Source organism: Anser brachyrhynchus, assembly GCF_964034855.1.
Source record: "Anser brachyrhynchus genome assembly, chromosome: 3".
Taxonomy (NCBI): Eukaryota; Metazoa; Chordata; class Aves; order Anseriformes; family Anatidae; genus Anser; species Anser brachyrhynchus.
In genome coordinates this window covers 56,916,325-57,059,126 of record NC_137696.1, presented here as the reverse complement: position 1 = coordinate 57,059,126, position 142,802 = coordinate 56,916,325, and the positions used below count along the sequence as shown (strand labels likewise).

The 142,802-nt window shown below is 41.8% G+C and overlaps 5 protein-coding genes and 2 long non-coding RNA genes across 12 annotated transcripts in view; 4 read left to right on the top strand and 3 right to left on the bottom strand.

The window, feature by feature from the left end:
* Positions 1-24,148, bottom strand: part of LOC308193382 — a 24,410-nt gene extending 262 nt beyond the window's left edge. The window contains exons 1-3 of the long non-coding RNA XR_013949588.1: positions 23,828-24,148; positions 4,742-4,804; positions 1-4,655 (exon numbers count right to left, since the gene is read on the bottom strand). The exon at positions 1-4,655 is cut by the window's left edge and continues 262 nt beyond it. This is a non-coding gene — a long non-coding RNA (uncharacterized lncRNA). The remainder of the gene's footprint in view (positions 4,656-4,741; positions 4,805-23,827) is intronic.
* LRP11 (LDL receptor related protein 11) lies at positions 24,115-43,117 on the top strand. Its single transcript, XM_080588015.1, has 7 exons — positions 24,115-24,685; positions 29,867-30,030; positions 32,748-32,889; positions 34,989-35,114; positions 35,866-36,075; positions 41,219-41,320; positions 41,600-43,117. Exons 1-7 carry the CDS (start codon positions 24,166-24,168, stop codon positions 41,752-41,754), a joined length of 1,419 nt encoding a protein of 472 aa, XP_080444141.1. The 5' UTR covers positions 24,115-24,165; the 3' UTR covers positions 41,755-43,117.
* A 4,542-nt stretch (positions 43,118-47,659) lies between these two features.
* PCMT1 (protein-L-isoaspartate (D-aspartate) O-methyltransferase) lies at positions 47,660-82,184 on the bottom strand. Of its 2 annotated transcripts, none has more exons than XM_080588031.1 (8): positions 81,911-82,184; positions 70,472-70,576; positions 69,359-69,390; positions 67,194-67,298; positions 63,676-63,796; positions 58,354-58,439; positions 57,242-57,458; positions 47,660-49,880 (listed from the first exon to the last, which is right to left on the bottom strand). In XM_080588031.1, the coding sequence occupies exons 1-7, from the start codon at positions 82,167-82,169 to the stop codon at positions 57,279-57,281; spliced, it is 888 nt and encodes a 295-aa protein (XP_080444157.1). In that variant the 5' UTR covers positions 82,170-82,184; the 3' UTR covers positions 47,660-49,880; positions 57,242-57,278. The 2 variants fall into 2 exon arrangements, with proteins under 2 accessions (XP_080444157.1, XP_080444156.1); XM_080588030.1 differs by having other exon boundaries at positions 57,289-57,458.
* A 3,925-nt stretch (positions 82,185-86,109) lies between these two features.
* On the top strand, positions 86,110-94,850 carry NUP43 (nucleoporin 43). Its single transcript, XM_080588016.1, has 8 exons — positions 86,110-86,323; positions 86,469-86,579; positions 86,802-86,879; positions 87,787-87,964; positions 89,697-89,832; positions 90,671-90,822; positions 92,413-92,535; positions 93,763-94,850. The coding sequence occupies exons 1-8, from the start codon at positions 86,204-86,206 to the stop codon at positions 93,975-93,977; spliced, it is 1,113 nt and encodes a 370-aa protein (XP_080444142.1). The 5' UTR covers positions 86,110-86,203; the 3' UTR covers positions 93,978-94,850.
* A 616-nt stretch (positions 94,851-95,466) lies between these two features.
* Positions 95,467-116,825, top strand: LATS1 (large tumor suppressor kinase 1). 4 transcript variants are annotated; one of them, XM_080587990.1, is made up of 8 exons: positions 95,467-95,759; positions 99,124-99,633; positions 102,918-103,053; positions 106,272-107,800; positions 112,654-113,236; positions 114,365-114,547; positions 114,801-114,907; positions 115,908-116,825. In XM_080587990.1, the coding sequence occupies exons 2-8, from the start codon at positions 99,283-99,285 to the stop codon at positions 116,421-116,423; spliced, it is 3,405 nt and encodes a 1,134-aa protein (XP_080444116.1). In that variant the 5' UTR covers positions 95,467-95,759; positions 99,124-99,282; the 3' UTR covers positions 116,424-116,825. The 4 variants fall into 4 exon arrangements, with proteins under 4 accessions (XP_080444116.1, XP_080444114.1, XP_080444117.1 ...); XM_080587988.1 differs by having other exon boundaries at positions 102,918-103,068; XM_080587991.1 differs by having other exon boundaries at positions 95,468-95,759; positions 106,275-107,800.
* Positions 116,826-121,955: 5,130 nt separating this feature from the next.
* LOC308193381 lies at positions 121,956-122,953 on the bottom strand. The gene is made up of 2 exons (XR_013949587.1): positions 122,881-122,953; positions 121,956-122,140 (listed from the first exon to the last, which is right to left on the bottom strand). It is a non-coding gene; the product is annotated as an uncharacterized lncRNA (long non-coding RNA).
* Positions 122,954-122,960: 7 nt separating this feature from the next.
* On the top strand, positions 122,961-142,426 carry KATNA1 (katanin catalytic subunit A1). 2 transcript variants are annotated; one of them, XM_080588012.1, is made up of 11 exons: positions 122,961-123,140; positions 127,625-127,799; positions 128,505-128,662; positions 131,793-131,976; positions 133,524-133,645; positions 134,891-134,996; positions 135,223-135,381; positions 136,505-136,631; positions 138,132-138,266; positions 138,538-138,664; positions 142,094-142,426. In XM_080588012.1, the coding sequence occupies exons 2-11, from the start codon at positions 127,629-127,631 to the stop codon at positions 142,290-142,292; spliced, it is 1,488 nt and encodes a 495-aa protein (XP_080444138.1). In that variant the 5' UTR covers positions 122,961-123,140; positions 127,625-127,628; the 3' UTR covers positions 142,293-142,426. The 2 variants fall into 2 exon arrangements, with proteins under 2 accessions (XP_080444138.1, XP_080444139.1); XM_080588013.1 differs by lacking the exon at positions 127,625-127,799 and having other exon boundaries at positions 123,016-123,140.
* Positions 142,427-142,802: the final 376 nt, after the last annotated feature.

Genomic DNA, 142,802 nt, shown 5'->3' with positions numbered 1-142,802 from the left:
TACTCTGCGGATTTCAGTGAGGAATTTAATATCCTCATGGGTGGTTTGGCTCCTACACACACACCTTAATTCTAGCAAGAATTGTTGGTTTTGTTTCGAGCAATTGATAGGATTATAAATGTCCACGCTTATTGCATTCTTTTCTCCACAAAATTAGCTGGAAGTGGCAGACATACACATTCTGACACTGAATAAAATCTGCTTAAGCTTAGCAAGGCATCTCCATTGCACAGGAAACAATAATTATTTATGTAGGACTAATGTGGAAAATTCTATTTGCATTTTATAACAACTGTGTGTTTTGTTTAGGAAAAAGGGGAATTCTGAGTGTGCCCAATATTTTTGTTTTTATGGTAACTGCGCTGTATGATTAGTTCTTACAAATGCAAAACAAATAGTGTTGGAACAGGGCACTTAGATCATGGAAGAGCATTAGAATCTTGTCCTCTATTTCAGATTTTAAAAATGAGGTATAAAGCAAAGAGTTCCTAGATGAAGTTTCAAATTTAAGGCAAAATGCACTTAAGAGTTAACCGTGGGTTACCTCTTAACCCTTGTGTTTGTATAAGAACATGGACTAATATTGCAAATGAAAGAGGTAAATCTTTTCCTGCTCAGACATAAGTAGGTGTATTCTCTCTGACATCCTCTAGCCATCTCACTGGTCTCTGCTATGCTCTGACTTATAATCAGTGCAGTTTATGAAGCAATCAATATTGCCATTTTTATGACAAAATGACATCTTGTGTCCAAATGAGAGATCTTGAAGCATCTGCATTAGCATGGCAGTAATCAAATTGCTTGGTTGCTCCTTATCACACAGCAGAGGACACACTGCAGAATAAAAGAGGGACGGTAGCTCACACAGGCATAGTCTACTAGCCAGGGAACAGCCATAGTAACAAGCCTGTACGAAATACATACTGATCAATTTTCAGCTTCCAGGGAGCCAGTTAGTTTAGTATACTTAGATACTCGGCATCTCCACTTGTCAGTCAAGCTACCATCTGCTCTCACTCCCTGTAACCCCTTCCAGGTTGCCTATGTACTACAACGTACCTTCAAATCCCTTCTACTTCAAAGAATTTGAGACAACCTCTGATCCTTTCCCTCCTGCTTTCAGCACGCCCCAGCTCCATGTCACGCAGGCTGAGAAGTGCTGGCCTATTACACGGCTAAGCCTACATAATATTTGGAAGGCAGATGCAAGTTTGCTTCACGCTGGTAGGAAGCGAGCCAGTTGGGATGCAGGAGACACGTGACTGCATTATCAGCACAACGCTGAGCTTGATGCAATAAGCCTGACAGAGAAACAGAATACATTAACTGAGCTTCACTCAGCGCAGGGCATGGGCAAAGCGAGCTTACATCTGTCTGCAATCTGTCAGGCAGCTCCATATTGTGCCTGAATAGCACAATTCCCCCTTGAGTCTTATTAGCCCACACACAGACTGAAGCAGGGACAGAAAGCTATTCTGTTTGCTTCCTACAGACAAATTTGCTATACTGGACTTCCATCAAGGGCAGCACACCTGTGTGGGTGCAGTTTAGCTCTGCTCTGCTGTACTGCCGTTTCTAGCAGAGGTACCAGGTCTACATTTCCTAGAAACCCTTTATATTCCACTTCCACATTTACATTTGTTCAGTTTACCAAGAAGAGATAATTTTCTGCACTGCTACCTGCTTCTACCCACTGAGAACCAGCTTGCATATCCCTGACACTTTTATTTAAAAAAAAAAAAAAATCATGCAATTCTCTTTTCATTTTTGGTCCATCCAAAAGAACAAGAGTGCTGATAATGCAAGACTTGCAAAAGAGCTCCTTGCTTTCTCTGGGATTCATGGTCTAGCATCACTTAGGATGAAACCCACAGTTAGTCATTTTGAAGCATGTAAACATTATTAGGCAATAAACAGGCTTGATTAATTCTTGGGACCATACACCCCTGGGAGTTTTTACACGCAAACTTTCTTTCCAAGGCCCATTTTCAATGCTACACCTACTGAACATAAGGGTAGCATATCCCATATACACTATTTTTATGAGGCCAGTTGCCAGATGCCCTAGCCATTAAGGGCCTTTCTTTCATAAAACTTTGAGGACCCTTGGCTTGGAGTGCTCTGTCCACAGGAATTCTCCCCCTCTCAGTGATCCCTGATATACAAACGTGTTTTTCTCAAGGAGACACAGACTAAAGCACTGTGGATCAGCTCCCTGAAGCAGCTGCCTAATGCTCGGGCTGCAACACTGAGCACAACACAGCCTTGACCCCTTTTTGCGTGCGGTTCTCCAACAAAATTCGTCTCTCAAATCACACAGCTCATGCTAGAGAGATACTCACCACCCATGCTGCTTTCTTCTCCAGGAAGAGAAGGTGTTATTCAAGGTGCCCTAGCAGCTGCTTCACAAAACCCTGCCCAGCCCCATGGGACTGCCCGCGGGTCCATCAGGGCAGGGCCCAGCAGCTCATCCTGTCCCACCGCCACCCCAGGGGCACTGGGGCAGCCCCAGCACCCTGATCCATGAGGACAGGCTGAGGCCAGGGACACGGGCCCACAGTGGGTCAGGGCTGTGGGCATCTGGAGCTTGGCCCTGCTGCGGCCTCGCTGGGGCTGGGGCTGGTGGTCCTGGGCTGACGTGGGGTCCTGGGGGCAGGCAGCGACAGGCAGGGCTGGCGGTGACCCAAGGGGCCCTGATGACAATTTTCTCTTTTCAAATTGCTCTCCTCAGATACGTTTCTCTTGTCTGAGTGTGTTGTTGGTCTTTTGCTGCATCTCCCTCAGGTAGGCTCCAATCACACTGGTTCTCTGTGGATCACGCTTGATCGCTGGTGGTACTAAAGCAGACACCCCTCTGAGATTTGCATATTTTGTTCCCTTATTTCCAAGTTACCCAGTCCTGCCTCAGGAGGTGCCAGTGTAGCAGTGAGAGGGTGCGCTGAGTCACGCCTACCTTCAGTTAGTCACAGGGATTCCCTGCCCCTCCCCACCTGGATTTCCAGGCTTCCTCTGACTAAATGCCCCGTCACCACAGCCTCCCTGAACCGAAAATCCCCTTTCCCTGGGCTCAGCAGGAGTCGTGTCTCTGTCTCCTAAAGCTGAACCCACGGGGCCATTTCCACGTTCACCTCCGCAGTCTCAGCTCTGGTTGCTCCCGTGCTGGCCCCAGCACAGGCAGTGTCCCCGCTCGAGGCTGCACCCTCCAGCAGCACAGCTTTATGCGCAGCTTTCTACTAGAGGTGGCAAGGGCTCTTTGCCAGATGCTCACCATTAGAAAGCAATGGGTTAGTCTCCCCTGCCATACTCACTGTTAACCCTCACTGATTCATACCCCGGGTCAGAGAGTTCAGTCCTGTCGTGCTCCAGTGACATTTCGTTTTAATCATGTCGATATTTTGAGCAACCCTGGAACGAGTGGCCTACCTTAGGATAGGTGAAAGAGGGGTGGAACTGAGGTTCTTGGCTGCAAAAAGGCAAGCTTTAGCAAACCAAGGTAATGGGGAGGTGAAGTCAGTGGAACCGGGCACCTCAAATGACTCAATGCTCACAACACTGCACAGCTTTTCAAATAGAAGATGAAAACTTATCTAGAAGTGTTTTGTTTTTTGATTTTTTTTTTCAAGAAAAGGAAAAAAAGCAGCAGGAAAGGCATACAGACTTTACCAAACGAACAGCTGCATCCAAAAGGATATAGCGAACAGGCAGGGAGACACCGGGGTCAGAAAGGAGCGATCACTAGAGAAAGCCATTTCGCAACGTCAGTAGCAGAGCTGTAAAGACAGACCTGTCACCAGGCAAGCTCATTTAGTCCACACTGCCTCTGAGCTCTGATGAAACCATAGTTCCAGCAATCACTTCTAGCAATGAGTCCTGGGTGACAGTTACACGTTTACCCTTTGGTTTCGCAATTCAGTATTTTAAAATATCTTTTGTTGATATTAGTTTGACCGCCCCAACATTAAATCACTGCTTCTCTGACGTTCAGTGCAGAGCTGCCTTGTGCTTTGTCTCACTCTGTAATTGCCTCCACTGCCCTTCCTTCCCAGGGCAGCTGTTAGTGTTTTTCTCTCAGGTTCGCAAAGCTGCCAGTGGCACGCACAGTTGTCTCCCAGCCTCACATTGAGGTGACCTCCCCTCTACAGGCCACAGTCTTTCTCACTCAACATCAACTCAGATCAATAAATCCAGTCCCCAAAGCACAGCTAATTACACTCCTCCGCTGTCAGGTAGCTCCAGCATGTCCCAGTGACTCCCAAATTAAATGTGGACTAAACCTAGCTCTTTGCAAACAGTTACACTCTTCACTGCTGTAGGTGTCTGTGTGCATCTTCAGCGTGAGAATGGACATCCCTGGGGCATGCTTGCACAACAGCAGCTTGTCTCAGGCATCCCGTCATGTTCACTGGGAGAGAAAGCATTTTTTGAATTATAACTAAAGGGATTTAGTTTCTTCGCAAAGTCATGCCCAGGACTACATCTCATACACACCAGATGGACTACTAGTGCTTTTTTTTCAGCAACAATCTCTGTTGGGTCCTATCTCCGTAGCGTTCTGCTCAGTTGCTTGCATATACAGACAGTGACCAAGCCCCTCACAAAGTCCTCAAGCTGTGTTTTCAGTGGGCTGAAGCCAAACTGATGCTAAAGAAGCCAAGCTGCAATGGCATAAAAAGAAGATACTCTCATGGAGAAATAAAAGGTTTAAAGATAGGACACAAAGGATAAAAGTCCATTTGCTCACCGGAGGAAGATCACCAATGGAGTCCCACAGGAATACATACTGATTGATCTTGTCCTAAGTGACCTGGAAAATAGGACAAGATGAAGTAACAAAGTTTGCTGACAACATTGTTATTCAAAGAAGTACTTGAAGCCAACTGCTAAGAGCTGCAGTAGGATGTCATAATACAGAATGACTTGCAAATAAAAAGGCAGCTGAATTCAATATTGATAAATGTGAAGTCATGCACAAGGGAGAAAAAAAAAAAAAGCCCAATGCACAGGGGAGAAAAAAGCCCAACTATGCTTATGATAGCCTCCAAATATCTGCTACCTCTGTGGAAAGCAATCTTGAGGTTATTATAGATAGGTCTATGAAAATGTCAGCACAGTGCTCAGTAGCATTTAAAAAAGCAAATCAAACGTTAGGAAAGAAATGGAGACCAAAACAGAAAATATCATGATGCCACTGTAAAGATTCATAGCATGACTGCATCTGAATACTGTGTGCTATTCTGTCCCCATGCTCCCAGCTCAAAAATGTGGGTAAAAAAAAAGATGCTGAAAAGTCTGAAACTGTTTCTATGTGAGATATGATTAACCAGAGCAGGAGCCTTTGTCTGTGAGAACAGAATACCAGAGAGAGGACGCAATAAAAGTCTGAACAGTCTTAGGTGGCTAGAAAGATGCAAACAGTGAATAACTACTCACCACCTTCCGATACAGGAATTTAAGATGAAATCAATAGTGAGAGGTTCAAAGAAAGCAAAATGAGGTAATTCTTCAATCAACTACAGTTCAGCTGTGTAACTCATTGTCACAAGAGGCTGAGGGCACAAAAGAAGTATCTGTGGGCTTAGAAGGTTGACGGAAAGTGAACCCATTTGAGGGTTACTGGATAGAAAGACTCAGAGTTTCCCAAAAATGCAGATCTCAGACCTCTGGGAGATGCCCTTGCTCCATTCCTGCATCCTATTCATCCCATTTCCCACTGGGCATCCACTATTGCCCACTGCTGATGAGCTGCAGTGGGACCCACAACAATTCCGGTGAGGATCAGAGCCAACCCCAAAGCTTACCCTTTCCTCTCAGAAGTGAGGCAAACTTAGCTCTGATGTCTATTTTATGCTGGAATAAAATATAGTTTGGTCTAAGTCAGAAGGGAGGTGTAAGCTGTGTGACTTGGATTAATTTGGCATTCAGTGGGTGTGCGAAAGATGACATACCCATCAATGGAACAGATGGTCTGGGCAGCAGAAAAAATAACTAGATAGCTACAAAAGAAGGAAAGCTCTCCCCAGGCAAGTTCTGTTCTTCGCTTCACCGGGATAAACCTGAAGCAATTTCATTGAAGGGACTGAGCTGTTTACCTGTTTCACCTGAGGTGTAACGTAGGTCTTTGCCTCATTTGGCTTCTTGCTGGAATGTACTTGCTGGAAATTCATCTCCTTCCTCCAGACTGAATTTGGCTCCTTATGATATTAACTCTGTCTTGTTGAATCTTTCATGTCTATGGAGCAACATTTAGACTGATCTACTGGAAGGGGAAATCAATCCCACACACAGCTCTCCTCGGCCCTGCGCATCCCTGGGAGGCAGCTGGGGTGAAGAGGTCCAGAGGCTGACAGGTAGCAGAGCAGCACAGCAGGAGTGATACACCCATCCTTGCAGGCTGCTCTCCATTGCTCAGCACCATGGGCATACAAAAACACCCTGAAATCTCCTTCACTTGGGCTAAAAGACAGCTTTGAAAGCTGTATCAATCCTTAAATAAAATCACAACCCCAGACTGCAGTAGACATACATCCCTATCAGATGCATTAACCATCTCTCCTTTTCTTCTCTTGGCCCTTCCACCCATCCCAGGTGGTTTTTTGTGCTGTGGCCACCTTGGCGTCAGGGACCTGACCCTCCTGCAGGACAGTGACACGGATCACACAGGTATCTCCCAGTGCTGCACAAGAAAAGTATCAGACAGGCCCCTAAGCAAAAAGCGTTCTACACGCCCTAAAGTGACATCAGGATAACAGATGACAATGTGCTAAATGAAAGTACTCAGATTTTAAACATAATATTAAATGGAGAGCTCAATGACTGAGCTTTATCCTAGCATAATGTTTTCTACATTGCAGAATGCAGTTTTCTCTATTTTTGTGTAATCTGTTAAACACAGTTTCTGTTATCCGAAGCATGAATGTTTGTCAATACCAACTTCAAATAATAAGAGGCTGATTTGCTTGCAGGAAAAAAAAAGAATGACTCATCTGGCTGCACATAAAACACTGAATTCTTGTAAATGTATCCTGTGTATTCTGTGTACTTAAACAAGTCTATGATACGAGGATGCAATATTGTTTCCACGTAGAAACAGCATCCAGATCTCTGTGTGGGTGGATAGGCAGTGGGTGGATATAATAAAAACCTCTATGATGTATTGTACATATCCCTCTGTTGTTTTCAAATATAGTTCTGAATTATTAATACCTAAAAATGGAATTGTCCAGTTCTGCTCCTATGCATCATTGTTTACTTCAATAAACCTAAATTTAGCAGGAAATACTGAATATTTAATCGTGCAGCATAAGTAAAGAAGACTCCCAACCATTTTGTAAAAACTCTGTTTCAGAGATGGCTTGAAGTGCTTAATTTTTATTTTTTGTTGCTATATAATCTGCTGCTGAAGTCTGATGATATATGACTCAGTCACTTGACATTCTGTGATAAATTCCTCACTTTCACAAACCAGGGGGAGAAAACTGAGGGGTCTCTGACTTCATCCTGCGCACCCAGGGCATCACTTACCAAGCAGATGTGAGCTAACACCCATCTACTTCAGGCATCTTAATTTAACTTTGGCTTAACTCTTCCTTTGGAACCCGCTAGTGGAAGATGCTGACTCTTCCGCTGTTTCCTCTGGTGGTTTTTGCAAACCCCCATCCCAAGTGTCCCTCCCCCTTTCCCCATGTGTAGGCTCTCTCCCAGCTGGGGGGCAGGTGGGGGCTCTCCCCACAGCACTTGGTGCCTCTTGTCACCCTGAGAGCCAGCCACAAAGTGCCTGAGGTGGTTTGCACAGCAGAATCTGCCCACTTCGTGGTGGCAGATCCAACACAAGGTGCACTGACAGAGGTGGGGTTGATCTACTTCAGTTTTTGTCCGTAATTCCTATGCAGGGTTTTTACCAGCTTAGTTTTGGTGCTGCCACATGTAGCAGCGCTGCCACCCCCTAATGGCAGGCTTTCTCCTTCTCTTCTGAGCGTGTTGGAGGCTTGAAGCCCATAAGCTCCTTGTGCTCCCCCCACGTCCACGGCACACCCCAAGGCAGCCCCTCTTGCTGCAGGTGCAGAGATGGCTGCACAGCCCCTGCCTGTCCCCGCGAGCACCCCCAAAACCATCAGGATCCCTCGCCACCTGCACACAGCCAAACACCCCTGCGCACACGCAGGACCTCTCCCCCTTCACAGACACATGGACGGAGTGACAGTGACACCCGGTCCCACAGTCACACGTTTAAATACAACGCAGGAGGTTCCCTCTGAGCATCAGGAAGCGCTCCCATGCAGCCACTGACGGGGCACTGGCACAGGCTGCCCAGAGAGGCTGTGGGGTCTCACACCTTGGGGATCTCAGAAGCTGCCTGGACGTGGTGCTGGGCAGCCTCTGGGTGTCCCTGCTTGAGCAGGGGGTTGGACCCTCCAGAGGTCCCCGCCAACCTCAGCCAGCCTGTTGTTCTGTGACACAAGAGGAAGCTGAAATCATCCCAGGACCCCAGCCCATAATATTAAACAAAGTCTGAATGTTGAGGGCCTAAAGAGATTCATCCGTCTGTGTCGAAGGGCTTCAGAGCTCATCTGCTCCCTATTCTGTGCAAAACCTCACCTGGCTCCTTGGCTTTAGCCCTTCCTTATTCAGTACCATACAGCAATGGATAGGTAGAGCCAAAGAAAACTGCACACTGAACAGTTTTTTACAAAATGACTGCTGTGTCATTTTAAGAGTTAGCTGGCAGGCTCTGGCTGCAACCTCCCCTGCCTAGAACTCACCAGAAAGGGATGAGCGCACGTTTTGGCAACACATTCGTGCGGAGCTTGTGAGTACAGCTTGGGGGTTCAGAGAGGTAGTTTCGAGAAAAGGCTTCTACAGAAGGATAAATAATGAGGCAAAGGCACACTGTGTGCTTCTTACGCACCAGATTGTATCTTAATTCCTACCAAGGCTGAGTATCTAGGCAATGGTAAAACTTCACCAAGTTAGCAGAGCTTTCTGCATATCATTTCTCTCCAGAACTTCAGAGATGTAGACGCTACCATTTAATATTCATTTACTTGTCCAAAACATGATATACACAATAGATTACCTAAAAATATATTTCTAAAATATAATTCTTAAGTATAAAGGAAAACCCCCTACTGGTCATTACTCATTATTCTTGCACCCACTTTTTATGTTCCTCCAGCGTAATACAAATTAGGAATACTGTAATTTCATGTTTCCATTTGCAGATAATGAATGAGGTCAGAGGTTGGACTAGCTGATCTTGGAGGTCTCTTCCAACCTAGATGATTCTGTGATAAGCAATTTCATTTTTGTGCACGCAATCTGGGTCAGATCTTCAGCCCCATCTCCAGTGAAGACGAGGTGCCAGATGTACATATCTGTATCACAGAATCATATGCACACAGTGTTAATTCCCAGAGGGAGTGGATGGAAAGCCGTGCCCACACCAGAAGTTGTGAAAAGGTCTCTGGGTGTGATTGTAAAGCAAGAGCCTGACAGAGAGAAAAATTGGGAATGAATAGGGCACATAAATAATGCTGCAGAAATGGGGCCTACTGTACATTTTGGAAGGTGCTTTCTAGGACCTGTGCAGTCTTTTCATACAGGACAGGAGCAGGGAGCACTTGTTAACCTGGTAACAAGGCAGATTACTGCCGTGAAGAAGTGTGAAGCAACAGTAAATGAAACTGGTCCGAATTATTCTTTTTGAGCCCACTGAGGAATGAGCAGTCACAAAGGCAATAGAGGGCATGGCAAAGATAGTTTAAGGCAGCACATTACAATTACTGGCCTCGCAACCATTGTTTAAAAGGAAGGGCTTTAAAGTCTGTACTTGGAAATGCTGCATCAGGTGCTGCACGGCTGCTTGCAAAATAGATAGGGCCACAAATAGGTTGGATGTTTTCCACTCAGTTATATACACAGTTCTGGCTTCATACAGGCCAATTACAACGTCTGTGGGCAGACAAGAAACAATTCTTTTAACACACTGCAGCAACCTTTTCTTGCTATCAGGTAGCTTACATCTCATATACAAACCTGCTCTATTTTTCTTTAGGAACTCAACCAATACTGAAGTCAAAAGTCAGACTAGCAATGCAGCTAGCTGATAACACTTTGACCACTGCCAGCACCCAGATGATGATGGTTATCAAGGGCCCAGACTTTTTAACACAAACTTCAATTATTTTGTTGTTCTTTAACAGCAGTGGGGAGGGTTACCACAGTTTCTCATGCATTTGTACATGACACAAAGACTGTGGTTAACAGCACTATTCCTGAGACAAGGTGGCAACTCCCACTGCAAGGGTAAAGCCCACCAGCTTACATAATTTTCAGGGCAGAGCCTGAGGCTAAAGGATGATGAACTCTCACAGCCACCAAGAATCACCTTCAATAGTACCATCCCCCAAGACATTCATTTTGAGCCTTGCCTTGTCTGAAAAAAAATGTAAGTATATGTTTGTTTTATATAAATATAAAACAAAACCAATACCCTATTAAAGGAAAAACAAAACCCTATTAAAACAAAGCATTACTCCAAACACATAATATCCCCCAAGAGAGTGATGAGGATGAGCTGCTAATGGCAAACAGCAGATCCATTGCTTCCTATACTTGGCTTGTGCTTGGATATTACTGCAAAGAAAGTAAAATGAAAAGCCACATTGAGCATAATGGAGCATGCTCTGTGTGCCAGAACTACTGGCTGTGGAAGAGGACACCCTTGTACGAAGGAAAAGGTTGGCAAAGCTGTCAGTGAGACCTCCAGGCTGCCTGCAGGCAAGAGGAAACCATGCTTTGGAGTAACAGTTACGAGGCGCTTAACCCTCTCACAAAACACCGTTCCCCCATCCTCTCTCTTCCACCTCCTCCCCCCGAGCAGCAGAAAGGAACAGGGAACGGGGGCTGCGGCCAGTCCCTGATGATCTGCTCCGTGTGGGACCCATGGGCTGCAGGGGGACAGCCTGCTCCACCAGGGGCCTCTCCTCAGGCCGCAGGGGAACTGCTGCTGTGTGCCTGGAGCACCTCCTGCCCTCCTGCTGCACTGACCTTGGGGGCTGCAGGGCTGGCTCTCACTCCTCTCTCCCAGCTGCTGTTGTGCAGCAGGCTTTTTCCTCTTTCTTAAATCTGCTCTCACAGAGGCACAAACAACATCGCTTATTGGCTTGGCTCTGGGCAACAACGGGTCTCTTTGGAGCCAGCAGAAACTGGCCCTTATCTAACATGGGGCAGCTGCTGGACTTTTCTCACAGAGGCCACCCCTGCAGCCCCCCCTACCAAAACCTTGCCACATAAACCCAGTACAGGGTGAACGTCAGGCACTTTTGTAGGGGACTGGTTTGTTCAGGCTAAGGGACAGAGCTGGAGTTGCCTGTGTGGTATAAATGGGTTGGTGCAAAAAAAGTAAATGTGGAGCACAAGGGGGAGATTCAAGACCTGTATGGATGCTTCAGCTTCTTATCCCATTATTTTAATATAATTAAAGTCCAGAAAGACATAGGAACTTGTCTTAGCTAACAAGAAGTAGTACAAATCTCCTGGAACCCTGGAGGGAAATGAAGCTAAGAACATCCTTTTCATGACTTTGGTGAGTACGAAAAGGCACTCCCCTACCTAGCACTGTACTGTGTATAATAAAGGCTTTACATTCAGAAAGTCTCTCTCCTCTCTGCATAACCAGAAGAAATCAGGGAAGTTTTTGTTTTTCTTTTAAATTGGAATAAAACCCAGATGGCGTTTACCTGGGAGAAAGGTATGGGCTTGAAAGCGTGTGCAGAGGCATTCAAGCATGGTGGTCAGTTTGGGAGAGATGATGCAAATGTACAGGGGAAGGCAGAGGAAAAGGGAGGCAAGGGCTCTGTCCTGTGTGGGAGAGGTGGGTCGTGCTGTGGGGGAGAGCAGAAAGAAGGGCAGGATGAAAAGGGAATAAAATGGTTGTGTCCTGTTTGGGAGAGGTGAGGTGTGATATTGCCTGGGGCAGGGAAGGAGAGAAGATGCAGAAGGGCTGTGTTCTGTTTAAGAGAGACAGGGTGTGCAGCTAGGCAGGGGTAGAAGAGCACAAGGATTGTGCAACATGTGGATTTGGGGCATGAGGATTGCGAATTTATTTCTAGCACAAATTAAAAGCCACGTTTCAAAGTGGAGGGCCAGATTCTTCCAACTGACCAGGCTCCACATACAGTGTCCTGATCTGGAACTGCGATGTCCTAGGAGAATATTGCAACAACTGTACCGAGGATTTGCCTCAAGATTTGTGAGGCAGCTAGGAATTCACTTAGAGAAAAAGTCACACCAATGCACTGTTGAACGTGGAACTCAGTTAAGCAGATGTTTCCTTTATGTTTGCTGCCTAATACATGCAAAATCCTGTAACTGCAGAGAAAAATAAATCAGATAGATAAACCACAACAAAAAATACGCTATTTCTCAAATTCTAAAGTGAAGGGGTTGTGCAGTTGTGTTCATGGCGTCTTGTGGTTTGGATTAGTGTGGCTGCATGGATGTTGAAAGGCCATGAGCTAGCTGGGGCCCTACAGGGTGATAGTTGGGCAATTGATTGCAAGGATTTGGTGGCTTTGTAACAGGAGAGAATTATACTGGATCTATCATGCAGGCTATTGCTAAGCTGTTCAGAGCAATAAATAGATTAATAAAAATTGAAATTAGCTTAAAGGAAAAGTGAAAATAAATTCACTGAAACCAAGAAACAAATGATGCGAAGTATGGCAGGCTCCCAAACTCCATTAAGAATAGGTGTGTAACTAAGTGGTAACTTGACCAATGCAACGCCAGCCTGTGAATAGGTGTGTTATTTTCACTGAGCAGCCTACAGATGCTTAAGCAATACTTAAACTTATGATACGTCTGCCATTCCTTATTTGACGGACCATGGGAGAGACGAAGGGCAAACATCTAGAAGCTCATAGGAGACTGTGGAAGACCCAGACACCATGGAAACAAATACAGGACTTTAAAATCTTTACCTTGAGACAATGTTCCACCTCAGGCCGTACTGAGTATCAACTAATACCAGTCAAATGATCCTCAGACTTAAAAGTTCAGCAACAGCTCATGAAGAATGAATAAGCAAAGCTGAAATGCCCTATTAATACCACAGCTAAAAAAACAACAGCAAAGTCCTTCTCTCTTTGTCATTTCTAAGGTGTAGTCGGGGCATATGCATGCTGTAACTAACACATGAAATGGTTAGTAGCATGGTTCTTTAAAAAACACGAATATAGATTTTCTTCAGGATGATATCCACTCATTAAGGTGGTATTTCCACAAAGGGGAGGATGCTTTTGCTACAGGAGCTGAGATAATTTTTTGCAAAGTGTGGAAACTACCTTAAAGCTTATTATACGTATTTTCTTCCTGGAAATCAGAGCTGAGTAACAGTTGTATAAATAAAATCTTGTTATAATATATATGAAATACTAATTCATATCAGCTTTAAATTACGTGATTCTCCTGCCCCTTTTCCTGGAAAAAGAGAGGAAAAAACTCATTCTTTCCTCCTCTGGATTAAAAAAGTTGCTGGCAGAAACAAAAAATCTGAGGAATGAGAGGATGGGCTTTCTTAATGTTAAACAAAGCACATCAGCTTTACTGAGAGCTACTCAAAGACACCAGAAAACTCAACAGTACATAGCATTATCACTTTAATCTACCTCTCCACTGCCAATCCCACACACTATCCAAACTTTCCATACCATCTGGCAGGAAGTTTACACAGAAACTGAGAAAATTCCTCTGATTCCAGCCTGGATGGATGTAACAGTACAACTCGTGAGGTTAATCTAACCATGCAATACATTTAGACATTTGTCCTAAGCATAACTAAATCTCTTGACCCTCGAAGAAGACATTCAGTTTTTATTGAGAATGAAGGTGGAAAGAAAAAGAAAAAAAAGAAGAAAAAAAAAAAGCATGCATCCAAGTACTTACTTAAGTATAGAGAACCTAAACTTGTAGACTGCATATCGACAGAGAGCAAGAGGTTGAAGTCTGGCCCTGCTCAGAGATCCAGCAAGACCTCTTCTACATGACCTAATTTGATTAGAAGAACAAATTCAGTAGTTTCATCAAAATGAGATATGAAGTGATCAGCCACACACATTTTACTCAGATTATTGCACCAGTGTTATGGTTTTGGGATTAATGCTTTGGCTTCTGTGTAGCTGCTGGAGATAACTTTTAGCTCCAGAGTTTCCAAGTGTGTGGGTACTACACTCTACCCTGATCAGGCAGGGAAGTCTTTTAAAATGGTTTAATGCAAATAGAATAGTTTAATGCAAATAGAATACACATTCACTGTGAATTGCACTTCTTCTAGTCACAGTTTCCAAATTTCACATATAAATAACTTCTCTGCAATAGTAACAACAAGAAAACCTCCTGAATTAAAAGTATATTGCATAATGCATATAAACTGCATTCACTCACAATCCATATACTGACTGAAGCACAGTCTGGTTAAGTAGGAGTATAGTATTTTGATCAAACATACAAAAGGTCAATGTTACTCAAATCCAATTATTTCCTTTTTCTCTCTCTCAAGAAATGCAAGAAGGGACAAACTGTTCTACCAAAATACAAACCTGCTGTAATCGTCATCTCTTTTGAGGACCGAATTCAGTTTATTCTGAGGATCTGAAATAATGTATTTTTCACTGCTGGATTCCAGATAAGCCCAGGTAAGAAGTGCAGAAACACCAGGAAAATGGTCATTATCACAGTATTTCCATGCCACATTTGAAGCAAAAAAGCAGTAATTCTCTTTTAAAAAGAATTCTTCAAAAATATTACCAGTCATTTCTGAAAATTCAGAATAGGCAAATAGCACAGATATGTACTCAAGCTCTGGGTGCTTACTAAACGGTAACGCAACCCAGAGTGTTGGGAAAAGTTGGAAAATTACACTCTGTGTCTGTATCATATTTAGGACCTCTTTTTGGTTAATGCAACCAGTGCGTCTTCATTGCACAGTTACCCTGGGTAATCTGTATCGGAGTCTAACCAAAATTCAGGTATCTCCCACAGCGTATATACTGTGACAGTATTTAAATTATAGGTGACTGAGACACAATGGCTGTTTTTATTTTTTCATGCTTATAACCTCTATGGTATTTTTTTTTAGCCAAGTTAGTCACCTGTAATGAAACATATGCATTCCCCCAGGACACATACGGGAGAACGCTGGGAAGAACACTGGAGGATTATCTGCATTCAAGTCATTTTGCCTCTAGCTTCACTACAAAATGTGTGATTTGCAGCCCAATTTAAAGAAAATCCCACTCTCTCATCCATCGAAGTTAATTTAACAGCCCTCCTGCTTTGAAGTCCAGAAAGACTCTTAATGAGGACAGAAGTGAAATGCTTGGGATAAAACTCATATAAAAACTCCAATTAAGAGGCCAGTTACAACACAACTAAAATCCATTTCTCCACCATTACGAAAGCAGGAACATTACTCAGTTATGCCACTGACTTCACCTGGAGAGATTTGTGTGTGTGACCTACAATGCAAAGTGAATAGAGACAGCAGTTCTAACATGACAGTGGTCAGAAATACAAGGGAACTGCTAGAATCGTAGTCAGAAAGCTTGGGGAAAAAAATAAAGCCAAATGCAAATATAGAGGGTAAACACAGTCAGTTCAATATTCAGAAGAAGAACTGGATTCTACTGAGTTAAAAAAAAAAAAAGGAAAAATATTTTTAATTGTATCCTTTAGTTATTCAATTGCAATGACCTCAAAGCGTGTTATTAACATGAATTAGTTTTTCGACTGCAGCTCTCCTTTTGTAGATACTTACTAATATTTCCAATTTGTAAATAAGAGATGCAGACTATGAATCTGGCCTGGAGCCTACTGAAGTCAGCAGAAGTCTGCTTAGAGCTGGGAGGGCAAGCTGTGTGATCTGCCTTGCAACAGAGAGAGAGGATCTCCTGACTTCAGACTAAGAAAAACATGTTGTCCTTCCAGCTTCCCTGAGCTCACTTTTTTTGCCTGTAACAGAAAAATACAGGCCCTACTTCTTTCACAAAATAATGGCCAGGCAAACAGATGTGGCAAGGCCACAAACTATCACTTTTATTATTAAAAATCAGAAGACCTAAAAATAGTCTTTGGCTATTTTTGAACATTAATGTTCAAAATTAAAACAATCCTTTACCTGAATTTGATCGTCTTACCATCTAATCATGGCTGCACTCCCTTAAGACAGTAGGATAACATGAAAACAGCAACTCAGGCTGTGGAACCGAACTGTTTACATTTTTACCATGCTAGATAACTTATTAAATCCTAGCTGATGCATTCTCAGCACTGAAGAGAATAAGCTTTTCCAAGAAATCGCTTGAGAAAAATTACTGGGAAAGCTATCAGCTGTAACACAGTGGGTTAAAATTATAAATAATGGTTGCTACACTCATTTCTGTTGTTTAACATCCACAGGGAAAAAAAAAAAAAAGCAGAAGTGTTTGGGAAGAAAACTGAAGTAGATTTGAATTTAAAAATAGGGATTGTATTTTGTGATGGAGGTTAAAAGGAAGCCTTAATGGAGCAAGGAACACTGCCCTATTCCACAGCAGATCAAGCTGTCCAGTCAGCTTAGTACTTCTACTGCTGCTAGTAAGTTTAATGCTTTTGTAATTATATTTCTGTTTTTCTGTAGTATCAGTAAAGATGTGAAGGGTCTGCTGACCTTACAAACAGCCCTGAAGCCCTTTATTTTCTGAAGAGCTTGGAAACGGCCAAAAAGAAGCAAGAAGGGCTAAGAAGTTTAAAACTGTTCATTGCTCTATGCAACATTGCAGAGGCTGCACTCAGAGTACTGTGACCAGTTCTGGGCTTCCCAGAACAAGAGAGACATGGACATACTGGGGAGAGTCCAATGGAGGGCTACTAAGATGATTAGGGGACTGGAGCACCTCTCCGAGCACTGGCACAGGTTGCCCAGAGTGAAGATCTCCCTCCTTGGAGATCTTCAAAAGCCACCTGGACATGAAGGTGGGCAAGCTGCTCAGGGTGTCCCTGCTTAGACCAGGTGACCTCTAGAGGTCCCTTCCAACCTCACCCACTCTGTGGTTCTATGATTCTCTGAAGACAGCATGCTAAATTCAGAGTATAAACGAAAAACTCTTTATAAATCTGTCAACAAAGACCAACTAATTGGCTTCTTTTTGCCTTTTGTATGAAAAATCACAGGCGGTAACAAACAGAAAAAGGGGTGTTGGTGGTCATGTCCAGTTTATTTGCTATTTCAGCAACATCTGCAGAGCCTGCTATTGTTTTGTAAATGGTTAGAAAATCTTGTCATTATTGATCAACGTCAGAGCTGCCACCAGCTTCCATTGACTCACTATTCATGAGCTTATTACCCAATTGATTTTTATCAACACACCATACTGCACAGGAACGCATGGCTGAAATAGCAATGAGTCAATTTTTCAGCTAGGTATTTTCCTTCTGGGAAGTGATCTTTGTAGTTTTGCACACAATATCAAAGCTTCGTATATTTCAAAAAAATCCGTGCATAAAGGATGTAGGCTGTCGGTTCTGTATGTTCAGCCAGTATATGAAATAGTTTTCTATGTTTTCAGTGTGCAGTGGGAAATTTTGCATTGACTGTTGGACACAGATTATACAAATCTTTGCTTAGCTAACAGCTTGGAGCACAAGTTGTTTTGCTTCAGCACAAATATAGGCAGTCTGTGTCTTCAAAGGTTAAAATACGCTGACTATAAAAATGCATAGTATTGACCCATCTTCATTCTCTCAGCCATTACAATATTGATGGTGCTGTTTACAAGCAAAATGACTTCTTCCACTTACAGCTTAACCTGGTCTCTGGATGTTAAATTAGGTTTTTACTGTTTGTAAATCAGTGGTAACTTATCTCTCCAGAAGTGGCTGAAATTCCAGGTACAGACCTACTGCTCACATCTCAGCTTTACCACAGAAATATTTTAAACATTTTTTTTAATAGAATCACAACTGTCCTTCACCTCTCAGACTGCAATTTTAAAGCCTTCTTGCCCAAAGAAACAGTTGTCAGTACCACTGCACTGACCATAAGGTTTCTAAAGGAATATTTGGCAGATTCCAAGTTGGAAAGAAATATTGCACTTTTCCAAGATGCAACCAAGAAATGTGGTAAATGCAGTTCCCAGCTGACTAGAAGCTCGCAAATGTTGTCCCAGTTTCCGAGAAGGGCAAGAAAGAAGACCCTGGTAATTACAGACCTGTCAGTCTCACTTCAGTGCCTGGTGATATTATGGAGAAGATTATTCTGGGAGTTACTGAAAAATACCTGAAAGACAATGCAGTCATAGGTCGCAGCCAACACAGGTTCACAAGGGGAAGGTCCTGTTTAATGAACTTAATTCCCTTTTACGATAAGGTCACCCCCCTAGTTGACCAAGGGAAGCCAGCTAATGTAATCTTTTCGGATTTCAGCAAAGCTTTTGATACTGTTTCTCACAGTATCCTTCTGGACAAAATGTCCAGCATACAGCTAGATAAATACTTAATACTGTAAGTGAACAATTGGCTGAAGGTTTGGGCACAAAGGATTATAGTAAATGGGTTATATCGGGTTGGTGGGCAGATACTAGTGGGGTCTCCAAAGGCTCCACTTTAGGGCCAGTTCTCTTTAATGTTTTCATAAATGACTTGGATGCAGGACTAGAAGGTACGCTATTAAAGTTTGCAGGTGATACTAAATTAGGAGGAGCTGTCAACTACCTCAAGGGTAGAAAGGCATTGCCAAATCTTGACAAATTAAAGGGCTGGGCAATGACCAGCAATATGAAGCTTAACAAGAGCAAGTGCTGGATTCTGCACCTGGGACAAGGCAACCCTGGATGTATGTACAGAGTGGGGGACATGAGATCCCCTGTGGAAAGGGATCTGAGGGTTCTTGATGGCAAGTTGAACATGAGCCAGCAGTGTGCCCTAGCAGCCAAAAGGGTCAACCATGTCCTGGGGTACATCAGACATGGCATTGCTAGCTGGCTGAGGGAAGCGACTGCCCTGCCCTGCTCTGTGCTGGCGTGGCCTCACCTCTGAGCATTGTATGCAGTTTTGGGCACCACAGTACAAGAAGGCCGTGAAACTATTAGAGAGCGTCCAAAGGAGGGCTACAAAGATGGTGAAGGGTCTGGAGGCAAGACCTATAACAAGCAGCCAAGGTCACTTTGTTCAACCCAGAGCAGAGCAGGCTGAGGGGAGGCCTCATGGCGGCCTGCAGCTCCCTCACGAGGGGAGCGGAGGGGCAGGCGCTGAGCTCTGCTCTCTGGGGACAGCGACAGGACCCGAGGGAACGGCATGGAGCTGGGACAGGGGAGGGTCAGGCTGGGTGTTAGGAAAAAGTGCTTCACCCAGAGGGTGGTCGGGCACTGGGACAGGCTCCCCAGTGGTCACTGCACTGAGCCTAACAGAGTTCAAGAAGCGTTTGGACAATGCTCTCAGATACAGTGTCCCATTTTGGGGTGGTCCTGTGTGGAGCCAGGAGTTGGATTTGATGATCCTTGTGTGTCCCTTCCAGCTCAAGATATCCTATGATTCTATGGTGCTATTCTGTCAGCAATATCAGGACTTGCTTGCTGGGCTTTACTCTGCCCCTTTTTTTACTCCTCACCTCCATGCTTGATTTTGTTGAAATAGTCCTTTCGCTACAGTAGTGCCCATACCTCAGCAGGGATGAGAACGATCTTTATGTGACCTCTCCTCCCACAGTGAATTTCACCTTAAAACAGGTAATAAATACAGTTAATAAATTCACTTTACAGAAATGGCTTCTCCTTTCTCTACCTCCCCCCCTTCTTTACAAGGAAGTGTGTGTGTTTTTTTTTTAAAAAAAAAAAAGATCGATTTCAATACCAGAGCCTTGGTGCTTTTTCGTCAGAGTATGTGTTCCTACACCACGTGGTGCCTGGCTAATGCCGTGCAGTCAATTATGCAGTATCTGGGCAGAGAAGCAAGCACAGCACATAAGAATGTAATGTTAAACAAATCACCTGATGTCTCTTTCTTAGCCTAATCCTTACCACTGCTGCTACCGGGAAAGGTTCTCTAAGATAAGTCTCAAGCCTTTTTTTTTTCTGTCTCCTTCCCTGTTTTAGCAAAATACTTGCTTTATGTTAGGCACGATTATAGTCAGGCATAGAGAAAGGAGAGGTTTTTGCTAGTGCTACTCCACTTTATCAACTAGTAGAGCTCTCACTTTTTGTATGTTGATATTTAATATAGCAGTAAAAGGACAAGCAAAATTATACACACTCACACACACGGCCAGGATTGGGGTGGGTACTTTTTGGTTCTTAAAGAAGGTAAGGAAGATTATTTACCATACCCAGATTAAAATCGGCTTAGTTGTAACTGGACTTATCTTTTTAACTTGCATCACCATGGGATATACATATAGTCAATATGGTATGAAACATTTTCAAGATTACATTAATTTTTCAATTTAGGAGTTTGAAAAATGATTCCTCCTACTGTTTTCATAATACCAGTACTCAGCATTACATGATTTTGCTTGTGAGGAATAGGAAAGATTAAAAATGACAAAACACAGAAGATGAGTTATATACCTGTAATTCCACTGCTCCCACTGCTAACATTTACCACCCTAGCCTCTGTAATTTCTGCTGAACGCCTCAGCTCTCACTCACACAGTCAGAAACCTGAACCTCCACGCTGCAAAGAAAAGGTTATCACGTCAATTCATTCGTGGGCAAATTGTTCAAATTCAGCTGTCAATTAGCAGTCCACTCCAGCATCCAAGCAGATTTGTATCTATCATGGATGTTTACCTGACAGATTCTCACAAGCAAGCTGAAATAGAGAAAATGTGTTTAATGGCAGCACCATGCCAATGACACATTTTCTGCAGATAACATTTGCATTAAGTGTTTTTTGTTTATGGCGCATCTGGAAGACATCACATAGAAATGAATACATATCTCATTTTTTTTTGAGCGCATATTCCAACAAAAGCGAAAAACCACCAGTCCATACAGAAGCAATTTAAATGGGGAAGCCTGGATGTAATTTTGCCTTTTCTTTTTGCACCCTCTCTACTTTCTCCATTTCTTTCTATCCTACTCCATTACCTTTCTGTCCCCTGACTTTTCTTCCTCCCTGTTCTTCTCTTACTTTGGAAAAAAATACATCTAAAGGAAGAAAAAAAAGAGATGCACTCGTATCTTACTCACATAGTTCCAGTGATTTATGAATTCTGAATATGAATAGAGATTAAAACTAATCAACAGATGGTTGGAAACATGAATATTCATGAATTATGAAATCCTGTATTACTCTATCAGGTATTGTTCAGATGTAAATAATATACGTGCTTATATCACCACTTTTGGAAAAGAAAGCTAGCATTCACTTTAATTATCCCGTGTTCTTATTATGTGCATGGACAATAAACTGTGGTTCAGGTGTGTACCCTTTGAAAAGGGAAAAAGAAATAAAACCTAACAAATATCCTCATAAATCTCTAATGCCCTCTGCTTGAAAACCAAATCACCCCAAATTTTCACTCCTGTGGTAGGCAGGAATAAAATACCTTAAGTACTACTAAATAAACTAAAAATTAATTTAGATTTGCAACCCCACAGCCTAATGAAAATGTAAGGCACTCACAACAATGAACCAGTACAGAAATATGAAATTAAATGTAAGTATTTATTTACACTTAGGCAGACATTAAGGTCTAGAAGCAATCTGGTTTATATAAGTAATAAGCTGCTGCCACCTTCTGAAAAAAGCACAGAATAACTATGAATGTCATCTTTCTCACAAGGCAAAAGTAGTATCAGCCACACATTCTGATCCAAGAAAACTAGGCAACAAAACAAGTTCTGTTCTGGCATACCTACAGAAAACCTGATGCACTTGCACGTGGTTGTTCAAGGTTCTACTCTGAGGTTGGCCTCAACACTTCTAAGTACAAATTTGAGCATGCTATCCTTAGCCCAGCTACTAGAAGAGTCATAGAATCACAGAATCACAGAACATCCCGAGTTGGAAGGGACCCACAAGGATCATCGAGTCCAACTCCTGGCTCCACACAGGTCTACCCAAAAATTCAGACCACGTGACTAAGTGCACAGTCCAAACGCTTCTTGAAATCTGACAGGCCTGGTGCTGTGACTGCATCCCTGGGGAGCCTGTTCCAGTGCACGACAGCCCTCTCAGTGTAGAACCTCTTCCTGATACCCAGCCTGAACCTCCCCTGTTGCAGCTTGACACCGTTCCCTCGGGTCCTATCGCTGGTCACTAAAGAGAATAGGTTGGTGCCTGCCCCTCCACTCCCCCTCATGAGGAAGCTGTAGACCACGATGAGGTCTCCCCTCAGCCTCCTCTTTTCCAGGCTGAACAGGCCAAGAGTCCACTTGCTCCTTAGGGACACCTTCCAACCATGGCTTCCTCGTTATGAAGTGACAGAAAGCCAGCATCTCCCTCAGTGTCTTCTGCAAGAAGGGTTGGCACACAGGAGCTCTGACCCCTCTGTAGAAGACAACCTGCCACTCCACAAGTGCTGCCACCATTGCTGACAGCTGGAAAGTACCTTTTTGCTACAACTGGACATGCTAAAGATGGTGGTATGAGCCACCCCCTATGCCCTGTAAACAGGTCCCTGCTAATCAACACCAGTTGTGTGCCAACTGAGAAGCAGGAGCTTCTGCTCCAACAGAGGAGCCCTTTGGTGACTATGAGAATGGGACAAGCAATGACAACCTTGCGCATTTGGTTCTTTCTGCCAACTACAGACGTCATTTTGGTTGTACGAGTTTTAATTATGCTTTACATTCTGGCAGCACAAGCAGTATCGGAGAGTATAAGGACAGAGCAGTAGGAAAACAGTGCCACAGCTGGCAAACCAGTGTGTCAGTCAGTATGTCTGTTATGAACAGATTAATCACCTCTCCAGAATTTTCCCATGCAAAAAATCATGATATTTTAGCCTCATTTTCAGATGAAATTATGTTATCATTATGTTATCAGATGCTATGGATTATGTTATCTTGTTGTCTAGCTGCTCCATCCTCCTTCCCCTGTAACCTTTGAATGCATTGACCAGTTTCAACTAAATCTGATAGGAAATTGAAGGTCTCAAAAATGTAATTTTTAGAAACTTGGAGAACCCACAGAGCTTATAGCTAGAGGAAAGCAATAGTGAAAAGCTGTGCTGTTGTCTGGCCAGCCTATTCCAGATAATCGCTAAGTTAAAATCTTGTGAATTGGGTGAAGGAGGGGGAAAATCATAATCAAAACCATACACTGCATATGAATTTCCTGGGCAACACCTAAGGGTCCATAATGGAAGAATATTAAAGAAGATTTGTTTTGGAGGTAATTCTGAATGATGCTGGGAACATGGCCTAGAACAACCTAAAAGTATGAAGGAGTAAAAAGATGTCTTAAAGTCATTCCTAATACACCTTTTTTTCCTCACCTCTCTCTCATACACTGCAAAAACGATCATTTGTAGCTGCAGCTATGAAGACTTTCCAAGACTTTTTCAGGAAACGTGTAAGTCTATGCTTAAAGATGGTATGAAAAACGAAAGAAATGAGTACGGAAACGCAGAGCTACCACTTGACCTGCTGTTACTACAGACAAACTACCTTTGCCACCCCCTTCTATGCGGTGCAAAGCCCATCACCACTGCGCATATGCCGGTGTTTGTACTCCAAATGCCAGCGGTGCTCACAGAGTGCCACCTCGCTGCTCTGCGACCCCATCCGCCTGACGAAGGCACGGCGAGGCAGCTGTTTTGGGGGGCCGCCGATTGTCAGGGCGCTCTTACCCGTTACTCGCTTTGGTCACACGCTCGGAGAAGCCGTCATTTGACGATAAAAGATTAAAAAAAAAAAAAAAAAAAAACACGAAAACTCGTTTTTAACTCGAAGCACCATCTTCCCCACCCAATGCCCTGGCTGGGTTTCAGCCACCCCCCGCCGCCCGGGGCTGGGGGCGGGCCGTGCTCCGTGCCGTGCCGTGCCGAGCCGTGCTGCGGGCGGCCCCTCCCGGCGGAGCTGTTCGGGCCGGCGGGTGCTGAGCGCCGCCGCTCCGCGCCTGGCAGCCGGGCGGGGCCGGCGGGGGGAGCCGGGCCCTCCGCCGCCGCCGCCGCCGCCGCCTGGGGCCATGTCGGCGCTGGTGCTGGTGCTGCTGGCGGCGCTGGGCGGGCGGGCCGTGCTGCCGGGCGGGCGGTGCGCGGCGCCGCTGGCCGACCTGCGCTCGCAGATCTCGGGCGTGGAGTCGCTGCTGGAGGAGTTCCGCCGGCAGCTGCAGCAGGAGGAGCCGGGCCCGCCGGCGGCGGCGGCGGCGGCGGTGGCAGGAGGCGGCGGCGAGCGGTGCGGCGGCAGCGGCGGCTTCTCCGCCAGGCCCGACTCCATCATCCGCACCAAGGACTCCATCGCGGCCGGCGCCACCTTCCTGCGGGCCCCCGGCGGGGCGGCGGGCTGGCGGCAGTGCCTGGACGCCTGCTGCGCCGAGCCGCGCTGCACGCTGGCCGTGGTGCAGGCGCCCGGGCGGCCGCGGGCTGCGGCGGCGGCGGATCTGGGCTGCTACCTCTTCAACTGCACCCACCGCGGCCGGCCCGTCTGCCGCTTCGCCCCGCACCGCGGCTACAGCACCTACAGCCGCCGGCCCGCCGCGCCGACGGGTAAGGGGCGGCGGGGAGCCCGCCGGGGAGCCCGGGCCGCCCGGCCAAGATGGCTCCGCGCGGGGGGGAGCGGCCGCCATTTGCTGCCCCGCCGGGGGGGCGCCATTTGCTGCCCCGCCGCTGCGGCCGGGGGAAGCCCCGGAGAGGCCTCGGGGGAGAGGGGCGGCGGGGGGGGGGTGAGGCGGCCCGGCAGGGACCGGGGGTATCGCGGAGCTGTCCGGCACGGAGCCGCACAGCAGCACAGGAGGCTCACGTCCTTCTGGAGCCGGGCCCGGGAAGAGAAGGGTGGCTCGCAGGTGGTCCTGAGGGAGTGTGGAGGCTCTGTAACCGCATCAAACGCTGCGGTTTGGTCAGCCCCCAGGCGTGTTTAAGTACAGCGTTGTCGAGGGCAAACAGCCATAAAGGTCTGTGCTTCAAAATATAGAGTCTGTTTCCTACAGATCCTGCCAGATGTGATCCAACGAGCTTACCTCTCCCACCTCCTGCAAGTGCCTTCGGTTGTTAAACAATTGCATCCTAATTCGGGTCTCAGTTTCATTACTTCTGTTGACCATATGCCCTAGACGCCCATTTTTTTAAATGTCTTTGTCTTCAGCACTTCACGTTCTCCCCCAGTAAATTAATCTCCCGGCAACACAAGGAAAACCTGGTGGCGGTGAGAATGAGAACAGGGTGTCCAGGCGGCCTCTGCTGTTACTTGTTCCCTTGGCAGGGGAGAGAGACCTCAACCCTGATTCCCCTTCCAGTTCTGCCTAGGTTATGACAATGCCTGTGGGAAGCTCCTGGACATGAAAGAGAACAGGGGATCACTTTGTGGAAGAGTTTAGGTGCGTAACTATATTTTGCAAAGCGCCTGGATAGATGAACTAGAAAGTTAGAGGGAGGAATTTGTGGAAGTGAAGGTGAGGAAGGCTTAAGATGCCACAGAGACCCAAGGTACGACCTCAGCATTTGCAGCTGGGCGACTATTAGATCTGTGGTATTGTTAATGTAGCAACTTCTGGGTAATTCTGTCTTATAACCCTTAATGTATGCACTTGCAAGATAGAAGGCATAAGACCAGCTTTTAAATCAAAGTCACAGAGAATTAGGGATCTTTGAAAACCTTTGAAAATATCTTTGGATGTCCTTCATTGTTTTGAACTGCCTCAGTTCCATTAAAATCTGATCCTCGCATAGGGTGCAGTTAGAGACACGATAAAGATCACACTATCGTTGAAGTGATAATCCACCTGTTGGAAATCTTGAATTCCAAAGCTTTGCCTTTTTGGCAGCTTTCATGACTATCAGCACAGGGTTAGCAAGGCAATTTATGTTTCTAATCTGCAAATTGCTTTGTTTCCTGATGGGTTTATTTAAAAGTCTGCCTCGTGGGTAAGGGTGGTATCAGGAACAGGAGATTATGACTTCTTAATGCAATTAAACTGGAGATGAAGCAGAGCCACACAGGAGAATGAACTTTTATTCAAACATCTGTCAGCTTTGACATAAACCAGGAAAGATAAATCAGATTAAATTATTTTGCTGTCTGATGTCATGTTAGCTCTGCATTCTTGAATTACATTGAAAAATTAATCTGGACAACAATGCATAATAGGACAGTGAGGATAGATCCTTTGTCCCTTATGTCGCCACATGATCAAATTTGGGAAATTTAGGAAATAGCTTTGCATTTCGAGATTTTATGTTATGAGGGCATCACATTTTGCCTGTTCTTTTGGTTTTTTTTTCAGAGGACTGTGGTGTTGTGTCTACTTGTGTTTACTCTTTGATAATCCCAAACCAACATCGACCCATAAAGATGGTGTCCTTGTAATTCCAAAATATTTCTGAGCATTAGTATACAGTGATCTCTAGGGCATTTTGTTTGTGTTTATGTTAAGGATCTTCAGTAAGCCAAAAACAATTACATACCTAGTTCTAGAAGCAGGTAATGAGAGAGACGTATTCTTTAGATCATGTTCATCTCTGTGTACTGGAAAAGTCAGTGGTGTGATGAATTTTTGAGGCTCACCTTTCCATGGTAAATCAGAGCCCTGATTTTTCCTTCTTTTTACACTCCATTTGTGTTGTCTCAACTGTTGATTCACTTAGCACGTTCAGGCAGTTTGTGCAGCTTTAACAGTGGAAACCCACGTGCCAGTACTGAAAGAAGAGGTAAATCCTTTTTGCCTTTGTTCAGCAAATTTTAAAATTCCTGACATAGAAAGAGAAAGGCTTTGAATGCCTCACGAGAGATGTATAATGTCCCATCTGTGATACGCTCTACTGGTGAGCAGTGAGGATTCAACGTTAAGGTAAACTGATACCAAAGAAAATTAGGCATCGGTAGTGAAATAACCTTTCAGAACAAAGCCCTCATTCAAACAACTAGCTGGCAGCTTCATTGCTGGCGGGCCAAGTCTGTAGGAAGGAGGAAGTAGAACAAATGAAGCCTGTCATGTTCCCCCCACTTAATAAGAAGGAGTTGCTGATAAAGTTATGGCTCATTTTGTAGCAAGCAGCTGGCTCCAGCATCTCAGTGTTGCTCTGGTGTATCAGTTTCATATTACTTACATTCAGTCTAAATAAAAGCTAGGAACAGAAGTTAAAAGATGCTTTACGAGCTTGATTTTCCTACTAACCTGTGGCTGACAGCCCTTTATTCCTGTGAACTGTGGTTGTAGATTGCTCCCAAGTATGCTTCCTTTCTTTTTTACACTGACTTCGTTAGAAGCATGCATTGTCCAGACTTGGGGCTATTTCACCACGTGAAGATAATCCATTCCCTTGCTCAAAACTTTGCTGTGGAAAAAGTCTTTAGCTCGTTAGGCTGACTCTTCCCATGCCAAATGTCTCTCTCAGGCCAGTTTTTTCTTTACAACAGTAAAAGACAAGTTGATTTGCCATCAATTTACCTTTCTGAAAACATTCTGGTAGGTTACAAAGACATCGTGCCTTCATCCTGCGTTTTGACAGGAAGGAATCTGTGTGTTGCCCCAGCACGAGCTGGCCCAGCACAGCTCCTGCCAGGATAGCTCAGGCTGCTGCAGCGTAACGTTAGTCCAGGAAGAGAAAGCATCTTTATCACTTACGGTCCAGGGGAACTGGGGCTTGCCTCTGCCTTAGAGTTTGTGCAGGGAAGTGATCAAGTCATTTAAGGCAGATGGGTGACGTGCAACCACTTTCCAAGTTGGGAGGGGAAGAACGGGCTGTGTGGTTTCAGACCCAGGTCAGTGGAGTTCGTTAGCCTCTTTTTGACAGTGATGGGTAAAGTAAATGATCACGTAAAGACTGCACATAATTCATACCTACCCCGTAAGAGTTGTCCTGGCACCACAATGACAGTGTTTATTAACAGTATTTTTTTGCACCTAAATGGTGCTTTTTAAACATCCTGGGTTTTGAGAGCTGTGTATACACATTAGGCCAAGCTTCCTGTGCCAGCTGGATCAGTGGGAACTGTTTCATACTTTCTATTATTAGATGCTGTTTTCAGTTACTTGTATGTTTTCCTGCGTTAAGGCATTTGCGTTGGAATTTTCTGTGTTTGGTTTCATAGGAGTGTCTTAGAGAAAAGGAACAAAGAGCAGGTCTGTCCTTCAGTCAGTGGTGAAAATGTGTGCCACTGCTCTGTTGAGTTCTGTGCCTTCAAGCAGGCTCTGGAAATGGGACGGGAGTGCATGAAAGGAAGACTCCCTATGCTGGTAGGAAGCACCTTGTCTTTCCTCATGCAGCTCTACCCAAACCAAGGGAAGTTACAGGCTGGGGCTGAGGAGATGCTTTTCAGAGCTGACAACCAATGCTCTGTGCATCTGCCATCTTCATTCAGCCTGCTGCATGCCCCGACCGCTGTGTGTGCTTCCTCCTGGAATAAGGAAGGAAGATGTCTCCTGCAAATACTTAAGCACAAAACCTGTATTTTCAGTACATCTCAGTGCAGTTTGGAGAAGAAGTAAGCTGTGTGGCATGTTTGCAGGGGGGCAGAAGGAAAGCAGAGATCAAGGAGCAGAAAGCACACTGCCACTTCAGAGTGCTAGGGATGTACCATGCCCAGAGAATGAATGATACCTGGGCGGGGAACTACAAAAAGATATATTCTTGTGGGTAAAACCGTCAGATGCTGACTTGCAGAACTGGATTTTATGCACTTCCTGAGTGATGCAGGGCAGATCATTTCTCACAGGTCATTTCACTTCAGCTACCATGCATTTTGTTAGCCTAACCTGAAAAACTTGTGCTCTGATAGGCAACAGTACTTAATACTCACAACGTTTTTCAATGAGAATTGTATTTTGAATAAAAGGAAATGCCACAAATCTTAAACAGTCTGAAAACAAAGTTTTGGATGTCTTAAATTAGGTACTTACAATGGTACTTAAAAACTTGGTGCTCATTTCTCATCATTTATATCATGACATTGTTGAGCACCACTTCACCAGGACGTCAGCTTACGTTTAATAAGGTTTTCACTCCCATAAGGATGTATCATAACAAGAGACTAAGAGTGTGAAGTTATGCAGAGTGCTGCAAAAGGTGTGCAGTAACTGCCATATGAACATATATGTAATTTGTATTTAAATCAATTTTCCTTAATTCATATTAAAAAAAAAGAACACAACACTGATGCTAGCAGTCATGTTGCATTAGCGAAACATCCATGTACATAGGGAGGTTTCCTATGCAATAGGCTTGCAGTGTAGGAGTTATTTCCTGGAGACAGCTCTGAATATTGAACAGTTAACTGAGTTAAAACATAGGTAGATATTACTTCATTTAAATAATGCACTATTGAACATGGTGTTTCTGGCATTTTTGAGCCTTCAGACAAACAGAAACATTATATTCTTGTCTCCATTCATGTTGTAGTTAGTAACACAAGTTCTTTTGCCTAGTGGAAGCTTAACTTTTGAAGAGCTTTTGTTTTTCAGCATGTGGTATGAGTTTGGACAGCAGCAGCATCCCAGCAGCATCTGACAGCACGTTCAGTTAACAGCTACAGACATGCTAAAGTGGTTTAACTGAATGGTCCCTAACTGAGACTTAAGACTATAGCTACTGAGTGCTGAGTAGTGTTTGTTCTCTTTGTCAGGAAGTTGCCCAGCTGTGAATCAGTAACTTAACCAAGAAAAATGTGTTTTATATAAGTAACCACCCAATTCCCTCTGATAAATAACTGAGCCTCTCTTTTTTTTATTGAAGAAGAAGAATATGATGAGCCTCCCCTGTGCAAGGCAGGACAAGATGTTGTGCTGCAGTCACCTGTCGACTGGGTGCTTTTGGATGGTAGAGAAAGTTCAGATGACCACGGAATTGTGCAGTATGAATGGACGTTGCTCCAGGGTGACTCAGCTGTTGAAATGAAGGTACACATGGAACCCCACACGTAGCCAGTTATTTGCAGATTGTTGTATTCATTGTAGCATGGGTTTAAATGTAGAGCTAATAATATTAAATGTATTCAAGTGGCTAGGCTAGCAAGACCAAAATGAGGATGACTGTACCACCTGAGCTTTTATTTCTTGTGTTTTTTACAGTTCATATATATCCAGGATGGCGTGTAGCAGCCAGTAGCAAATACATAGATCCTAATATTCTACTGTATTTCAGCTCTGCTCTCTTTCCCTGTTGTTTGTGCTTACTGAACTCTGTTTTCAGCTTCTGTGATCCAGGCTAGAGACGCCTTAGTAATTCAATTACGGGAAATAATAATGTATTTTTACCAACAGCCTTCTGTCAGTGCTTACAGAGAAACTCCAAAGAAATGCATGATGTAGACCTTGTAAAACATCTCGAGATACTGTTTTATTATACCTGTACAATTTCTGCTGTAGTTGGGTTTCAACTTAACCATCAAGAGATTCTCCATCATACCTTTCTTTGTGGCTGCTATAAGAGCAGCAGAAATGTAAAGGAAAAATGTCTCAAACCCATAGAGTCTGCTGACAGTCTGTTCGTAGCCCTGTATTCAGGGCACACTGGGGATTGTAACTAGAGCAGGAGGGACATGTTAAAGGGGAGAGAGTGTATACCATAGATCTTACTGTTGCTCAGATGCTGCCGATGGTTGGAAAGAGTTTAAGCAGGACAGGATAAGCAATAGGAACAGTTCCAAATCCAAAAGCCCTGGCATGCCATTGTCACCATGAGCAGTACCAGACAGTTGCTGCTTATGCCCACTCAGCTCAGTAACATCAAACACAAATTGGACAAACTGCCAGTATCAGCAAAGTTATTCAAAATTTGTAATGACGGAACAAACTAGAGTGCTGTGTAACACAGAGAGGTGGCTGAATGTGTTGCAACCTGAAATTCTTATCCAGGAGATGGAAAAAACTAGCTGAGCAACTGGTTATTCTTCAGCCACCTGCAGGGTATTGTAAGCGATGTTTTCTTACGGAAGATCACCATGTCATAGTTAGGAAACATGCTGCTGGATGAACTCTTAAGAAGACAGTTTGGTTTCTCTGGTGTACAGCTACTGAAATTGAGGCTCAAGTAGTTTTTATTAACATTCTCCTTGCAGAAAATACAACAGGGGTATTCAAAAATAGTATTTTAGCCAAATGCAGCATACTGTTCGTCTTCCACTGGAAGGTTCATGTCTTTGGAAGGCTTACTGCAGTCAGCCAACTCTGAATTACTTGAGATTGCATTGCAATTTGACACTGTTATATCAAAGACCACTGTGAGTTTATTCATTTAGTATTTTATCAACTTGAAAATCAGAAGGCCAAAAGGCTTTCATAAGGAGTGCGAACTGCATAATACATAGAAAAGTCTTGTGTGGTGCTTTAAGGATGGTCGCTAGATATTGTTAAAGTTCGTATGTTTACTTTTACTCAGATTCACTCAATAAGTTTGAGACCAGTTCTTAATTTAAACATGCAAAATTCACGTTCGTGTTGGTGATATCTTTATATTTGATAAATGAAAACAATTTTGACACAGGCTTGTGCTTAAATAGATACTTTTTCCTTGTGTTCAAATGAGCAGGGATTTCTCCCACAAATATGTATGCTGATGGTTTTCCATGGTAGTTTAATTTTTAGTAGAGTTAATAATTATGATTATTTGTACAGTCTTCATTTGCTATCCTTAGTGCTTTTGTTGCTATCCTGAAGTTAGTGGATTTCTTGTAATCTATTCTTAATAAACTGTACATGAATCCATAGCTGCAAGGGAAAATGAGATTGTGTTTATTTAAGATAAAAGGCAGCTGTTGCATTGCACGTACGTATCAAAAATAAACAGAAAGCTCAGGAGGGGAAAGACTGCTATAAAGATGTCTTATCGTATCGTAGAGGGAAGCCAGTGGAAATTTTTTGTTTCTGTTGTGACTGATTAGCTTAAGGATAATTTGCTTCTCGGATTTCTATCCACATGCTGTAGCTGCAAAGCTCTGGCCGTTGTAGGCAATTGTTGGTCTGGCTTGTTTATTTTTTTTTTAATGCTGATTATATGGAAAGTTACTATCTAGTCTGAGCCAAAGTTTGGAACAAAGGAGGTACACTAAGGGATCCTTAAGGGCAGAAGAGAGATAAAGAGGAAAGCACAGAGGTTGTCGGGAAGAATGCTGTGTTCTGAAGTCAGCGGTGCTTCTCTGGATGTGCACTGAGAAGAGAGTTGGACCCTGTGGTTCATGAGTTTTAAATTACATATTTGCTCTCCCAGTAGCCATGGTGAAGAAAGCAGATGTTTCTTAGATCATATTTAGTTCTGTAATACAACAAAGAATAAAACTCTGAAGTGTCATAGTCATTATCATGAGGTAATCAACAGAGTGATTAGATAACACTGCATTTGGATAAATACAAAAGGAAAGAAATTTCAGGTTAGGAAATTAACTTCCTTCCCAGAAGAGAAAAATGAATGTGAATACATAGTGAATACTAAGTGAATACACTTAGTAATAAAGCTAGGTCTAGGACTCTACTAACATATTTATTGAAAATTCCAGTTCTCTTAAGAGAAGTATTTAATCTGTACGAAAAGCATTGTGCAGAAATGATCTACCTAGTCCTAGAAATTAGGCAGATCCTTTATACCAGTCTGACTTTTTTCTCTCTTTTTCTTTTATCAGGTACCACAACCAGGAACGCTGAAGCTGTCTCACTTTCAGGAAGGCACATACATTTTCCAGCTAACCGTGACAGACACTGCTGGTCAGCGGAGCTCGGATAACGTCTCTGTGACCGTTCTTCCTATGGCTCATTCTGCAGTAGGTGAGAAGCTGAGTGCAGTCGTTGGCCATGTCATGCCCAGGGTATGCTGCTCAGAGCAAGGGGCTTGATGGAGACAGAAGTCTTACTCCCATTTCTATCATATTATCTCACTCATCTTCATTGTATAACAAAATCTCGTTCAGTTTTGATTTGCTGTTTCAAACTGAGGAAGCAAATACCATGTTTGTTAGAGCAATAATACCTAAAGTTTTTAAATGTTCATCCCTACGTTGCTAATAAGCAGGCAAGGTTGGAGAAATTAAATATTGCCATACACATCAGATACATCATAATTGCTCATTGTATAGTCAGATGGCTCATGGAACAGGACAGGGATTATGCTATAGGGAAGACCCAAGTAAAAGCAGTTAATAGTATGTATGACTCACGGACTAATAAAATTATTGCCTGCATCTGCAGTCTGCAAGGTGGGATGGTTTCTTGTTTTCATGCATTTAAGCCTTTCTGTGTAATATTTGTTAAACAGGGAAGCCTTATGTTACTGTGGCAACCAAAACTGGAACTGACCCATCATTTTTAAACTCTGAGCTTAAGAAACATGGAAAAAGCACAAAGGGTAGAAAGGAAGATGTCTGTGGCTGTCGGTTTTGGGCTCTTTAATGTAATAACTTTTAATTATGCTGTAATTAGCAAGCTGCTAATACAGGTCTGCTGTTTTGGCACAAAGTAAGGGGTAAACTGGCATCGTTACTGTGTTCAGCAGACCCAGTGAAAACTTGCTCTGCAGCAGTGCAGTATCACTATGTGAAAGGTTTGTCCCAGTGGCAATAAATGGACATTATATAAATCCACTTATGAGTCTGTTAATAATATCTGTATTCTAGTAACAGATGGTAGAATTGTATTCATTAATGTTTAATTCAGCTAAAGCAGCCGGAGAGGTTTGTTTATTTGTTGCTGTGGGCATCTGTGGTATTTCTTGGGTGGAGCATGTAGAGGATTTTGCTGCCTTTTTTCTTCTTCTCAATCCCCAAGTACCTTTGCAATTCAAGTGCTACTGCCATATAAATGAGAGCACAGTGCCTTAATGCTTACAGGACCTGTGCTATTATTAGGACTGAAGTTAATGAGATATATTTTCAAACTACAGTTTCGGGGGGGTTAAGCATACACTTGTGTTCCTGACATACTTTCATTAGCGTTGTTCAGCTTTAAAAATTGTTGTTCTGGTGCTTAGCAGTGTGACAACCAAAGGCTGTGATTTGCTTATGGAAATCGATTTGCTTTTACAACTTTACCCAAACAGTGAATTTGATAGCGCCTTACAAGCAATGAAATACACTGCTGGTGGAAGGAGAAAAGCGTGTATGTAAACACTTGGTAATTACATGGTCAGAATGGGTTTCAGGAAAGCTTTTAGAATATAACTGCAGTTGTGAAACATCCAGGGATATCCTCCATTTCCAGAGGAATCTCAGTACTAAAGCAGGCAGCAGTCAATTCTCTCTGGTGAAGGTCACTTGTAGGACCTTGTGCTCAGTCCTGCCCTGGCAGGTGCTGTATCGGAGTCAATGGATTGTTCATGCAGACAAATGACAAGTACTCTTTTAGTATTTTAATTAGGTTACAGAAAACATGCGATAAGAGATTCCGTATAGCCCATAGGTGTGTGTGTGTAAGATAACTTACTGTCAGAAACACAGAATGAGTATGTAGTAGGAATTACATGATGGAGAAAGGCAGTTCCAACTACAGAGATCTCATTGAAATATTTTTCAGGACTGTCCTAGGTCTTCTAACCCTGTAAAAATCTCTTTTCAGCGTAGGCTGATGGAGATTAAAGCACTGCAGGGGTGCTGCATGGACTGTAGGGTGCTATAGCCTCCAGGTTGAGTGGTTTTGTAGTAAAGAGATTTCCAGAAGAGTGATAAGGGTGCAAGGAACAACGATTAGCTGTATTAGCTTCTCTGTCAATATAGCGTCATGTAGCTGGGCCTGGCCTTCCTTCAGCTTTGTCCATGGTCCTTCTTGCCATAGTGTGGTTTGGCATTTTCCTGGCTGCTGCAGATTTTAGTCATTGACTCAGTATTTACTGCTCCTATTTCTTTTTTGGTAATTTGGGAATTGTTTCTCAATAGCCTGTGTCGGGGTTTGCTCTCGCTACCAGTTTATCTGTGATGATGGCTGCTGCATCGACATCACATTTGCTTGCGATGGAGTGAAACAGTGCCCTGATGGCTCCGACGAAACTTTCTGCCAGAACCGTAAGTGCCCCCGGGACAACATAGATTGTGACAGTAACTGCAGACTGTACAACCAGAGGGAAATGATGCCCCTTTTGTGGCCTCTCCTCCTGTCAACAAGCAGCTTGCTCCCAGCATAGAACCATTCGTTGGTGTGTGGGAATGTTTCATGTCAGCATTGAGGAGATGCTCAGAAATCAATTCCGTTTTTTTCAAGGCGTATCAAAACTATCCGAAGTCCCTGAGTAACAGATTTTGAGTTACAGATCTCAACATTTACGAGATCAGTTCTTTACCTGCGTAGTGATTCTGGAGACAAGGACTCCTGTCTTGATCTGAAAGGGTGTCTCAGAGGTACACTTCAAAGTGCAGCTATGCACCTTACTGGAATCTGAAACACTGGAAATCTGGGGGTGTAGGGCAACCAGCTGATTCACCATTGCACTCTTAGTTTTCATTATTCGTCCTCAACGTGTGCCCATGCTCAGCAAAGTGAACAAAAATGATCAGAGGGTGAATTGGCATGGTGGCTAACCGCTCTGCCATTAACATTTCAGTTGCTGGATTTCATTTTAGGTATACTCTTCCTCAGTAGCTGAACAGTGGGCGATTGGTAACTTGCTATGTGTGTCGAACTCACATTTCATCATATGTCTGAACCAGGTAAACTTGGTTAGTCTACTTGAAGGCCCATGTTGCAGGGTTTTCTATCAGAATATTCTCATTCCTTTCAATCCTATATAAAAATTGATTTTTGTTTCTGTTAACATAGTCAGCCAAGGCCGGAAGACAGTGACTCACGCAGCCTTTGGCACTACTCAGCAAAGGACTGTAGGACTGACTGAAAATACAGATGAAAACTCTGCAGAAAACACCCTGAAAGCCACTGTCAGAAATCAGCCGCTCCTTCCACTGGATGCAGACATGTCTAACCAATCGCTTTCTCAGGGACCAAAGAAACAAAACAGCGGATTTGTGCCAGGTAAGAGCTGAAAAGCATCAGTTTGAATAAGTCATCCTGTCTTAAGGAAGAAAAGGTCTTTCACCTTAAACTGTCTTTTGGTGTCTGGCTAAGAGTAAACTTTTGTAAATGTAAAAAAAATGCAAAAGAAGCTTGCAATAGGTAAGTTACAATTAGGTAACGCTTTATAATTGTCAAGTCTGGTTCTTAGCAGCTGCAAAGAGAAAGTTAAAATGTAAAAGCACTAGGAAAAAAATGCAGTCTAAGGAACAGAGCATGCAGTGAGCTAAATAGAAACAGGTTCATCTGTGTAAGCTGATACATGGAAATCTTTATATTTACAGGGTTTTACCTTCAGTAGAACATAACGTAGTGTTCAACTTGAGTGAAAGCAATTGCATCTCTTCTGGTGCTAATTGATGACTTTTTTTCTTCCTTGAAGTAGTATCTTGATTATTACGGGCACTTTTTTCTGAATTGTATATTCAGAGCAGGAGAAGTCTTACATTGCTATAGAGTAGGCTCAGTCTTTGGTAACAAACAATCCCGAGTCCCTAAGTCATGTTCTCTGTACTGGCTGCAAGCCTGTTGTGAGTCAGTGTGTAGGGATGTTACAGGCAGCAGTCACCAAACATTGCCTTGGTAGAACTCCAGAAGCTGCAGTGAAATTGGTGTGCCTTTTAAGGCAGCCAAAGGTGGTTCCTGCTAGTGAATTAAAATGACCTGAAATGGCAGTTGAATGGCAACTGAATGAAAGCAAAACTGTGTTCACAGAGCTTAAAATGAGTGCAAGACCTCCTACTTCTATTTCTTCAGAGTTCAGACTGATTCTTGCTCCCCAGGATGCAGCTAATTATAAACACAGTTTTGTTTTCTTCTTACAAGAAAGCAGTGCTCAGTGCCCACTATTGACTCTCATAAAGAATACTTCCCTAGTTCACACTTCGATGGTTCTTCAGATTCTTGTATGTCATCTGTGGAGACCGCAAAGGGAGTGAAACAATGATCTTCAAGAATTCCACTGCCTCAGTGAATAAGTGGAAACTTATGGTAAAATCTTGTCTCAAATGTTTCCCCCTTTTCTGTCAGTGTAAAAGAACTCAGTGCTCCTTATCGGAATGAATTAGAACTCTGCAATCTGCCCCAAATCCACTCGGCTGTCATAGTTCTGAGTAACACCTGATACAGGGCTACCCAAACTACAGATCAGGTTGCCAAAAGCCATTGCAAACTCCAGTGGTAAGTCAGCTGCTGTGTCTTAAAAGCCATTGGGCTTGTGAATCCAGAAGTAAAACCAGAATTGAGGTCACCAAGCTTGGCCACCTATAATCAAAGATTATAATTGGAAGTGTAAGAGCGGCTCTTCTGTGTAGTCATTTTCAGTGTTTACCCTTTTGCACAGTGACTTGCTTGCACAGTTTTTGCTCTTAAAGTAGGCTTTTACCCAGCAGGTAAACAATAAAAGAAAAAAATATTATGAAACTTAGAAAAAATGGTGGGGCTTCAGTGATTAGTGCAGTACCAGAAGCAAAATACCAACAACTTTAATTTTAAACAAGCAAGATTTCCAGCTGACCATGCCTGTCTCCAATGAGTTTGACAAGGCTCAGCCAGAATTTAATTTCAGTTGAATGATACGTAAGGATTTACTTGTAGAACAGAAGAAGCCAGTAGCCCAATAGTTTAACCAAAAAAGCAGCAAACAGTTCAAGTTTTTAAGTAGTCTATGGATCAGTTCCAAAGAGGTGCATGTGGTGGGACATGAAGAGACACTAGGTACCTGGGCCTGAAGGGCAGCTGCCAAAAGCTCCATGAGCTTCTGTCTTCTCATGGAGATATTTAAAATCCGTAGAGGTCACACGCTGCCCATTAATGATTCACAGAGATGAAAAGAAGTTCAAGTTCTGCCCCACTGGCAAGCATCACAGTTGTTAGGGACCTGAGCTGACAGACATCTAACCCATTCCTAAAAATGCACCCAGATGCAATGAATTAAGTTTCTGTCCATCAGTGTCATCTCAAGGAGATCGCAGACCAAATTTAGTAATTAGGTGTTACAAAAATGCAATGACTTTTACTCTGTAAAACCATGTGCACATGGTTTATCTTGGATAACTGGTCCAGACAAAGGGAGAAGTCGATGGGACTTGCCAGCTCCCTGCTAGGATGTTTGACTTGGTTTAGAACAATGAGAGGGGAAAGCAGAGGACAAAACCCTTTCTTAGTGGTGAGAACACTCCCCTGGGCGCCCTGATTGCTGGTCCTTCCTCCAGGCATGTATGTGGGGTTTAGCCAGTGGTTACTGAAAGTAAGACAGCCACTGTGCTCACACACACTCTGAGGTTACCCTGCCTCACTTGGTAGCCTCGCCAGACCCATTGCTGGAAGGAGAATGACTTCGTTAGGAGAGACAGAAACAAGCAGCTCCGAGCAGCACACCCGGAAAAGTGTTCAGGAGAGCAGTAACTGCTGCACAAATTCCAGGGGCAGGTATGCAGCACTGAACAGAAATCATAGCAGCAGCCTCAAAAGTTCAGCCATTCCGGTGGCTGAATCCTGTCCTGAGATGTATTCTTTCCTGTGATGGTACGCCAGACTTTGCACGGGTGCTGAGGCAGATTCTGTGCCTCCAAGTCACATTGTAAAGATCTTTGGTGGGCAGGACAGTCATATCGCTTGTTGGCTTAGAGCTGACTTTCCAAGCATCTAGGCCCCTGGTATACTGTTGTAAATCAGACTCATGAATGAGCTTTAATGGTTTTAATGTCAAAGGTGAAAAGCTGTCCATTTAAGATAATGCGTTACGGGATATGGCTTTACGGGGGCAGCACAGGTTCCAGCACTCCCTCCACTGGGGGGAGCTCATTTCAGGCCTACATCTGTCTTATTCCCTTGCCATTTGCTTCTTTTTTTACATCTGTTTTAATTACAGTGCTGGTTACAAGATCAGTAAAGACCCTTCTGCCTTTTGTCTCTAAGAATGAAGATATCCAGTAAACGGATCTCTTTGTCAAGGAATACCATATTTATCTTTTCTCATTTTTAAAACGAGCTGGGACAGGCTGTGGCATTTTGGGCTGTTGAATAGCTCTTTGCAGCAGGAGTACAATATGTCTGTGAGGGTAATACCAAGGGAAATCTATCCCAGAACCCCGTATTCTCCTAATAATTTATCTGTTCCCCGTTTCCCTTAGCCTGTTTCTTTATTCCAGTAGCGTCTCAAATTCGGCTTTGATTTGATACAGGCTTTTTAAGGATTTATGCTTAAATATAAAAATGTGAAAATGTGCAAATTCAAGGTGCAGGCTGTTTGAAACTTCTACCTGGCCTAACAGGGAATCTATTAACAGTAAAGCAAAATAAAAAGTAACTGTTTGTGGACAATGTGTGAGCCTTGCTCTGCACACCTTTCCAGTGGGGTTTCTCTACAGCAGCGTGACTCCAGGGGGACACCAGGTCCAACTCACAGACTACCTTGGGGGCTCAGTGCACGGAGTCTTTTGTAACAGCCTCATGATTTGCTTTTGTCCAAGCTAGAAGACCAAACGTTTTCTTCCGTAGCTGGGAGTGGATGCAGGAAGAGGAATTCAATGCCGGTAAAGGAGTCCTTTCCCCTTGCAGACATAACGGCGGAGTGAGGTAACCCAGACTGCATCTCCTGCAAAGGCCAGCGCAGCAGTTCTGCGTGGCTGCCTCCAGTGTGCCCTGGCATCATTTCCAGGGGTGTTCGCCAGCCAAAATGCATACCCTGGCACTGCTGCCCTTGTAAATGAATACAACAAAAATACAATGGCAGCAAAGCACACTGGAGTGAGCGATGGGCTAGTTCCTAAGCATCAGAAGCCATGTTAGCAACCACAGTGCTGTAGACAGGTGGCATTCATAAGCAGTCTGAAGATTTTCACTTCCCAGCGCAGCAAACTCGAATGTATAAATCACTGTAACAGCTTTGCATTCCCCTGGCACAGGGTCTGTGCCTCTCTCCGCACCAGCTGTTCTGCAGCACTGTTCGGGGATGGGATTACAACACTTGACTGAGTGCCCAAGCCTTAGTCATGTTCTCACTGTAGAGCCATCAACAGCAGTTGCTACTACTTAGAGCTGAAATCCAGGGTAACCGGAAAGGGCTATAAATTGCCATTTCCTAGGCACAGTATAGAAATGAAGAGGGAGTCAAAATAAAACCAAGCCCACATAACATGCTTTAGTCTAATATTGTTAAAATTATTACCAGGCAGGCAAGAAGCCCAAATTTATCAAAGTTACATCTCCTCAGGGAAAAAGACCTCCTTTCTCCAACTTTCTAGAGTTACCTGACAAAATCTCACAGGTGAGCTTAGTACTCCGAGTCAAAGCAGCACCAGTCGGGTGAACTGATTTTTTGTGAAGGCATTGGATTAAGCTGTCAGTCTTGCATTAAGTGGCCCCATAGCTATCGGTGCAGGACTCCGGTGTGAGGGTAGGAGGAAGGAGTCCCAGCTGCATTACTCTTTGCTCTTGTGAAGCAAAACTGCAGTCGTCTGTGCTCACAGGGTGAACACTTCTGGGCAGCAAAGTGTGTGCGCTCTCCTCTTGTGTCATTACAAACAGTGCTCTGTTGCACCTTCTCTGCCACATGCAGCTGAAGTGCCTAAGTTACCATTTTTCAAATGTTTTCCCCACGTACTTTCATGTCTTCCAAGTACTTAAGTTCTGCTCTTGTACATGTCAGATAACGGGCAAAATTAAGGTAGCTTGGGCAGCCAACCTATGCATCTCCTGCTTTACAAACTATAAGGGTGTAGACAGCATAACTTGACATGGCCTCATTTTCAGCTACATATAACCACTTCAGTAATGTTTTAGCTCACACTGGTCTATACCCTGTCATGAAAGCTTTTAAGAGAGAAATTATATCAACTTTTTTTCAGTGGAAAGTGACCCCACATGGGTTTGGTCAAGATGCACTGTGGTTTGTGATGCAAAAAATGAATTTACGTTTTAGTATTAGTTTCATATTATTTAAAAAAAAATAAATTACATAATAGGAGTCAGCAGTTCTTAAACTGTTTTTTTTTTTTCTAAATTCAAGCGCTTTCATGTTACTTGATTTTAGTGTCCTGTGGATAAGACTTCGTGAGTTGCTGAACTGCAATATTCATTCATCTTGCTTCATTTCATGCAGATAACAGTTCCTCAGGGAAAAAAACAGATGATAAAAATGGAAGTGGCATAACTGTGCCGAAGAGAGATCAGCTTGGAGGTGGTCACCCAGTCCCAGAAACAGGTAAGACTGACTGTGTGAATTCATTTTGAATTATGCTGGAGTTTTTCAGTCAGGTAATACAGACCCAGATGCTGTCGTCGGGGATTGAACAGTGTGCTGCCGTATTCTGACCCGTTCGCAGCACATGTGATCACGCAGTTTAATTTCTCAGTGCGAGTTTCTCCAAATATTAGCACCTAGCTGATAGACCAGCTGTGTTTTTAAAGAAAATGTTGAGGTTTTCTCTACTGTTTTCCCACTGTATTAAATAAAGCATAACCTGTCTTAACCTCTCTGCAGGTGCTGTACTGCCTTTGGCCTTAGGCTTGGCCATCACTGCTCTACTGCTGCTTATGGTTGCTTGCAGACTGCGTTTAGTGAGACAGAAGCTTAAAAAAGCTCGACCCATTACATCTGAAGAGTCTGATTACCTCATCAACGGGATGTATCTCTGAAAATCAGATTTAGGTCTGTCGTTTTCTCCCCTGTCTCCTGTGTCCATGTACCTCTGCCTCTAAAAAAGGACCAAAGTCTTTAGTTAAGTTTCAAATGTAGAAGCCTCCAAGGTGAGGAACGCGTTCTCCCCCTTTGATGAAGAAGTAAAGATGTGGGTGGGTGCCCACGTTCACAAACTCAGAAGCCTTCAGGCTCCGGCGGGCGGCTCCAGCTGACCCTGTAGAAGACGCCGCCAGGTGGAGAACCCCCCGGGGACGTGGGGGTGCCCTCGCCCTCCCCGCAGCAGCCGGGCCCCAGGGCCCTGTGCCAGGGCAGCCAAGGCAGCAGGTCCCCATGGCGCTGGCCGGGGCGTAGAGGGCAGCTCGTCACCGCCCTGCTGCCACCAGCGCGCTCCACGCTGGGTACGGGGACGCGCCAGACCAGCGTGACTGTGCTGTCCGGCAGAGACCGGTCTCTGCGCTTCCCACCCGATGCACAGGGAGCGTTTTCATGAAATAATTTTGTCTTGCTTTGTTAATTAAAAGCAATCGCCATCTAAGCACCAGCTTTTGTAACGGAATTTGGGATTTAAGGAACAGACCGTATTTTTCATTCGTAGTTTAAACCTCTGTGCAGTTAACAGAGCCACGCTTACTGAAGTGAAAACAGAAGTAGAGGATGAGTTTGGACTTCAGTGTCCAGCGGCTGTTGTGTGAGATCCCAGAGCTGCATCTCTCCCCGGAGCTCGTGGCTTGCTCAGCCTTTTCCACCCCCAGCTCCACGCACTTCACCTTGCGAAAGAGCAGCGGGCTGCAGCTTTTCTCTGACACCAGCCCCAGCTTAGCTAGCGGTGGCCGGATTTGTGGTGTTGGGAGTTCTGTCGGGGTGAAAACCAAAGTTAGTCGTAGCCAAACAGGCAAGGTCAGCGCGACTGCTGCCTCTAGCGAGCAGTTGAACCCTGCCCCTGCTTCCCCGGAGCCTGGGAGCCATGCTGGTTAAAACTCTTAGCTCCCTGCAAAGCTTGAAAGCTTCAGCGACGTGTCCCCACCCCAGCAAAATTCTCCTAGAATTAGAGCAAGTAATTGATATGTGTGAGTGAACTTCAGATGTGTTAACAGTAAACTGTGTACAGTACATGTTATATATACATACATATAGACGCCCTGCTGTCTATCTCGTTTGGCTGTCCGAGGATGTCGCATTCATCATGGGTCCCAATGAAGCCAGAGGCAGGTGAGGCATGCATCTTTTTGTATGTCGTCTTTTGTACTTCAGTAACTCCAAGTCAACAAGAATCTTGCCATGGTATACAGATAGCTCTTTGAGTTGCTTGGTCTTGTTTAATTTATGTAAAATAGCTCTAATAAACCTATTTTATTCTTACATCTCCTGCATTGCATTTATTTTCAGCTACCAGTGAAGTGCTGTGTAACATTCCTCTCAACAGGTAGGAAGGCCCGTGGCAGCGTATAAAACAGGCACCACAAAAGGGCCTTAGAAAAAGGTGGGATGTGTACGGTGGGGGGAGTTGCAGAGACATTTTGTTGCAGGAGGACTGAGAAGAAGAGGGCCAGAGCTCCCGTCTTCCCCCATCACCTGTCTCAAGAGCAGGACTCGAGCTGAGCACCAAGCAGGAGCGGAGGTGGCTGTGGCCTGGCTCCATGCTGGCAGTGCTGCTTGCCAGGGCCCTCCCGCCGCGTTGGGCAAAGCCTGGCTGGTTGTACTGCAGCGTTTCCTGGCACCCAGGAGCCTTCCTCCTGGTACTCGCCGGTTCCAACTCGAGAGCACAGCCTCTCGTCCGTCACAGCCTGCAGCGGGCACGGCGCGTAGCACAAGCCCCAAAAGACTGCTTCATAAAGCTACAGCTTCTACAGCCTTCTAGGGGGGATGCGCTGCCCATCTGCTAGGGGTATGCCCCCCATTATTGAAAAATCATTGCTTTTGCTTTATTTGGGGTTTAAACAGCTACTCCTTCACCATCTCCCCGTAGCAGCAAGACGAGCAGTTTTTCCTCACCTTGCACGTACTGCTCCTATTACCAAAATCCCCAACAGCAGACATAGCGCAGGACAAAGCTATCAGTATGCTGCAGGTGTCAGTCTTCCCAGAGACTTTCCTTTCTACATGGTGACATCTGCTGCCATGCAGACCAGCACACTAAAGGAACTGGGAACTCCACAGCTAGACTGAAATTTAAACAAGGGTTGCACCTCGCCAGGAAGCGTGGGCACCCTCAGCTAGATTGAGAGCAAGACGAAGTTGGCAAAGCATGAGATTGCCTCAGCAGCTGCTGGAATTCATACGCACCTCAACAGCAATCACTTTCTACAAGCTGTGAGACTTCAAATGAGTGATGCTGAACTCCTCAGCTGGAGCATGCCCGAGCACCAGCAGAAAAAGCCGTGCCAAGACACCGCTGCCAAAGCACTGCAGGTGCTGCCCCTCTCCTGGGGCTGCTCCCCTAGCCCTTCCCCAGCAGCTCCCAGGGCTGAGTCTGTCTGGTAGCGTGCTCCATCCAGCTGTTTTAAATCACCAGTGTCCTTTAGCCAGAGGAGAAGATTGCTTTGATAGCATACACCTGTGGGCGTTACTCTGTGTGTTAGGAGAGGCCATTACAAGCTGTTTTGTCAGCGTGTTTCCATGTTGCTCAAGGTAGGTACTTCAGTTAGAATGCTTTTTTTATATTTTAAATAGTTTTGCCTTTCAGACCAGCTTATATGCACTTAAGTGTACGAATTACTTCCAAGTCACAAGCAATACTTACCCGAGTTTTATTCATAATTAGGAACCCACTTTTTTCACGCTGCTAGTTGCACGCTGCCCGGTTTTGCAGGGGTCTTAGTGTGAACACCCCCGAAACCTTTCCCTGCAGGATCATGGCAGTTCCAGAAGCACATTTGCAGAACAAAAAGGCTGCAGCAGGTCAGCATGATGCTCCATTTACTGTTTTAAATCCTAAATAAAGCATAAAAGCTTCAGTCCCAAGCTGCAGCGCGAGTCAGAGGCGGTGACCAGCAGCAGCACAAACACGCTGCCCGAACAAAGCGGAGCCTTTCCAGTAGCCTCAGCGGGCTGACAGCCGCGCAGCACAAAGGTCCACACTAGTTGCTGCTGTCACGAGCAGCAGGAACCCGATTTTTCAGTCTCTGTTGGCAAAAGCTAAAAGAGTAAAAAGCACAGGGGAAAAAAAAAAAAATCAAAGAGCTGATGGATGTATGGGCCAAACACAGGCGATAAATACATTGCGATTACTATGGGGAAAAAAAAGCTCACAAAGCAATTAGCTTGACCAGGGTGGGGGAATGTGTAGAAGTACCTTTGCTAAATATTTTTCAACTAGTAGTTACTTAAATCAGGAAGGCTATGAATGTGCGTGCAATACAACAGAACCAATTGCAGAGCACTGACTGCTACACCGGACCTCTGAAACGCAAACACTGGGAGCACTGAACTGAATCAGCACAAAAAGCTAGCGCAGAAATGAGCTTTTTTATGTTTTAAAACACACAGTCCTATCTTAAAGATGACAGAACAAGAACTTTTATCATAGTTCTTCACAACCACCATCCCCTAACGCACAAAAGAGATACATTTATGGTATTTAAATTCAAAACAAATGACTGAGCGATACAGATAGAGGGGGAGCAGGAGACCTGACTGTGGATAGGACTGGAAAGAATAGGGAAGTAGGCAGTACAGTGGGAAATAGGGACCATGGGGAAAACATCCCCCAAAAGCTAACTTCATGCCCGAGAAACTGCTGTCCTTGGGGTGATGCCACGGCCGGGGTGATGAGTTTCTCCTGAGCTCTGCCAGGGCATTACAGCCACAAAGCAGATGCTCTGAACCACACATTTCCCTAACCAGAGGCCTTTGAGACCGCCCTTGCGGTCCATGAGGCACCTGAAACCAAAGTTACCAATTAACCTCAAGTGCCCTTTTTTCACTATAGAGAAAAAAAAAGGATTTGGCAGAACACACTAAACAAGTTACCTAATCTGTTAATAATAAAGAGGTAAGTTGCAAATATATGCCTAAACATGGCTGAAAATGGGACTTCAGCTTCTCGGAAACTTCAGGGAATGCTTTCAAGAATACGTAGCAGGTCAGTTCCTCAGAAGCGCAGGGTGAAAACGGTTGGACTACAAAGACACATTAAAAGATGAAAGTGAGATCTCAGAGAAACAGTCAACAATCTTTATGAAACTAATCTGTTGTTGCTAACACAGAGGGCTGTTTAAAAGGCAGGGGATTAAGTCATTCACGTTTCCACGCTTGGTGCGATGAGACAAGTGAGCTCCCTCCATTGCCCCCAGCAGAAGCTTTCAGGCAATTTGTAATGGGCACCTGGAGCTCCTCCGCACACATTTCAGCAGTAACCATGTCCTTTAGTTTCGTAACTTAAAGAAACGGGGTTTGTAACTCCTGAGCGCATTCCGAGGGGTGTCTCGGTAGCACCCTGCCAGGAGTGCGGGAGCACAACAGGAGCACTGCACAGGAGGACTCGGAGCGCAGGAGCTGCAGCGTTGGGCAGCGGTGCTGCACGGACAGCTTCCACCTGGCAGGGGTGAAATGCTGGAGGCAAACAGGACAGGGAGGAAAGGTTATAGTGTTTCTACCTATGTAGGGCCAAGTTTCAGCCCATGCTGATTTCCTCACAGCTGGCTGAGGCACGGAAACCCAGAACTTGCTGGGGGCACTCAGGGCACAGAGGCGCGTGTCGGTAACAGAAAAGGCAAACGGGTGCGACAGGGCCTTACACCTGTCTGTGCACTTCCCACAGCTGTAAGGACATGGGTGAAGACTCAAACAGAGGTCACAAGGCAAATCATTGGAACCCACAAAACCACCTTAAATCCCACGTTTGAATCCATCCATTGCACGTCATGGTGTTTAAACTGGAATCGACGCTTTGTTGTGTAAAGCCTGGATGCTCTGAGGTCAGAACAGGTTAGCACCCCTCTTTCTGGAGTGAGGGTATTAGTTCAGAGAGTTCCTCTGGGCATTTTCATTTACCTCTTTGTGCTGATGTTTAATTCCACACTCGAAATCCCTGGAGCTTGTCACCCTGTCACAGGAACTGCTGCCAGCTTGCTCCGGAGCCTACCACACAGGGCCCGCTGCTGTCAGCCATCACGCCATTGTCTGCTTGAAACCCGCTGACCACAAAACATTTCAGGAACCATCCAGGTGGCCTCAGTCAGCAGGGCCGGCCCGCACCCTGTGTGCATTAGCTTCCCTCCAAAAAATCATGCAGTGGTTTCTGTTCCCTAGTTAGCCAGCTGGTTTGAATGGAAGTCATACAGGCAGGTAATTCCCGACACTTAAACAGAAAACATCCCTAAGCCATACTGCTCTTCTCCACCAAGCTCCCACAGCTGTTTGTGGGTTTAAGACAGGTGCGTGTGCTCCTGGTTCCCCTGCTTGGCCTCTGGAGGCTTTCTGCTGGTAAGTCCTGGATCCGGGACTGCCACCACTCCAGCCAAACTGTTCTCTCCCCAGTCCTTACACTCACCTGTAACCAAAAACAATCTAGTGAGGCATCCCTGCACCTCTGGAAGGGGAAAAAGGAAAAAACAAGAAGGCCTTTAACCCTACGACTGGCAGGCCCAGCTAGCTGTCCTCAGCCCCCGATGGCAGGCAGAATTAACACCACACACACGCACAGAACTCACTCAGGCTGCTCCCCAAAACACGCTGACATCCACCAGAGGAAACTCCAAAGAGCACAGTGAAACTCCACTTACATCCCAAACGGTATTACCAGGCGTGGTAATGGCTGTGATATGCTGACGTACATTAATTAACAGAAAATGGACACACAATTCTGATCATTCAGAATTTTTTTTTTATACATGCTTGTTTTTTGGACATGTTAAGACCTGCAAAGGCAAAAAAATAGTAATAAATATCCAGACACCTAAATACAGCTTCCTCTCAATTCGTTTTATTTGGCAAAGTAGCAATTCAGACAGTTCACACAGCATTTATTCAAGCTCTTCAAATCTTCCGCATGTCAACTTGTCCTCCTCTCCAAGAAGCTTTTACTTCAGAACCATTGCTCCTTCACAGAGGGGTCTTCGTTTCCCGATTCCTAAATGCCCCTCCTGGATACTCCTCTCTGCCCGAGTACCTCGACCACCTCAACCCCTTCCGTGGAACGGGCGCCCCACTCCCGGCCACCTTGGTCCCTGAAGCCTTGCACCTCCTGAAGTGGTTCTCCCCGACAAAGTTGTTGCCAGGTCTCAGCTTTGTCACCTCTTCCAAGCTAGGCTAGCTTGTCACACTGTGCCCAGAGACGAGAATTTGGATACAGTTGAGCTCTTAATCTCTCGTTTGACTGATCAAATTAGTGAGAAGATGTAAATAAAGCTGAACTCAAACTGAATGAAACAGTGACCAAAAGGCTGAACATTAGCATGCATCGTTTAAGATATTTCACTTCAACACCAAGAACTAGATTCACAGTTGATTGTGGGTTAGTACAAATTTGTCAGACGCAAGTGGGTTTTTTTCTGAATTGTATTTCCTAGAATACACGCTATATTAATTCCTTTGTAAGATTAATCCTTGTGTGTGTGCTTCCAGGCTGCAGTCAGATCAGGAGGTGGTACGGTAACTTCCACACATCCAAATGAATCGATACGTAGCGTTCCCAGAGGAATGGGATTGAGCTGACCTTCGAAAGGAACTTATTTAAGATGTTTTATTTAGGATGTTACCTCTTTCATATTCAGAGGCCTTTGAATTTTAGCCTTTCAGTGATTAAACCTGTCACAAAAATATTGCTGTTCCACCATGAACAGCCAAATGCATTTTGCAGTGATCACTATAGGTTGCTTTTATACAGTTACTTTATTTTCTAATCCTTTTTATCATTAAAAAAAATATCAACATGCTGTTTACCTTATTTTCTGGTTGTGCAGATCTGAGCAAGAAGGCTCAGACAGGCTTCCCCACTTTCCCAAAGCAGCTCAATTTACTGTACTGCTTTGCATTTGCCTGCTGTCATTTTACCATACCCAAACAGAAAACTTGGGGCAAAAAAAAAGTTTATAGCCTTCCAGCTATTCTTCTATATGAAAAAGGAAGAATTGCGTCTCTAGCTGTACTTTATAGTCCAGGATTCATTACTCCTCCTGCATGTACCACATTTGCATTGTATAACAGCAAAGAGTTCGCTTTCTAAGAACCCAGATTTCTTCCTGGGTGCCCACAGAAAAAGGAGAACGTAAATACAGCAGGTGGCTTTGTCAAAAGCAACTTCCACTTAGGACTAACTAAACATTCATTTTTTTTATTTCCTATCTTTAAAGAACCTAAAGATCTGTATGTCTACCACATGCTGACCCTAATCCTCCACACAAGCACAACCTCCTTTCTGCTTTTACGTTAATTACCCCAGTGATTGGGATGGAGCTTGCATCATATTTATGGACTTGAATTTAGGTGTATTGTATCAGCAGCCAGCTACAAACCAAACCAGAGTTTCAAGACTCCATTAGTTAATGGAGAAGGGAAGGGAAAACAATGTCTTACGCCCAACAGCAATATTTAGTAAGAGTGGCCACCTCTGATGTCTTGAAGTTTAATATTTACAAATGCCTGGTTTTAAGGTAGTAAAGCAGCTGATTGTATCTACTACATGCTAGTCTATGACACCATGTCAAAAGCTTAAAAAGGAAGTTCATCTCCTTTTAGTAGCATCTAGCAGACATTGGAACACAGAAAACCTGATATTACCTATGTAGTGTCGTAAGGTGCACAGAAGCAGTTTTACCAAGGGACACAGGAGCCAAGAGAAGTGAGTGTTCAAGTACCCCCATCAAAATTAGAGTTCACAAGCTATACGTCTTCATCTGCAGCTCTGCAGAAATCCGCTTTCGACAGATGAAAGTAAAATAAAGGCATGTTAAATAAAACAGTGCCCACATAAAACTTTCCACCATGTCTTTATCAGATTTGCCTTGAGCATCTAAGAAAATAAAACAAACACCACGCTTTTCCATGCTGATAACAACAGTATAACGAAGTCCAAAACAAGCTGCAATGCTGTTGGTTTTCAAAAAGCTTTTAGAACTGGAGATGAGCAGTCCACTGTAACACTATGTTTGGGTCAAGATGATGTAGCTTTTACAATTCATCCCTGCAGAAAGAAAACACATGCAGTTATGATTCTTCTCCCTCTGGAAAGCATATTTGATAAGCTTTGATACTGTATCAGAATACATTTAAGTGTTCAAACACATCAGCAAAACTTCAGAAATCTCATCAAGCATTTAATTAAAAAGGAAAAGCAACAGCAATCCCATATTGTCTCATACTATTATGTGATGCGTTGTGAAATATGGGTCCCTCCTCTCTTTCACATTTAATGGATCATTTACCTAAATGAACATCCCCACCACCACCAAAACCAGTAACTTTGTAAAGTTACACAGCTATTTGTCATCCAAACTCTGCCGGCTACCTGCTGGCAAGAAGCTGAGCCAGCTCACTAGACAGAGTATCGGCAAAAACACATGCTCGGTAGCTGTCAAAAAGGCAAGCTTAACCTCAGCTGCCGTCTCTCAAGAAAGCTAGGAACGCCTCACACCAACGCCATGAAGTCTGCACCAACTATTTCATTTATTTTGCAGAGGAACTCTATTAGCTCCTGAAGGACCTGTATGCTAAATCAGGGCTATGTTTTGGAAAGGGGAAGTGAGGGGCTGTTAGAGCCAAAGGAGGAGAAAGGATGCATCAAGAAGTCTCTCTAAATCACTGTGAGGACTCTAGAAAATGTAGGCTTTTTTTTCCTACACATCATCTAAAACACATTGAAACAGGAAATCTACAGAACCCATATTCCAACAGTGAAATCACCTTGTATTAGTGATTTGTTTAAATATTTCTAAAGTGTTAACTTTAACACCAAATGTCCATCAAATCTGAAAGCTGTGACACTATGAATGTTGGAAAACTCAAACAGAAGTGTTTGCTTTTTTTTCCTCCCCCTTCCCCTCCTCCCGCAAGGCACAAGTGATCTATAAACCGACAAGGAGTTTGCTCCAATTTTTCTTTCGGTAGGTGCATCACCCTCATTAGCCAAAGCAAACACTGTCTGAATTAAGAAAAACTTCCTTAATGTGATTGCTGGCTCAATCCCCGCTAGTATTTCCAGCTGGTATATCATGCAAACTAACCACAAAGACACAGTGCCACATGCACACAGGCAAAAGCTTGAACTTTCCGAAGGCGTTATCCTTCCGGTTTCACGCAGCATGGGATGGCAGCATGCGCAAGGTTTTAAAAGCAACCAAAACGGTTGTTGCAAGTAGTGCTTGAATGACTAACTCTAGCTGCTACAGCTGGAACACAAACCTTAGGATTTGTTAGCCATAAATATTTGCATTCTTTGCACTTTGCACTGCCTTTTGGTAGAGAGGTACTAATAATAGAGATGCAGTGTTGCAGAAGTTAGAGAAAAAAGCAAAAGGGAAAAAAAATCTTGGCAAGGGTAAAGAAAAATCTGTTTGTAGCCAAACGTTTGGAAGTTCTCCGTATTTGCCTGGTTCAGGGAAGAGGTATTTGTTTACTTTAAACCGATGAAATTAAATTAATATCTGATACTCAGTTTAAAATGTAGTGCAGGTGAATTTGGCTACTTACTTCATTCTGCCTTAATGCTTCCAGGAGCTGCGTCACCCGTTAGTGTATGTAAATAACAACTACTGTTACTGCCGGATCAGCCTCATATGCCTAATTGCTGATGTGGTTTGCATCCTGAATCCTACACCATATACTCTCACAGCTTTGTAAAAGCCTGGCCTTTCACTGTGACAAACAATTCTTAATCCTTTACACCCAAGCTAGACCCTTAATAAATTAAAAGCATAAGAAAAAAGAAATCTATATTTACTCTGAAACTATTGAACATGGCAACTCTACCCATCAACAAATTTTGGCAAGGTTTTTACACATTGCTATCTCACTTAATGCATTTGAAGTTTTTTTCCTTTTAAAAAATGGTATTTGTACTTAGAATCCAAGTAAGTATACTAACACACCAGTGCTTTAACTGTTTGTATTTCGCATTGCTTAAGCTATTGCTGACAAAATAGTTAAGTATATCTCAGTTGTCACTTTCAAAATAGAGATTTTTTCACGTTGTTTATTCAAGCATCACTGCATTAGAGGGATCAGCTTCCCTCAAGAGACTTTTCACTCAGTCTTCACTGCTTCTGAATCTAACAGCATGTCAGCCCGAAACAATCCACGATGTGTGTTAAAATTATGTAGTGTTTATTTTCTACTGCCATGAGAAACTGCTCATATGTGTACTACTGGATTATATACATACATTTTAAGAAGTTTTAGATCTTCAGGCAGGTAACACATCTCAGCTTTCCACCTAATGTAAACAGCTAGCAGACTTGAATACACATTGCATCGATTGATCTTAACATCAGCTGTATGAATCAGAAGCTACCAAGGTACGAAATGTATCAGGCTTCAGCAGCATTCTCACTGCTACAAGCCAAAATACTTCCTAGCCGACCCTCCCAGTGGCAAAAGACCTATGCTGCTATAAAACTTAAAGAGACTTAAAAGATAACTGCTATTTCCTTGGTGGAAATAACCTGTTGTCTTCTAGAGCCATAGGAAAGATCTACTGATTAGTTTGTGGTTTTTCCTCCCCTCCCAATAGGCCAGGACTATTGGCTATGATTCTTACACAGCTCATGTAATTTCCCTCCACCTTCATTTATGCACTCCCTCCAATCTGCTTACCAGCTCTTGCTTAGTAAGCTACATGTATATTTAGGTTTTAAGTCATCACAGTAGTCCTTCTTAGCCCCCTGGAATTCTAGCAAGAGAATCTCTCTCTTAGTACTGTAAATTCAGGCAAAGCTGTTTTCTAAACTTGATGCAAGATTTCAGAAGTCATCAGATCAAAAATGCTATTCTAAAAATAAATTTTAAAAAGCTTTAAAAAGTGACCTGCAGGTAGGGGGAAAATATACACAAGAGTATTTCAGGTTTCCCATTGGGAGTATCCAGTAGGAAACTAAGAAAGAGTCTCAGAAAAATCTAATATGTAGATATCAGGTAAATGCCAGAGTTCATTATGGAAAAAAAGATCAAAAATATCAACAATAAGTAGTAACAGAAGTTTGGGAAACGTGTAAATAATTACGTTTTGTGATACATCTCCAACCTCTGTGTTAGAAGGCATTCAAGTGTAGTATTTGAACAAATACATAAATTTACCTGAAGTCTGTAACTCATTCTCTTTGATCCACTTCATTTTTTCAATTGAACACCATCTGATTTTTTCCCTTTTTGACATATTTTTCATCTATTAAATATATGCTGTCATTAATGATACTATATTTCTAGTATCTATATTTGGCTACACTCTGAACCTCAGTATAGCACCAATGTTTCAGCAGCCAGTTATTTTTCCATATTTAAATAGACCAATATTTACACCTGTAGCATTTTCATCTGGAAATATGCTGTTACAAAGTATTTATTATATGCTATGATCAATCTCAAACAGAGTAGGTTGAAATGACAACGAAAAGTAATTTTCTCTGCAGCCTTTTATACCAGCGTCAACATACGCTTTCTTTTTTTTGCATATCAATTTTAAATAATCAATTTTAAATGTATCCTATATTTATTTCAGGTTTCTCTTACAGAGATAAAATAAAAACTTTAGCCATAACCATTAGTCTACATAGTCTAAGGAACTATAGGCAATCAACTGCTTCTAATTTCAATTGAATTTAGAAAACTAGTTCATCAGGTTGAAACATTCAATAAGGGTTTCTAAGCAAAAACCTTTAAAAATATTTCCTATCAAATAACTTTTTCCAAAAAGGTGCTTAATGGTGTATGTGAAGAATGTGGCATTCAGTACCAGTCCCAATTTAGTCACTGTAGTTTTTGCTCAGAAAAGTTATCCTGTTATTTTGTATATGATTAAATATGAATTTAGCTTGACATTTCTAAATCATTTCTATTAATGAATATTTTAAGTTTAAAAAAAATGTGAATAAAATTGCAATAGGTACTTCTTACTAAGCCTTTCCTACATTGTTATTCTCTATAAGATGTCTTTACATATAGGCAATAAGTTAACTCTCACAGAGAAGTAACACCAGAGAGATCCTAATTTAGGCAAGAACTGCCAATAAGGTAGCCAATAAGCTGTATTCTGAACTGTGAAGCCTGAGAGGTCTTCTCCATTTTATTTTATTTTTTTTTTAACTAACAATTAAGAATTGAGAAGTTCTATGTGAAAAGATAAACATCCTTACCTGCATAATCACATAAGCAGGCCCCTATTACCGTACCAGCAGTACAACAATGCATTTTCCGTTGTACCACACTCTAGAGATTGGGCTCCTGTGTGCAGTCCACTTCCACACGTCCCGTGGAGTCACATTTGAAAAGACTCCCACCTATATTTGGAGCTTAAAACTACTACTACAGTTGAATCAAAACTGGAGAACTATAGACTAAATTTAAAGAAACCCAACAATATTCACATAAAGTTATATATTAACACATGAATTACTCAAAATCCAGTGAGTCTTTTCCTTCCATCTAGTCCACATTTTCTTTTGCTATTAGCTCCATCTTTACATAATGAAGAACGATGCAAAGTATCTGAAGGTAGGTTTGACTTCAAATACCACTTAGAGATAAACACAGTATTATGAATATAGCAGGACTGAATAATTTGTTTATAGCTTCCTCAGAGTTAGAATTCTGTATTTTATTCCACTTACTAAACCAGATTCTGTTTTCGTATCATCTATATATAATTAACTTGAGTATAGTCCATTTGACCCAATTAATTGTTTTCAAAGGCTTTCAGAGAAAAGAAATGTAGAGTCTGAGAAATCATATTTAAGTTACCCTAAGCAGGAGAAAAAACACAAGAGTAATGACTTCTTATATCCCTGGTACTGGCTGGCAACAGTCTCAGATGCTGTTGTGCTGCTCTGTAAACAGCACCTGCAGACCTCTCTCCAAATTACTCCAATATGTGCACGGCCAGAGTTGCTTGCTTGCTTTAAGTGGTTTCTTTCTTGCCAAATGGAAGTTCTTCTAGCCTAGGAAAATGCTGGTCATTTTAGTGGCCAATTTTAGGCTATTTTGTGAAGGAACACCAAACATGATGTTCTGAACATGATGAAAGAGCTCCCCGTGTTAGGAGTGAACTCAGTTAATGTGATGTTAATTAAGAGAATGAAGATAAGCACAATGACCATTCAAATCCAATTAATTTTGTATTTACAGCCACTGAGCCTCTTGTATACTAACAGCTCTTTATTACAAAGAAACCTAAATAGGCTCTTTCAGAAGTCTCTCTCACTGAACTCCACTCACAGGTCTCCAACAGTTTAGGAAAGATAAAGTTAAATCTCAGAAGTCCAGAAAAGAATACCTCTATTACCTTTGATGGCAGCACACATAGCAAATGCTGAATGATAAATAGTTTCCTTAGCAGCTGTATGGCCAGCCAACTCTTTGGACACACCAATACAGAAAAATAACAAAAAAGAGACAGAGGTAACCACCTCCTGTAACGACCACAATACAGTGGCAGTTATCCTTAGGAAAGGAATGAGAGTTTTCTTCAGACAAAAGGACAATTTAACAACAAAACGACATTACAAGAAGTGGACTTCAGAGATGGCCTTTAACAGAGATTTCCAAGTCTGAAGCAAACTAAACGTATGTAGGAAGAAATGGTCTCTATGCCACCATAGTGATCAAGGTCATACTTCAGGCTAAGCTTATTCTTTCTGATAACACCAATATATATTCCTAATACTTAAAGAAAATAAAATTATAAAGTATTTCAGGACAGATCAGAAATTTGTAAGAAAATCTATGGGGAAGGAAAATGAAAGCTAACAACAAAAACAATACTCATGACTGAAGAAAGCCCGAAGAATATATTACCTCTTCCTCCACTGGTAGAGAAAAGAGTACAAAACTGCACAGGTGAAATGCAAAGACCTTAGAATTCTGCTCCCAAATACACTACACCACCATCACTAGCAGTATGGGATAATCACTCATTCCACTTCAATCAACACTATTTGTAAAAACACATATGGCTGCTATGGAAAAAACCTGCTACTATAATTAGGTCAGATAGAAAGGCAGAAAAACATTTTAGAACTCTAGAAAAAGAGAAGGCTCAAAAAGATTACTATTTTTTAAAGCATGGATTCTAGATCTGAATAAAGTCTACCACATTTGCCAGAGAACAAAAATGACCACAAAGCAAGACATCCAGAGCCTTACGCTGTGGCAGGAAGTCCCTGAGTACCACGCTGAGAGAATACTGACAATATTCAAGGACAAAGTATTAATTTACATAACCTACAAAACATCTGAATAGCAAGCATGCTTCACAAGCTCTGAACTTAGCAGTAACTCAGTAAAGGTGTTCTAGAAGGAAATTGTACATGGTCACTATGCAGGAAGCCAACAACACTGAAGTGAGGTTTCAATAGGCAGCAGTAATATCAACTGCTTTATTTGTTCTTTTTATGGACTTTTTGATAACTTTAAGTGTTCACAGAACCAAATCACAAGCTACGCTCCAGAATACCAAGAAAAAGACAAGAAAAAAATGTAAGGGATATAAAGCTCAAAAGCTGTTTTCAGAGCTCACCACAGATCTACGCACGCCATTAAAACAGCCAGTACATTCACAAGCATTTTCTGGCAGGAAGCAAAACAGGACTGCTGCTTTGTTCATTTCCATACCAATGCCTAGTATGGTTTAAGCTGACAGCTGTGCTACCTCTGTGTTAGTGGCCATTCAAGTCAGCAAACTGGACGGTTTACTACCTCTAGAAAGGCCTTCATAGTGTGCTGTGTTGTAGAACAGAAATATGTCCCCAAAGGTAGGCGACAGACTTGTTAACATGTTTGAGGAAATTTTCTAAACACTACTCAACCGCATTTGTACTTTATGAAAGAAGGGATTAGCTTCTCCACTTTCTGCTACTTGGAGGCTGAAGGAAAAGTGCTAGGAAGATTATCTATATTGCCCCTTAAGGATTTTACACACAGTTTTCCTCATTTGTGACATCTCAGAAAAATAAAAAATGAACAGAAAATTAACACTAACTTATAGGACATGACAATACTTATTCTGAAGTAGTATTTTACACTTTAACCTAATTATTTGGCAAGCTACTTATACAAAGCTCACTAAAAGGGAAGTTTAAATTTAGAAAATACTGTGTTTAAAAAGAAAAAACACTTCAACACGCCAAGACTAAAGAAAACACGAGTCCAAAAGAGACAAAGTGCAACCCATGCAATATTTTCTTCTGCTTTTAATTTAACTCAAACTTAGCATAACCTCCTCTTGGTGATGTAGAAATGCAGACTGAGTCACTTGTCATGGTATGGAGGAGCAGAAAGCAATGACAGCAGCAAAGGCAGGCCTTGCAGTCTATCTGCTTAAAATTCACACCCTTTCACCTTGCGTGTGTGTGGAAGAAGTAAGTGGAACAGAAAATCACTTCCACCTGGACCACTGCTTCTCTTTATCTGTTAAAGGCACATATATCACTCCCATCAGAGGCTTCATTTTGACACTGCCATCTTCTAGTTTGTCATACTGTTCAAGCATCTGGTTTCCCCCTGCAGGACCAACCGGTAATATCAATCTTCCGCCAGGTTTTAACTGATCTATAAGCTAGAACACAACACAGAAGTTAGAGTGTAACCATCTGCTTCAGAGAAACTGGATCCAAAGTTTGTTACATTACACGAACAGCTTTGCCGTGCTTTATCTATGTATTATTATGCAGTAGATAATTATTTCAATTAAGAAAAATAAAATACACACTGAAAATGAGAGTACCACAACAAGATAGTATAACAATTAGTATTACAGAAAAATTCACAATAATTTCACGTACTTCCAAAAGAAGGTAAAATAGCAGTTGGATTAACTGCGTTGGTTGCACTTTTAATTTCTACACCTCGAATCTCTAGTTCTTCACTATCCTCATTAAAATTACGATTTTTTAAAAATAGCTGGTACTTAGCATGCCAAGATCATGCCATATCAGATAGCATTTAAATATATTTCTTTTCCCATTCACTTGGTGAAAAAAGAGAAAAAAGCTTATCTGAAAGAATGGTAATTTACTTCATGCATACATACTCCAGAGTTCCTAGTTTCTCTTCAGTCTCTCTAGCAACAACTGCATTGCATTCACTCCGAAAGCTACAAAAATATAGCATTCTCTGCTTTTCCAGATGAGCACTTTTTTTTTGTAATTCAATGTTCAATAAAAGCAAACGGATTTACTCAGGAAAATTCTCCAGCTCACAGTGGTAATACAAGTTGTACACAAGTCATTTTAAAGTATGTTTTCTGAAGTCATTAGAACATGCAACTTTTGCAAGCCAACAGGAAGTCCAATACGGCAGAAACAAAAAGCCACACGCTATACTAACACCACCCTGCCCACTGACACTCCTAGCAGTGCAAGTCTGCAAAGTACCTTACACGTACATGTATATAAAATTTCTTTACAGCTAACAGATTACTGAATCACACACACAAAACATAAATTGCTTACTGCTTGGGGCACAACTGGTGCTGCAGCTCCTACATGAATCGCATCATAGGGAGCTTCTTCTGCATATCCCATTCTTCCATCTCCCACTGAAAAAAAAAAACAGAAAACTTTTTAAACCTTTTCTAAGTGGAGAAAAAAAGATAACCTATCATAAATGAAAGGCTATGCTCAGATTTCAACTAAAATGTTGCTGAGCCTTAGTAACATGATAAAGTCAGTTCAAAAATATGAATGCAATTATAAAACAGATGCAACAAAAATATTTATACACACACACTTATAAAACACATAAAATATATCAGAAATACTACCAAAGCACCTGAAATCAGAAAGCATGGATTTATAATGAAAGTTGAGACACGTGGTCCACCCAGAAGAGATAACTAAGCATTTATGTGCCCTATCGTTCCAATGCAGGTGAATTCCACCCATTCACCCTCCTAAAAAACTATGCCTTGCCTTCACTCACACCCTTCCTAAATATAATGCAAATCATAGGTCTATGGCATTAAATCTCAAAAGTACGTATCAGAACACTCCAAAGAAGTGAGGAAGAGAGGACACAGCAAGCATTCACACAGACTATACACTTAAAACTGCTCTACAAGTTGGAATGAAGCCCACACTTCATTACCCTGATTTAGTATCAGTTGGTATTTGAAGATGACAGAAGCTTGCACCAACAAGAAGCAGAGAGAGGTGCATAGCTGCACTCTGCCTTAATATTAAAACCCCATTCTCTACCCAGAAGTCTCATGTAAATGGAAGAGGTAAAGTTATTGTGAGAGCTACTCATCATCTATGTTTTGAAATGGAACAAAGTAAGACTGGGGTGAGTCTGAAAGATGGCAGAGACCTTGGACTTCTCACTGGATGGTTTTAAAGGTAAAACCATTGAGATTATGCTATCAAGGATTTACACGGGTCAAGACACCAGGATCAGTAGAAAGGCAATCACACTGGCCGTTCTGACAAATGGAATTAAAAACAGAACAGAACAACTACACAAACATAACCTTTTGATTGATGGCAAAAAGTGAGGAAGACAAAAGTAATTTATTTCAGCAGGTACTGAGTGCCACAAAACCACTTCCAGAAAAGCGACCCAAGTTTTCTAGTCACAATCTGGGAAGGGCAAGACAACAACATAGCCATCAACACGGAGGGTGAATGGGACACACATCACAGATTAAGTTGTTTTCAGTGCTAAAACCTTAAATATGTAGGACTACTTTCAACACGGGCCAAAGGAGTCATTCTCAATCTCTTTATTAGTCTGTAAACCAAAAATGGAAACAGGGAAGCTTTTTCACCCTATTTCAACTGCTTCAGCTGCCAACCTAATCAATCAAATGCGAAGATCTTCTGTATATGAAAACCGCAATTCTGAAAGTCGTGACATACAAACTTTTAGATTGTCTAGGTTAGAGTTGCACCTGAACTCAAACTGAAAAACTAAATGTTCAAAGTCCAGCATCCTCTTTTGGTCACATAAGTACCTGCCATAAAAATATAAAGCAGAAAACCATACAAATCTGCTCATGTGCTGCATGTCCTAAATCTCACAGTGAGCCTATTGCTTTTATTAGCATGTCCTCAGAAAAGGCCGACACGAGGAAGGAGATTGAGAGGCCTATTATGGGGTAGATGAAATATTAAACTCAATGGAACGAAACTAATCGTGACATTCAAAACTTAAATAAATTAAGTATCAGTAACTCATGCATGAGACAAATATTAGGACCTACATAAAGTAGCCAGTCTCATGCTCAACATTCCCAAAAAAAGCAGAATGGAGATTACACAAGGAAAAAAAATCCAGAACCCTGAGGTGTCCAAAACAATTGCAACCTCTGGCTACTCTTATGGAAATCTACTTGTCAAATACAAGCATGGGATAGATAGAATCAGGCAAAAGAAGTCACCTTGATTCTGCATCTGCAAACTTTTGACTGCAGAAACTGTAGGTTCCTTTGAAATACAGACAATAAAATTTCCAAAGATCTTAGTTTTGGTAACTTGGAATAAAACTGTGTATGGGGTTTATGTGGCAAGGTTTTGGTAGCAGATGTTGGGAGGGGAAAGGTGTTATAGTTTGTTTCCTACTGTCCTACCTTATTTTTAATTAGCAATAAATTAATTTTCCCCAAATACTTTGCCTTGCCTGTGACAGTAACTGATAAGTGATCTCCGTCTTTATCTAACCCCATGAGCTTTTCATCTTTTTTTCCCTGTCCCGTTGAGGATGGGGAATGAAAGAGAGGCTGGGTGGGCGTCTGCCAGACAGCAACTGTGAACCCACCACAATCTGACACCCCAAACTATCACGGAATGCAAAGGAAAATAAAGTTTAATATTAAAATCCTCAACCACTGAAGTACATTACAAGAGAGACTAGACCCTGAGTTAAGTTTTGAAAGACTGTGATTGTGAATATGATGTCCACAGGATTTATAACAAACCAACAGGAAGCTCAGGACAAGTTAGGTTTTACACAAAGCTCTACCTAGAGTTCTTTAGGAACAAGAGATGTGCATGATATTAAGCCATCTATAAATTCATATTCAGTGAGTGCAGAAATCCCAGTTACCCGTCAGGAAGAAAGAGTAAAGAGGGTAATGAAGATACTCTTCTGCTCAACACACACAGTTGTTTGGGGTTTCCTGTCTTTGGACTGAGCTTTGACTTCTAAAGGGCAGCTGCTATTATTACAGATTAACTAAAAGGCTGAACAAGTCAAAAGAAGTTCCGCACTCCTGCCAGAAGTGGAAACTTTATCAACTTTTTGCTTTCTATCAACTCACAAAGCAGAGAAAATACATGGTGTCCATGGCAGATTTAACTTTGACCTCAATGACAGGGAGGGCCACACTGACAGTAACAAGATATTTAAGTATCCAAGAATATACAGGAAGATCTGGACAGATTTTTGAAATACTTTAAATCAGGGAGTTTGTTATCTTTCACAATAGGCCCTGAAAGAAGACCCCGCAAGGACCTTCTTACAGGCCTTAAGCTGGATGTGGAAGAGAACACATTTCCCCAGTAGGTGAGGAACCCCTTAAAGCACCTTCTTTCCTCACATTGCAAATTCTGACCAGCACAAGCTCCTCCTCCACAGCTTCGAGGCTGCCAAGCAAAAACCATCAATGATTCAAAAGAACCCATGGCTATGGGGCACCAACTCCACTAAGTCAATTTTTACTACTGTTGCCAGTAATGAAGATGGAGGTTCCAGTAATTTGAGGACCAAATCTCTCTGCCCCTGCCAAAGTGGGTTCCACTGGAACATCCACCTCGGTGCAGTCAAGTGTATCATTTATAGTCACTTACATCCTAGTCGCGCTGTATGCCTCCTCTAAAGAGTGAGTAGTGAGCGATGTGTTACCTTATTTCCCTCTGGCTATGTCAGCATCAGGAAAGTGCAGCACAACAGGAGCAGATCTGTACAACGGATGCACTGTTGTACAGACAAGTACAACATACATCTGCACAACATACACATTTCAGAATGATTTATGATCTAGCCCTAGTCTTACTGGCTTAATACCCATCAACACTTCAAACTTATTAGGTGGCTTCTCAGAGCACGTAACCCAGTCTAGTTTCATCCAGAAGGAATCAAACTGTGTACTCTCTAGAAATACTCTCACGGGAACCCAAGTGTGGCAAGTGGAAACATTTGAGAGATTTACCTCACAACCCTCTCGATCCAAAACAAAAACCAACCCACACGCCACAAACTAACATGGCCTAAGGATACCTATTGCCCAGTTCTGGGTGCAGTTGTGTTGCTCAGAAATTGAAAAAAACACAACAAAATAAAAGCTGATGTTTCTGAAATGCGGTTATGACATATGCAAAGTCTAACAAAGCGAAGAAGAAAGCTTCAAGCATACTTGTCAAAAGCCAGCAACTAACTGACTTAGTCTTAATTTATACATTTCCACCACCAAACAACCCTGGGTTTTCAAGGGTTTTATTTGTTTGTTTGAAACAGCTGTCTGAATTCTAATTCCACTTCAAAGAGCTCCCAGGAATCCAGCACAGTTGAAACATTATTCTACTCCATCTAGTTCACAGAACTGCTACTCCTCCCTCCATATTTTTTTTTCAAATGTACCTCACAACAAAACTATTCAGAAGTCTTAGTCATCCTGCTACGCAGTCAAACATAATATAGATGATGACATTTGCTTAGAATACTAGACTACCAAGAGCAACAGAGTTTGTTTCAGGTGTAACCAGAAGTCCAAATTGCTCTTGTACAGTACCAACAGAATTCATTCCCCTATTTTTTCTCTCAATCCCCAACGGTCTCAGTTACGACTTCTTTTCCTAGAAATTTAAGGCACAAGTGTTCTTGATGACGGTCACTACACTTTATACATTTCTATAAGTACACATGTTAATCTGCTTATTTCAAAAGATTTAGAAAGTCCCTCCTTTAGGGGAAAAAAAAAAAGACCAAGAACCAAAAAGGGAGTAACTAAAGTAAGAGCTGACTATCACAAACCATAATAGTATTTCCAAGTACATTTGTAAGAACAGCCCCAAAATGACCCAGACCTTCAACTTCTTTTTAAACTTAACCAAAGGAACGATAATGAAAGGAATGCTTTCCTCCTGCCAGCTCTGCATCTTCCGAAAAAAAAAAGCCATCTTTTTTCCTTTAGTCATAGAAGTAATATTTACAATTCACTGTCCTTGTATAATTTTAGCATTATTGCCTCCCAGTAATGCTGATTTAAACTAGTTTGATATCAATTAATCAATTGCCTAAAATACAAAGTGTTAATTTTAAAAACAATTGAGAAACTTCAGAGATGCACATTGCCAATTAGTATTTTTTTCCACTTGACTTTTTGAGTGATGCTTTCTCAGTTACTATATCAGAAGTATGAAGGTATTGTTAAAGCGTTCAAATTTAGATGACAATACATTTACTCAAGAAACATTGTGCACTGAAGCCTAATTTTAAAAAGCAAACTTAACACGACAGAGCTTCAGCATGAGAAGTATTTTCACCAGAAAACACTTCCATGTTGAGCCTCCGTAATAGGAATGAGCACATATTCTTTAAGATTATCAGAAGCCATATTCTCAAAAGCGTGCAACGATAAAATTTTTCAAATGCTGAAGGAAGATTTGAATGTTTAGATTTTCAATTGGCTCTTCCTTCCCCGGTTAATTTACCCTTCTTTCTTTGGTTTAACTTCTTATATCAGAATTTTTACTCACATCCAAATTCCAGTCATTTTCAACAAGCTGCTAGAAAGAATATCAGTTTAACGAATAAGTATATCAGAGTCTGATGCTCACCAATCAGTTTCACTCTTCCTGAAGACAGCAATGTGGGATCATCTTTTTTGACATTATTTATTGAGTCATCTACTAGTTCTTTGATATGATCAATTCCTACAACTTGTCCTTTGGGACCAACCTGGAATAAAAATATACAGTTGAATAATTTCTGCTAGCTTTGCTTTGTTTATAGAATCAGTATTTCCATCTCCTGAGCCCGTTTCTCTAAAATAAAACAAAAGCAAAGAACTGGTAGTGTATCTTCCCAATGTAAATAAAACTAGTGCTTAGAATTACACATTCTGACTGCTAGAAGCAACCAGCAATTAAAGTTTGGCAGTACAGATTTATAAATGTTTGTTATACTCATCTTTTTTAAGAAGTGATTCAGTTAAGTTATACTGTTAGTAGAGACTTCTTGCTTTGAATTTTTAAAAATTAAATTCTATCATGAGTATTTGTATTACCTCCAATAGGAAGCAAAAACTTCAAGGACAAACACTAGAACTAATCACCTTTCATTCTGAATAAACTTAAAAAGAAAAACAAAAGTTTAATCTTAAAGAGAAGACCTTACTTCAAAGAAAATAGTTAAGTCATGCATTTTGTTCAAAGATATGTCAAGATATTCTTTCAGAAGCACGTACTATAGTTAACAGTCAGCAACAAAATACCTTCCACCTCTCTCTCATATCAACGAATCTTTCAGATTTCACAGCTCTCTTCCACAGGAAGAATAGAACTTTTGAAAACTCATAACTCAAAAAAGGTCACAAAAGATTTGTGTATCTTGAGGAGAAAAAGGCCTACAAAACTGAATATACTTTTACAGACTATCACACTAACAGAAACTTCTCAATAATACATATTTCTTCTGGACTTGTCTCTTTTTTCCAGAAAAAAATAAAATCCAGTTTTTGAATGAGAAGAAAAAAGAACCTAGATGTTAAAATCTGACCATCTTTAGCAGGGTTCACTAAAAAGAAGAAAACAGTAAATGTCCTCCTGGCAGCCCATGCTATCATATAACTCTGTCCTTTAATGGCCACATTTGAATGCATCAGTTATATTTCTGTATCTTACATTTTAATCTTGCTAAGACATGTAAAGTTAATAACTGGTTATTGGTATGATGGGGATTTTTTTCCATTTGATTATGGACAGGTCCTATGTTAAAAACATGGAAAAACCAGTACTACACCCTCCCCCACCCTCCCCAGTGGAACAAGACCGGCCTAGCTTTTGAAACAGAGCAAGACACGGGGCAAATTTTCACTACAACCACAGCTTTGCAGGAATGTCTGCCAGTCAACTGCACCAAAAGCTGGCAAAAAATCCAGTGCACTCCCTTCAGCCAAGGGCAATATCACAGAAATCAAAATTTAGCAAAATGATCAACAGCTTGAAGTAGCCTGATTTAAAATAACAGCACGTCCAGCAGCATGTCACAGTTTGTTATGCTCTTTCTGAATCCTCGTGGATCTAGATTACCCCTGTATATTGCCCTAGAACTTCAGAGTGTATGTCATCAAGGCAATAGCAAAGCAGCACAACTGTCGGGGTCTCCATGGTGTGTTTGGAATAGAAATATACCCCAACCTCCTTATAGTTCCAGTACTTACAATTTGTTTAGTTTGCCATCAACCTTTTAAAGCTAATAAAGTTTTCTATGAAGCATATAAACTTAAGTTTGTGACAGCAGTTTACCACAAAGAACAACCATGCTAGCGTAAGCAAATAAGGCCTTCCCAGAAGTACCACAAATGAGATTATCATCAGAGGAGTAAAGCTGCCACGACATCAATGTGCAATCGAATACTTGTGCCACAAATGCCTGATGATCATTCTAGATCTCAAGTAGACTGAGAAGCATGTCCAGTAAGCACAGCCCCAGCTGGATTTTGGTAGCAAAGGACTAAAAAAAGCTTGAGAAAGGACATTATCTGGAATGATGGTACCGTTAGAAAGATCTTTACAGAGGAAGACAGTGTATATACTGCACTGACTCAGCTGTCTTATCCTCATTTAAGTGGATGCAGCAAGATCTGCATTATACAGTAATCATACTACCAAAGAGAACAAAAGCGTTTATCCACCATGTTCCAGTAAACATGTGTCTGTAAGGCGTTTGGTGGCATACCACTAAGGAGGAAAATTGGGCAGGATTCAGAAGAGAAACTGGACATTCATACGGTGATAAAAGGACAGTGTGGTTAACCCTAGCAACAATAGAAAGAGGTTTCCTTTTTGTGATAATTCTGACTTCTCTGCACATTTTTTCAACTTTTCTTATATAATTTTAAAAGAAAAAAGCACACAACCACATCACACACCTTATCTAACATAGAAATTTTTCTATGCATTCGTAACTTTAATGACTTAACATGCAACTTTGACAAACATTTTATCACTTGTTTATCACTCCATAGATGGAGTTCCTACGCATGCCACTAGCACTTGATCACTGACTACAAAGTTAGATCAAAAATATCAGGTGGAAAGTTCAAGAAGTAACTTTTAAGATTAACTCTGGACTGCAGTTCGGCGTACTTATTTCAACTTTTTTTTTTTTAAATATGGCAGTATTTTAAAATCCTTACAAGTGCATTGTCCTGTCAAAAACATTCTTATTTAAGTCTTAATACAGGAAATGCAGTCTCAATAGATGAATGCTTGAAAACAGTAAAATTTGAATAGCAAAAGAGAACATATGATAATTTATCATATGCACCACCATATTCCAAATTAACTTCTCAGAAAGAAAAAATCTAATATCAAGTTGGCAGTTTAATGAAGGCCTCTGCTAGTTATAAAGCAATGGTAAACACCTGGAACAGAGAAGGAAGAACTGATTATATTCCACTCCATAAACAAGTAGGAGAACACTGTAGTTAGAGCCATCACAGAACAATTTTAACCGTCTTTATTTCCTTGATGTAAGATGGGGTAGAACCACAGAATTCCTTATGCACAAACTGAACAACCCAAGATGAAGTTACTTGGAAAAGATGTAAAAGGAATATAAATTAATACTAACTTAGAAAAGATTAAATGGGTACTTGCACTGATACTGCCACAACATAGTAACAGGAAAAAAAACGCAATTTCAAAGACTATTTATATACATACAACTAACCTATGGAAATGGGATTCTTTTAGGTCTCATTAAGCACTCATCATAGAAGAAAAACAAGACAATTATCACAATGAGAACACTCAGCCACATAAGATAAGGTAAAAATTGCACTGGGAAGACAAACACATCCTTCCTTCAAGTTATACAGCAACCATTAAAACGTAATCAAGAAATACTTCCATCAAGTTTCGTCCCTACCAGATGATTTAGTGGACCCAAGCATCTAGTATTAACTATAATTAAAAATAGGTACTGGTCACACTCAGGAGAGTAGTTTATATTCTGTGTAATCTACTTCATCCCACTGTAAGAAGCCTGCATTCCTCTCCCCCCTCCTTAAAGCAATTATGTTGTAGTTCAAGCAGTTCTGATGGTTAAGTGGTTGAACTAAATTTCTCACCATTCGTGAAAAGCATGCTGTAAGGATTCCACTTCCAGAACCTACATCAAGTGCTTTGGCTCCTTCATGTAACTGATCAGACAGAAGTTCAAGAGCATATGCATGCTAAGGAAAGGAAAGAAAATGTCAAAATATTTTAAATATAACTTTACCCTACACATGTTCATTTCTTCAGTGGTTTTGGACAATGCACAGAAAAATGTAGTCTAAGAAACCTCAGAATTACTTTTTATTACCAAAAAAAGGCAGGGGAGAGTTAGCTATATAATTGCTGTTATTCCATTTACTTCAAGAAAGCATCTTTTTGTTTGTTATATATAGATACATGATCATCCGACCATTCAGGCTTCTAGCTCACGCTCAGTTTAGATACAATTACTGGGAGAGACACCATATATCAATTCAATTCTCTTCAAGTCTGGGGGTTCTCACTGTTCTGGTGGATGTGGGCCATAGAGAATTCAGCTTATCATCGTGCCATATACATTGGAATATGGTAGCTAGGAAGAAGACAGCTTTGGAGGACCAAGGAAAAAGGCTGTTGTAGTTAAACTACCTCTTGTACCACCTGCACGCTTGTTGGATCAAAGAGTAAGAAAAAAGTTGTGTATTAGAAAGGCAGAAGGACAAAAAGATTTGTATATGAAGATGTAGTAGCCTACAGAGACATCCTGAGCTGTTTTGTTTTCTTACGTGGCAGACCAGTATACAAACTAAGCTTACTTCGCATGCTAAATAACAGGTTGTTTTTTTTTTTGAGACTTGCCAGTTCAACCTCAATCCCTGGAGAAGTTATGGAGAAGACTATCCTGAGGGATATTTAATGGCAGTTAAAGAACAAAGTACTTATCAGGCACAGTCAACATGGATTTGGGAAGGGAAGATCCTGCCTCAGTAATTTAATTTCCTCCTATGATAAGGTCACCCTTACGTGTTGGATGAAGGGAAGACAGAGGACAATCTTTCTGGATTTCAGTAAGGCCTTTGATACCGTCCCTCACAGCATCCTTCTGGACGAATCATCCAACTGTGAGATAAACAGGATCACGCTGTGCTGGGTGCTGAACTGGCTCAATGGTGGAGCTCAGAGGGTCGTAGTAAATGGGGCTACAACTGGCAGGCAGCCAGTCACCAGCGGTATTCCCCAGGGCTCAGTTCTAGGGCCAGTCCTGTTCAACATTTCTAACAGTGAACTGGATGCAGGAGTGGAGTGCATCCTCAGAAAGTCTGCTAAACAAGGAGGTGCTGTTGACCCCCTGGAGGGGTGAGAGGCCTTGCAACTTATTTTCCTCACTTTGCCACAGTATTTCTCTCTTTATATCCTTGAATACAATTGTTAACATTTCTACAAAAAACACTGAGTTTTTAATATTGATGAGTAGGAACATTCTAGTCCACCTTGGTAGTTTTTAGTCAGGAGGAGCAAGCTTTTACTAACACTTTAAAACCATTCTTTACTCCGTATGTTTTGATACTCGCCAAACATTGCATGAACAAAATACACGCTTCTATTCATTCTTCTCAAACTGAAAAATTACATCTGTGCTGTATTTATGTACTCAAGTCCCCTCTTAATGTTCAGCCATGATTGCTCTGGTCTCCAATTACTTGGCCAAAAAAAATGACATCTCAGTCAATTGTATATTTTCTCCTGTCCAAAGAATTAAAGGCATTACAGCAACACCACACCATAGAAATCACTGTTATCCACTCCTGAACTCTTATTGTTCTTTAAGTTACAGAGTCAGAGTAATGTAGGTTGCAAAAGATCTCTGGCAATCCTGTGGTCCAACACTCAATTCAATGTTGAATTAGGCTGCCCAGGGCCCTGTCCAATCAGCTTGTTTGTATATCAAAGAGCAGAATTTCCACAATCTGGGAAACCTGTCCCAACATTTGATTACCCACAATGTGATTTTTCCCCCCTAAAATCTAATCAGAACTTCCCATGTCGCATTTTTCATCCACTACCCCTCATATCACAGTGCACCTCCAAGAAAAGAAAAGTCTGGCTCTATCTTCTCTACACCGTCCCATCAGGTAGTTCACAACCACATCACTGCAATCAACTGCTGGTTAAATTTGTTAGGATAAATATTTTACTTCAGGAGCATTTGGATCTTTATAAAATCATCTACCACCACTCACTTAAGTTTAAAGCTTACCATATGTGGAGCACTGATTGTTGCTTGGAAACCTGTAAAACAAGAAAATGGAAGAATTGATAATTGTTCAGACAGCAATCTCACTATCTTTATTGATCTTGACTGTGAAATGGCTGCGTAAGTACTTAACTCACTTCTGAAGTAGAGAACATCATCTGTAAGCTATGCCTTGTTAATTCTGGACAGGAAAATAAAAAAGGTTCTACGCTTGATCTCAGTTACAATCTCCACTTTGCCACTATAACTCTTTGATTTCATCAAGTAAGTTGAATTCAGAAGAGTTATGTTTCCCAGAATGACTTCTTTTTCCTCCCACTCTCTCTCTTGGACCCTATATAAAACCCAGGATTTGTTAGCGTGAGTTTGATGCGGTGGGGACCATAAAACCCCTGGAGACAATATTTCATCTGTTTTTCAAACAGCATATATACACCTAAGAAAAAACATGGAGGAACACTCACCTGTATTTATTTCTGTGCAGATATATAATTTTTGAGTATGTATCTTAAAAGATTTTTTTAAAGTTTCCTACAAAAATAATAAAATCCCATTACAATTCATAATGCTCACTGCCCACTACTAAAAGGGAATTGGGGAAAAAAGGAAATCAGTATATTCATTTCATTCATTCTTCTGCCCTGGAATGATAAAACCATGAACTGAATGGAAAATAAGTGTCCTAAACAACTATCCTTTAAGATCTTCCCATTTAATGCCTATTTTTCATATAAGAATATCTCATGTAGAAGTCTGAGAAACCCTGCAATGATCTCAGCTGAGCCATTTCTGTAAAGACAGACTGTTTCTGAAGTACATTGGATATGTGGTTTGGTTTTTTTTTCCAATATTTAAATATCAGCTGCACCTTCACAAATTGCTGTGGTTTAAGAAATACATTCATACCTACACATTACTATTGAAGAGCAATCTACTTGATGTATCCGAGTATGCCAATTGCATTCCGGAACAAGATGAAAACTTTGCAGTTAAAAGCTATTGAATGAACTGATCAAGATCTAAATTGCTTCCAAATATAAAAAAACACGTATATATCTGACAAAGGCAGTCACCGTTATACAAATTAGAATGATCATTTTTACAAAATGCTCTTACCTATAGACTGAGGAGAATCCATATACGGGTTGTATTTTGCATAATGGCAACGGTCCGTAGCCAGCATTACTTCAAATACCTTGTCTGATTTAATTATTCCATTTTCTATAAATAAAACAAATAAAATTCAAGGCATTGTTTCTCTTCTGCAGTCAAGACAACGTGAAATACACGAACATATTCCTAACACTGCGAGAGATCATGCTACTTCTAATAGGTCTCATCATACTAGAAATTAAACCATGATCAAATGCTGCTTAAGACAGTGAACGTGAAGCAAGACTCTCCCAGCAGTTACAGATGCTTTTCTGAAGCAACAGAGATCCTTTGCAAAGATCTATCCCCTAGAAAAGCTCAACTTCATGCATACCTTTGATAACCCTGAAAACATAGTTAGTAAGAAAATGATAGTACACTCTATAAAACAAACACGATATACTTCACATTTTTAGTTTAAGTAATTAATTATGGAAAAATCTACAAAAGCAGGTCAGAAGCATGAAGCTGCAGCTTCCTTGCTTGATATTTTATTTTCAAGCTCCATTTCTCTTTTGTGATGGCAAAAGGAAAAAAGTCCCTTTGTGAAGGAACTCCTACAGAATCAGAATTCTTATGCAGGGGCAGACCAAAGCCAAGGAGTTTTCACACCAAAACACTCTGAATCTTTGTTCATTCTTCAAAATAAAAGGGAAACGCAAAATGTCAGAAGCACTATGCAGTATTTTTTCTTTTAATTTTATAGATTTTTTTTTTAAAGATTTCTAGGTTTTGAAGCTCTGAAGAGGCATTTGTGAGTAAAAGAAACTGTTAGAAAACAAATGGAAGAAACTAATCACTTGCATTGAAAAATTCAGTATAAACTCAAAATAATAGAAAATGCAAAAATGTAATGCTTTACTAACTAGCTAGTAACTTTAACCAAGGGGGATTTATTTGGAAAGTTAAAAGAAAAAAGATAACTTTAACACTTCCTAAAATCTAACCCCAAATGGAGTAGTATAAAAATCAGATTAGGGAGTTCTGAGATTGTCCTAATTGAAGTTACATCAGTTTTTTAAAGCCCCACCACCTGGAAAACCCCTGTGACCAGGCCTCAGCTAACTTCTGCAGTGGCGTTCTGACCGATTACAGTGTGCTCCCACAAACTACTCTTAGCAATCACAGTTGTGTTGGGATTTTTTCAATGCTCTCCCCCCCCCCCCCCTTCCAATCCGCTGCCTGTATCCAGGGTTTTGTGACCCTGTATAATAGAGGTTTTGATTCAGAGAGCAAATTACCACCACCGCCCCCCCCAAAAAAAAATAATTTTGCTTTTTGTTCTGAATGCAAAGTACCAACTAGAACTGTAATAGCAATATACAACCAAATTATTAAAGAAAACAGCGATGCTTTATATATATATATATTTTTTTTTAAAAAAAGAATGATTTCTATATCTGGTAAGCCTCAGAAAAAGCACATGCTCCCCTCACAGATTACATAGGTTACACATCTCATGCTTTGACTTCATAACTGTATAGTACAGTTTCAGTTAGAGAGAACTCCTTATTTCATATTTTTTCATCCAAGACACAGCAAGCATTTGCAGCAGTTCCTAAGTTAGCATACTGAGCAAAACAGTACCCCAAAACAAAATAAAAATAAAAAAAAAATCAACCCATTAACACAATGGCATTGATAATGTAAAATAGTATAATAAAAAAATAATTTTCCCCTAACCACTTTGAATTAGTTATGGATCCCTTCAGGGAACTAAGCATAAGAAAAAAATTCCCATTTTACTGTTAGCATCTCATTAGGTATCACCAAAAATTAATTTCTCTAAAATAATTGTACCTAAAAAAGAAAAAAGAGGGACAGGAGAACGTGTTAAGCTGATTAGGGGAGGAGTGAAAAGAAAAAGTTTCTGGGAGTTGAGAGGAATAAAAACAAGCAGCTGAGAAGCAGTCAGGAAAAATCCAAACTCGCGTTCATTTCTTTAGGCTCTATTGTTACCTATGCATCTATCTACACCATCTGCTCCTTCCTTTTGTGCCTTGGGGAAACAAACATGCAGAGAATAAACAGATCAAGCTTCCAGCTTGAAAGAGCAACCACTGAATGGCCAGAGCAAGGCTCTATGGTCAGGCAGACAGATTCCTCTAGTTTTCAGGGGACGGTCTCTATACTGCTGTGACTGCAGGCTTTTTCCATTCTACCCAACGATCTGTACCTTTAAAAAACAACAACCACCACCACCAACACACACACAGCCTCCATGTCTGCCACTTCTCTCATCTACTCCTGTCATCTTTCTACTTGGAGTATCACTAAGTAAATTCTCAGCATTTACAAATCTTCCTCTGCCTCCATTACATTACATTACTTTGTTTATACATTTTACCCATTTTTCCCCTCTAATTTGATTACAAGAGCTCTACAGCAGAGCTCTGTGGATGTCTGTGCAAGACAAAACCTAAAATTCTGTTTCATTTTATTTCAGCCAAAGCAAGCGTAATTTCAGCAACTGTGATGCTTACACCAACAGGAAAATGACCCAAAAAATTGGAAGTGGTAGTTACTTAAATTCTACAAATCCCCAGCGTTCAGGATGCTGTCATTCAGCAAATATTCCTGAGATTCGCTGACTGTAAGACTGCCTTTGATTAGTGCCATCTTTTTCATCAGTGAAGCAAGTTAACCAAACTTAGAGTCCCCAGCAGAACTGGGGAAGAACCTAGATCTCATGGCTCAGCCACTTACTTCTATTGTTAAATAATGCCCCTCTTCATAAAAAATAAACCCTCTTAGGCACGAACGTGGAATTACACAGCATCATATTATCCCCCATAGATAAATTCTGCTTTTCAGTTTTGTTTGGAGAACACCAGAATGCAAACAAACAAAACACAACCACCCTCTCAGAACACAAGTGCTATTTGGTCCTAGGCGGAAAAAAAAAAACAAAACAGTAAAATTTAGAAGGGAATTAAGAAAAGCAATCGAGACCTGAACAGTTTTTGTCCATGTTGACGACAAATAGACTTTTTCTTAGTCTCACGATTAAATATAGAACAACACAGCAACTGGAAGGTACTGAACTCCAATGAATGTCTTCTTGCTGCAGAAGTCAGTCCCTAGACAACCAACTGTGAGTATCTTACTTCCATCTGGAATGAACCTCTTCCAGATTCTGAATTGCCAAGAAAACACATATACCCTCTAGAAAAGCCAATAATAGAAGTTTATATTGCAAAGGCAATATTTTAATTTCGTGCTCCCTCTAAATGTCAAGAAAGACAATCAGCAGTAAATTATTTATTAATAAAATGTCAATGCAAAATGTTTTCTATATCTTAAAAGGAAGTTATATCTCAGAGGAAAATCATTCCCAATTGAGCATATATAGGTTGATTTTGTTTCCAGCGATAACACGCACAGGAGACCTCTTCCTGCAAGTCGAGCAGACTGCTGGGTTCCGAGATTCTCGTAACCAGTACTGCAAACAAATCAGCTATTAAATTATACAGTGCTTATAAGCAAAAGCTAATATGCAAACAAACTAGGTTAGAGCCTGAAATCAAATGTAAGCTCTGTTAGTTACATCAGCACAACCCCTAAGAGCGAAAGAACTGGAGCCAAAAAGTAACCACTTAATAGTGAAGCACGGCCTGCAGAGTTCAAGAGTTATTCTGTGCGGAGGCTGCAGCACTGACAGCTTGACATAATTGGAGCATGTTTTGAGAACTCTGGTCTGCTTCTTTTCCACGAATAACACCGGGAAAACAGGAAAAGAGCTCACAGAAGAGCTTGCTGTGTTTGAAGGTGGAAATATACCGCTGCTGAATGTAACCTGGGAAACCGGACGGTTGACTGTCATAGAGCAAGGAAAGCTAAGCCTGACAAGACAGGATGGACTTGCACCAAGAAAACCACTTATCTCTTTATTGAGCAACAGATAAGTTGCAGAAGCGCCTATCTTTCAAAGAAACGCCTGCTTCGCTGATGAGTCCTGACTGTTGATCAAGCAAGCTTCCAACCTACCCAGAAAATACCAGCAGTCAACACTTACGCTGATACTAGCTCCCGGATGACAAGAAGGATGTATACTGCTGCACAAGCTCACTACACAAGGCAGAGATGGTGCTGCTGCAATGGCCTGTCACAGCAGAGGAACACCTCAAACACCTCCTGTTGCTGGCTGTACATTAACAATATGCTCACGTAGATCCCCAAACCCTTTACCACGGGGCTATTTCAGCACGCACCTAGTTCAGTTTCTCCCCAGATGACTTTCTCCATAACCACTGCAAAGTACTGCACTTACAGAGACAACCTGTCAATGAAGCAGTGACATTTCACAAATGTTCAGAGGTCTTAAAGCGTGATGCAAAGCACATACACTGCAGCGTGGCAAAAGATGAAATGAAGTAGATTACAGTTACTTCAGTGACAGCTAACAGTTTTCAGAGGGCTCCATCTGAACCATCCAAACCAGCCAGCAGCTTTCAAACGGAAAGCAGGCTGGGCTAGAACCACAGCTTGATTTTCAAGCAAGGTAAAGCTTGTTGGTTCTAAGCAGCTGTTCAACTGAGAGCTGCTTTTTAGGTTGGGGTCTTTTTGCTGGGGAGAAGAAAGAAAAAGATGAGAAAGAAACCACTTCAATTAACAGAGTTTTATTTAAGTATCAAGCATAATAAGCTTTCATTGTAAACCATGAACACAAAGAAAGCACTTTGAACGAGAAGTGATGGATCAGCACCCTGAGCTCCAATAAAGGACACTGGTCCCAAAACATGCAAAGATCTTTGTGCTAAAGAAACAAAGTAGGTGTTTGCAAAAGAGCGTTTTTTAAACCACTCATACATACAAGTCTGTTGTGCTTTGCTTACACCTTACAGAGAAACTGCCTCAAATGTTCAGCTGCCAGTCTGTTATCACCGGGACAAGGCTCAGAAATCACACAATATTCAAACAGAACGCTGCATAGGGCTAATGGGACGGGATCAGATGAGACTGTGTAGTTCAGAAACAGAACAATGACAGAAAGGCTGAGGAAAGAAAGTAAGGGACCATCACAGCTAACCTTGGAGTCCAGAAATTAAACTCAAAGACGGAATCTCAAGAAAATCCCAAAAAGGAAGTAATTACGTAAATAAAGCTAAGCAGAACAGAGGTAAAACCACATGGGAACCAACAGCTACAACATGCTAGTATAGATCTTCAATATCTAGTTAAAACTATACAAACTTACCCTCAAAAATTTCCCTTCTATTTTATGCGAATATTTGTTTTCTATTTAATAATGATTATCTTTGAAACCAACCCACCCATTTTGTTATCACAGACAACAGGTCTCTATCCAGGGATCTGAAAGTCTGCAAATGACTGACTAAGGCACATTTAACTACAGCTGTATCTTCCCCTCATACTTGAGGAAAATGTTGCAAAGTAGGTATTAAAATGTTTCTCCTGTGTGGATGGGGTAGAGGAAGGCAGGCTAGTTCTTGGCTTACACATCTACAGTGTATACCTCTACCACAAACACCATCTATAATGCCATCGTGTTTATTGAAATGCTACGTCAGTCAATCTATATTGTCATCTATCCGAGTGAAGAAGCTTTTGAGAGCACATGAAAGAATGAAGTGCCGTTAAGTTTGGGTTCAGCCTGCAAGAACAGAACTGCATTTTCCAATAAACTGTAACAGACTGGGTGCAGATGGGGGAGACTTGACTTCTAGGCACATCTTGATCTCTCTGCATTTAAGAGGACTGCTCTCCACTTACAAGTCACATGGGTGTCAAAACTAAGTTCAACACAAAGCAGCAACAGCCATCAGTAGTAAAAAAAAAAATGTAAAAAACTGTTGCAGCAGTTAAGATAAACGTAGCTGGGTAGGACAAGCAGATAAGGAGCTCTCCTCACAGTAAGGCTGGAGGCAAGACTGCTTCAGGAGCTTTAGCAGGTCTTTAAAGAGCAGAGATGCTGCACGTCTCACACCTTCTGGAGCAGATTCCATGCAACAGATTTGCCTGCCTGTTTTCAGAAAAGGCAATGCTGTCAAAACCAGCAGCCAGACCACATCGGCTGTTGGTTACTTTGAAGGCGGTTTCATTAAATCTGGCACTAGTGCTATGCAATAGCTGAGGGAAGATCAAAAAAAGTAAAAACCATCAGCAAAACACGACCTGAACTCTCAGGGCATCCAAGCATGATTCCCTATGCTGAACCAACTAGCTTCCCGGCAATGAAATCTGTCATAAATTTCTTGTGAAGGAACAGCAAAATGCAGTTCTGACTGCAGCCTGTTGCTCCACGGCCACTCCGTTAAAAAGGAGGACCACCGAGCTGAAGCACCTAAAAAGCATGAGAAAGACATGTCCCATAAATGTCCCACGCTAAATACAAAACTACATATATCAATATAACATTTACAAACTATAAAGTACTAAGATACTAAATGACACAGAGCTGTCATACTAGCAGAAACGAGGGAGAACTTCTGCAGTCCCATTTGTACACTCCTCTCTTCTAGTGTTTGACAGTGCAAGCATTTAAACCTATTTTGTGCCCAAGTCCAACATTGTAGTATTCAGGCTCTGAAGTCTCTAAACATAAGCCAACCAGTGCAGGAAAGATGTCATTAAAAAACAACACTGGTCTCAGTCTCTGAAAAAGTTTCCTCTGCTTTTGACAAAATTTGGTCATTCAAATCAAAAGCATAAGATGAACCTCAAGAAAAAATTTCACCTGAAGTGTTATTGTAACAAACATGACTTTGAGGTGTTTTATTCACAGAAACAATCAGTCAGAAGAATAACAGTGTTATACAGTTTCTTCGCAAGCTTACTAAAGCTCTTGGTGAGCTCTCTATACTACCTGGAGGTGAAATGAACAGTAGCATTGAAAGAAAAGCTTGGAGTTATATTGAAATTAAAACATACCAGATTCCTACTTCTAACATGCCTACAAGCAACAGTAATCACCTGCAAAGGACAGATTTGCAAGACTGATTTCCATTCCACTATGGGTTATTTGGCAGCTTCAGACTACCAGAAAAACAGTATTGTGCCATTAAACCCAACCGGAGGCAAAAATATACCTTCTATCAAGCAAAAGAACTACATATTTTTAAATTAAAATGACTGATTCTAAAATGTTATGATATAAAAAAGTAGCCAGAAACATACTTCTTTTTTTCCTTGTATGATTGAGGATTCAGACTTTGTTGCACTGAATTTTGGGGTTGTTGTGGAAAAGAATGAGGCATGTTTATAAAGTTATATCAACACCTCATCTAACGTTTAGGGAAAAAAAAAAAAGATATGCCAACACAGAACCAGTTAGGGACACAGTCCTAGTTCACACAAATAAAACAATGTTTTGTCAGTTATTTTCCCTTTCTGTTACCATTTCTTATTTTCTGTTTTTGTTTTGTTTAGCTTTTTACTTGAAGGCCTCCCTCTTAGAGCCACAGATTTCACACCTGAAACATTACCCAATTTGAAGATCTTTTTTTTGCATCTTTGAAGTAGCGTATCAATGGATGCACTGAATTTTAATAAAAAAAATTTCCAACTGTTTCACTATCCTGCCATGAGTTACAATGCTTAGTCACTCAAGCCTCAACACTGCACGCATGTTGCAAGGAAGCCTGTTCACTGAATGCATACAACAGGCAACATAATTGCCCGTACAGTGTAGGTGTTAAATCTGGGGTAAGTGCTTTTTAATGGTTTTGTCTTCAATTGCTATTTCTCTTCTCCACATTCACCCAAGTTACTTTACTCTTCCACGACCAAAATTAGTCTGTTGTGGAAGAGCTTTGGCTGAACCAAGAGGAATGACACAGCAGGAAAGTAAAACCTTAAGAACAACCATGGTCAGTTCTTGCAGAACCGGGCTTAGGCTTGGCAAGGCCACATGCAACACCTTCGTGTTCATGGCAGTTCACCCCGCTCTGCAAAGGAGGCTTGTTCTGAGCAGGCAGAAAAAATTCTGCAGCAAAGGCGTGGATTGTCTGTTGATAAGCCTTTACCATGATAAAGCTTGCTTTGAAAGATATGACTTTTAATTATTTAACGTATAAGAAAACACTCAGAAATATCTTTCACATGTCTAAGAATAGAAGTTTCAAAGCCCAACAATATTTGAATAAATGCTGCTTTGAAACATCATTCACGCTGCAAAATTAGGAATCTGTGCCTGAAGCCAGCCATCAAACTCTATGGAATCTGCAGTAGCTCGTAAATTACAGTTGCTAACTTTTGTGATCCAAGGCTATTAGATGAGGAAGAGAACAGAGCGTAGCAGGGAACAAGCACAGAGACGATTAACAACATCACACAGCACTTCGGTCACATTCAAGTTAATTCACCTTCACTTTCAAACCTGAAAATACGGATTCAAAAGTACATTTAACTGGTTGTAACACCAGTGGCACAACACGATCAGAGAAGCAAGAAAACAGATTGTCATATTGCAGCACACCGTGTTCATCGGAGGAGAGAAGGAAAGGTGTGATGAAGGAACCTAATTAACTCTGATGGACTGCAAGTTGGACAGGAACCAAATTTTTGGTTCTGCAGGTGGAAAAGACAAGCTGATTTCTGTGACGGTGCTGTGTAGAGCAACAGGACTTGGCAAGAGCCCAAATATGAGAAACAGAAGGAGATTAAAATGACCCAACAGTGACAGGAGAAAACAGTGGCTATCTGAAGATAAAGGGGGTGGGGGAGAGATACAGATTTAGGATCCAAAGATCCTCAGCCAAGCCACGTAATAGCAAGTAAGTCACCTGTTACTGAGTCTTTTCCTATTTTCTCAGCATCCACATATGCCAGGTTCACAACAGAAAGGAACTCCAGTCACAGCTATGTATTTAAACACAGCCAACTATTTCTGGATTTAGTACGATCTGTAACTCTCCAGCAATCTTCATTTAGATAGCTTCCTAGAAGTGCTGCTTCTTAAACGATTTTTGTTTCAATCTTTTTAGGAGTAAAGTCTGATCAATTTTGAAGATGTAGTCAGCTATTTCCAGTTGGGAAAAAGCAAAGGCTTAAATAATTATCCCATAAAGATGAAAAACATTTTTAACAATAACTCTCATGCCTGAAGCATCAAAACGTCAGGAATTATTTTTTTTTCCCCATGAGAAGTAGTTTGCAAACCACTTGAAAACAAAGTAGCTGAACACCTTGAGGAAGCAGCATACACAGGGACAGCACTCTGGTTGTGAAGAGCGCGTTTTAAGCGAGCTCATTTTGTATGTTGCACAAATTGTTCACCACGATGCCTCTAATTAATGGTGCAAGAAAACACAATAAACAGCTAAAAATCAAACAAACAAACCCAAAAGCCACACAAGATTCTTCAGTCACTTGTCTCCAAGTATGCACTGAAAAACATGCAGAGTTCCAGGGCCTTCTTCATTAGCTTACCCCTTTTAAGGCACGAAAACAAAGAGGAGGCTTGTAAAGAACGGTTGCCTGAATTTGCATGCAATATACACGGGCACTTAGCACTGCTCTCACACAACCCTTGTCACCATCAGAGAACAAGCCAATGCTATAATTAAGGCAACAGTGAAAGGAGGGTATGTTAATATAACTTCATGAAACTAGAGCTCTGTTGCCACAAAATAGACACACGAGGAGCTGTCAATAGCCCCCTGTAATAAAGCATAGTCTATACGGCTGCTTTAAAGGAGAAGAATGTGTAGCCTCCGGGAGTCTTCCATTGATGCCTTTGTACTGGAGCAGAACCAGTTTAAGAAGTTCCCATTCTCCCCAGCCCACTTACACCCACGGCCAAGTTCTCTGCCTCTCCAAACCTATCAGCACAGCAGCTTATGAATACCGAGGGGCTTACACCTCTGCTTTTTGCCAAGGGGACTGATAAGAAAGTGCCCCAGTCTCACAACATAGTCTCCCTCACGAGCATTTCTATAAGCCCACTGAAGAGAAAACGGGGCATAAAAGCAGGAGCAAGCACAACTCGACCAGCCTTTGCTGCAGAAGAAAACACGCTATGCCACTACAATGGCAGATATTGCCTTTATTTTAATTTATGCAAATTACATACTCAGTTACTAAGTTACACACACACAAGATACCTCACGCTCGGAGAACATCAAACTAACCCCTTCTGACTTGCGTTATTTCTAGTATAAAGATGCTAGAGATGCTATGCTGCTTAGCTGCTTTTAGAAGAAAAAGTTAAACACGTTGAGGCATCTACTATTCAAATGGAATCCTCCAGAACATTTCAGCCTTTCCGTAGCCAATGATTTTTTAAGTTTGTTGAAAAACACATCTAACAGAATTATATGCCCCATGAAACAGCACTTTCTTCTAAACTCTTTCCAGCTTCAGCAACAAGTTATCACCTTACCTGGAGAACTCCTATTTAAAATTTCTGGTCTTCACCCTGCAACTGCTCTGCCCTGGCAAAGCCCTACCCCGTCATTGCAGTCCCGCTCAAGTCAACAAAACAGCAGTCAGCAACACAACCTTGCTGCAAGATCAAAAGCATTTGTGCCTCTGCAATGTTTTACTCCCAATCCAATTTGACATCGCTCAGAATATTTTGGGATACGTATGCAAAACAAGAAGGGGGAAAAGTTACAGAATACGATTTTCCACGTAATTACATTCAATTAACGTTTTGAGATCATAATGTGAGAATTCCAGCTTACTTTCCTATTCCTTTAGGAATCGCTGTTGTGTTCTGACTATAGTGGGTCTTAACTTTTTTTTTTTTAATTATTATTTGCAAAGCCCTAAACAGCTTCCATGTGTTGAAAAACACTGTCATTGTTTTCTCAGCAACCAAATCAGTTTAGCCTTCAGGTTCTCGGAGCTGTAAACAATCCTGGCAACAGCGCCTTCGGGATGCGTTTTGGAGCCTGCCACCCCTTTTTACATGGGGAAGCCCTCCCCTGCTGCGCGAGGGCACCCCTGCCAGAATTTCACCACAGCAGCGTTTCCAGACCTTGGAGCTGGGGCAGAAAGCAGGGAATCCACTATTTATTTTTAAGCAGACGCTCTTTACTATGAAAGCGAAAGTCGCTCCAGCTTTACGTTGCCGTGTGGAAGAGTTCTCAGCGGCGGCGAAAGAAAATGCTGGAAGAGCCCTGAGGACCGGAGGCAGCCCGGAGAGGACAGCGAGGCAGGTCCCCCTTTGTCTCCCCACCAGCGCCGAGGCGGGCAGCCAGGTGAAGCCGGCACCCTTTCCTGACAGGGACTTCGGGGCGTGAGGAGAGGGGCAGACCGCGAGCACGGACAAGGGGCCCCCTCACGCCCCCCAGGGCCGGCTCCGCTCCCCCGGCGGCCTCCCCGGGGCTGGGCAGCGGCTGGGGCACGGACAACCGCCTCCTCCTCCTCCTCCACCTCCTCCCACCCCCCCCCCGCCGCCAGCCGTTAACAGCCGTTAACGGCCGCCCGCCGACTCACTGCGGAGGTTGTGGATGAGCTCGGCGTGGCTGGCGCCGCCCGACTTCCAGGCCATGGCGAGGCACACCCTGCGGAGCAGGTAGAGGGCCGCCTTCAGCGCCGCGACTGCGCACAGCAGCTTGCCCAGGAAGGACACAACCTCCAGCGCCGACACAGGCGCCGCCTCCTCGCCTCCCCCTCCTCCGCCCCCTCCCGCCGCCGCCGCCGCGCGCCCGCCGGGGGGAGGGGCCACGCGCCCGCCGCCCCGCGCGCCCGCCATGCTCCGCACGCCGCCGCCGCTGCGCGCGCGGGGGGGGAACCGCGCATGCGCCGCCGGGGGTGCTTCGGGGGTGTACGGGGAGCGGGGGGGGGGGGGGGGGGAGGACGTGCTCCGGGACGCGGCCCCCGATCGCTACCGGCGGCGGCCCGCGCGCCCCGCCGCCCGTGCGGCGCAGCCAATCGGGGACGCGGAGCGGCGCCGCGCTGTGCGCGGGGAGCGCCTATTGGTCGCGGGGAGAGCGGGAGGGACAGGCCTACGTGTTGGCGGCTGCCATTGGTCGGGTGGGGAGGGCGGGCGGCGCGGTCCCTGAGGGCGTCTGCTGACGGGGCAGAGCCGCGCACGTTAAACCCCCCGAAAAGACGGCGGGGTCGCGACGCCCCGAGCTCAGAACTTAATAAATTAATTCCACACCGGTTGCTTGTACGTGATATTATGGCTCTTTAGGGAGTGCAAATGGCCCTGCCGCAGGCTGGCCCCGAGCACCCCGCCCGTGACAGGATTTTGCCTTCCCGCCCCTCCGGTCCCTGCGAGCGGGTGCGGTGCCGCCGGGGCTGCGGCTGGGCAGCGCTGCTTCCCCTAAACGGGTGCGCCGCCACGGCTGGGTCATCTGCCTGAGGCCAGGCGCCCTGCTTCCCCGTTATCTGCCTTTGGAACGCAAGAAGAGCGGCGAGTAACTGTGAACAGATAGGCCCTGTCAGTAGTGTGTGGTATAGAGAAAATACAGCGTCATCCACAGACATAAATTCAAACATCGCTGTTCTTTAAAAGCATTCCCAGTAGAAGGACGCACACAGCCTGTCATACACCGTGCGAGACGCAGATAACGTTGTCTTCTGTGTGAGAACCCATCCTGGGAGGGACGAGACTGTGCCATCTCCGCACCACACACACTGTCCATCCCACAATTGTTAATTCAGGTAATGAGAATGTGGGAATTTGCTTTTCTGGCTAGCACTCCATACAGAGCAAAGCTGGCAGTTGCCCAGTGTGAATACCAGGTCTCCAGACCCTTCCCATCTGGTTCTTTCAATCCTGGAGTGGGATTTGCTGCTTCATTCTGTATTCAGCATCTGTCTTCTCCCAGGCATGATCTGGGAGCTGCCCTACAGTCTGTCCCAGAATATAAAGGGTCTCGTTGTTATACCCAGTGGGCCACAAGAGAAGGAAAGAAGCCTTGGAGTTAGAAGAATTCCCAAAGGGCAGCAAGTACAGAGAACAAACAGACATTATAAAAATACACACAAAAATACTTCATTGTTTTAAATGCAAAAGACATTTTCTGTTGTGGGACATAAGCAAACTGCATTGCTCTCACACAGAGAGGCTGTTGGCAAGCAATTAGCTGGCCCATGCTTAAAAGCATTCCAGGGATATTTACCCCCTCAGGAGACTAGAAATACAAGAGAAACCATTTACACACACTCTGACTGTTCCTACCAGGACCAGCTCGATTTAGGCTTAAGCTCGTCAGAGAGCACAGAGAAAGAGACCACCTTTATCTCCTAGGAGCGCACAGACCTGCCCAGAAGCTTTCAGGCTGAAGGTACCTACTGGCCACTTGCTGGCGATGTTCTTGGCATGACTCTTCAGAAAGCAGCAGAACAAAGTGATATCTGGGGTGTCTTGGGTGGTTACCAGGCATGTGCGAAGGAAACCAAGTTAGGCTCTGCAGGTTTCCAGGAATTTTAAGACAAGCCAATTTGCCTCAAACATCCCTGAGAAACTAAAATGCACCAATGGCAGCAAGATGCACCCATTTGTGCAGTAAACATGAGGGTCATTGGCTCTTTCTGCTCTCTAACTCCAGGCCATGAATCTGTTTTTTAAACTTCTTAAGTGCATGCCCATCAAGATAAGCCTGTAAAAAAACACAGAGATTCTATGCTAGAATAAAAGACAAGCCTTTTTTTTTTTTTTTTTTTTAACAAAAGTGTGTTTTCTGGCCATCAGCACTCCTGTGAAACATCTCCATCTGCTCTGCCACTCAGCGTTCCTTCATCCTCTTCCCCCTCGCTTGTCCAAGCCAGCACAAGCACCTTGGGCCCCAGATGCCCACAGTCAGTCCCAGGCTCCTCGGTCTTCCAGAGGGGCAGCCACCTCCCCAGCTCCTCCTGGGAGCTGCTGTGTGGACGGCCCTGCCAGGGAAGAGGCAGGGGAATGCCAGCAGCCAGAGGAGTCCATCATGTGAATGCTCTGAAATGGAGATCCCACTAATTTTAAGCACACAGCCCATCTTGGATCTCTCTCCTTTTCCGCACATTCACCCACATCTCAGTCCCTTATACATTTATATATAAACCCCTCCGTGCTACTATTTCTGTTTCATCCCTTCCCTCCCACCTCATGAACCCGTTAGAATTTTGAAATCCTTTGAATTTAAAAAGCATATAAAAAGTTGGTCATCACTGTCTGATCCCATCTGCTTCTGCATATACATACCAGAAGCAGAAGTTTCCTTATGAAATGTTCCTGCTGAACATTTCCGCAGCTATGTCCCACACCACACACTAATTGGCTCCTACACCTACACTTGCTCCTCTCCCTGCCTCTGTTCTGTTTTTAACTTAATCACTCTCCTTCATCTCATGTCTCTTCCTGTAGTCTCAAGCCAGCCTCGGCATGTGCCTTCATTTTGTATTTCCATTTCCAAAGTTTATATCTAGAGTTATTTTGCACTTTGTATCCCCTGGTCAGGGCAAGCAAGGGCTGGGGATGTGCTCAGGGCCCTGGCGCTCTGCTCTTACATCTGCTCTGCAGTGCCCTGCGTCGTCAACTGCGCTTGTTCAGGAGACTGAGCTGGGCACAGCTCCAGCAGCTATGACCAGCAGTAAAGACAGCGTCTCCAAATAACTCTCTTAAAATATTGCTGCATGATAATTGGAGGAAAGCAGACTATTGGCAAGTAGAAGTCAGCATTGGCTTCCCCCTGCCCCTTGCATGCCCACTGGCCAGGGGGTGCCTGCCTTCCCAGGCTCCAGCACCTCTGGCAGAGGGAGGCACACCTTTGGCTGTCATCACCCTCGCTCACACCCCTAACTTTAGCCACAGCTGAGGACAACCCATACAACCCCCTTTCTGTCTCCACTAGTGTGTCTGGACCTGATGCCCAGAGCCAGCTTTGTCCGGTCTTAAAGTCCTTGTTGGCAACCTCAGAAACACTCGATGAGACATTTTTTTCTTGTGGTCTTGTGTTCAGCTTTGTACTGTGTTCAGCTTTGGGCCCCTCACTACAAGAAGGACATCGAGGCCCTGGAACATGTCCAGAGTAGGGCTATGAAGCTGGTGAAGGGCCTGGCACACAAGTCCTGTGAGGAGCGGCTGAGGGAACTGGGGTTGTTTAGTCTGGAGAAGAGGAGGCTCAGAGGAGACCTTATCCCTCTCTACAGCTACCCAAAAGGAAGGTGTGGGGAGCTGGGGGTTGGCCCCTTCTCGCAGGTATCTAGTGATAGGACTAGAGGGAATGGCCTCAAGTTGCGCCAGGGGAGGTTCAGGCTGGAAATGAGGAGACATTTCTTCTCAGAAAGAGCGGTCAGGCATTGGGACGGGTTGCGCAGGGAGGTGGTGGAGTCACCGTCCCTGGGGGTGTTCAAGGAAAGGTTGGACGTGGTGCTTAGGGACAGGGTTTAGTGGGTGATAGTGCTGGTAGGGGGATGGTTGGACCAGATGATCTTGGAGGTCTTTTCCAACCTTAATGATTCTACGATTCATTTTATTTATTTAAATGTTCTATTACAGCGAAAACGTGTACTAATACAGTACAGACAATGATCAAACGCAGAGGACATAAGATACGCGAAGGTTCACAGGGCAGCCCTCAACCCCTCACAGGACCACACCCTCCCACTACGGCACAACGCCGCGGCGGCCATTTTGGGACCACGGCGGCGGGCTCCACCTCAGTGCCCGCCCCCCCCATGGCCGCCCCCGCTCCGCCCTCCCGCTCCTCCCCCGTGTCCCTCCGCGCTCGCCGTCCCCCGGCAGCCAATGGGGGGCGGCGCGGCCGGCGGCGGGAGCGGGCGCGCGGCGGGGCGGCCATGGAGGAGGTGAGCGCCCGCTTCGTGGCGCAGAAGATCAGCAAGGCCCGATGGCGGCCCCTGCCCGCCGCCGCGCTGCAGCCGCCCGACGTCTTCGCCACCGGCTCCTGGGACAACGAGGTGAGCGGCCCCGGGCCCCCGGTGTCCCCCACCCCCCGGCGGTGTACCCCGGACGCGGGGGGCGCCTCGGGGCTGCCCCTGTGAGCGGGGCGGGCTCGTGGCTCGGCGGCTTTCGGGAGAGTGAGCCGGTGTGGTCTCCGTGCAGGATAACCGGCTGTCCGTGTGGGCCGTGGGGGAGCTCGGCAGCGGGGAATATCTAGGAGAGCCTCAGCTGCTGTGCGACATCGGGCACGATGGGGACGTGATGGACATGCAGGTAACTCGGCTGTTTGTTCCCTCTTGGCACTTAAATGGTAATTATCGTAACACCAAGATTCCCCCAAAAAACCCCAAACCCCAACTTATCCTTATGAAGAAGGGCAAAGCTGAGCAGTATCAGTCTTTGTTTTTTTTTTACCAATAAGTTAAGATACTCTGAAATCAAAGCGATCATCCTTTTATTGACATAAACTCATCAGATGTTCTTATCTCTCTTCAGTTTTTGGATCAAGAGAGAATTGTTGTTGCCTCTTCAACAGGAAGCGTAACTGTATTCCGTCATCATCAGAATAACCAGGTGGGTAACTCGCACTGGCTCAGTGCTGCCGTTCTGCATAACACAGGTCACTTTGATCTTGCTGTAAGATTTCTCAAATCTGCCACAGCAAGAAACGTCTGGCAACAAAAATGATTTTTTTTGAAGGCTGTCAGATAAAAAGCTTTAGTCTTATACGTACAAGGAAAGAAGAACATTTAGCACACATACCACATCAATTAGGTTCCAGTGCCAGACAGACTGGGTTATATGCTAACGTATCTGCAGCCACATAATCTGTTCACTGAAAGCATACTTGAAGAGACTAGATTGTTAGCTATGGTTATATTTGAGAATGAATAATTTCAGGCAGTGGGAATTAATGAATTTGAGTTCTTGCATTATTTTTAAACTATTTGACTCAATAAAGATAATGTCTAAAATGTAGTCACAGAATCAGTCTTTTGCTTTGATTACAAGTCACTGAGAATAAATTATTTATTTGCAGTGACACAACAAAGACTAATATTTGTTAGTAGTTTGACACAGTACCTAAAATAAACTAAATTCCTTGGAATCAGGATGTAAATCTGACCTTACATTTTGTAATGGCCTCAGCACTTTTTCCTTGGCCTAGGGAGAGATTGGACGGATAAGTCTAGTGAGAGACATTCCACATTCATAAATAGATTCTGTTAGTTCTGATTTCTAGCTCTTGTTAGAAAGGTGGTTCAGAGAAAACAGTCTCATTGACAAGTTATGCGCTCAAGAGTTGAGGGAAATTCAGATCTCTGATTCTTACTTACGTAGATGATTCTCATTCCTATGAGGTGGAATGGCTTTCCTGGAGCTTCTTTCTGGTTTTGTGAGTATGTGTGAGTATTCTGAAAGCTTTGCTCTATCAGGATCGTTACTTATCAGCAGAATTTTGTGTCTGTTTGTTATTTAGACTTTATTGGTCAACCAGAGGTGGGAAAAAGCCCATTACCATGTGGATCAAGACACGTCTTGTGGTGGAGCAGCGTGTACGGGAGTCATCTGCAACAACCCAGAAATTGTCACTGTTGGAGAAGATGGTAGAATAAACCTCTTCAGAGCTGACCAAAAGGATGCAGTAAGGACTATAGGTATGCCAAGTAAATACTCAGGTTGTTTTGGCTTGGAACAGCTTGGTTGGTGTATATAATAGAATAGTTTAGTTGGAAGGGATCTTCAAAGATATGTAGTCCAACTGCAGAATATTTTTAGCCAAAACACTGGTGTGTTTTCAGCACTGTTCTAGTCACAAATCCAAAACCCATGTAGTTCATCAAATGATAACAATAGAAAGGAAGGCAGTTGAGAATTTAAATATGACAAGGTGAATGTACTTCCTCCAGATAATTCCTGTATTCCCCTAGACTTCATATATTTGAAGTGTATTTCAGATATATTTCTATATTCATTCAGATTTCAGATATTTGTGAGTCAATGATTAAACTGATGGAGACATTTTAAGCTTAACATTCATTCCCTGTAGGCTCCTGTTTCATCAGAATTGCTAAATACCCTAATAGAATGCATGAAATATGGTTAAATTTCAAGAACCAAATCATTCATAACTGAGTTACATAACTGAGTATATAAAATGCATACATAACTGTTACATTACATAACTGAGTAAACGACTGTGGTCGTTTCAAATCATTATTTGTAGTAAGATTAACCTTCCTGTACAAGAACATTTACTTCTGTGTGTCTAAAGGAACCCCAAGAGCCAGAAACCACAATTTGTACCCTGTTCTTTTATCAGATAACATGGCTTACAGTGATCATCTCCCACTTAGTGAAAAAGGTTGATATTTCTTGGAGTAAGAGATGATGTGATAGAGTAACAGATGTTTTTTGTAGGGTGTCAAAACTGAATCGCAATTCTTCTGTCATGCTAGTCTCATGGAAATAGTACATAGCGACTGTTAGAAATCAGACAAAGCAAAAATGATTTAAAGCACGCTAGCACTGTGCTTGATAATGTAACTTTCTCCCTGAAACCTCAGTTTGACACATCACCCGTGTTTCCTCTAAAGTGAAATCTTGCCTCAGATTGAGCAGATGAAGGAATTTACACAGTGGTAAGCCAATTAAGGAATGAAGCGCTCTAGGATTTCTAGAGAGGGCTACCTGTGTGTGCATGGCTGTATGCACGCGCACACAAGGTAAATCCTATTAATTGCATACGGTCCTTTACTGAAGCTCCCCGAGTACTCCTGTAGGAAATCTTTTTTTTCAAGTGTAGGAGGAAATGTAGTGGGTCACAAGGCAGAGTTTTAGCACTAACCCACAAAACACAATAACTCCTTCCACTTTGAAGGGGAAAAATAATTACTTTAAAAGGATTATTTTTTTTTTTTACGTTATAATTTATAAGTAAACTTATATTTATAAACGTGTTTTTATTTATGGCAGAGAGTGTCCTGATACAAGTTTAATAGAGTAGAATGTTTTGCTGACTCACAGGAAAGAGACGATCACCAAAAAAATACTGATTTTTTTCTCCTGGCAATTGCTCAGATGGATGTAAGTCGTTAGTTTTCTTGGTGCTCACTTGATAGCACTATGTAAAAATGTTTGCTTTGTAGCGCTAGATCTAGAGCCAATTAAAACAGATTTGTTTCAGTAATGTGTGTTACAGGAAGCAAGGGCTCCTTTTTCACCAGGTATCCTTGCAACACTTAAAATTTTACGTGACACTGGACTGTCTCTGCCCCTGAAGAGGTGGTCTGCTTTTAGAAGAGTTGTTTTGTTGCAGTTAAATAGAGATGAGCATTCGGTAGGCTTACCTGAATTTCTAGTTCAATGCTTTCCTGATCTCTCTTGCAGACAACGCAGACAGCAGTACGCTCCATGCAGTGACTTTCCTTCGCACAACCGAGATCTTGACAGTAAATTCAATTGGACAGTTGAAAATATGGGACTTCAGACAGCAAAGAAATGAGCCATCTCAAATATTTTCTTTGTAAGATCTTAATTTTTGACACATTTACTGAGAAGCATATGCTACTTTATATCTGATTTAAGTCTTTCCTGATACCACACCGTTCTTGACAATGGGATGATAAATGACTTTTTTTTTCCCAAAGGTTTTTAACCATGTTGGAATCTTAAATACCAAAAGCAGACTCTGCTTGATGGCTGAATTACTCTTGAGACTGAGCATTGTAATTAGATGGTCTGTTTTGTAATTTAACTCTTGAAGGACTATTGCATCTCTACATTTGTTCTTTAAGAAAAAAGCAAAGCACCTCCTTTCTCTTTCCCTGATTAAAAATAGCTTTTTTCCCCACAGGCCTAGTATAAAGTTCTTGGCATTTGAAATGTTTTTGTGTGATAACATTGTGCCTTATAAGGTCCTGTGTGAAAACAGAACTAGATTCAAATCCTGTTTTTTGTCTGTGGAATAATTCCCATTGCTGTTAATAGACTGTGGGTTAGGAACCTGCTTTTGTTAGTGCTCAGTCTTCCTTTTTAACTATTACTATATGTTATAACTGTAATTAGAACGTGAATTTCAGAGTAACCCTCTTTTTGTAGGTATACTTAAAGTACACAAGGCTTTCTCTCGTAAAGCTGTCAGATACGCTGCAGGTGCCAGCATACTGCAGGGCACAGAACCTGCTGCTTGTCCAGTTGTAGCTGCGTGTTACTGCTGTGCCTGTGAATTCCAGTAGGTGTCATGTGGCTTCAGCCTATTGTGACTAGCTGCTGCAGGAACTGAAGTTGGTCAGCACTGCTAAGGAGGAGAAAATGTAAGTTGAATGAAGAATTCATTTTTTTTTTTTCCTTCTCCTTTGCAGGACAGGTGAAAGAGTTCCACTGCACTGTGTGGACAGGCACCCCAATCAGCAGCACATTGTGGCCACAGGGGGCCAGGATGGGATGCTGAGTATATGGGACATCAGGCAGGGTACTATGCCAGTGTCCCTCCTAAGTGCTCATGAAGCAGAAAGTAAGTATCTGGATTGGAGCAGGGAGAAGAAAGCGTGTTTGGAAAAGCTTCTCTAAATCCTGGATAAAAACTTGGATGCATTGTAGCTGCGATAGAAAACAATCACGTGCGCTATTTAATGTGTCTTTATCCAGTTCAGGTTGTTCCCTTTCTGTATGTGAGACTGTTCTCATCTAAAAGGCAACTCTATTTATATTAAAACTAGAACTCATAATAAGTTCTTTATTAGTCATTAGAGATACATAATCAGAAAGTCTGTTTCCATAAAGTATATATTAATAGTTTCTGCTCATAGAAACCGATGCCGTGGTATGCAGCTGTAGTAAAGTGGGAATGCAGTATCTAACAATCTTGAAAATATGAAGGAGGAGGACATGATAGTACAGAGCTAACTTTTCTGTTCATTTATGTGACTAAGATACCAATTCATTTTGAGCCGAACGTTTCTTGACTCAATGCCACAATTATGTTTAAGTAGTAAAAAAAAAAAATATTTGAGATAAGTTTTATCCACAAATATTTTTTCCCAGTTGTGGTATTTAGACACAAAATAATAACACGTGTGCTGGGAAGGAATGCATGTTGTGTGCAAATTTTAACTTAATAGTAGGGAAGATGGCATGAGAAAGTATTCGGAATACCTGAATTCAGATAAGATTGTAACCTCTAAGAACATTCTCAGTATTGAAAATGCAACAAAATAGTCTTTTCTCCCCCCCCATCCTCTCTCAGGGGAGGGAATACTGCAGTAGAGAACTAAGGGTGGGGCTTGGGGCCTTTCTCCCCACCTGCCCCCACTTAAGAATGGAAGGTTTTGGCGGGGACCTGAGTTCCTGTAAGTGCACGTCCATATACTAACCAGATCGCACTGAGCTATGCGCTCGGTATTTGTTCTAGTTTTGTTCCTCTTCAGGCCCTGAAGGTCTAGTGAAGGGCAATCTAACCTTCGCTAGTACAAAAAGTAAAGAGAAAAGATGTTAACTTCTCAGAAAGCAGTAGTACTCTTCTGTTTCATGGAAGCTCTTTTTCTTTCTCCGAAGCTGGTCGGTCTTTCTCCCCACCCGTCTCCCAAGAGAAACAGTAGGAGGCGCTGTCTGGGTGATTCCATTCTGCATATGGCCAAGCTATATACATCAGTGGTAGCAGCGTTATTTTACTGCTACGTACACTCCTTTTGATTTGTGCATGAGTTGTAGTTACGGATTATGTACCCTCCACTTCTTTGGCAACACCAAGACCACACTGCCAACACTAACCACACTGCCACTGAGGCACATACTGTACTTGCAGTCTGGATAGATATGTGAAATACTTACATGTGAAACACCTGGAGGTGGCGGTGGCTTTGTTATCCATAATGCTGTCCACGCTGGTTTATGGTTGCGAAATTATCTTCCTATTGTCATAAATAACACTACAATTATTTTAAGACAGAAGTGAGCTCTTAGAGTTTTATACTCGTTATTTGGATTTATGGAATGGAAGAACCAAACTGCTTTTAACATCATTGCAATGTAGAAATCTTCAGGAGCATGTTTTACACACTTTACATATGCTTTCTTCTTTGTTTGTTTGTTTTGATGCTTACAGTGTGGGAGGTTCACTTCCATCCCTCCAACCCGGATCACTTATTTACATGTTCTGAAGATGGATCTCTTTGGCATTGGGATACTTCCACAGACGTATCTGAAAAACCATCTTTTCTTCATCATGGTAAGGATGATTAAAGTTGATTTGCATTGAATATGTCAGTTGGCAACATAATTAAAGCCCATGTGTTCACATGATCAAATTGTGAATACAGTCATAACACAGAACATTTAAAGCTGATTTATTTCTTTAGAAAGAAAGCACTGATAGGTACTTCAGGAAACCTACTTACAAGGCAAACAGTTGTGTGTGATTTTTTGTTTTGATCTGTCCTTTCTGTACTTTATCTGGTGTGTGAAATCTGGTATTTCAGAGATAGAGTTCAATTAAAAATCATCTGTGTATAGAAGAGACACGAAGGCAGCCGAAATGACCGTACTACCTGAGTCTCTGAGGGAGATGGACACAATTTTGTAATAAAATAAGTAATAATTATAAATTTATTCCTTATGCAATTTTTTTGTGGTCATAATTGGAAGACTGACAATTAATGAAACTGGATCCCTTTGTAATGTGCAGGATTTTAATTAAAAATATGATAATGGTTTAATATAAACATTTTACATGATAGTCATAAAGACTACTTAATTGTTTGCAATTTCAGATTGTAAACAGAGGGGAAACTTTCAGATGTGATCTGCTGCCTTTGATTTCAAAGTTGCCATTCAAAATCCAGTTCTGTATAGGGAAATAATAGGATAACTGATGACCAAGTTGTACTCTACATGTTTTGGGGCTATATTAAATATAAACCCTTCATAAACCGTGTGTTAATTTTATGCTGAATGCCAAAACTGCAAGACTTCAGTTTGAATTTAAAATTTTATGTGGAAAAAATTCCAAGTCAGCTATATTGTTTGCTGCAGAATTAGTAGGAAGAAGATACAGTAGGGAAAAAGTGTTGTTAAAGCAAAGCTGATGTAGCAAGACAATGTGTAAGCAGACTTTTTTTTTCTTAAATCTTTCCTTGCTTTAGTTTCTGGCTAGAAAAGCTTGTAGATATTTAAAGAGTTTGTTCAGCAAGATGAAGTCTTAGCTGTACTGACCTATTAGTCTTGACTGAGGACAGAGCTGGTAGCAGGCTTCTGTAATAGCTTCAAGAACTTAATTTTTTAAGCTATTTTTCCTCAGTTTACCACAGACAACTTCTGTTAACTAATCTAAAAACTGACTTGTCAGTTTAAAGTGGCATTCTAATTATGCCTGTCCCACACTTGCTATGTTTCTCTAAATTCTGACAATACTAAATGAAAACTTATTTCCCCATTTTCTCTCTTCCCTTTCTTTTAGGAGGAAGAAGTACTACCTACCTTTCCCACAGTACCATTAACCAGTCTGTTGTATGTGCCTGGCTAAACAACGATCCTACCAAAGACCGCATGGAAATTACCAACTTAATTCCAAATCAGACTTTGTCTGTGAATAGTTTAGATGTTTTGGGACCGTGTCTGGTGTATGGTACCGACGCAGAGGCTATTTACGTGAACAGACAACTTTTTGCATGAGACTACTCCAGTATTCCTTTGAAGTGCTGATGACCTTGAACTACTGGGCAATGTTGGTTTCATTTAGGATAACTGTGCTCAGTCTGTTATCAGCACCTGGGGGAGAGGCCTGCAGCTCGGTCCTGGTATTGGAGCAGGAATGTGAGTTACCCCAGATTCTGAAAGCTCTCACTTGTTACTGGTGCTCCAGCACGGGTAACTAGGCAAGTTTACATGTATGCTTGCTCTCATTTCTTCCCTAATGCCTATTTGATTTTGATAAGCAGACAGGTAGTTGGTAGGGCGAGATATATGTTGTAAGGTTATTTCTGTAATACGCACAATGCGAAGAAAAGATAACCTTTTTTTTTTAATGTAAATACTTTTTTCCAAGTATTAATTCAAGGCCAAACTATGGGGTTCTTTGACATTCTTTTTATGTCACATGAAAGAGATTGGGGTTTTTAATATGAGATTTTGGTATATATTTTGGGAAGATAACTTTTTATCCAAGCACATGAGAATTGGAGAGGTAAACTGTTAAAGATGTGAAATGTGAAAGGTCCTATAAGAATTTTAACGTTTTAGTGGTATTGTTTTGGATTATTTACAGCTTCATCACAGATGTCCCATGTTAAATGTTGACCATGATAACGTACCGGTTACTCTCTCGGCAGAAGACCGTTTTTATAGTTAAGTGGTCATAAATGAGAGACATGTTGGCTGTTTTCAAGTATGAGATTGAGACTTCCTAAATTCGAGACAGTCTTTGTCAATCAAAATTTCACATCTAGTCTGTTGCAGTCCTTGAAAGGTTGGTCTTATGATTAAAGTTGTGCTTACCTTTTGTTGCAGAGAACCCTTTCTCTTTTTAATAAATATTTTGCACAAGAATAGTGGTCTGATTTATTAAATTAGTTTGAATAGGCGTGCTTGTAGTTCTCTGTGCGGGAAGGTAAATAACTAGAGCTTATTTGGACTGTGTGGGGGTGAGATCAGAGGGATGGAGGGAGATGTCAGGATTTTGGGCAGCAGCAGAGAAAGTTATAGGGTTTTAAAAACCATTTTCCAGCACATGAGCTTTAGAATGCATTTTATTTTAAAGCTGGTGAGAAAAGCGTTCTTGATCTGCTGCCATGAGGATAAACTGAGGTGGATTTCTTACGTATCCGGCTGAAGAGCATGGCTTGTGTGGTGGTTACAGGGCTGTCCTTTCATGAAAGGATGCACTGAGTTGCCAGGAGGCTTGTTAAAGACTTGAATTTCGCTTCCCCAGTTAGTTGGAAGTGCAACGTTTTGCCTGAAAAGAAAACTGGCCGAGCTGCATCTCCTGGTGGTTCCCTCAGCGAGTCCCTCCTTCATCCCCGAGGACCGACCAAACCCCCCCGGCACAAACCCACCGCTTCTCGCCTTCCCCCCGCCCCCGAAGCTCGGCAGCTAACCCTGTGCTACTCCCCGCCCTTTTAACCTCGGCAGCCCCTCGGCGGGGCTCGGTTTCCCCGGCCCCGAGGCAGCAGCCCTGCCCGCCGCCCGCGCTGCCCCCGGCCCCGTGAGGCGAGGCGAGGCGGCGCCGCGCGCGGGGAGCGGCCGCGGCGCAGGGGCGGCCGGGAGGTGCCCATATCCGGGAAGCCCGCCGCGGCGGAGCCACCGACAAAATGGCGGCGCCGAACTGAGAGGCCCCTGGCGGCGGCGGGCGGAGGGAGGGCAGGAGGGCGGCAGAGCGGAGCCGCTGCCGGCAGCGCCGACGGCTCGGGGCCGAGCTCCGGGCCCCGGGGCGCTGCCGCCGCCGCCTTCTGGCCGCGGGTAGGTGCGGGGGCGGCGGGAGGCCGAGGCCCGGCTCCGTCCGGCCGCGGGGGCTGCGGCTGCGGGGAGAGGGCCCCGGGGTGCGGGCTGGGCGCGGGGGCAGCGCCGCGAGGCAGCCGGCGCCGTGCTCGGGCAGCCTCGGGCCGCCTCAGCGTGTGCCCGGCTTCCTGACACCCGCTGGAAGCTTTCGGCGCCGGGAAGGCAGCCCCTGGGCAGCGGCTTCACGGCCCGGCGGCTGCGGGTGAGCCAAAGGGTCGCCTCCTGGGGGTGGCTTGAGCCGAGCCCCTGCGGACTTAACGTGTCCCGAGTCCTCGTCCGCTCTTTTGCTCTCTTGTTTCCTTTTTTTTTTCCCCTTAGCAGTAAAGGCTTCATTGAGATTATGTATAAAATAAGTTATTAGAATAGGGACAGGAAAGAGGGAACCAAACGTGGATTACAGTGTGATGCTCATAACTCGGCTGGACATAGGAATATTTAAATGGGTTCAAGATTCTCTTAGATATGAAATGTTCCAAATCTGCCAGAAAGCTGTGTAGTTTTCATTTTTTTCCCCAGAAGAGATTGAAAGGCATTGACAGTTGTATGCAACTAGTCTGTGTTTTCATTCAAGTCTAGTCTTTGTGATTATACTGTAAAAAGGCATCTTTTCTTTCCCCTAATAGTTTGACCTGTAGAAGAAAATACCCTCGATTCTTGAAAGGAAAAACGATTCTTTAATTAGTTTAGTGAAGTAGAGAACTTCATTAGTGGAAATAGCATTAACAAACGCGTATCATTTACATTTAGTGGCACACAACTACAGGGAGAATACCTCGGCTGGAGTTAGTGCTTGCTAGTTAGAGGTACGCAACTGAGAAAGGTTTCTTAGTGATCATTTAGGATTTTCTCATTTTAAAATGAATGCAAATGTCTGTAAGAGTAGATGACCCGAATTTTGAGGTTCATATGTAAAGCAAGGTAAACTGTAGTCGGTGGTAATAAATACCTGCTTTCTCTTTCTTCATTAAACTGGAGGCCAGATTGATTGGTTTTCTGAGCCATTAAGGCTGTAGTTTCACGTACACGTCTAACTGTTGTTACCCAATACTGCTGCCAAAGAAACAACCCATCGAAAAAAAAGTTACCGTTTATCTGGGTGAGTTCCCCAGCCTGGCTGACACTGCGTGGCCTTACAGACAATTATGCTGGCTCAGGTAAGTGGTGGCAGATAAGCAGACTGGCCGCTTTACACTGGTGAACCTTTGCTTCTGCTACGTGAAAGTGCAGCTTTATTTTCCAGGACTGCTTAGCGCATATCCTGTTATGCTGCAGTTGCCAGCAAAATAATAGTTGTCAAACACAGAATCTCTTGTCTTAAAGTTCTCAAAGCACTGTAAAAAGAAATTCAGTTATCTCATTTTTGTACATAAAGTCATCAAAGCACAAGATGATCTACGCACTCTACCTTGGTGGTAGAGTCTTGGTCTTTGGATTTATGGGTTAAGTGCCCTCTTAATTTAACCTTGAGATATTTTATGGGTGTTGCATTCGTTTATCTCAGCTACCGTTGGGGTAACCATAAAGTACGTGATGAAATACCAAATGAAATTATGGTAAAATACATGGGTGCTAAACAAGTGTTTCCTCTGGAATTCCAGGCCTTTGGAGCTTGTTAAAAAGAATAACTTGTGCGTGGACATTTCTTTCTTCTCTCATTTGGAATTTGTCTGCCACAAGGTGGATACCAACTGTTTTATCTAGATAACCCTGCCAATGCTGAACTAATGATTATTCTTAATTTTGACTGAATTTGAACAAGGAATCTAAATTACTAAGCCTCTGAGCTGTTTTAGCTCTGTTGTATGTTGTGGGATGAGCTTATTCTAGAGGCTTCACTTTTCTGGAGGTGGTGATTCTTTTAAGCGTTAGTAGCATGTATTCCCACACTTGTGTATCCAACGCGTTTCTTTTTGAAGCAGGCCTATTGAAAGGAAAAGAGCATCCCAAGCAAAAAAATGTTTTTAGCCAAGTACTTTTCAATGTGGTCTTAAATATTGCATGTTTTGAAAACAATCTTGAAAGTGGCCAAAATTAAATTATGTTTCAGTTGCTCTCATGACATGCTTTCATCTGAATCTAGATTTCTTAAAGCTTCGAGCAAAAGTTTGCTGTTTATTACTAAAACTCACTTAGATGTCTGATAATTTCTTCCTTATTCAGTGAGCGCTGAAGAATTGCATGCTAGCAGACTGCAGGAAAAAGCTTTAGTATCAGTACCAAATTCCATTTAGTTAAAGTTTCAAACCCACCGCAGGACAAAGAAAGTTTGTGGGTGCAGCTGGCTCCTTGAGAAGTATCATCAGAAAACTGGGAAAACAAAATTTTAACACATTAAGAAATGGAAACAAGAAAATTAGAACACTTTTGTATTGCTTCTCTTGGACGTTACATTATAGTAACAGAGCAGTGTGAGTTCAGCTTTACCATTCTAGTTGCCTGTGGAAAAAAGACAGTGCTAGACGATGTAATGTTTGTATCTTGTGCTGTCTTTAGTATGTGATCTGCCTCCGCGGAGCGGCAGAGGCTGTAAAAGGTTTATTCCATGATACTCTAAAGAAGCAAAGGCGCTGTAATTTCTTCAGAGATTCACCTTTGTTGCCATACCCAGTTACAGTGCAGGCGAAAGCACGGCACAAATGCAGAGATTGTAGTTCACTACAGAGCACAGGGTTCTTTCCCTGATGAGTCAGTTCCTTCAAAATGCAAAAGTTATTTGGTTTTGGCAGAATTTTCCGTTTCCCTTACCAAATGTCACAGTTATGCTCTCAGTGAATTTAATGCTTGAGTTGTTAAACAATTACAGTAAGAAAGTTTGATGAACGTTTTTTAGTTTGCTTTTATCCGCCTGCTGCCATCTCCCTCCACATAAAAAAAACATTACATAACTACTAACAAAGTGAGTAAGACTGGATCGAGAAGGCTCGAGCTAAGAGTCTGTGGCTGCCTTAGAAAACGGAGACCTTAAGCGGAGTTAAATGGAAGAGGGTACGAGAAATCATAATGTTGCCTGCAGTGAAACTGGCAACTTTTTACATTTGTGACTGACTGGTGAAGAATGGATACAATCGCTGCTATTATACTCTCACTGGCACTTTGTGCTTCTCGCTTCCATCTATTCGCGGAGCTCGATGTCAGAATGGTCGAGCAGCTAGCGTGCTTGCTCCACTCTTGATGTTCCAGGCTCCTTCAGCTCCCAAGAGTGCTGATGGAGAGAACGTGGGTGATGGTGGCCCTGCTGCGTGTGAACGTTTCACTGCCACCGGTGCTACACCGTGAACTTTCACCAGTGGGTGTATAACAGGAATTTGTTTTGTTTCCTTGACAGGATAGCTGTTCTGGGTTGTGACACACTTCAGTGCTGGGAGGATCCCGGTTTCAACAGTGAACGGTCGCTGCCTTCGCAAGTTCTGAGACTGCCATCCAGCCGTTCTGGAAGCTGTGTGCGCGCGAGTCCTTGGTGGAGGTTGCATATATACATGTTTTCATGAAGAGAAGTGAGAAACCAGAAGGTTATAGACAAATGAGGCCTAAGACTTTTCCTGCCAGTAACTATACTGGCAGCAGCCAGCAGATGCTACAGGAAATACGAGAGAGCCTCAGGAATTTACCTAAACCCTCAGATGCTGCTAAAGCTGATCACAGCATGGGGAAAATGTCATCTGAAGATCCTAGACAAGGCCGAAATCCCCCCAAATTTGTAACGTATCATAAAGTTTTGCAGGAGATAAGAAACTCTCTTCTGCCTTTTGCAAACGAAACAACCTCAGCTGTCAAAGGAACATCCGAAGTTAATCGTCAAATGCTGCAAGACTTGCAAGCTGCTGGCTTTGATGAGGTGAAACATTTTATTTTCAAGATGTAGTGTTCTGCTAACTATAAACTACCAGTGCATATTGGGGGGTTGTTGATCAAGGAATGTTTAAACAGCATAGGAGAAGCAAAATAGCTTTTAGAAAATCTGGTAGGTTTTTAATCAGGATTTAGTAAAACTGTTAATAGGAAGTGAATTAGGACTAGGTGAATTAGTAATCAGGCCTTAATGAAACTGGGATGAAGGAGAGGAACAGAAGAATTTAAAGAAGTTTGGCTTTTTTTTAACACCTTGTGCAACGTGTTCTTACGTGGTAGGGATAGATTGTTTTAGTTATTCATATCATTTTAAGCAGAGAGAACTGGGCACCTTAGAGCATGGATTTTGCCTCTGATACTCCACAGAGTTTTTAAATTGTGTGCAGTAAAAACTGATTAAATATGAACAAATATTTCAGAAATTAATTTTAATGAGCCTTTCACATCTGTAGTTAACTGAAGCTCCAATTTTGTAAAGAAAAAATGGCTATTGTCACTATATGCTTTGTCAGATACAGCTAAAATAACAAAATAGGTAACAAATACAGTTGCGGGGTGTCTTCTCTGCAGTATATTCTTGAAAAAATGTAGAGATCGTTGCTCTTGAGAGTGTTGGACATAAGTAATTATTCTGCTATTACTGTTGTTATAAAAAAACCAGGGAAGAAGGTAATTATTTAGTTTTTATTGACTAAATATTAGTAATATTTGTAATGTTAGTAATTATTGACTAAACTTACTTCCATTCATCCTAATAAGTGAAAGGAGTTTGAAATGTGGTTTCCAGTAATATAAAATGAATGTACTTATTGCTCCTGTGTTTTTACTGAGATTTACACATCAACATAAATTATGCCCGTTTTCATTCCTTCTCTCTAGACCTGAGCACAAAAGTGGGTGGTTTGCTTTTTTTTTTTTGTAACCTGTCTTCCAAAGGAAAAAAGCCCAGTACCACAACAGGGATTGCCTCTTCAGGAGTGCAGTGACTGCAGTAGGTTAGTTCTCAAACCCGTTTTCACAGGGTGATCCTGTAGTCACTGGCAAACTGCCGAATGGTATGTGGCTGGATGAAAAGCACCTCAAGTTGGTATTTCTGTTGGATCCTTTGCTCCTACTCTTTGTTCTTGGATATAACTGAGAATTCACAGGATGCCTGCAATTGTACGGACCTTTTTTCAGACACTGTGAGCAGTTCCTGCCGTGACTTAACCCACAGTTATGTTGCCCCAGTAGTCCATGTGGCCTTTGGACACCACCAGGGAACAGACAGAGCTGAAAGCATTTTTTGGGGGTGTGGTGGGGGTGAGACAGAAAGTAGGAATGGAATGAGGGTGTATTTTGAGCTGGGATAGTTTACTGGAATGGATTGTAGCTGGGGTGTGTTAGCTGCTTACAGTTGGCTGATCTGGGCTGTTTCCGACTTAAATTAGGAGTGTTTGTGATTTAGCTGATTACATGTACACCTCTTACTTTAAGGATCTCTGGTGGGTTACCAGAGGCTTTCTGTAGAGACTAATCTATCTACTATGTTTATAGCAGAGGCTAACTATAACTAGTAGGTACCAAGTTCATTTTCCGTTTTAATTTGCTCTGATCTATGCCTATCTATATAAACTGTTTTCTCATCTCAGTTTTTAATGGGATTTTATTAGGGTGTTGAAAATGGATTTGAGGCAACAATGCAAACTTGTTTCAAATGAGTGGAAGGTCTTTGCTGTATTGTAGGCTCAGTCACCACTTGAAGTTTGGAAACATAATGATTTTGTTCCCTCCCCCCTTTTTTCTTCATATATTGAATATCATAGAAGTTTTGGTCATTCCCCCCCAGCCCTTCTATCTAATAGTAAGTAGCATTCAGGATTAAAGCTGAAATGATATATATAATAATAAAGTTATGGGAAAATACAATTAATTGTGCATGTTTTTAACAAAACAGGACAAACCTTAAATTGCTTACGGGAAATTTTTCTGACATAGGGAGATTCAAGGTCAGTCCTCATATGTTTTATGCACTCTTCAAGACGTGAAATACTCCATGTCACATAGGTGACCAGCGTTGATTTTGTTCTTCGGCCAGAGCAGGGAGAGATCCCTTGGCTGGCTCTTCCTCTGGTTCTCTGGTTAGTGGAGGAGGGAACTTAAATTTCATCTTCTAAAATATTGCTGGTTGTGTACTTTTATTCAACAACATCAGCTGGTCTGTAAGCATTGAGGCAACCTTATTCTCTCTATGTGTTTGTTTTAAAATCCTTTTATGGGTTCTTACTTTTTTCTGAAGGCTGTGTGTATGTTTGCATTGTCAAAAATGTGCACAGGTGTGATGAAAATATAAACGTGGGTTTGAATTTGAAATCGATACTGACCACTTCCCTTCTGAGCCCTCCTGGGTTTCCCATTGATGTTGTTAGTAAGCAGATCCTGTTGGATGCTGCTGACCTGTTCAAATGTAACATGAACTGATGGCTTTCATATGACAAAGTAAGACCACAGCAAGTCACTAACAGCAGTGTCTCTAAGTCTAGGGCATTATGCTGTAGATTTGTTTCAAATTCTGAGTCAGCTGCACAAACGGTGTTCCATGAAGTGGGATTCGAGTGTCTCACTCTTAACCACCTCTGAAGATCTGTATCTTTAGCTTGACCTTGATCTCATTCAAGTCAGTGGAAAAACTGCTGGTCCATGATACGTTTTCCATTGACAGAGCTGGGATTGGCTGGCTGTCCAAAACTTCTGTTTGGATCTCTGAGAACACAGAGCCTGAATCCACCACAACAATAACAGAATTTCTGCGAGTATTGTTGTCTTCACTAGTAAGAATTCTTGAGGAGATATGGATATTTGCTGACAAAATTAATTCTAAGTTGAAGGAAAATGAGCAAAAACTGACGTTCTGAATTTCTCAGTAGGGTATCTCTCGTAATATAACTCAAGTCAGAAGGGACCTCTGGTCATCATGTAAACTAGATGTTACCTAGATAGAGCCTATCAGTAATAATAGTTACAGAGAGAAACTGTTTGCAAGAATAGCAAGGTGACACAATTTCCATCAGAATACGGTACTTAAACAAGCTAACTTTTTCTTCCTGAAGATCCAGACTATTGATTTTCTTGGAGGATCTGTTGTGAAGACAGCATTTTTAGTTTATTTTTAAATTGAGAGAAATCAGTAATGTACCTTGTTAAAATTACTGGAGGATATATGGTTAAATCCTCATGATTTTTGGTCTTCTTGCCATTTTTAGTAACTTATTTTTTATATTCTCCTTTTAGGATATGGTTATACAAGCTCTTAGACAAACTAACAACCGTAGTATAGAAGCAGCCATTGAGTTTATTAGTAAAATGAGCTACCAGGATCCTCGTCGGGAACAGATGGTTGCAGCAGCAGCAAGACCTGTAAACGCAGGTATGAAACCACCAGGTAGGTATATCCGTTCAGTAATTCGCTATCTGTATTATTACAGGTGAAAATAAATATAAAATAGCAAATTCCTCCTTCACGTGCCCCCAGTGGAAGAGAAGAGGTGCTGAGATACAGGTTTTCACTTTTAAAAATAGTATGTAAATTCTATAATATTTCTGGAAGATAGGTGTCTTTAGTGTGAATATGTTAACCTTTCTTTGTATAACTACATGCTTTTAGTGTTGTATCTAAGTACTCTATCCAAGGAATGACATTTAGATATCATTTTAGTCATTTTTGCCCCTAGTTCGTATGATGCTCATGTTTTTTCTCAGTCACATCCCTTTTAGAAATCAGCGGTGAGCACTGAATTCTTACCTTAATGCACTTTCTCACGCAGCAGCACTATGTGTATGTATTTGTAATAATGTATTTATATATCACATGGTCCAATATTTGTATTTTAGTATGTCCTATTTCAAGATCCCCCTCTCTGCTTAATTTTCTGTGTGGTTCCAGATTTTGCCTGTATGCTTTTTTTGAGGCAGACTTTATGTTTGAATAGATAGAATCATAGAATCATAGAATATCCTGAGTTGGAAGGGACCCTTAAGGATCATCAAGTCCAACTCTTGATACCGCACAGGTCTACCCAAAAGTTCAGACCATGTGACTAAGTGCACAGTCCAATCTCTTCTTAAATTCAGACAGGCTCGGTGCAGTGACCACTTCCCTGGGGAGCCTGTTCCAGTGTGCAACCACCCTCTCTGTGAAGAACCCCCTCCTGATGTCGAGCCTAAATTTCCCCTGCCTCAGCTTAACCCCGTTCCCGCGGGTCCTGTCACTGGTGTTAATGGAGAAATGGTCTCCTGCCTCTCGACACCCCCTTACGAGGAAGTTGTAGACTGCGATGAGGTCTCCCCTCAGCCTCCTCTTCTCCAGGCTGAACAGGCCCAGTGACCTCAGCCGTTCCTCGTACGTCTTCCCCTCCAGGCCTTTCACCATCTTCGTAGCCCTCCTCTGTACACTCTCCAACAGTTTCATGTCCTTTTTATACTGTGGTGCCCAGAACTGCACACAGTACTTGAGGTGAGGCCGCACCAGCGCAGAGTAGAGCGGGACAATCACCTCCCTTGACCTACTAGCGATGCCGTGCTTGATGCACCCCAGGACACGGTTGGCCCTCCTGGCTGCCAGGGCACACTGCTGGCTCATATTCAACTTGCTGTCTACCACGACCCCCAGATCCCTCTCTTCTAGGCTGCTCTCCAGCGTCTCATCGCCCAGTCTGTACGTGCAGCCAGGGTTTCCCCGTCCCAGGTGCAGGACCCGGCACTTGCTCTTATTGAACTTCATGCGGTTGATGATCGCCCAGCTCTCCAACCTATCCAGATCCCTCTGCAAGGCCTTTCCACCCTCATTCGAGTCCACAACTCCTCCAAGTTTGGTGTCATCAGCAAACTTGCTCAAAATACCTTCTATTCCTACATCCAGATCGTTTATAAAAATATTGAAAAGTACCGGCCCTAAAATGGAGCCTTGAGGGACCCCACTGGTGACCGCCCGCCAGCCTGACGCAGCCCCATTTACCATAACCCTTTGGGCCCTGCCCGTTAGCCAATTGCTCACCCATCGTATGATGTTTTTATTTAGCTGTATGGTGGACATTTTGTCCAGTAGGATCCTATGGGAAACCGTGTCAAAAGCCTTGCTGAAGTCCAAAAAAATCACATCAGCTGGTTTCCCTTGGTCCATCATACGGGTGATCTTATCATAAAAGGAAATCAGGTTAGTTAGGCAGGACCTACCCTTCACAAACCCATGCTGGCTGGGACCAGTGACTGCTTTGTCCCCCAGGTGAGCCTCAATAAGTTCGAGAACCATCTTCTCCATGATTTTACCAGGCACTGACGTGAGACTGACAGGCCTGTAATTGCTAGGGTCTTCTTTCTGACCCTTCTTGTAAATCGGCACAACATTTGCTAGGGAACAGACTGGAGCTTTAGTAGCAACAGAGTCAGAATTTTGCCAGTTGCTATTACTGCTTTCTTAATGTGCAAACACATTTTAATACATCTTGATGCCTTTCCTTTTTACAAGATTTTGGAAGAGTAAACCTAAACAAGCTGTGCTTTCCAGATGCAGTAGAAACACTGAACTTGTATTTGACTCAAAAGTCGAATGACGAACAGCTGGCTCTGTAAAGTTACTCTTTAAATTGACGGTATAGGTGTGAGGAAAAATTGGTCGTCAAGAGTAGCAAAGTACAGCATTTACTTTCATTTAGCCTGTGAAGTAGGTTGGTGCTTGTATGAAGCAGCTAGCTAAATGCTATCATTTAGCTAGAATTTTCATTATTATTCACAAAGTTATCGTAATTAACGTGTTCTTTTACTGAAAATCCAGAGACTTTCAATGATTATATTGTTTACAAATGTCTAGATAATCACATGCTAAAAAGCACAATATGACTGCATGAGCTATCAGTTTCATATGTAGTATTTTGCATGACAAGTAAAATAACACCTGAAAGTAAATATTTTGTAGCACTTTTTAAGTTTTGCTCTCAGTTTAAATTCTTGCCTCTACACAAAACTCATACTAATATAGACATTAACTTTAAAATTCAATTACCTGACTATATTCCTCGCGTGCAAAATTTGGTTAAGTTTGGATGAGCTGTATTGCAGACAAGGGTTTAAGTGGGCTGTTTGCTTCTTCAGAATTCAGTTAATTTTTAGTTGAGGAACACTTAATCTGTTATAGGCGTCACTCTGGAATGACTAGCAACATGACTAGAAGTGTTTTTCCATGCTGTTGTTTCACATTTGTACTGAAGAGCTCTTCTGGGTGTTGTTTGTATTCGTGATTAAAAATACATCATGTGCCTAATAGCATTACATATTACCATTTTTTCCTCAACGAGAAATTATGAGTGCATCAGCATTTGCAGCAAAATGCATCTTCAGAAAAGTGATTCCTAATGTCTACAAAAATTTCACTGAATTTGTTTGCTCTTATACTGTATATTGGTCATATTACCATAGCATGCTTTGTATTATTAGGTAGAAGTACATTTTTCTTGAAATACGTTGGGTTATGCAATGTCTGAGAATTCCCATCACGTTTCTGTAGCAATTAATGTGGAAGAATAAAATATTCAAACAGTAAATAGAAACAATTTCTAATAATACAAATGCTGTGTTCTCTTTTTGTGGAAGCAGGGACCGTGCAGCAATCGGTTAACCGCAAGCAGAGCTGGAAGGGTTCTAAGGAGTCCCTGGTCCCTCAGAGGCACGGCCCGTCCCTGGGAGACGGTGTGGTTTATCGCTCAGAAAGTCCCAGCTCTCAGCCTGATGTAGGAAGGCCGTTGTCTGGATCTGGCATCGCAGCATTTGCTCAGGCTCATCCTGGCAACGGACAGAGAGTGAACCCCCCGCCTCTACCCCAGATAAGGAGTGTCACTCCTCCTCCTCCGCCTCCTCGAGGACAGACGCCCCCTCCAAGGGGGACTACTCCTCCGCCTCCCTCCTGGGAACCCAACTCTCAAACCAAGCGTTACTCTGGAAACATGGAGTATGTGATCACCCGCATCTCTCCGGTGCCACCCGGGGCATGGCAGGATAGTTACCCACCTCCACCAATGAATCCTCCAGCCATGAATTCTTCCGGGCAGGGTCAGAGAGGCATGAGTGCTGTCCCCATTGGCAGGCAACCGATAATCATGCAGAGTTCAGCCAACAGCAAATTTAGCTTCCCCTCAGGAAGGGCTGGAATGCAAAACGGTAATTGTCAGGCGGAATTCATGGTTCACCAGAACGTTGTGTCTGGGAACTCAGTGAGTCGCCAGCCACCCCCCTACCCTATAAACCCAACTAACAGGCAAAGTCCTACGGCACTACAGATGCAGGCAGGAGGATCTGCTCCTCCTTCAGCATACACTAACGGAAATATTCCTCAGACGATGATGGTGCCAAATAGAAACAGTCACAACATGGAACTTTATAACACAAATGTAGCTGGAATACCCGCGTCCTGGCCGCAGCCTCCTCCCGTGCAACCCCAGTCGTCACCTGGCAATGGGCACGAAATCCCCACGTGGCAGCCCAATGTTCCCGTGCGCTCAAATTCTTTCAACAACCATCACGGAAATAGGCAGAGCCACTCCAGCAGCTCTCAGCCTTCGGCTACAACGGTAACAGCTATAACACCAGCTCCCATTCAGCAGCCAGTGAAGAGTATGCGTGTGTTAAAGCCAGAGCTGCAGACTGCCTTAGCGCCGACTCACCCCTCCTGGATGCCGCAACCCGTGCAGACCGTTCAGACCATCCCGTTCTCCGAGAGTCCCTCTACAAACATGGCAGTTATGGCGCCTGTTGCAGAGGCTCCAAATTACCAGGGTCCCCCACCACCTTACCCAAAACACTTGCTACACCAGAGTCCATCTGTCCATCCGTACGAGGCAGGACCCAAGCTCAACAAGGAGGAGCCACCTATTTTATCTAAGGAGGAAGAGAATGAAAAGAGTTACGAATGTGTCGATTCAACAGACAAAGAAAAGAAACAAATTACAACATCACCTGTTCCCGTTAGGAAAAACAAGAAAGATGAAGAACGACGAGAGTCTCGCATTCAAAGTTATTCCCCTCAGGCCTTTAAATTCTTCATGGAGCAGCACGTGGAGAATATACTCAAGTCACACCAGCAGCGTTTACATCGGAAAAAACAACTAGAGAATGAAATGATGCGGGTAAACTCTTTCTCCTAAGTCTTTTCACTAGAATTGCTCCCGTATCAATTTTAAGAAATGTCTTAATGGTAGGGTATTTAAATAGTACAGATAAATAGAACATTCTGGCATAAGCATGGTGTTGAAGTCTCTTTTTAGTTTCTGTGTTTCAGATGTGGCAAGTTCTTCGTTGCTTTATTTACATGCTTCATTGTCTTATAAATTAATTTTTTAAAGTAAAATTTTTGTGTGTCTAAACATAGCTCGTATAGCTCATGTATAGTAAGGCAGAAGAAGCAAAATCATTTTTACATGAACTGAGATAACTATATGACTTATAGCTTTTTGTTATGGGTTCTACGTGATCCTAATTTTTGAGCAAGCAGTGTTTTAATGATACCTATTTAAATAAACATTGCAAGTACAAGTAGCACAGCAGGAACGAGTGGTGGGGGAGGTTAATGCCTTTATGCAGTCACCCAAACAATCATACCTCCTGCAGTTCTGCAGTTTGTTCCCCCCTAGTGAGAGGGTTTTTTTAACTTCACATCCAACAAAACAGTAATCAGAAGTTACATTTTTAGAATGAGAGAGATGTGGTACATTTTACCTGAGTGTTTTGTAATGCAGACTGTAAGGGTGTCTGTTTGAACACGGTGTAATTGAATGGGGTAATAAAAACCAGGCATCAACATGTAAAATCAATTTCTTTATGCCCACATGAAGTCAGTGGTCCATTTCCTGAGATTTCATGTTCTATGAAAACAAATCAAAAAGGTAAAAGCTGGAGCTGATATATACCTGTGTAATTTCAGAAGTGAAAACAGTGAGAAGTAGTGCAATTAAGACCTGCAGAAATGGAGATTTGAGATGTATTATTTTATATATTCATGACAATTGTAGCTGAAAATTTGACATAACTATGATGTACCTTTAAATTTATTTTATGAAAGAATGTATTTGCCTTATGCCACTCTCTTGAAATGCTGCTTTTTATCTGTGTTTTCTTACTCTGAAAATTCGTACTGTAAGCTGTAGTGTTTTGTAAGTGTTTGGTTAATCATGAGATATGTAAATGTTAGCAAGATTTCTTCCTGCAACTCTTTTTCTAGATCTTTACTCTTAGTTTTTTCTCTTTCCTTTTCACTTCCACTAACAGCTGATTTAAACTGGTAAGGTGTGGGAAGCTTTCCTGAACTCTGTAGCCTCCATCCCTGTGTAGGCAAGTAAGATTTTGGAGCAACAGTATTTATTGTTAAGAATAGCATGATCCCTTTTTAGAGGTCTTTGCATGCAATCCTGCATCAAAATTAAGCATGAATTTTATTTTGACTATTTTTGAGTACTTAAAAGTAAGATCATAATTAATGTTGACTTGCAGACTTCACTTTCCCTTCTTACTGTGTTGTTCCATAGTATCGGAAGCATAAGTCTTACTTAAATGAAGGCACTGGTTATAGATTTTCTTGTACGTTTAAAGCACCATAATGGATGTTTTTCATATAAGAAAAGATATTTTATAATATTTACACTAGATTTAAAGCTGGGATGTTTAATTGCAGACTGGAGGAGAGAGGAAGTGAGGTATTTTGCTGCAGCAGGCCTCTCCTATTCAGGATATAGGTGAAGATTCCTAAAATAATGAAGTATATTTCAGGTCTTCATGAGAAGGAGAAAGGGAAACTAACCCATTACATATTTTCAGGAAGTTTAAGAGGATTAAACAAGTATCTAATTTTTTCTTCCTACCAAAAGGGGAGAAAATTTTGAAAGGGAAAAACAAATCAAAACCAAACAGAATGCATCCCAACAGAAGTACCTGCTTTCACAGGATGCTGTATCTCTAGAATAAGTGATATATTTCTGTGCTGTCAGGTTTCCTGGGGAGTAGAGTGGATGTCTTTCAAAAATACTTGATTTAAATGTGCGAATTGATTTCCCTTACGCTCGTGCCCAAATATTATGCTAGATATCTCTGTCGCAAAGTGAAACTAAGTCAGTCATGATCCAAGGCATGGCAAGATGAGAAGGAAGTAAAATAATTGTGTGGCGTTATATAGCAATTCAGGAAGCTTTTGTGTCTGGCATCGATTAGAAATGTATGTGTATGTGCAGAAGCACTTACTCAGCTGACAAAACCGGTTCATTTTTGGTAAATGCTGTAGATGTGAAGAGTTCTAGGAAAATACTGCAGTGCAGGGAGTGATCAGCTTGAGATGAACATTTGTTTTAATGAATGGCGTAGGAAAATGTGAAGACTGGGGTTAGGGGAACAGATGACAAATTGGAGTACTTAGGCTGGTTTTCACAACAAAATTGGTTGGATGGAACAGCTAGAGAGCAGATATTAGACTGTAAATCTGCAGGGTTTAGACTGTAAATCTGCAGGGTTTTTGGAGACTGTATTTGTATGTCTTGCAGTGACTAATTCCTGTGTTGGATCTCCCTCCTTCTAGTGTTTTGTTGCCTCCTAGATCATGTTCTTTGCTAGTTTTCTAGCTGCTCAGTGGCATTCGGTCCGTGTGTGAGTAGGGCTGCCCTGAAGCAGACTTGAGAAGCTGACCCACCGTTGTCTGAACTTTAACAAGTCTCCAGATGTCATCTTGACATTTTGAACTCTTCAGGAATCCATTCTTCTGCATTGAAGTGTGCTTTAAGCGTGTTTATCCGCAGAAAACTTGAGATGTCTTTGAATGCATCTCTGCCCTGGGTATTCCTGCAGTAGTGGGTTGCAGAGGGCAGTTCCACAGGCCTGCTGTACTTGATTGGGAGTAGGGAGCTGAACCTATTTCCCATGTCTGGTCTGAAACTACTGCTACCCTATCCCAACTACTGCTTGTCTGATTTTGATGACAAGTTTTGTCTCAGGTTTGAGACAACCTTCCCCATTTAAATCTTTTTTGAGTAGATGAGCATTTCATCTGCATTTTCCTAATTGCACCTCTTTGGGATCTGTTAGAAATTTTCTGTGATCTAACAGTATGTTTGTGTTCTGAATGAACATTACATGGTATCCTGGAAGGATTTGTAAGATAAAAGACTAATTAGATATCATTCATTATCATTCCTTTTTTTCCTCAGTCATATAGAATCATTAAGGTTGGAAAAGACCTCCCAGATCATCTGGTCCAACCATCCCCCTACTACCAATGTCACCCACTAAACCATGTCCCTAAGCACTGAGTCCAACCTTTCCTTAAACACCCTATATGTAATACTTATATTTATAATATAAAATATATTTTGTCTCAAGTTAGGCTTTAAGTTAGGCAAAGTAGGAATCATCTGTTAACATACAGTTTATACAGGTCTCGACAAGTAGTTACCTAACTTAGTGCTTAGTGATTACCTACTTACTGCTCCTATGGACGTCTTGGCTTCCTTTTGCTCTGCATGAAGGATCGGGGAGGCAGTTATAACAGTGCAGTTATTGCACTGTTATTCAGACTAAAAAACAAAAAACACTGCAAGTAATACTACTTGCAGTATTTTGCTACTAAAAACTTGCAGTAGTTTGTAAGACACCTCACAAAGGAAATATCCTAATTTTATAGGAAGAGGAACTGAGGCCCAAAGAGATGAGTAAGGTAAAAAAGGATCTTCTTAGTCTCAGGTGTTATCTTGTCCTCTCAGCTACATGTTCATAGTGATTATGAGATTAGTAAAGTTTGTAAAAAGCTGAAATGTTTAGCCAAGTATGATCAAAAAGATTTATTTAAAGGCTGCATCGTTATTCTGCAAAGAAAGGCTTGGAAAGCTAGTTGTTACTTTTTTATGGGTACTATGAAAAGCCTAGTTTCTTGAGACTTCTGGATGGCTTGTAAAGTTTGATTGTATATCTAAGAGAAGAGTTTATCTTCTTAAATCAGAAATATTTGTGACTTTTCTGTTGAACAAGCATTGAACAGTTGCAAGAATACAAATTGTTCAACTTGTACTACCTGAGGGTTTTTAATGTCCCTTTACTAGAGATGCAGGTTCAGTGTTGTCTTCCAAGATGGCTAAGATCTTAATTTTGACATAAAAGTAGTCAGAAAACTCTTTAGACTTTCTTTCACTCAAGAGGAAATAAAAGGCAGAAATTCTGGCAGGTCTTCTTCAGTGAGGAGAACCAGTAGAAATAATTTCTTAAAAAAAAAAAAAAAAAAAAACCAACCTTGCAGGGGAGCAGTTCTCAAATATGGCTGTAGAATCTTCAGACTAATACATTGAAACAATTATGTAAAGAATTAGCTCAGTAATGACACAGTTAATCCAGAGAATCCATGAAAAATGGAGCTTGCAGAGCACTTTACGGACTGATGTAGTGATTCCCAAACCAGTACTTGTAGACCATTGGCTATCTGAGGCCATGACAACTAGTGCTCCATGGTGTGGAAATGAAAAATTCACGAACTCCTAAGCTGTGTAGTTGTGCTGGTGATCTGCCAGATGATATGAGGGGTGGCTTTGTTCAGAAGTTTGAAAACCTTTTGGTTTATAAGTTTAGAGTACGAAAATGTAAGGAGAAGGAAGGGAATACTATCAGTCTTCTTCCTGTACCGTGGTCTTGTTGGCTAAAGTGAGGGCAGTTTTGTATTTTCTTATCCTTTCTCTCCTCAAGAACGTATTCCCTTCTCAAGAACCTGCTGGTGCATGGCACCTCATGCATTTTGCTGTCGAAAGTGTCCCATAGATCATGTTTTGTTTTTATCACTCCTTTGTGTTTTGATAGAATTCTAATCTGTAAACTTAAAAAAAAAAAACTTGTAGTATTATTTCCCATGCTGTATATAAGTATTTTGTTTGCTTTGCTTAAGCCTTGTAATTATATGAAGATCACCAAGAACTAAGAGTACTGTTCATCTTCAGATTTAATTCTGTTTGCTGTACAGGTTGGATTGTCACCGGAAGCCCGGGATCAGATGAGGAAAATGTTGTGCCAGAAAGAGTCTAATTACATTCGGCTAAGAAGAGCTAAAATGGACAAGTCGATGTTTGTAAAAATTAAAACCCTGGGAGTTGGTGCGTTTGGGGAAGTTTGCCTAGCGAGAAAAGTGGATACTAAAGCTTTATATGCAACAAAAACTCTGAGAAAAAAAGATGTGCTGCTTAGAAATCAAGTCGCTCATGTTAAAGCTGAGCGGGATATCCTTGCAGAAGCTGATAATGAATGGGTGGTTCGCCTGTACTATTCATTCCAAGATAAGGACAATTTGTACTTTGTAATGGACTACATTCCTGGAGGTGATATGATGAGTCTCTTAATTAGAATGGGTGTCTTCCCAGAAAATCTGGCACGGTTCTACACAGCAGAACTGACCTGCGCAGTTGAGAGTGTTCATAAAATGGGCTTCATCCACAGAGATATTAAACCTGATAACATTTTGATAGACCGTGATGGTCATATTAAATTGACTGACTTCGGGCTCTGTACAGGCTTTCGATGGACCCATGACTCAAAATACTACCAGAGTGGTAAGAGAAATACAAAAGTGTTTTGTTTGTTTGTTTTTAATGTTGTCGACATGTTGTTCTCTGCAAGGAATTAAATAACTAGTAGAAAAATTACTGTGACATTTCCTTTGTGGACGATAAAGCATTAGCAATGCTTCTACATGCCATTCAAATTACAAAAAGCAACCTTTAGTTAGGGGGAGTTTGTAAGCATAGGTAGGCACTGATTCCTTCAGGGAGAAGGAATAAGCTATGCTGATCTAAGTTTGTCCAATGAGTAGTTTCTGAAATTTGGAGGGAGAAGATCACAGGTGTAGCAACAGTTATGGTTGTTATCTAAGTAATTCTGTTTTGAAGGTAGGACTGATGTTCTAAATTCATTGTTCGTGAAAATCTCGCCCCAAGTTCCAAGTGTCTAATGTACTTCTTTTAATGTAAACTATAGATTTCTGAGAAAGGTTTAAGTAGACTTTAAAAAAAACCCCTGCTTGATGACTTAAAACGATGGTTTACAAAGAAGAGCAAAAAAAAGTCTCAGTCCTGTGAGTTTATTGATCATGTAATAACCTAAATTTAACTTTTCAATTTCTGAAGGTATGTTTTTATTTTTAAAAACAATTCTTAAATTGCTTTTAACTTTTATTAAATCATCATGTTTCTTGGGCCAGACTATTGCAGTCTTTGGAGAGGAAGCAAAAGTGATTATATTATTCAAGATATGGGATTGAAACGGAATAATAGGAAAATGTTGAAGATTTAAAATACGATTGGTTTTATCTTTTGGTAATTAGCCTCAGTTGATGTTTTAAGTGTTGCATTTTCGTATAAGAGCAAGAATATTAGATGCCTTGTACAGTCAGAGTAGTTCTGTAAAGAAAAAAACTTAGAACAGATCAAATATGATACTTTCTCATTGTTATGCTAAAATTAACTTTAAAAAAGTGTCCTGAGAAATTGTAAGTGTACGTATCATAAGCAAAAAACCAAAATCCTGATGTTTTGAGACCTTTTAAAATCTTTTTCTCGAGTGTTGAAATTGAAGTAGATTCTGGTTTTATAATAAGAATGTTAATACAAGTATGAAACTTTCTTAATTTAAGTACTAAAATAATCTTCCTCAATTTTGTCATCTTTCTCATACGATTATAGGTGATCACGCGCGTCAGGACAGCATGGATTTCAGCAATGAGTGGGGTGACCCAGCAAACTGCAGATGTGGAGATCGGCTGAAGCCACTTGAACGCAGGGCTGCGCGTCAGCATCAGCGCTGTCTGGCCCATTCCCTTGTTGGCACACCTAATTATATTGCACCAGAAGTATTGCTACGAACCGGTAATGCATTTATTGGTATTTTTTTCACTGTAATTTCACTGCAGAGTAACTGGTGTTCAAGTGGTAGCTTCACCTTTCTTACAAGACCACTTCACCCAAGTACATATTTTGACAATAAATAGTTATTAATATGGAAATCTTAAGTATTTAATAGAATTTTCCTGCAAACCTTTTCTAAGTACAAGATTAAATTTAGACTAAGGCTCTGACTACCATTCTTTAAATATATCTTTATTTTTTAACTTCATTTCAGGTTACACACAGTTGTGTGACTGGTGGAGTGTTGGAGTAATTCTCTTTGAAATGTTAGTGGGGCAGCCTCCTTTTCTGGCACAAACACCTCTGGAAACACAAATGAAGGTAACTTTTAAAATCTCATGTTAACAGGCTGAAAAACAGCGTTGAAATTTAAATGATTTTTCTAATTTATAATGGAATCAAAGGTGAACTTTTTGAGTACTGCTCTATCCAAGCATGTTGTAAACTAAGAGGACTGTAAATGTTACGTTACTGTGGTGGTGCACTTACTTCACCAGGAGACTACAAGAATCACGTTCATATCTTTTGTCTGGTCATGCAGTAAATGTGCCAACTAAAAATCCAATTTCAGATCTCAGGTGTCCCCTTTTGCTTCCTGCACCTGCTTCCAGTTATTATTTTCACTTCTCATTTTCCAGCCTTTTCTCATTTTTCCATGTGGCCTCCATGCCCTCTTACCTACAGCAGATTTCTTTTGGTGAAGCCTCTGTAGGTGCTCAGCCTGCAGAGGTGGAGGAACAGCAGGTGACCGTGGCTGCTTAGGGTTCTGGCAGCTCGGAGCTATCGATCCCTCCCTTCCTGAGCCTCAGCTGTTACAGGGAAGCCACCTGCAGTCTTGCGCAGTGCTATTTATACAGAACAGTGTTCAGCTTGCAAGATATTAGCTGGCCCAAACATAGTTTGGCCAACTGATTTTTTTCTTCAGATTTTTGAAGTAACTTTAAAATGTTTAACTTTAAATGTGTTAATCTTTCCAATACATCAAATAATTAAAAATTAATTTCCCACACCTTCTTTTAAGACTGTAAGCCGTGTGCCTAATTTTAGGTTCCAGGCACTGTTTTTTGTGATATCCTTGTTGGCTTATGGCAGGCATATTCCATGCCAGACTCTATTCAGATCTGGAACGTAAGTTTTGCCTGGATTTTGCCAAATTTCCACACAAAATATTGCTTGTGTTTCTGAAAAAGCAGCTTTACATTTGCCCTCTCTTATTTGAAAATACTTCCTCATGCTGAATGATTCTATTCTTTTAATTTTCACTGTGGTTTTTCTTTTTAATGAAATTGTAAATAGAAAATCACATCTCTTTGTTTTAAAGGTTATCAACTGGCAAACTTCGCTTCATATTCCACCTCAAGCTAAGCTGACTCCAGAGGCCTCCGACCTTATTATTAAACTCTGCCGAGGGCCAGAAGATCGTTTAGGCAAAAATGGTGCAGATGAAATAAAAGCTCATCCATTTTTTAAGACTATTGATTTTTCAAGTGATCTACGGCGGCAGTCTGCTTTCTACATTCCCAAAATTGCTCATCCTACGGACACATCAAACTTTGATCCAGTTGATCCAGATAAATTGTGGAGCGATGATGATAAGGAAGGGAATGTAAATGATACCCTGAACGGATGGTACAAAAACGGAAAACATCCTGAGCATGCTTTTTATGAGTTCACGTTCCGAAGGTTTTTTGATGACAATGGCTACCCGTACAACAATCCAAAGCCCATTGAGTATGAGTATGGTAGTTCCCAAAACTCAGAACAGCAGTCTGACGATGATGATGATGAAGAACAAGCAGGTAGAGGGGTTCAAAATCGTGACCTGGTTTATGTTTAGTAGAGGAATAAACACTAAACAAACAGTTTATTTTGCAGCTGGATTTTTGGAGAAGTCTCCTCTCTTAACAGGATTGAGAGAAGATTGCTAGGGTGAATATATGCACGCTCTTTATTTTGTTTTGAAACACTAAGAAAGTTATGTCTTCTCTTTCCCTCTCTGTACATTTTGTTTCCCCAAAATACAGGGAAATCTTTTTCAAATATTAATTTATTCCATCATTGTTAATTGTTTAATTTAGAAGAGATTCAATGTTAGGTGAAAAAATTATCACTTGAATTTTATTACCAGTTCTCTGTACTCTAAGTACTTAAAATAGGAAATAGTGATTTATTTTTTTTCCACCTGAAGATGATGCCTGGTATCTATTTGTACATATACTAAATAATTTTAAAAAACAAGTCTTTGTTCCAGAATTTTTTTAATGACAGTTCTTCCTTTGCATTGACCAAATATAAAATTTACTTTACACTAATAAAGCTTTCTGATACATTTGGGGGGGGGGAGTGGAACAAGGGTGGGGAAGAGGCTGCTGTACCCTCACTTCTCACTGTATTTAGCCTAATTATTCACAGTATAGGGAAAAACTGAGCCATCTATCTGGTGACGTGTTTCCAGCTGCTGCGGTAATGGTGTAGTTCTCAGCTTTGGAACGAGAAGGTGTCTTGGCTGTAGTATGATCATAAAGTGATTAACACATTAGAACTGGTCTTTCATTAAATACATAATCAAATTTGACATTAGTAACGCTGTAGTGTGTGTGTGGTACTCTCAAAGCAGGAGGAGTGCTCACTCAGAAAGAACGTGATTGTCTCCTGTCATCAGTTCTCTTACAGTTATAAGAGAAAACAAGCTTTAGGAAAAATACTTTCTGCAATTTAGTTTAATTTTCTGAATACAACCAAACTAGAAAGTCTGAAAAAAAATACTGCTTTAGTTAGAATCTTTAGTTTGAAAACTAAACTTTAGAATAGTTTATTGTATGATTGAAAAAGTAATGAGAAAAAAGTGTAAATTACAGCTTTTGAGACTGTTGTTGCGGAGACCGGTTTCCCTTGGTTTTAACAGGTTTCCTCCTAGTGACGCAGGCAGCGAGGAGAAATGTTGTGCACCCGTCTACCTGAGCTGCTTGTTTTCCTCAGCACAGTTTCAGTGGTCCGTCTTTCACAGCCCTGTTCAGAACAGAAGTAGGAGCTTAGGGCTGCCTGCTGCGTTCTGCATTACTCTTTTGGTAACTTTCCATGGCCGGTGAGCAGCCTTCCCCTTGGTCTCATTTTGGGAGGGTAATGAGCCTGCTGAGGTTACTGGGTGCAGGGAGCGGGGCAGCCCTGTCAGTGAATTCCCTGAGACAAAACGGGGAGTTGCAGGTGAGAGGCAGAAAGAATTACACTTTTATTTCTCTTTGTCTCTCTCTCCCTCCCCTGAAGCTAACACATTAAAATGCACTACCTTTTTAAACACTTCATCCTTGGAATTGAATTCCAATGGATAGATGTAATGATGTACATGTAAAGCGTTAGTGCTTTCTTAAATTATTACTTTGTGCTGTTGCATTGTCATGATGACCATCATAGCTATTCTGGCAGCAGACACTAGCTTGCTAATTCAGGTTTCTTACCGAGCTGGTCTAAAGCATTCTTGTGCGCTTCCAGGCATTCATCTGCTTTCTGTGCTCCAGTTCAGTGTCTCTCTCTGTGCCAGTGCAGCCAGCTACGGTACTACACTGTTACTGGATCAGTGAAAAAACTGCTTGGTGTTCAGCATCTGGACGTTGTTTGTTGTTGCTGTGGGGCGTGCTCATTGAAATGATCCAGTTTCCAGTGTTGTCCAAAAAATGGTTTATGTTGACATAACTGAGGGAGTGAATTGCAGTTAAGACGTCTCCATGCTGCCAGCCCTCTTTATCAGACTTCATCGCAGGACAAAGCATTTTTTTTGAAGTTCACCCCTCTACTGTGAAGTGCTTAGGATTATGAGATGGTTACAAAACAAAACAAAATTTTAGCAGGTAGTTGCTTGCTACAGTGAAAATGGGCTTAATAAAACAATGTATGTTCTGTCTAGCTGTTCTACAGCTGTTGAAACAGAATAGCTTTTCAGATTAATTTCATTTAGCTTAAATATTATAAAATGGCTGCAGTGTATAGCTACTCCATTTTATATATTATGTAAAAAAGATTGTTTTCAATGTAAATAAACATTTAAAGATTATCCTCCTTCATAGTAAGTATCCCAGTAAAACTGGTCTACTTTGCTTGGAGTAAAGTATAATATATTACTGGTTAAAGGTAATTTAATGAAACCTACCTTGCCATTTGTGAAGTTTGCAGAGAAAATAATGTCAGTTCTTCATTAAATTGACTGTTAAAATTGCATTTTTATCTGAGTATATTTCTCCTTTGCCTGCTTTATATTATGTTGTATTCCAATTTAACATTATGACTGATCTCTAGCTAGATTTAAAAAAAAAACACAAAAAACAAAAAAAAAACCACTACCACAAAAAAAAAACACAGAAGGGTCCTGCAAAGGCACCACAGTTCTGTTTAAGCAAAGCCAATTGTTTTTATTGAAAAGGGATTATCTAGTGTTTCATGGACATGTGCAAGTACTGAAATATTAAATACTATTTTACCATTGTGAAACAAAGGAAGAGCTCCCTCCCATTTTTAGACTTGGGCTGATGCTTCTAGCATTTTCTGTTACCTTGTGTTAGAAGTTGTAATATTTCGGGTCTGAATTTTGCCATCTATATGCTAAAGCATTATATATTTCTTTGCAAAAATGCAGCGTGTTACGGTCCAAGTTCTTCTCCGAGAAGAGAAAGTTACTTATATAAATGTTGGCACAACTCGCCAACACACTTTGCCTTACCCATGTTTTGAAACTTCATGTTTCACACTCTCGAGTCTGTTGAGATTCTTCAGAGCTGCTGCTTAAAACATGGGTATTTCTCTTGTGATTCATCATGGGGATTGCTTTGTACTGGCAGTTGAGAAGAGAGGCTCCTAACCAGTAGCTGTGGAATTCTGCAGTAAGTTTTAGTTCGGATTACTTTGTAAAGCATGAAAATGAATCTCTCCTATGTGCCCTTGTATACATATAAATTGTATTTATAAAATGTTCTATAATCATGTTACTGTACTGTAAATACTATTTGATATTCAGTGGCATTCTATTCTAGGGCAGGCCCTCTTGCTGTATCTTTTCTATCCTCGATTTGTAATAGAATCTATAGAATATATGGCTAGAAAGTCACTTTGAGACTGACATCTTCTGCTGTTGCAAAGCTCCAAGCTGTGAGTGGGAGTGATTTATTTAGACTCCTTTTAATATTATTTAGCTAATAGTGCGGTGGGTGGGTTCTTAGATGCTGCTGCTGTCACCCAAGATACCTTTAGGCATTGGTCTTTGGCGTTTCAGATCAGACCTTTTAATCAGTTTGCTTTAACTCAGCCAAAGCAAAAAATACTGAGTTGGATCAATGTCACAGTAAGATGTTTGAATGCCTTAAGATGCTCTTGATAAAGACACTATTCAAGTTTACTGATTTATCTATATAAGCATATAGATATATTCTGTGTGTGTATATGTATATATAATGTCTTTTTTGTATCATAAACTTTCTTTTTGGATCCTCCAATTAAATACATAGACCACTGCACAATTCTGCTTAAGGAAATTGTTCATTTATTACGTGCCTAGTTAGTAAACTTAAAAATCTTGCATTATCTCCTGGCCATAGCAAGTTACTCACTAGCCTTTGAGTTTTCTCTACTTGTCTCTGTCATAACATGGGCATCCCCTTTTGCCAGGTCTGTGGTACGTGATGTCCAAATGCTTTCTGGTGTGTTTGGGTTTTATAGGAGTGTGTGGTGGTGGCTTGGACCATAATCCCTGAGTCCTTTGATGTTCACATGGAAAGAAAGTGCATCTTTTACGCTGTCTTTTCCAGTTGGTCCTTCCAAGACTGTCCTTCCCCTTTGTGCAAGATGCCAGCTTTACTGTTCCTTTGTCTATACCAGCTAGCTGAGAAACTGAGACTTGCTTGCCCCCACTGACTCCACTGTTAGTGCAGCAAGCATATTTCACCTGGGGGCTGTGAGCGGATGGTTGCACTGACAGAACACTACACTTACAGAAAAGTTACTTCAGAATAAGAGAGAATTCTAGAACTTGTGAACAGGATAACTGAATCATCTTTACGTCTTTTTGAGTTACCAGCAGCTGGTAATCAATGACGCTCCTTCAGAGTTTTAGAAACTATTTCTGTTCTCAGCAGTTTCTGTAGTGTAACACCTGCTGGGGTAATGAAAAATACAAGAATCTTTACAGTAAGTGAAAATCAAATTCTTGTTTTGGCTAATGAAATGTGAAATTTAAACAGTAGTTGCTTAGATGTATTTTTTTGTTTTGTTTTCCTTCACGTCCCTCTCTCCAGAGTTTCCTTTATACTGCAACAGCTCTACTGGTTAACAAAATAGTTGTGTATGCTTAAAAGCAGAAATGTTATTGTAGTTAGCTATTGCCTCGTGCTTGTAATGTATTCTCAAAAGTATACATTTTGATATTCAAGATTTGAATTTATTGGTGCTCTTTCCCTGTCTGCTGCCTTTTTCATCAAAATAATTAAAACTTTGCTTATTTATTATGCATACATTATGTAGCATAAAGCTATTCCTTCTCTTAAAAGAGATGCAACATATCCCAGCTTTCATGTTTATTAGGAAGAGGGAAAATTGTCTTTAACAAAGTCCACTTCTTTAAATGCACATATAAAACTACCCATACAGTAAACACAGTGTCTTAATGCGGAGACTATATATTATTATTTTTCTTCCTTTGATTTGTGGGGAGAATATAGAAATATACGTATATAAGCTATTTTTCATTCGTCATCAGCTTATGAGCTGGAGAGTTTTCCCTTCTTCAGTTTATATCAATCAAGTGGTATAATACAAAAACTCAATTGTAAAAAACTCATCAACAGCTTTATCTTGCAGGTAGACTAATATAGAAAGGGCTATTTTAAGGTCAGACATTTGTTAAACACAAACTAAATCAGTGGCAGCTTAACACTGTCAAACAGGTAAACATCCCAAGAGTAAAAGGGAAAGAATGGATGAGATAAACATAATTAAGACTACGTAGTACTGCAGGTCTTTCGAGTTCACCCTAATGGACTATCATAAACCTGCTCTATCGTGCCCAACCTTTAGATCCTATTTGTTGCTGAGCAACTGAGTCTATTTAGACAGGTGATAAGTTCCTGCTCCATCTGGGACACGGTACCCAAGGACATTGTTCTGTGGCCCCTGCCACGCTGAGCTTGGTATCTGGATTTCTTTGCCCTGTTGTACATAATGCTTTTTTTTTTTTTTTGCCCAGAACTTCACCCTTTATAGCAGTTTCAAGAGCTGGAGGTTGTCACAAAGCAGTAAATACGCATGCTCTGTGGAAGGAATGCATACATGCTCTTCACTAGGCAAAACCCGTCTTAAATTACAGGAAGTAAATAGGTAAATAAAGCACCTATTTGCAGGTTGCTCTTGCCTCTGAAACTGTACTGCAGCAGGCCCTGCTCGTATTGGTGGCGCTTGGTTCCTCGCTGTGTGAAATCCTTTCTCCTCAGGAGAACAAACTTGCTTTATGGCCGTGGGGCCTTTCTCCTTCTTTCTCGTCACCTGTAGCCAGGGGAAGTTCACGTGCTTTTACACCTTGTCTCGGGAAGAGAAAGGACCGAAAAATTACCTGGGAGGCTGTTGGTGAGGGTCCCCTGCGTTCAGAGTCGTGCTAAGCGGAGCTCCTAAGATGGCCGAGGTATCTTTGTGTTACTGTAATTTGTTTAATGCCACCATATCTCTGGGAAGGAATTCACTCAGCTTTAAGAGTAAATAAGTAGAAAATAACTGAAACGAGGAAGCTGCGCAGCATTATGTGAGCTCAGTCCCTACCAACTACTGGCATCTGTTTGACTTCTGAGTGAATTTATATCAGGAAAATCAGACAAATAAGAAAAAGGGGACTTGCCCGCCCTCAGCTAAAACACTGTGTGTGCATACAGCGGGTCCATACGCTGTTAAACGAAGTGTACACGGAAAAAAAAAAAAACCACCTTGATAAAAACGACGTCCCCAGCCGTTGCCCTCAACGGCCGCCGCCAGGTTTCAAACGGCCGCGGCGGGGCGGGCCCGCCCCATTTAAAAGCTGGCGGCGGCGCAGGCAGAGCCCGGCCGCGCGGCGTTTAACTGAGGTATCCCGAACACGGTCTCCGCAGTAGCATTGGTGGTTCAGTGGTAGAATTCTCGCCTGCCACGCGGGAGGCCCGGGTTCGATTCCCGGCCAATGCAGTTACACTTTTCAACCTCTTTTTTTTCCTCTTCTTTTCTTTTCCTTTTTTTTTTTTTTTTTTTAAAGTAATAATTATTGTTAAAGAAAACAGCCACAACCTCAATACCTGCGCCGAAACAGGAGCCTTAAGCGGGCGGCGACGTGCCACCAGCGCTCACGGCCGCCGGGCTGGAAGTGACGCAGCCGGATTTGCCTTCAAACCGGCGGCGGCAGGAGGCGGGCGAGGCGGGGCCATCCCCTCCCGTCCCGTCCCATCCCGCCGCCGAGGCAGGAGCGGCGGCCCCGGGGCTCCCGGCAGCCGCCACCGCGGTACCGAGCGCTCCCCGTCCCCCGGTCGCGGCAGGGCAGCGGCGCTGCCGCCCTGAGGTGAGGGGAGGTGGCGGTGGGGACCCCGCGGGGCTCCTCAGGGGGCGCGGGGTGCCGGGGTGCCGGTGCTCGGGGCGAGGAGCGGGGTCGGCGCTGCCGGGGGGGGCTCACCGGGGCTGGGGGCGCGGCCCCGGCCTCCCCGCCTTGGCCGGGGGATGCGGCGCCTCATGGGGCCCGCCGCTGGGCAGGCGCTGGCTCCGGCTTTGCGCTCCTCCCTGCTCTCCGCTTCTCTCTGTTCTCCTTCTTTTCCGACTTTTCTTAGTTCTTCCTCACACATTTGCGTTAGGTTTTTGCTGCAGGCCCTGCTAAACCCACCGAGCAGCTCGGTGGCTGAACGGTGGCTGTCTCACGGGGGGCCAGCGCCTGTGGAACAGGGTGTGAGCTCTGTGCTATGGTGGTCTTTTGTTTGTCTGCGTACTTTAAGGTTTTTGACAAGCTCAGACTCAAAACCATAAAACTGGCAGCCAACAGCTCCACTATATACAACAGTGTGATGATTCTTTGCATAAACAGCAGGCTAAGTGTGCTTATACTCGCGGGTGCTGGTGTTTCACCACCGTTGCTGTTGCACTGAGCAGATGAGAAGCAGGTGGTTTAGTACCCCATAAGCCCAGCAACTGTAAGACTTCTTGGGTAATTGGCACAATCACACTCCTGGCAACATTTGGTATCAACAAGTATATTTCAGAGTAGGATGCTAAAGCTGGAAGGGAACTCAGAGGTGATGTGGTCACGCCACACAACGTTGTGAGCAAAAATTGACTCCTGAAAGCTCTTACTTTGGGTTTTTCTCTCCTCTGGTTTGCTGAGAGAGCTTTCTGAATTTCACGTGGCTGCTTTGATGTTGAAGCCTGCATAGCAGACTGAAATAATGGGAACATGAACACCTTGCCAAGACTCAGCTCTGGTGTAGTCCAAGCACCGAGGTCTGACGGAGGGACTCTGCAGAAATATTTTCCTTGTAGGGCTTGTGTTGTTCTCTGAGTCACATGAGGAGCTGACGGGTTCTACATAAAAACTGATAGACCCTGACTTTTTTCTTCCCTCCCAACATCTCAATATTATTATTTTTTTCTTTATGTATGTTTGGGGGGTTTCTTAGTGTTCAGCTTCCCAAATTTAGTGTGATCAACTTCAGATATTTCTTGATAATTCCTTAAAGTTGTTGTTGAAAATGCAACACATCCCCAGTGTTTTCATGATGCTGGTCAGGCTGTTATCTTTAAAGTTAAAAAAAAAAAAAAAAAAGTTCCCAAACCTCATTCTCCAAAGCTGCAGGTACCTTGAACCTTGGTTAGTTCCAACCCATGCTGCTCCTGGCTGTTTCAAACTCTGGAAATATTTTGGGTGCTTGGGGCAAATGGTAAAATGTATTCTGTTACTGGAGATGGGTTAATTTGATGGGTTTCTTTTGTGTTGCTCTGTGGGAACCCGAAATACTCACAGCTAGTGTAAAGAGAGAGTATTGTGAAGTGTGTGTGTACACGTAGAATTAAACCACAAGACAAAGTACTGAGGTTATTTGTCTTCTGTCCTGCTCGTTGTCAACTTTACAAGCTTGTTGCTGTTGGGACGTAGATAATTTCACTGGGTATGATTCACGGGAAGGTCATAGCTGATAAGTGCAGCCTTGCTGCTTGGACATCCTGTTACGTGACAGTGTGAGGTATTTGAAAATACTTTAAAAATTAAGCGGTTTGGAATTAGATCCTTTTAAAAATTGTTTTCTAAATCTGTTCAGGTCCAGTTTAGCTCTGGATTTGTGTGCACTTGCACCTCTCCCGCAGGTGTTTTCCACGCCGCCCTGAGCTGCCGCAGTGTGCTGCGGCCTTGTGCTGCAAGCCGTGCGCTGGCTTCAGGTCAGAGCGCTCAGCCCGCTGTCCTGGTGCGGGTTCTGCCCTCACAAACGCAGCCAGCACACACTGCTGGAAGCCCCTGGGGGCTCTCCTGGCCTTACGAGGCAGTGCGGACCAACAAATGAATACATATGTATATATATAATAGTTTATATATAGTCTCTTGTGTTTTTAGTACCACCAATGAAACATAGATTCTTGCGATTTTGTCGTATGTTTGAATTGCCACCTTTGGTTACGTTATAAATTTAACCGAGCGCCTTTCTCATTTTTTTCCTCGTTAGATGTTAGCTCATCTTTCTTCTGTGTCCGGTCCTTCTTTCTGTCCATCCTCCTCCTCTTACCTAAAAATCACATTTGCTTGTTTGTTATGTGCAATACTGTCATCAGGGTCCTGAGCTTTCATATCTTCCTAACCTAGCCTCATTACCTTCTTTTTTTTTTTTTTGATTCCTGCTGTTAGTTCCTTTCCACTTGTAAAAGTTGGTCCCCTCCACTCCAATACTTAATCAGAATTGCTGTTCTGCTTGGATTTCTCTAATAATACTATGTGTTCCTTCAATGTTTCATTTTACTTTTCTTCTCTTTTCCTTTTTTTTTTTTTTTCTATATGACTTCTCACGGTGTTTGAAAGTCTGGCTTGGCTTTAGTAACTTGCTATTACTTGATTTTTAAAGCCTTCATTAGCATCTTGCTCAACGTGTGATTTCAGAAGCGTTAGTCATCAGTTTGGATTCACAGGACAGGCAAACAGGTGTATCTGGTAGGATGAGCATGAGTGGAAAAGCCTGCTCCTAAATATAGCAGTAAAAACTTCAGTAATATCTGCGTGATGATCCGTGCGGCAGCTGGCAAACACCTTCAGGCTCTTTCTCCTGAGGTAAAAAACAAAACTCCCAAGTCAAGCTCTGTCTCCACAGCTTAATTAGCGCGGGATACGGCGGTGTGTGGAGTCGCTGGCCACGCTCTCTGTATCAGTTTGTACCCATCCCCGTGGCTAGCTCGGCGAGCCTCTGGCCAGGGTGAGATTAGGGAGGGTACAGGTCCTGCGCGTGGCTGGGTGTGAGCTGTCGGGGGCCACCTTCAGCTGTCCTGTTGGCAAAGTTTAGCCATCTGGGCTGAAACTTTTTTCTGCGGCTTCGAGGGAAGCTGAGGAAGAAAGAGAAAGGAAGGAAAAAGCTATGCTGGCTCAAGAGCGGGTCAGCTGTGTATTCATGCATAAAGCTACTGGGGAAGGGAACAGAAAAAGGAGGAGTGGAAGCCTTAAACTATTTGATATGTACATAGCAGCTCATCTTCACGGTGGGGACTTCACATTTTAGCAGTGTGACTTCTGAAACCTCTGCTAATGTGTCCAGATTTGACCATGACCTGGTCTTGAAATATGTTCAGTCTTAAGTCTGTTTATTGCGTGCGTGAATTCAGTGCCTCTTACATTCTTTAAATAGTTGATCTGTATCAAGTATGCTTCATCCCAGGGCTTAGCACTAATTGCTTGCTTGCAATTGCTTCTTACTGGTGCTGGGTAAAGGTGCTGAAACGCGAGCAAGAAGACTCTCCTGCAGGCTTGTTTATTTGCTCATTTTGATGTTGTCTGTGCTTGGGTCTAGGAAACTTGGGAGGAGAGCAGGGCAATTCTCAGTGTGAAAGAAACAGGGAAAGTAGAGGTGGTGCAGGTATCTTGGAGAGAAAGGGGATAGGATGTGTAAATAATGAGTAAAACCTGAGGAGGACTGCTATGTGGATGAAGGCAGGACTGTAAAGAATAAATCTACTTGCTAGCTATTCTGTGCTAGTCTAGCTATTGCAGTACTTGTGCAAATAATAATTCTGTGCTATTCTAATCTAAAAGTACAGATTCTGCTAATGCTACAAAGTAGAAGAGGTCACATTCCATAGTGTTTGCTCCCAGAAAGCACTTCTGGGAAAAACAGCATGGTTTGAACAATATGTTAAATAAAGTGGGCAGCCACACACCGACTGTTTAATTCTGGCTTTTCTTTACATTTCAGTGGTATCTGACCTGCCTCAAAGCGGAGGCTCTGATGTTTAAAAATGAAGGTGATGGGAAGGGGCAAGGTGGGCATGGAAGGTGGATATTTGTTTCAAGGAAATATTTAATAAAACTGAAGATGTATTTACAAAAAAAATAAGGGAAAAATGTTTTCCACAATGCAGAATCAGGCTGTTAAGCTTATATATGGGGAATACTAAGGCAAAAAAAATAACAGAACTTAATGTATCTGGTGGAAAAACTTTATTTTTAACTGCAGATCATTGTAGTATGGGGGATGTTGTAGCACTAACAATAAAATACCAAATGAAGAGGGAAGGAGATTATGCAGTTGCGGTTTGTAAAGGTGTGTTAAATCTGCATGTCTTGTACATAATTTTAAACAGAATCCTCATCGCATGAAGTGAAAAGTTTCACTTCTACCAACAGAGAAGCAATTTGCTTTTTGTATAGGTGACATTCATTCTGGAACCTTTTTCTAACCAATGTATTTTGCTGTTTCTGTGCTTTGATATGTCTAGTGGGGTAACAATCATGTGAAAATAGTTGCAAAAATTTGCTCTGTTCCTGGCTTGTGGGATTTTTTTCCTTAATGTGTTCACTATCCTTTTCAGCTTCATGTTGAACATGAGCCTTGTTATGATCAGTGAGAACGTAAAGCTGGCTCGTGAATATGCCTTACTGGGAAACTATGACTCTGCAATGGTTTACTACCAGGGAGTTCTTGACCAGATGAATAAGTACCTCTACTCTGTCAGAGATACCTATCTGCAGCAGAAATGGCAACAGGTAAATAATCCTTTTCTGGGACATTGAGGATAAAGCATTAAGCTAGCAAAAATTGCCTTGTTTGGTGAACAGAAATCCGAAAATATTTGCACTGCTCTCTGATAAACTTTGGTGTTATTGTACAGACATATGTAAGGCTTCATTAAGAATTCTGGCTCTGACATTGACAAATAGGCAGTGAAACTCAGCGGTGGGAGCTGGTGCAATGTCTGGCTTGTCAGCTTCTTTTTGATGAGTGCCCCTCTTATGCTGAAGCTTTTTTTCCAGCTGGTATTACTTTGAATAGTCATATTTCTCTATGTTTCAGTAGTGTGACTTACAGATACTTAATAGAAACTGAGTTGTGGCTGCCGTGTTAACTTATCCTTAACATGAGGCATCGTTTCTGCATTGACATTCAGTCAATAAGGTAAAAAGTCGATAACTCTTTTCTGTCATACTCTTTTCGTGTGTATTGTTTAACACAGAAAATTTGTCAGAAGTCTTTTCAGTGTTAAATTCAAAATCTGTTTATTATTTAAGTGTGCTGGGAAAGGCAGAAGAACATTTTTAATATCTGATGTGCATTATTCTTGTCTCTTTAAGTAGGATCAGGTAACTTATGAAACCTTGTGGAACCCATCCAGGCATTACATAGGCTTAAACAGAAGATTACGACAAACTTACTTGCACTGAGTGTAATCTACCTTTTTTTCTATTTATCAGGTTTGGCAGGAGATAAGTGTGGAAGCTAAGCATGTGAAAGATATAATGAAAACACTGGAGAGTTTTAAACTAGACAGTACTCCTTTGAAAGCTTCACAACAAGAATTACCAGCTCATGATGCAGAAGTCTGGTCTTTGCCAGTACCTGCTGAACGGAGGTAAGAGGAAACCTGGAGACACTAACATTTATCAGTGTAAAATATGCTTTGACTCCAGCCTGCTCCTGCGCAATTTTTGTTCCAGAGCTTGTATGACTTATAATACGTCAGCCACATGCCGCTGTTTCTGGTGGTGGAGATGCCATTTTGAGGCATCCTCCTTCAGAAAATTCTGAGGCTTTTGTCCTTTATGGGCTGACCAATGTCAAGGTTCTTTGTGCATGCATTTGTTCGGTTTTTCTGAGTTGAGTTAAACTTGTCATTCCATGGAAGCTCAACTCTATTCCTGAATTGCTTTTCATCAACTTTAAAATGATTCCGCATGTATCTGACACGACAAGGATGAAATGTTACCAGAGTAATGGGAAAACCTTGAAGTGTCCAAGTTCAGTTCATTTTGCATAGCAAGTTGGTGCCCTGATCTCCATGAACTGGTTAGTTATGCTACAATATGCTGCTGCTGTGTGTGTTTGTTTGAAACTTGGAGCAGTCTCATTTCAAATAACTGTAAGCCTCGCACCTACCAGGGGCTGGTATCTGCTAGAAAGACAACACAGCAGGGCTCAAGTGATCTAGGAAATTTCTTGAGTGCACTGATGGTAAATTCCTAGCACAGGTAATTAAGGAGCCAACAAGGAAGGATGCTTTGCACGTGATACTGAAAGGAGATACTGAAAGGAAGAACTGAGGACAAGGGCAACGTTGACTGCACTGACTAATATTACAGAGTGTGAGATCTAAAGAAGAGGTAGGAGAAATGTGACCACAACGTTGGATTTCAAGAGAGCTGACTTCAACCTCTTCAGAGAGATGCTTGGAAAAATGCCATGTTATGCAGCCCTGGAGAGGGGAAGGGTCTAGGAGATCTGGCTGGTACTCAAGGATCACTTCCTCCAAGCTCAAGAAAGGTCCAGTTTGACAAGCAAGAAATGAAGTAAAGGTGACAGGAGGCCTGCATGGGTGAGCTGAAGTGAACTTGGACCAAAAGTGTGCAGAGGTGACCCAGGAGAAGTACAGAATTGCTATCGGGTCTGGTGGGGACAGGATTAGAAAAGCGGCAGCCAGTCTGGAGTTGAATCTGATGAAGGGTTACAAGAAACAGTTCTATAAGTACATAAACGAACATGGGCCCACTGATGAATGGGGCAGGGGAACTGGCGATGGGTGTTGTGGAGAAGATCAAGGTACTTAATGCCTTCTTTGTCTCAGCTTTTACCAATAAAACTGGTGTTCAGGAATATCCAGGCCCCTGAGACCAAAAGGAAAGTCTGGAGCAAAGACACCTCTCCCTCATTGGGGGAGAACTAGGTTAGAGAGCACTTGAACAAACTGAAGGTACCGAAGTCCACGTGTCAGATGGCTTGCACATACAAGTGCTGAGGGAGCTGGTTGATGTCACTGCGATGCCACTCTCAGTTATCTTTGAATGGCCGTGGTGACCGGGAAAGGTGTCTGAAGACTGGGAAAGATCAAGTATCACTCCTGCCTCCAAGAGGGTAAGAAGAAATGTGGGGAACTACACATAAGTAATACTTGGGAAGATGGTAGAGAAAATCTTTCTGGAAAACATTTCCAACCACGTGAAGGACAAGCAGGTGATCAGGAGTTGTCGACATGGATTTACAAAGGGGAAGTGATGCTTGACCAGCTTCATTGCCATCTACAATGAGGTGACTGACTTGGTGGATGATCAGCAGATGTTATTTACCTCAACTTTAGTAGATATGGTCTCCCACAACGCTGTTGTAGGCAGGCTGACAAAGTACAGGTTAGGTAACTGGACAAGCTAGGTGGATTTAAAACCTTGCTGAATGACTGGGCTCAGAGGATTGTTATTGGTGATATGAAGTCTATTTGGAGACGAGTCATTATACCTGGAGTGCTCTGTCTATTTTGGGTTTTCCAGTATTGAGAGAGATCGACTTACTGGAGTGAGTCCAGCACAGGGCACCAAAGGTGGTTACTTGAGGAAGAGAAAGCTCAGGAGAATCTTGTCCATGTGCATAAATACCTGATGAGAGGGAATGAAGATGTGGGAGCCAGACTCCTCTCACTAGTAGCCACTGACAGGCCAGAAGGCAACAGGGTCAAATTAAAATGCATAAAGTTCCACCAGAACATAGGAAAATGCACTTTTACTGTGGGAATGGTCAGACACTGATGCAGATCTCCCAGAGAGGTTGTGGAGTCTCCATCGTTAGAGATACTCAGTATCTGACTGGACACAGCCCTAGGCAGCTCACTCTAACCCTGATGGAGCGGGGGGGCTGGACTAGATGATGTTAAGAGGTCCCTTCCAACCTAACCTAACTAATTATGTGATTATGTAAGTTATAACACGTGTGTCGAAAACATAGTATTTTAAGTGACTCCGTTTTTGCAAGCTGGGGGTTCTGAGAGGAGAGCTTTGAGGGACAGGGGAAAAAATAGCATGTGTTTTCCCTTTGAGAATCTTGACAAGACATCTTGATTGGTGTTCAGAAATGCTTTTTATAAGTTATTTTGTGTGTGTGTGTTTCTCTGCATTTCCCTTTAAAACAAAAATGATACCTCTCTGAAGTTAAAATCTGATAGAAGCCAGCTCAAAATGTAACACGAAGCTGTTTTAGTTAGTCCTAGGTTATGCCAGCAATAGAATGATAGTGAGTGATGGGAGAGATCGGACTTTTTTTTTTCTTTTTCCCATTGAGATGTAAAAATAATATGTTCCCAAGAAACACTTGTGCTTATTTGAGTTGGAAGTGAGAACAATTGTGATAAAAATGAAATTATATATACATTTTTTTTCTTTTTCTAAGCTTCAAAATACTAGAATTAGTTTTATTTGTGAAATATGCAAAGCAAGAAGCTTGCTTTAAGCAAATAATGAGCCCCAAGCTTGTGGCAAAGGGAAAGTGAACGTCTAGTGCCTATCTAAAAACGTCTGTCTTGTTTCTGACCTACATGTTCTGTATGGTGACTTGTAATGTTGTTGGTGCCTTTAATTTCACTGAGTGCAGCATCAATATATGCAGATAAATTTTTATCTTGAGCAAAATGGTTTTTATAGCTTGTAACCACTTGATGTGGTTATTTAGTGCTCACCAGCGACTTTGCACTGAGGCTTTTTGCATATATTACAACTAATTAGACCTTCGCCAGGACCCAGAAAACGTCAGTCTGCTCAGTGCAGCGATTGCAGAGGTCACAATAATCGCATAAGTGCAGCTGTCAGAGGCCCTCACCGCCCATCCTCTCGAAATCCCAATGATAAAGGGAAGGCAGTCCGTGGCCGGGAAAAAAAGGATCAGCAAAATAAAGGAAAAGAGGAAAAGGTAAGTTTGCAGACAGCTTCAGGATGTTTAGAAACTCAGTCTTGTTTTCTTGAATATTTTATAAAATTAGATGCCTATAAATTATTTCTTCTTTTCAAGTCAGTGTGCCAATTTTAATCTAACTTCATAAGGTATCTTTGCTTTATGGACAGTCTTGCTTACCAAAGGGTGCAAAATGGATTAATTTAAGCAAACAGAAACCTAGTAATAAAGCCATCCAGAGGAAGTAATCTGCCAAATGTGGGATTGTTCACTGCAATTTGGAGATAGTTGTTTAAGATTATACCATTTAATTACTGACAACAAGCTTGATGGAGCTCATTTAAATGTGATGTCCCTGTGGGTTTTTTATTGCTTTTGTATAGTTTAGACTGAGATTGACTTGCCTATTCCAAAGCATTTCAAGATTTATTTAGTCTTAAAGAGACACTTTTGCCTACTTTTTGTTCTTGTTGATGAGATGTGCTATTAGCTCCAGATTCTAGAGCAAACAAAAACCTGACATACTTCATGAAAGAGAATGATGTGGGATCTATTCTTTTCAACTGAAGTGCTTGAAATTTTGTTCCAGTCTCCATAAATTTAGCTAATGATCATAGTAAGGGATCATACTGAGGACACTGTATTCATGTCCATGTACTAAAGTTTCTCTTAGTTCCAGCAACCTTATGGTGTGGGCAAGGTGTTATGGCTTGTGCAAATAGTATAAACTACATGGGTAGAAATGTTTACCCATGAAGTTTGATACTTTTAGTTAGTAGGAATTAAATCACATTCTCTTTGAGTAATGGTCCTCGTTCAAAGGACATACATATGCTGAGGCAGGATAGTGTGGATTTCTTTTTCTTGTTTGTGGGTTTTTTTTCAGTTCTATCATACTTAGTGCTTACTAAGTGTATAAAAGAAGGGATATGTTTAGTGCTTTTATTCGCTCTCAGTTGCGTGATCTCTGCTGTTTGAGTCTACTCAACTGTGTAGCTTCTTTTCTTCTGACTAGTGCAAAGGTGTTTCTATGTTCTTGTATGCTTATATAAGTTATTTAGCTTTCCTATTACTTTTATGGACTTTATGCCGATCAGCTTTGCTCAAGCTACATATGGAAGTCCCGCTTCACTTTTTTTTTTGTCTGCTTGACATATTTATGATACCTACGAGATGTGAGTTATAAGGTGCCACACTAGGCTAGGTTAATCCAGTTTCACAGAGAATTCCCCTGCCCAGCTAAGTACTGCAGATAGTTTTCAACTCCTCTGTGAAAAGAGGCAAACGCTGTTATACTGGGATAGGTGTGTGCAGTTTTGATTACCTACTGAAGCAAGAAACCGCATCGTTGCAATATGCTGGCTTTGGGGAGAAGGAAATGGGACCAGAGCAGTACAGAAGTGTGAGTGAACCAAATAAACACTGCAGTGCAGCAGTAATACAGATGCCTCATAACTTTTGTGCTGTTTTACATTGCCTTCTAGAAACTTGTGGTCTTGTTATGAAAACCCATTAGTAGCATAACCATTATAAAGTATTTACACTGCTATATCCCTTCTATGTAGAACAAATCCACATCTGAGATTTCAGAGTCTGAACCAAAGAAGTTTGATAGTACTGGATATGATAAAGACTTAGTAGAAGCTTTGGAAAGAGATATCATTTCTCAAAATCCCAACATTCGATGGTAAGTTTGAATACTGTTGCCAGATCTGAATTGTTGTTTGCTTTTTTCTCTTGTACATTATGATAAGAATTAAATATTTTAGCTTATGCTTATATATAAAAAGTACATAAAATCTTTCCTTAAATAGTCAGCTAAGCCTCTCGTGTAGTTGAATATTTTTAGAACTTGTTTACTCACCCGTACAAAACTCAGTCTCTTCTAAGAGTCCTGATGCCAATTTTTGAGACGCTATTTTGTAATGTGTAAGGTTCTATTGTCTGACAGCGTCTCTTCATTTAAAACCTGTTTTGTTACCCAGGGGTGTATCAACGTAGAAGACCAATTAACAAGGAAGTTATGTCAATATAGGAACGCTTTGAGTTCTTGCTGGACATGATATGACTGCCAGTATAAAATATAACCATGTGTCAGAGCCTTTACATAAACGTGTTAAATATTAAACCGTATACAAAGGAGGTTTTGTGTTCTGAATGTTTCCAAGCTTATGTGATTTTTGTGGGGATTAAATGAGCAAAAATCTGGCAAATGAAGTAGGCTTAAAAAAAAAAAAAAAGAACAAACCCTAACAACTTTGTATGCATAGGACATCTATCATGTATCTCAGTTTAATATGTGAATATATGAATCAATTTTTATACTGAATCTTAAATTACAACTTCAGATTTGAAACTAATTTTTCCACCTCATATGTTTTGTAACTGAAATGTCACTTGGGCACACACTGTAAGTGGAATGCCCTGAGAGTTAACCTCAAGAAAATAAGGCAAGCCTATAAAATTTTTAAGAATTAATACACTTGTAGCTTTGAAAAAGAATTCTAAAAAATTATTCCAATTCATCTCCATTTACTGGTCTTCAGTAAATTGTTCTCATAATGATGAAAGATGGTATTCAAATTTAAGAGGCAGCCAACTTCTTAGCAAAAGAGGAAACCATCATCTGTGACTAGCATAAGTTTACCCAGCTTGCCTTATTCTGCTTATTCTTGCTGTGAGTAAGAACAGCAGTACTTTAGTGAAATAGGTAATGCCTCTTTGCTTTAGCATGCAGCAGGAGTCTACAGGCTGGTTGGCAACTCTGGTTGTATGCCTTTGCCACTAGAACTTAATTAAATCCAACTCATTGGTCTGAATTATTGAAGAGCCAGTACATAACATTGAGTTCTGTTCCATATTGATTTCATCTGTGGACTGATTCTTTTGCAGCCTGCCTGAGTCTGTCAAACAACTTTCTCTTTCTTGTCAGGGATGATATTGCTGATTTAGTAGAAGCTAAAAAGCTGCTCAAGGAAGCTGTAGTTTTACCGATGTGGATGCCGGAGTTTTTTAAGGGAATTAGAAGACCATGGAAGGTATGAAAAAATCTGATCCTGTGATCATAAGTAGGATTCTGAGATTGGATCTTGGAGCAACAAGAAATTACAGGTGTCTTACAGTTTATATAAATTTTTTCCACTTTTTAATAACAATACTTATGGCAAATAGTACTAACAAAATAAAGGTATCAGACAGATAAATGCGGTCTTCAGCTGTATTTAACTGTGTTTTTTTTTTTATTATTTTATTTTATTTTAATAGGGTGTGCTGATGGTTGGTCCTCCTGGTACTGGAAAGACCCTCCTGGCAAAAGCTGTAGCAACTGAATGCAAGACTACTTTTTTCAATGTTTCTTCTTCCACACTTACCTCAAAATACAGAGGAGAGTCTGAGAAGCTTGTTCGTCTGCTATTTGAAATGGTGATTGAAGTTTCTTGACATAAATAATGAAGTAGAATTACTTCTGGAATAGTGAAACCTTGCCAAGTTTTAGAATTTAGAGCATATGTAAGAGCTAGCTTTCGAAGCTTCAAACACGTCAGGACCTTCTGATTTGGCTATGTACACTGAAGATGTGGTTATTAGTGAAAAGCTTCTAAACTAAAAAATGGGGTCATCTTTATTTTCAGGGTTAACTTGTTAGAGATAGCTAGCTATAGGCTGATGAGTGCTGTAGGACAAGCTTGTAGGTAGATCTGGAAGGAGAATAATTGCTTTCTGGATGGAAACCCTATTTAGGCTGTGTGTGTGTTTTGTTGTTGTGGATGGGTGCTTTTTTTGTTGTGGTTGACTTGTATTTAAGATAAGTGGACTTCCAAACAGTACCAAGTATGTAGGTGGCTTCATAGCATGTAATGCTTGAAAATGCCTCAGAACATTGTAGTATTATTTTTTGTCACCAGGCTTGCGTGCAGTGTTTGCCAGGGTGCCAAGTGCTGAAGGGGGCAGTAGAGTTGCAATTACAGTAGTCAGGAAATAGAAGATTTTTGCAATATAGTGTGATGATATTTAATAAGTTAATATCATTACCATCAATTAAAAGAATGCCTATACACAAAGGAGCACGTCATAAATGCTCTAGGGCAATCACTTTTATTATTGTAGACCCTTTTTGTTTGACTTCTTCCATTGTCAGAAGGGTTAGGGTTACCTTGCAGTTGACCTGTCTCTTGGACGGTCCTTATCACGGTGTCCTAGCCTGCTGTTAGTCCTAACTTCACCTGAGTTCTTATTCAAGTGTTCTGCGATGACTTTGACAAAGTTAAAAATGATGTTCCTAATGTTTTTTTTAATATTTAATAAGGTAATAGCCCTAGCAATTATGACTGCCATAAAATGTTCTGCTCAAATGTCGTTAATGGGTGCGCAGCTGCTCTGTAGCTCTGTGTGGTGGTCCCAGAGGCAGAAGGTTAGGTACTGTTTGATACTTATGGGCTGATTCATTGGGATAAGTGTGTCGTTACTCAACTCTGAACATGCTACCATTTCTTAAATGTGAGTAGACTGCCATTTCAGCTTCTGCTTTATCTTTTGCTTTCTTCAGGCTCGATTTTATGCCCCAACAACTATATTTATTGATGAGATAGACTCTATCTGTAGTCGCCGGGGAACCTCAGAGGAGCATGAAGCTAGCCGACGTGTGAAAGCAGAACTGCTAGTTCAAATGGATGGTAAATAACCTGATCACTCGGAGCTTCTGGGCTGGAGGAAACTTGAGGGGGGGGGAGAATCCAAATTTCATTCTTCAGATGTAATTTCCTTCAAAGACTTACATAAAATTGGGGCAAAAAACACACACATACGCTATTCCAACTGCCAGTGTGGAAGAAAAAAAGAAACCAATTATTTAACTGTCTTTCAGTATCTGAGCACTGACCTTGTATTACTAACCCACAATAATGAAGATTCAGTAGAGAATGCAAGACTTCAGAACTGCAGAAGGAGAAAAGTATAAATGTAGCAGCCAGCATGTCATTTAAGTTGTTACCTAGAGTACCATCTGCTTTTTACTTGTAGAGAAGTAGTTCAAAATAACTGTCACCTGTTCAATTTAAACTTCAAAGGCAGTTCATATACTTAATGTCTTTGGGATTTTTTTTCCTCCTAAAGTTATAAATTAAAAATGAAGAAAATAGTTTTGTAGAAGTGGTTGGGAGACTTCTCTTCCTAAAACACTGAGTTCATTACAGCCATTTGCTTGATATTCAGCAAATCAACGAAGCTTAAAAGTAGGTAACTGAAATATTGTTAGAAGCACCCTTTTTACCACCTTTTTGGCAAGAAGGGAGCAGAAAGGAGCAACCAAAAAGTCCTAATCTCTGCAGTAATTTGTGATAGAATTCCATGAGTCAGGAGACTTGTATATTCTATTTCTCTGATGTTGATACCCTTTTATGTCTGAGTTTAAAGAGCAGCAGAGCTGTAATGCTGTTCTCATAACTCAAGTATGTATAGAAGCTAATTTTATTAGTAACAACTATTTGAAGTCCTTTTACTTGAGAGTTCATAAATGGTGCTTTATATGCAAATTTTCAGGCAGACTAGGTACAATGGCTATTCCCCAGCCCGGTCCTATGATTATATGCCAAAACAGTAAGTGCAGATCCTAGCAAGTTTAATGAAATACAACTTCTTCATTTAGCAGCAGTTTCACAGTGCTTTGGAGACTGAGGTGGTTTCCCTGTCTAAAAATTATGTTTTAGTCCACCGAATTTGAACATTCACTTCAGCAGTTCATAAGAATCCACTTAAGTATGTGAAACATTTGGCCTGAATTCAGAAGTGAACAAACTTTTGTTAGGGAATAATGCTGCTTTGGCAAGGCTGTTAGTGCGTACTGCCCAGCCCCTGCGTGCTGTTACACGACATTGGTGTGAAAATTCAAAACGCTATAGTGGCAGAAATGAAAATAGCTCTGCTGTAGAAGTGTTCCAGCCATGATGGGAGGAACTTCCTGATCTTGTACAGCCTGTGCCATTGCTCCCAGCTGAACTGAGTCTGCATTTCTGCTTGCAGTCTGCCAGATAGTTGAAAACCTGACCTTTGTTGCACTTTATTTTTATTATTGCACTTCGACAGTTGCTTTAATATTACAGAATTGTGGGTATTGTTCTCTCTGTATGTCAAACTTAATAAAACATATGTACATTTTACTCTTTTCTCCAATGCAGGTGTCGGAGGGGCCACTGAAAATGATGATCCGTCTAAGATGGTCATGGTACTTGCTGCTACTAATTTTCCTTGGGATATTGATGAAGCCCTAAGACGAAGACTAGAAAAGAGAATTTACATTCCTTTACCATCAGGTATAAAGACCTGGGGAGAGGAGGGGCTGAAAAGACTGAAATCAAAACTATATCAAAACTCATTTAGTTTTGATTGTCTGATCTTAAAAAACTTCTTGATACATATATGCAAACTTATTTACAAATTTAGAATCAGGTTAAATCAAAACATTGAACACTTCCGTAGCAAGTGCAGTGTCCTTTTCCTTGTCCTTCCTCCTTATCCCTCTTCAATTCATTATGTATCGTCAGAAAGCAGATTGTAAAGGTCAATTTTCTGTTCTTTGATTAGCAAAAGGTAGAGAGGAACTCCTAAGAATAAATCTGCGGGAGCTGGAACTGGCAGACGACGTTGACCTTGCAAATATAGCTGAGAAAATGGAGGGATATTCAGGTGCAGACATTACCAACGTATGCAGGTATGTTAAGTGTGCATTGGTCGTGTTATTACTGCTACAAACTCTGAGAAAGTTGTTTTTAAATCTAATTTATGTGATTAAAATTGTTGGATAAGAATACACTGTAACTTGTCCTTTATGTATGGCTAAAAGGTAAAATACAGCATTCATGTTTACCTATATTTCTATTTGATACTGTCATATGACAATGATGAAGAGCAGTTGCAACATATTAATGTAAATGAGCTGTGATTTAGGTAAAATTCCACATTGCTTTATGTACACCAAATTCCTTGTGTGAGGAATATCCACAGGATGGTAGACTTCAACCGGTAGAGTTGCTGTTATTCCACTGAGCTCATACAAATGGATGTTCTGTTGAGGGAGTAACAGGTGATAGTGACAGAGGCCTACTGAAAAGAGCCTGGCTCCATCTTCATCGCATCTTCCCTTCGGGTATCGAGATCCCCCTCCTGAGCCTCCTCTTCTCCAGGCTGAGCAGTCCCAGTTCTCCCTCAGCCTCTCTTCACAGGAGAGGTGCTGCAGTCACGTCATCTTTGTGGCCCTCCACTGGATTCTCCCCAGTACGTCTGTTTCTCCCTTGTACTGGGGGGCCCAGAGCTGGACACAGAGCTCCAGGTGTGGCCTCACCAACACTGAGTAGAGATAAGGATCACCTATCAATCTGCTGGCAATACTCTGCCTAGTGCAGCCAAGAATACTCTTAGTGTTCTTAGTACTGTTTGCATACAATCACTTAAATACCTTCTAAGCCTTCCCCCAGTTTTTTGTCCTTTCATTCCCTTTTCAATTGTTGATTGCTCTCTTAAGAGTCTAATATTAGATTTTACATCTAAAATTTGCATTGGCACAGTTGCAGAGGTGATAAATTACGGAACCAGCAGCAAGTGACAACTGAAACTTCTCAAGATGCTGCTGTCCTCTAATAAGCACCTGTGTAATCATGCTTTCAGGCTCTGGAGGTAGCATTAAAGAGTGGCAGTGCTACGCTGGACCTCCAAGTTGTGCCAACACAACCGTTGTGGGGCTGTGCTTTGAGCAGGCTAAGAGAACTGCTCCAGTTTTAAAACACTTCACAGCTTTCCTCAAAAGCAGATCCGTTTCTTGCCTGATTTCTAGTGCAGCTCTGCAAACGTTTGTCAGCACAGCTGAGAGGACATCCCATGCTGCAGGGATGACTGAGTGGCCTGTAGGCAGAGCTGTCACCTAAGGCTGCAGAGGGACTTTGGAGGCTTGGTATCATTTAGGAACGAACTTGACTCAGTGTCTGGGAAAAGAATGTTAGATGCTCGCAGTCAGTGCTGCATGGATTTGTTTTGTTTGTGAAACGAATTTGTGGTGGTGTTCTGCTCAGTTTTGGTGTGGGTCGTGCTTTGAAAGGAGTTTGTGCTGATAAGTTCATGTTATAAAAAAAGTTTATTAGGCCTGCTAGTTTGTGCATTGTAGCTGCAGTTTGCCTCTTCCAGTCTGCTTTTCCAGATACAGTGTTTGGTATTTGTAATGAATACTGCACTGGATACTACAACACTTGTTTAAAAGTCAGAATAATTGTAATGTTTTTGAGTGAATTTCACTTGTATGTGCATGATGTGGATTTCACTGTATGTGCATGATTGGAAACTAGTAAGAAAGTACTTACATTAGCCTGTGTGTTTACAGTTTGTTAATGATGTGAGGGAAGACATCTTAGACACGATTGTTTCATCTACTTTGAGACAAAAAGACTTCTGGCTGATCTTAAAGTGCTTTTGTGTTTCAGACTTGGTATACAAACACAGGCCAAGCTCAGATTTGCTGAATTTAACAGTCCTTGCTAGTGATAAGTAAAACTTAACTGGGCCAAGAACTCTGCTTTGCTCAAATTTTCTCCTACCTTAAAGAACTCGAGGTAAAATCCAAAGTTTGCTGAGCCAAAGTGAAAAACAGTCAGAGATACCAGAGCAGCTCCTGACAGTAAGCATAAAACCATGAAAAATGAAGGTGAAATTTTATTTTAAAAAAGCATATTCAGGAAATGTAAAATCGCATCTAAGTTGCATATTAGATGTCAGTAGGAACTGACTTTGAATCATTGCTTGAGCAGAGCTTGAAGCTTGAAAGGTGTTGGGAACAGAAGAGACTGCAGCGTATGGTTTCTTATTATTTGAGCAAAGCTTGCCAGGCTCTCAGTGTGCATTTAAGAGAGCAGTCAGAGTTGGTGGTTGGTGTTGGAATATTGGCAAAATGACCTTACATAAGAAAGTGGTGGCAGCTGCACTTGATGATTTATGTATTTATTTATCTATTCCATGTAAACTGCTGACTAGAGGCAAATCAGATGCATGGCATACTTCTCTTTCTTTCCCCCTTTGCAGGCTGGGTAAAACTGGCTTTTAGATAACAAATGATGACGTAACAGCAAAGCATGGTGACATTTGACTAAGATGGAATTTAACAAAGCAACCCTTTCTTCATTGTTGCTGTTCTGAAGTTCTAGTTACTATTCATGAACTTGCTAAATAATTTGTTAGCAAATAGAACTCAGAAGTCTGTCAGTTACGGTTTCCTTTGGGGGAGAATCTGAAACAGAATGTGCTGAAACGATATTTCTAAATCCTCCTAGAAGACTATGTATAAGATTTTTCCCCTCTGGATCCTCACTTGCTATTATGATATGATATATACTTTTGTGATGTTGCCTGGATTACCTTTCCATTTTTACTGCTAGACAAAACAGCATTTTCTTTTTAAAGCAGACTTTATAACAGTGAAATAGCAGGAACTTCAGTCTCCGTGTTTTCCATCTATGAAAGCATTCAGCTCATCAGCTGCTACTTGTATTAATGTTGGAAATCCAAACGCAGTCAAACAATGCAGCAAGAAAATGTCTTCGTAAGCGCAACAGTTGATACTTAATGAGACCAGAAGTTTGAGGAGCCAAAGGTTGAACAGGTTTTGTAGTTTACTGTTTAGTTTTGAATGTACAGACTGGAGGTAGATAACGTAGACCGCTCTTTCTTTGAAGCAGACTTATTTGGACCAGGAAACATTCAAAACACTCCAGCTCCTTCTTCTATACATGGGAGTAGTGAACCATTACTTCACCTTGTTCCTGCTTAAAAATGCTAAATGCAGCAGCTGCATCATAGGCACGCATTAGCCTTAGATAAACGGGTTAATCTTTACCTCATTTGTTCAGCTTGTGTGCTTAGTATAACAGCTATTCAGAGATCCAGTGAGGATAAATCAATGTTTCAAAAATATGGGTGGCATGGTATTGCCGGCTCTCCATGCACTTAGGAATCTTCCTATAAAAGTTAAAAATTACTTTTTGTGTCTTTTTTGAATGTAACAGCTTAACTGGAATGTTCAAGCGACGGAACTTGCCATCCTCTATTGGGTAACTTCTTTTTTCTTCCTTCCCCATCCTTCCCACCCCGTACCTAACAGGGATGCATCGTTGATGGCTATGAGAAGGCGTATTGAAGGCTTGACACCCGAAGAAATAAGAAATCTTTCCCGAGATGAAATGCACATGCCAACAACTATGGAAGACTTTGAAATAGCTTTAAAGAAAGTTTCTAAATCTGTATCTGCTGCGGACATTGAGAAATACGAGAAATGGATAGTTGAATTTGGATCATGCTGAGTTGTCTTATCTTGAAGTCACCTTACGTCTTAAAAGAGCTTCAGAAGTAGTTAGTGTGTCAGTGCACTGCGTGCTCTTTTTAACTTTTGTAATTTAAGAGCAACAGATATCTAAATAAATATTTTTTAAAATGCAAATTCTCTCTAGCTGTCTCTGAACTAGCTCAATAGTTGCCTGTTTTTTTCTCAAAGGTGAAAGCTATTAGCGGGATCTGCTTTAATCTTCAAGGTTTTAAAATATGAGTTAAAATTAATACTGGAACATATGCATCCAAGGGTCTGCTCTTGAAAAAAACAATTATACAAAAAAAAAAAAGCACAGAAAACCCTGCTAAACAAGTAAGGGATGCTGAAAGCTGAAAAACAGGATGAGCACACAGTTAAATGGATGGTTTTGCTCACTGACCTTAGAGAATTTACCCTTAACCTTTGTACAGGTTCTGTGTTAATGGCTTAGAAATGGCTTGAGATTTAGGACAGAATGAGAATGGTTCTAAAGTGACCATGTAGG

Coding starts and splice junctions, on each gene's coding strand:
- PCMT1 (XM_080588030.1), bottom strand. CDS start 82,169: ATGGCGGGCGCGCGGGGCGGCGGGCGCGTGGCCCCTCCCCCCGGCGGG. Junction 70,577..81,910: donor GCTCATCCACAACCTCCGCA/GTGAGTCGGCGG, acceptor TTTTATTTATAG/AAAATGGAATAATTAAATCA. Junction 67,299..69,358: donor CAATCAGTGCTCCACATATG/GTAAGCTTTAAA, acceptor TCCTTTCCTTAG/CATGCATATGCTCTTGAACT.
- NUP43 (XM_080588016.1), top strand. CDS start 86,204: ATGGAGGAGGTGAGCGCCCGCTTCGTGGCGCAGAAGATCAGCAAGGCC. Junction 86,324..86,468: donor CCGGCTCCTGGGACAACGAG/GTGAGCGGCCCC, acceptor GTCTCCGTGCAG/GATAACCGGCTGTCCGTGTG. Junction 92,536..93,762: donor ACCATCTTTTCTTCATCATG/GTAAGGATGATT, acceptor CCTTTCTTTTAG/GAGGAAGAAGTACTACCTAC.
- LRP11 (XM_080588015.1), top strand. CDS start 24,166: ATGTCGGCGCTGGTGCTGGTGCTGCTGGCGGCGCTGGGCGGGCGGGCC. Junction 30,031..32,747: donor ACTCAGCTGTTGAAATGAAG/GTACACATGGAA, acceptor TTCTTTTATCAG/GTACCACAACCAGGAACGCT. Junction 35,115..35,865: donor CGAAACTTTCTGCCAGAACC/GTAAGTGCCCCC, acceptor CTGTTAACATAG/TCAGCCAAGGCCGGAAGACA.
- LATS1 (XM_080587988.1), top strand. CDS start 99,283: ATGAAGAGAAGTGAGAAACCAGAAGGTTATAGACAAATGAGGCCTAAG. Junction 99,634..102,917: donor AAGCTGCTGGCTTTGATGAG/GTGAAACATTTT, acceptor TTCTCCTTTTAG/GATATGGTTATACAAGCTCT. Junction 114,908..115,907: donor CTCTGGAAACACAAATGAAG/GTAACTTTTAAA, acceptor TTTGTTTTAAAG/GTTATCAACTGGCAAACTTC.
- KATNA1 (XM_080588012.1), top strand. CDS start 127,629: ATGTTGAACATGAGCCTTGTTATGATCAGTGAGAACGTAAAGCTGGCT. Junction 127,800..128,504: donor TGCAGCAGAAATGGCAACAG/GTAAATAATCCT, acceptor TCTATTTATCAG/GTTTGGCAGGAGATAAGTGT. Junction 138,267..138,537: donor TTACATTCCTTTACCATCAG/GTATAAAGACCT, acceptor TTCTTTGATTAG/CAAAAGGTAGAGAGGAACTC.